The sequence below is a fragment of the Eleutherodactylus coqui genome, chromosome 6 (assembly GCF_035609145.1).
Source record: "Eleutherodactylus coqui strain aEleCoq1 chromosome 6, aEleCoq1.hap1, whole genome shotgun sequence".
NCBI lineage: Eukaryota > Metazoa > Chordata > Amphibia > Anura > Eleutherodactylidae > Eleutherodactylus > Eleutherodactylus coqui.
The window spans coordinates 193,655,303-193,777,198 of record NC_089842.1 but is presented as its reverse complement, the minus strand read 5'-3'; the positions used below and the strand labels follow the sequence as shown (position 1 = coordinate 193,777,198).

Sequence of the window (121,896 nt, the reverse complement as noted above, 5' to 3'; positions counted from 1 at the left end):
AGGCCACTAAGAGGGGGCACGGTTATCATAGGGGTCCCTGGAATAAAGGAGGTACAATCCTATGTTGTGGCACACCCTAACCACGCCCTAAGCCACTCCCCCTTCCACCTTGCCCGGTATGTTTTGATGACAAAGTGGCGGCCCTGGCAGGATAACATGAGCCGCATACTGTGAAGTGATACATGATAACTGACAACCCCGCAGCCCTCCCCAGTAATCCTCACGGTAACTGCCCGGTGGACAGTGCCGTATAACGCCGTGTGGCTGTCAGCCCGGCAGCGCATGATAACTGTATATCCTGGCCGCCGTATCCCCACACACTGCTGGATGATACGTGCTGATGGCAGCAGCCTCGTACACAACGGCCTCCTATGGGAGTGGCCTGCTACCAGGAAGAAGCCGCTGTGTACTGGGAGGCCTCCCCGCCGGCCGCTGTGGCGTCTTGTAGTCCTCCTTGTCCTGTAGAGTCTCCCGGGCGCCCCGTCCAGCTGATGCCGCGGGGTGGCGGGCGGTAGGCCGCAGACATGCACGACGCCTTTGAGCAGGTGCTGATCCTGGAGAAGCTGCCGCTGCAGATAGAGTGTGTAGCCGCCTGGGGTAAGTGCGGGGGCACTGGGGCATTACTGGTACCTCAGGGCAGAGTGCTGGGGGCAATAGTATAGTGTGTGGCCGCCTGGGGTAAGTGCGGGGGCATTGGGGCATTACTGGTACCTCAGGGCAGAGTGCTGGGGGCTTTAGAATAGTGTGTGGCAGTCTGGGATAAGTGCTGGTGCACTGGGGCATTACTGGTACCTCGGGGCAGAGTGCTCGGGGAATTACTATAGAGTGTGTGGCCGCCTGGGGTAAGTGCGGGGGCACTGAGGCATTACTGGTACCCCAGGGCAGAGTGCAGGGGGCACTACTATAGAATGTGTGGCTGCCTGGGGTAAGTGTGGGGGCACTGGGGCATTACCAGTACCCTAGGGCAGAGTTCTGGGGGCATTAGTATAGTGTGTGGCCGCCTGGGGTAAGTGCAAGGCACTGGGGCATTACTGGTACCTCGGGGCAGAGTTCTGGGGGCATTAGTATAGTGTGTGGCCGCCTGGGGTAAGTGCGGGGGCACTGGGGCATTACTGGTACCTCGGGGCAGAGTGCCGGAGACATTACTATAGAATGTGTAGCCGCCTGGGGTAAGTGCGGGGGCACTGGGGCATGACCGGTACCTTAGGGTAGAGTGAGTGAGGGGGGGCATTACCAGTACCGCAGGGCAGAGTGCTGGGGGCATTACTGGCAGACCCTGTGATAAAGATGTTGGACACTTACGACTAACTTCACACGACTAATGCCGCATAGTGGAAAATGTCACATCATTTCTGCATTCAAAACAGAATAAAAATCTGTATTAATGCAAATTGTGACTGAAACGGTCTGCATGTCTGTACGGAGGTCAGCAGACGCAGCGCCCCCCTCACCCCCCAGCCTGTCACCCGGTGCCTGTAGTGAGCGTGGCGCTGCTGCTCAGGCAATGCAGACCAGCGACTCTTCACCCCCCAAGCCCGCTCCGTACACGGACGTGAGCCGTACCAGTATGGCGGGTATCGGAAAGCTGGTAAAAGGGTTTTTTTGAGGTCATTTTTTTTTGGGGAGTGGGGGAAACAGCTGCCCGCGTGTAAGAATAAGACAGAAACATAAACTGAGGTGCCGTCTGGCGTGAGCGGCTCAAGACAGACCCCGTCAGTTATAATGGCGCCCGTCGGGGTTTCTGTCACGCTCCTCGGCAATTTGCCGGACCAAGTAGCGCAACATGCGGCTGTTTTGACTGACATTTTGTGCCGGATCAGTACTGAAGGCTCTGCACGATGCAGATGTGATCGCTCACACGACCGCATCGTGAAACGCTGCGTAAATGGGCAGCGGTTTACTTGTGTGGGGGATCAGATGTCCGCGCGGTTTTGCTCGCATATGCCTGCATATTTTACGCACGCTGACCTGCAGCGGCTTCCTGGGTCTTTTTTTTTTTTTTTTTCTTTACTTCTCATATCCTAGCAACTTGTGTAAAAATAAAGCATCGTACACGCACAATGTAATCGCGCATCACTGTATTCCAAACGCACTCATAGAAAACAATAGGGCCGTATGTGCGCAATACGCTGTAGAAAAGGACGTGCTGCGTTCCTTTTTATGTGTGTAATATACGCCAAAAAATCTATGCAGCTGTGAGTGGAACAATGAAAACCCATGTACTTTTACTGACGCCATACACCCGCTTATTATGCGTGCATAGTGCGCAATTAAATTACGCTCATGTGAGCCTTGTCTTTAATGTCAGCGATATAAGGGTGCTTTCATATTTGCATTAGGGCTTTCCGCTGCAGTTCCATCGGTTCAGTTTTTGGACCAAAGAAATGGAATGAAAATAAAGGTTTCTGGGTTTTTTTCCCATTGATTTCGATATAGGATGGCTTTCAGGTCGTTTCGGTTATGTTTCCGTCTTTTTAAGGAACATATAGCGCAGTGTGCTGTACTACTTGCTTCAGTATAAAAGCAAACTAACAGAAAGGAAGCAAACTGAAAACATTCCGTTTTTTTTTTTTTGTTTTTAAAAACCCACTGAAATCGGTGGGATAAAAACATTTCAGTTTTAATTCCATTTTTCTGCTCTTAAAACAGAACAGAGAGACCGAAAGGCCCAAAACGCTGATGTGAAGAGGCGCTTAAATAGTTCAACACAAGATGCTGCCGTTAATGACTACTGCAGTCTTGGAATTATTCAACCTCCCCCTTCTCCGAGAAGAACTCTTAAAGGAGATGTCCCGCGCCAAAACGGGTTTTTTTTTTTTTAAACCCCCCCCCCGTTCGGCGCGAGACAACCCCGATGCAGGGGTTAAAAAAACCACCCGCACAGCGCTTACCTGAATCCCGGCGGTCCGGTGACTTCAATACTTACCGCTGAAGATGGCCGCCGGGATCTTCTACCTTCGTGGACCGCAGCTCTTCTGTGCGGTCCACTGCCGATTCCAGCCTCCTGATTGGCTGGAATCGGCACGTGACGGGGCGGAGCTACACGGAGCCGCTCTCTGGCACGAGCGGCTCCATAGAAGAAAGCAGAAGACCCGGACTGCGCAAGCGCGGCTAATTTGGCCATCGGAGGGCGAAAATTAGTCGGCACCATGGAGACGAGGACGCTAGCAACGGAGCAGGTAAGTATAAAACTTTTTATAACTTCTGTATGGCTCATAATTAATGCACAATGTACATTACAAAGTGCATTATTATGGCCATACAGAAGTGTATAGACCCACTTGCTGCCGCGGGACATCTCCTTTAAGGCCTCCTGCAGATGACTGGGTTGGATCTGGCATGCGGTATCTGACCCTGTTTACCTGCCGGATCATTCTTTATCTGTACTGCGGAAACGCCGCCTGCCGCGCATGCACAGTGCAGATTATGTTGCACCATAACTGGGTGATCCATGACTTTATTGCAGTGATTGCGGAAGGGCCTCAAGACGGATAGCTTCCATTGCCTGACAGTGGAAACCATCTAGGTGAAAAACGCACAGAAATGGAGCATGCGCCAATTTTTTTTTCTGCCGCGAGCGAAATTTGCACTTGATTTCCGCTCGTGTGCAGTAAGCAGCGGTTCTTCATTGGAGGCTATGGGCAGTATTTGCTGCAGAATCTGGAGCCGGTCACTCAACCGGATTCCTATTGTGGATTTCACCATCGACACCTACACGGACGATCCGCGGTATTCCATAGACATTGAAAGAATAGAACATTCGCATATTGGATACAATTGGGATTTCTGTGTGCGCATTTTAAATCGCAGCTTGTTCTGAAGTCAGTGAAAGCCATCCAATCCGCAATTGACGTTGCTGATAGGCCGCAGGTAACCACATTATTGCCTAGCAATGGTGCGAGAAAGACTAATATATATATAATATATAATTTTAATCTCTACTACACATGTCCGAAGGCGAGCATCCGCGGTCATCTGCAGTAAAGAAATGAGAGGTACGCAGGGTCGCCAGCCACGGTCAGAGCTGGATTCCGCTGCAGGCTTCCGCATGCAGAATCCAACCCGTCCGTGCGTGACCGGCCTTAAGGACCTTTAACGTGTGGAATTAGCTCACCAGGACGCACTGCAATATGCTGAGCTATGCAACTCTGCATGGAAATCCACAGCTTGCTTTTTTTGGTGTGGAGTTTACTGCAGCTCACGGGCAATCCTGCAACCTAATCCCGCCTGTATGAAAGGTTAGACTGCCTGTCTGCAATGGAAAACCCAAACAATCTGCAAATTCACAGCCGCCACATTTGCTCCATGTGAAGGAGATTTTTAAAAAAATCTCACCGTGGCTTTCCCAGCATTTATGGTCTGTGTGAAGCAGCTTCACATGGACGTTGTGTCTTTGCGCAAGTGCCCGCATATTATTTTTCTGTATTTGCATACAAAGAGAAAATCATGCAAGCATTCTGCCATTGCTTTCAATGTGCAATTCATTTTAGTTAAAGGGGTTGTCCCGAGGCAGCAAGTGGGTCTATACACTTCTGTATGGCCATATTAATGCACTTTGTAATATACATTGTGCATTAATTATGAGCCATACAGAAGTTATAAAAAGTTTTATACTTACCTGCTCCGTTGCTGGCGTCCTCGTCTCCATGGTGCCGACTAATTTTCGCCCTCCGATGGCCAAATTAGCCGCGCTTGCGCAGTCCGGGTCTTCTCCTCTTCTCTATGGGGCTCCGTGTAGCTCCGTGTAGCTCCGCCCCGTCACGTGCCGATTCCAGCCAATCAGGAGGCTGGAATCGGCAATGGACCGCACAGAAGCCCTGCGGTCCATGAAGACAGAGGATCCCGGCGGCCATCTTCAGCAGGTGAGTATGAAGACGCCGGACCGCCGCGATTCAGGTAAGCGCTGTGCGGGTGGTTTTTTTAACCCCTGCATCGGGGTTGTCTCGCGCCGAACGGGGGGGGGGGGGGGGGGTTTAAAAAAAAAAAAACCCGTTTCGGCGCGGGACATCTCCTTTAAATATCGGCTATTTTTATGCTCAAAACACAAGAATATAGGACATACTACATTGTTTTTTTTTTCTTCTTGCGCAACCAACCTGCACACACACAAATTGCATGTGACCAAACACATTAAAATCATTGGGTGGTTCTTACTGTGTATTGCGTGCGCAAATTTTGTCTGTGTAATGTGTTTGTGTGAATAAGTCCTCAGGCTGCCTTCACACGAGCGGCAAAATTGCGCAAGATTTGTGCTTTGCTAGGCAGCCTGGCAATTGTCGGGAGACCATGAGCACTAGGGGCTGCCACAAGCACTCGTGTAATAGCAGCCTAATAAGAGCAATCACTTGTCCCAAACACGCCTTATGCAACTGCTGATGGGCTTCATTAGTTGCATCAGGTTTGCTTGAGATAAAATGGACCAAATACCTGGTCTGGCTAGGGCTTTTTTGACTATGTTCTATATGGCTAGGGCTGATACCGCATGAACAATAGCGGCAGCCGCTAGGCCTTGTGTTTTCCCGATAATTACCATGCTGCATCTGCAAGTATTTTGCATCCAAAGCTGCTCGCACACAATAGTGCGGCTAAACGCAAAAAATAGAACAGACTCCACTCAAAATCACAGCACTGGAAAGCGCCGCGATCAAGCGCATGTCTGAGAAGCTATATTGAAATCAATGGGAGCCTTGGACAGCGTTTAGCGCGACGCTGAAAACCCAACGTTAAACGCTGAAAGAAACGACTGTGTGAGGGAGGCCTAAGGGTCCTTTTAGATGAGACGAATGTTGTTTGAGCAAACCAGTAATTGACATCACCGCTAGCTTGTTCACGCTCATGCGGCCTGTTTAGACGGACAGATGCATTGTTGGCTCATTCAAAATAGAAACGTTCGTTCAGTCTTTCACATTCACTGTATAAGCGAATGAAAATAACGGAGCAATCGGTGTTTAAACCAAACGATAAGTGAACGACCAACAAGGGGGTTTTATGTCTGCAAGGAATGAATGAGTAAAAAGTGAGCGATCAGCGTTCATCCGTGGCTCGCATTTAGACTGATTATCGTCCACTTTCGGTCGTTTTAACGATAATCATTCCATCTGAAGCACCTTTAGGCACAAAGTATTCTCTCTGAAGCCTTTGTTATTTGTAGATGTGTGACAAACATTGGACTTCGCTCAGGGATAATTTAGGAATACTTTTGTATAATCGAGTTTTAGTGTTTAGGTTTTATGGGGCCAATATCTCCCTCCTATTTCTCCCTCAAGTTGCTCCGAAAGCAATCCATGTAACTGGTAAATAAGTGGTTATCGCCTGTTATATTAGGAAGGCCCAATGCCGACGGACGGATTTTCGCTGTGGAATTCACGGGCCAGAAGCCCGCCGCAAATTCTCCAGAAATGTCCATTCGTAGACATGCTATGTTAAATGATTCTTCCCTGCCCACAAGCGGAAATCAACTGTGATTTTCCGCTGGCGGGAAAGAATCGTAGCATGTTCTGTTTTGTGCGGAAAATCACAGAGACTGCTTCCATTGCAGTCAATGGAAGCTGTCCGTCCTGCGGCACTTCCGCAGTGAGCACTGCGGAAGTATCTCGGGAATCCGCGTCATGCCCTGCACTTCGCCGGCCGAGACACTCGCTGCGGATTCGGACAGGTGAGTGTGGGTCTCTGGGGGTCACCAGGTCTGATTCTGCTGTGAGATTTCGCAGTCGGAATTCGACCCGGCCGTGGGCATGAGGCCTTATGGTTGTGCTTGTTTGTTAATTTGTGTATTTTTTTTTTTATTTGCAAACAGTTGAAAGAGAGCTGCCCATTAAGCTTGCCCTTAAAAACAATCTTTTTTTTTTTTTTTTCAGAGGACTGGCTTCTTGTTGGTACTAAACAGGGACATTTATTACTGTACAGAGTCAAAAAGGAACAAGGTGAGTTGTCACATTATTTATAGCCTGAGATAGAGCAAGTTGAAGTGCGAGCTGCAAAAGGCCTCCTTCACACGGACGACAAAGTAGCACGGTTTTGTTGCATTGCTACAATTCACATATATGTGAAGCCCATGCTTTTCTATGGGTTAATTCACACATGCAATGTTTTGTAGCATGCAACATCCCGCCAGAATTACCCCGCTGGTCCGGCGATATGCCCGCGACTGAAGTTTTGTGGCCCATATTTTCCCTTTTGGAGCCTTCCTCTCTGTTGCATCCCAATCGTGTTTTATGTGGTTCGATGCGACTTTGACAGTAGCAAATCCTGCTGAAAAAAGCCATAAACTTAGCCCTGCTGCAGGGAAAAATAGAAAAAAATAGTATACATTACCTTAAGGCTGGGTTCACACAGGGCAGATTCCCGTTGGAAATCTCGCGGTTTGGCCGCAGCAAAAACCGCGAGATGTCCGCCGGGAGAACCGCCGCGGTTTAAGCTGCGGCAGCCTTGAAGCGGCCCGGCCGCTTGCTTTTCCGTTGCGGCCGGCGCTCCCATAGAGGAGAGCGCGGCCGCGACGAAAATGAACCAAAAAAAAAAGTAAATAGACATGCTGCATCTTTTGAAACCACGGCTGCGGCCGCCGCGGTTGCAACCGGACTTACCGCAGCGGATTAGCCGTCCCGTGTGGACGAGATTTCTGAGAAATCTCATCCACATGGCTGGCTAATCCCGAGATTAGTGGTCGTGGGCGGATTTGCTGCGGCAAAACCGCGGCAAATCCGCCCTGTGTGAACCCAGCCTTAAAGCGCTGTCCGACACCACAGCAGCTTGTCCCCGTCACTTTTTCTCTTCATCTCTTCTGGCCGGAGATTGAAAAATCCATGCCTCTTAGAAGCACTGCCTCTGATTGGCTGATGCTTAGCCAATCACAGCCAGCGCTTAATGAACCAATCACAGCCATTCATCGAGCAATGGCTCTGATTGGCTACGCATCAGCCAATCACAGCAAGTGCTTCCAGGGGGCGGGGATTTTTCAATCTCCAGCCAGAAGAGATAAAGAAGATAACTGCCAGGGACGACCGAGAAGAAGCTGCGTCAGAACCCTGGACAGCGCTTCTAGGGTGATGTATACTTTTTTTCCCCTGCAGCTAGGGCATATTTTTGGGGTAGGGTTTGTATTTCAAGCCCCCACCCACATGCAACTTTGTAGCGCTACAAAATCGCGGTATCACCGTGAGGAATTGCAGCGATATCACACGTGCCAGCAATGCAAAATTGCTGTGATTTACTTGCGCTGATGCCATGCCGCCTGTGTGATGGAGGCCTAAACCTGCAGCTCTACCTGCTGCTCATGTTACAGGCTTTTTTCTCATGCTACATTAGAGCTGCAGTTGCTATCTTGATGTTGTTTAGAAGACAATTCTGAGACAGAACAATTTTAAATGGGAACAGCACATGCTTACAGCTTTCATTTTAGCCAGCATTAATACTTCTGTGGCCAGTGATTAACCACGGCAGTCAGAAACCTGAATGGACTATGATTTGCTATGCCTTGAAGCATGCGGGGACCAAGTGGAAGCAGAGTGCATTGGAACTTAAGAGCTTTGTTTATTTATTTGGTTTCTCTTTTTTTATCATTATTAACATTTACTTAATTCCCTTAGAACCTGTGGGTGTATGCCATCAGGACCGGGTGATTTTATATAATTTTTAATCTTTTTTAGGCCTCATGCACACGGCAGGTCTGGATTCCGCCTGCAGAATCCTGCACGGAATCCGGCCCCGACCATGGCTGGTGATCCAGAGTACCTGTTGTCTGTTTAGCCGGCGTACGCGCGGACCTGTTTTTTCCGGCTTCTCCGTACTGCGGATGATCCACGCAGCTCAGCATCGCACATCCTCAATACAGAGGTTTTTTCTGTTTTTTTTTTAAACTCCTGTTTTCCTGGCGGAATCCGCAGCCCGTCCACAATTGACAATGGAAATCGTCTGTGTGGGAACCGCCGAAAAATGGAGCATGCTGCGTTTTTTTTTTTTTATCCGAGAGCGGAAACCGGAATTGGTTTCCGCTCGTGTGCATGAAGAATCATTTTTCCATAGCATGCTATGGAAGGTTATTGCTGCGGAATCCGGAGGTGGAACGCCAGCCCCAGATTCCGCAGCAAAAAATGCGCCCATGTGCATGAGGCCTTAAGGCAGCTCTGGACTTCTTCCCGGGTTAAGGATTATTTACACAGAGCGATGATCACTCAAAGATCGCTCAAACTACAGTTTAAGTGACAGCTTTGAGCGATCATTTTGCATAAACTATTAAGTAGCTACTTAATAGCTATTTAGCATGCAAATTAAGCCTTTACCTAAATGCAGTTATTAGCCGAAGGGCTCTTATCTGTTTTCAGTTCCTTTATTCTCCTATGGGAAATAATGCTATAAGCACTATCCATGGTGGTTGACCTGAATTTACTGATCGGCTAGCAGTGCATTAAAAAAAAGGGCACGATGGCCATGCGTTTATACGCAACGATTATTGCTCAAACGAGTGCTTTTTTTTTTTTTTTTTGAGCGATAATGTAAATGCATTTTTGATGCTCCGTGTAAATGGGCCTTTATACTGGCTACATTTAAAGGGGTTGTCCCGCGCCGAAACGGGTTTTTTTTTTTTCCAAACCCCCCCCCCCCCCCCCATTCGGCGCGAGACAACCCCGATGCAGGGGTTAAAAAAGAACACCGCACAGCGCTTACCTGAATCCCCGCGCTCCGGTGACTTCTTACTTACCTGCTGAAGATGGCCGCCAGGATCTTCTCCCTCGGTGGACCGCAGGGCTTCTGTGCGGTCCATTGCCAATTCCAGCCTCCTGATTGGCTGGAATCGGCACGTGATGGGGCGGAGCTACACGGAGCCCCATTGAGAAAAGGAGAAGACCCGGACTGCGCAAGCGCGTCTAATTTGGCCATTAGACGCTGAAAATTAGACGGGCACCATGGAGACGAGGACGCCAGCAACGGAACAGGTAAGTGAATAACTTTTGATAACTTCTGTATGGCTCATAATTAATGCACAATGTACATTACAAAGTGCATTAATATGGCCATACAGAAGTGTATAGACCCACTTTGTTTCGCGGGACAACCCCTTTAATGGAGAGTTTACTTTATCACTCTGCATTTCACCTGACATTTAATGTTCCTGAGTGGATGCATTGGTGAAAGAAAACTACTTAATAGATTTTGCTTTCTCCTCATTTCCTTGTACAATTCTTCTTTCATCCTTTTTTAAAGTAACACTTTTCATTTCAATCTTTTTGCTATTTATATAATTGAATTACAGTTTAGGGTTAGTTTTACTTTCTCTGTCTTCACCTTTGCTGCTTTTCTTTTTACATAATTAGTTTTTTCCGGTTACTTCTGGTTTTAGTAACTTAAAGAGGTTGTCTCGTGAAATCAAGTGGGGTTCAGCACTTCTGTATGGCCATATTAATGCACTTTGTAATATACATCGTGCATTAATTATGAGCCATACAGAAGTTATTCACTTACCTGCTCCGTTGCTAGCGTCCCCGTCGCCATGGATCCGTCTAAATTCGCTGTCTTCTGGCGTTTTTAGACGCGCTTGCGCAGTCCGGTCTTCTCCCTGGTGAATGGGGCCGCTCGTGCCGGAGAGCTGCTCCTCGTAGCTCCGCCCCGTCACGTGTGCCGATTCCAGCCAATCAGGAGGCTGGAATCGGCAATGGACTGCACAGGTGCATCGTGGGTGAAGATCCCGGCGGCCATCTTGGTAAAGAAAGAAAGAAGTCGCCGCAGCGTGGGGATTCGGGTAAGTAATAAACTTTTTTTTTTTAACCCATCCCTTGGGTTTGTCTCGCGCCGAACGGGGGGCCTATTGAATAAAAAAAAAACGTTTCGGCGTGAGACAACCCCTTTAAATGCTTTTGTTGTTTGTTTGTGTCCCTTACATCTTTAGTGAGCCACATTGGTTTTTCTCCTATTCCCAACCCTTTTATTCCTAACTTATCATTTCTTTATTTTGTTAGTCTCCCAAAAACTGTAATAAAAGCAATCCAAAAGTCATATGAACCTTAAAATGGTACCATTAAAAACTACATCTCTTCCTATAGTATAGAATTTTTGTTTTCTAATGAGAGAACCCCTTTAAGCATTCTCTGGCTAAGCACTGATTTTGCATCTGTCTCCGATAGAGGTCCTGGGCACTCTTGATTTTTAAATTGCCTATTCCTTCCCCCCCCCCCTCTCCTTTCCTTTCCTTGGTTTTTCATATGATACCTTGTTCTCATAACTTTTTACATTTTTTTATACTTTTTATTTGTTACTATGTATTTTTGGTTTCTCATTATTCTAAAGTGGCATTTTGATGGTAGTGTTAAAACACCACACCTTGAGTCCTTTTTATTTTGTGACAAGAACTAGACATTGGTCAATAGCCAGACAAGACTTAATGTTTAGCAACTAGATTTAGGCCAATTTCACATCTGCATTGGAATCTCTGGCCGGAGGTTCTGTCGCAGATCCAGCTGAAATTACCAGAAGAAAAATTGCTGCATGCAGCGCTTTTTTTTTTTCTGTCCAAAAGCTAGGCAGCTGGAAGGCAAACGGACGGACTCCATCATAGTCAACGGAGTCTGCCCGGCGCTGTAAGGTTCTGTCCAGAGACGGAACCGGTCATCCTTGGGGATTCCCCTTTCCTGCTCTCCCAAACAGCAGGTGTGAAACCACTCTTTACCTGTATTCTAGGTTTGTAGTAAACCTGTAATGTGAAATCTATTTTCATTGTTGCCATACTGTCCTAAGAAAATGCTGTCATGCAGTAGAAAAACCCAGTTTAAAGGGGTTGTCCAGTTGTAAACTATTGATGGCCTATCAGCAGGATAGGCCATCGATAATAGATTGGTGGAGGGTCTGCCATCTGGGATCCCCACCGCTGCTTGCTGGGTTAGCGTGTTCATACAATGAGCTGATTGATACAGGAAGCAAATTGCTCTGTTCCCACTGCAGTGGCCAGATTTGGTATTGTAGGTTCCCACTCACTTCAGCATGAGCTGGGATGCAATACTAGGCCTGGCCAATGTAGTGTAAATGGAGCTGTGCGCTTCGTACAGTGCACAGGCACATCCAACAGCTGATTGATTGGGGGTCTTTGGTAACAGCGAATCTACTATTGATGACCTATCCTGCAGATAGGCCATCAATAGTTTTACAGCTGGACAACCCCTTTTAATTTGTAGAGCTTTTCTAGAATATAAACTATGCATTTCTTTTATTTTTTAGGTTGTAACCAGTTTGAGGTAACGCTAGAAAAATCCAATAAGAACTTTGCTAAGAAGATTCAGCAGGTGAGAGGTTAAACTTAAAATTTTTCTTCATTAGACATCTCTGGCAACCATCTGGTTGTCAGGGGTCAGCAGCCGAAACCCCCTAACAATCAGTTGTCACGGAGAAAACTGTGGTTCAAAAAAATTAATACCGAGTCACAATGGGTCATTGAGAGCTGGAGCCGTTCTTTGCACAAGTTCTCGGATTAAAAGGAGAGACCTGATATCTGTACGCCCTAATAGAGCATATAACGAGGGGTTGGTTGCTCTGGTATTTATGTTATCTGTTCTTTTCCCAGATTCATGTTGTTCCTCAGTTCAAGATCCTTGTCAGTTTGCTCGGTGAGTTGTGTATTATGAAATAATTTGTGATCATAGGCAAGTTTTGCTAACTGAATTCTGAAATGTTGTTTCTTTTTTTGTCTTTTTTTTTTTTTTTTTCACCACATAGATAACAATGTATGCGTCCATGACTTGCTCACCTTCCAGCTTATGACCACTATTTCAAAGGCAAAAGGAGCATCTTTACTGTCTTGCGATTTGCAGGTGAGATAGCTTTACGCTTTAGTTTAGATTTTGCAATTTTTTTTTTTTCTCCTGAAAGCCACAAGTCACTTAACCCCTTAACCCTTTCCAATTCATTTATTTTTTCTCATCCATTCTCCCCAGCTCCAAATAAATTGGAGCTGGGGAGAATGGATGAGAAAAAATACATTTTCCCTTCACCCTCCTGAACTGACAGAGTTCAGGAGGGTGCAGGTGCTCACTGCACCGTGGAGGGACCTGCTTACCTGTCCAGCGTCTTCCGCATTCTCCCTTCTGCCTCTCGGCTCGGCGATCAGGTGGCACCCAGTGGTCACATGATCGCCGGGCTGGGAGGCAGAAGGGAGAATGCGGAAGACGCCGGACAGGTAAGCAGGTCCCCTCACGTTACAGGCTCCCGGATCGGCGTTCATTTGACCGCTGGGGTGTCAGGTAACACCGGCGGTCACATGATCGCCGGCCGGAATCTATGTGTATTACATAGCGCTAATTGAGCGCTATGTAATGTGTAAAGGAGAAGGCAGAAAGGGTTAAAAACCCTTTCTGCCTTCTCCTGGGGGCGTGCTTGATGAGGATCAGTGCAGGAGTGCATCTGCACCCGATGTGTCTGATGATCGGGTGCAGATCCACTCTTGCAGTGCAGTGTCGGGCCTGTCCCGACATCGGAGCTATGGAGGGAAATGATTATGTCGGGGCAGACCCGACATTGGATTCGAAAGGGTTAAGGACCAGGCTGTTTTGTACCTTAAGGACCACACACTAGAGATGAGTGAGCGTACTCGCTAAGGCAAACTACTCGAGCGAGTAGTGCCTTATTCGAATACCTGCCAGCTCGTCTCAAAAGATTCGGGTGCTGGCGGGGAGGGAGGGGGGGGATCTCTCTCTCACTCTCTCCCCCCTGCTCACTCCCGCAACTCACCACTCTCCCCCACCAGCACCCGAATCTTTAGCTCCTCCGGGTTATCAGCTGTCATTAACAGGAGGCTTAAAGCGCTGCCGTAATTTTACTATCAGCGGTTCTTTAAGCCCAGGACCAGGCACCGTAAATTTACTGTGCCTGGTCCTTAATGGGTTAAAGGGTGTGGTTACACAGGATGGAAATGCAGGATTTCCACATCAAAACAGTCAATCTGCAGCATTTACAGTAGAAGCCATGTGGGGAAGATTTAGAAAATATCGTCCACATGGAGATGAAAAATTCCATGCAGAATCTGCTGAATATTTGTAATACGCTGTGGATTTTAAATCTCTGCAGCATGTCGTGCAGCGTGCGGATTGTGACAGCAGTTTTCAGCTTTTGAAATGCACAGCAGCAAAATTTATATCATTTAGGTACAGATTTGCTGCTATGGAAAGTCAGCAGTGAATACATCCTGTGTGAAGGCATGCTACACATTCAGATCTTTATCTCAGTAGTGTTCATCTGCTCAGGAGAATGGCTTTCTCCCATGAGAGTTCATTAATAATATAATATCAGTTTCTTCTCTACAGTCCTGTAGATAAATCATATAGTTTGCTTTTGTGAAACAAATGCTGCAGTTTGCATAGTCATGTGCCCAGGAACTTGCCCTGGAGATCTAATCAAAGCACTGAGTGCATCACTTAAAATAAGCAGAAGCCATGCCCACTTCAATTAGACTTGTTTATATTCTCTGTAAAACTTGAACCAGATTGTCTATAGTGAGATTAGAGAAGATATTATTTCTGAAGAGACATCTGAACCCTTGGATACATCCTGCTGGCTGATAGCATTGTTTCAGCTGCTGTCCTGCTGGAGAACAATGGAGCTGAAAGCAGATAATAGGCCTCCAGCTGTTATCTGCTTAAAGCAAATGAAGCTAATCTACTAAGTAGTTTATGCAAAATGATCGCTCAAAACTGTCACTCAATCTTTCATTTGAATGAATTTTGGCCGATCATCTTTGTGTGTTAATGGGGCTTAAAGGGGTTGTCCCGCGCCGAAACGGGTTTTTTTTTTTTTCAACCCCCCCCCCGTTCGGCGCGAGACAACCCCGATGCAGGGAGGTAAAGAAAGCTCACCGGAGCGCTTACCTGAATCCCCGCGCTCCGGTGACTTCTCTACTCACCGCTGAAGATGGCCTCTTCCTCCGTGGACCGCAGCTCTTCTGTGCGGTCCACTGCCGATTCCAGCCTCCTGATTGGCTGGAATCGGCACGTGACGGGGCGGAGCTACACGGAGCTACACGGAGCCCCATAGAAGACTGCAGAAGACCCGGACTGCGCAAGCGCGGCTAATTTGGCCATCGGAGGGCGAAAATTAGTCGGCACCATGGAGACGAGGACGCCAGCAACGGAACAGGTAAGTATAAAACTTTTTATAACTTCTGCATGGCTCATAATTAATGCACAATGTACATTACAAAGTGCATTATTATGGCCATGCAGAAGTGTACAGACCCACTTGCTGCCTCGGGACAACCCCTTTAAGGCTAATTTCACATAGTGTTTTAGGTCACCATTGAGCTTTCTGGCAGGAGACTAAATTTTAATACCTGGAAACAGTATTCAGACATATCCTACAGCAGATCTATCCACTTTAATAAGGCAAACCAAGAGCAAAACTGGAAACTTTGAACTCCATTAGAGCTGTTTTCCATTCGTTTATATATTTTCTGGATGGTACAATATTGTGGTAACTATTATTTTCAACTATCCTTGTCTGGGGTATCTTACAAAGGAACTTATACTTTGAATTTCTTTTACATTCTAAAGGCATAAAACTGACACATAGTTGTATACAACAGGGCTTTTTGTTTAGAACATATGCCAAGGTTGGGCAAAAAAAAGCAATCACAGCAATAGGTGCACAAAGCTCATTTTAGCACTTCTGCCTCTTCGTCTCAGTGATTGTTGAAGGTTTCAATACCTACCACCAAGGAACAGAACTTCCAACATGTGTCTATGACATGGCAGAATTGTTTTTTTTTTTATCACTGAAGGTCGGATGATGGATATATCCATCCGAGAGGGTGCTATTTCCCACGTCATGACAGAATATAGCCATTAAAATGATCTCATTGGCACTGCCCTGAGTACTTGTAGGATCATGATCAATATTTACCACAGCATTACCACAGACCCCTTTTTGGGGTCTTTTAGGCCTCCTGTCCACGGGCGACATATCATTGCATTATCCGCGGCGATAATCTGCCTGCGGGTAACACATGAAGCGCTTTCCATAGGATAACTATGGAAAGCGCAGCCCGATGTACATGAGCGGAAATCCGCTGCGATTTTCCACTCTCATATAAAAAGTCATGCCATGCCGCGGTTTTCCCTGATGAACCTATCATAATGGTTCATCATGGAAATTTGGGGTGACTTTAGTGTTCTCCCACGTCGGAAATCCGCTGTGGTAAAATGCAACGCCCGTGGACAGGCAGCCTTAGTGTTTCCTTACGTCCTGGGTATCTCTCTGGGTCATCTTCCTTGGCATCCTCCTCCAACTCTTTAGGGCATGACCCTACCATGGCCTCCCCTCTTTCCCACACCTGTGCTGAGAAAATGACTCCTCTCCTGCCACTTTCCTTCCTCCAGGGCTCTTTTTAGAGATAGCAGCACTTTGACCTGTAGGCCTGCACTTACAATTTAAGTCCTGGTTTCTCAGGCCTACACAGGCTGAAGCTGGAGGGTGGGACTTCCTGTTGGTGTGCTGGAGGGGTGGGACTTCCTCCCTGAAGTACATAGGCTGTTAGCCAGGTCCTGCTCCCTCACCTTCAGGTTTTTCCCTCTCCCTAGTTAACTGCTCTCACAGCCGCCTACCATAGAGAAATGGCCATCTCAAATGGAGTCCCAGATGTCCCAATACTGACAGCCTCCTTCAGCAGTGTCCACAGGAACAGTCTCTGCAGCTCTCCAGCAGCCATTCATGTGCTTCCTGATCTCTTGTCTTAGGCCGCCTGCAGACGGGCGGGTTGGATCCGGCGGCGAGAATTCTCGCCGCGGGACCCGACCCGAGCGCCTGCAGGCAGGAGCGCGTACTCGCCCACGCCCGGCGGCCCCGGCTCTTTCATGTGCCGGCTGACAGGCAGCCGGCGCATGCGCAGACCGGAGCCGGCGGCTGGGTGAGTGACCCGCACAGAAATAGGACATGCCGCGGCCGTCTGCATAGGAGTGCGTATTGTAATGCACTCCTATGCAGGCTTTCAGTGGCGGAAATCCTGCGGGAAATCCCGCCGCGGGATTTCCGCCCGTGTGCAGGCGGCCTTAGACAGGGTAAGCTCTGTCCTTGGTGTTCTAATGAGACCTCTTACTTGGCCCCCGCCGGGCCCTCATCCGAAGTGGGTGGGCTCATTGCCCTTGATGGTATCGCACTGTCTTTGCCAAGCTCGTGCCTAGCATGTTTCTCTGGGTGATGCACCAGTCCACCCTACTCGCATCAATTGTGAATGAAGTGAATCCAGTACATGGTAAGCCTCATCTATCCTCCATGCTTTAGTGAGAAAAACCACTGTCTTGGGACACAGGTTCCACTGTAATTAGCATGGCGGTGAAGCTGCTACGGGTGCATTTTACCTCCTCACCGCAGGAGGAGTAATTCTTTCTCGGTGAGACTATGCCTCTTATAGCTGCGCAGTGTTGGTGTGCATCTGCCACCTTATTACCCTCTTCCATAGGAGTTATTGCAATACCGTGAGTCTCTGTATGTGACATGACTAGGCAGTTATTGCAAGCTTTAAACCTGCCTCATTACTTCCTTTCGTGGGAGGAGTAATTCTACGATGGTGACATCCTGTATGATTCATGACTATGCAATCATGGCAAGCGTTTGCTTCATTAACTCCTTCCGAGTAACTGTAGTGCTGTGACACTCTGCATCAATCACGATTATGCAGTTATGGCATGCACCAAGCTCTCTCATTAATCATTTCCATTGTTGGAGGCAATGCATGACAGCTGGATATGGTGTTGGTCATGATGGCAAATGCAGCTATCAGGCCCCTGTATCCTCATACCTTCTAAGGCCCAGTGCCCACGGATGGCGATTCCGCGTGGAATTTCTGCTGGTCCACGCTGCCGTGCACGTAATCCTATGCAGACAGATACAGTACTATCTTCCATAACGGCAGTTTTGTCAAGACTATTAGATTCTCTTTCTCCCAGGGACCCACCTTTTTAAACAAATATTACCATCTCACACTGCAGGTATGCCTTGGGTAGATTTGTTTCATGAAGCTGCTTGCACACGTAACCCACCCAACCTCTCCTCTCATCAGCTTCTATGTTCTGGTACACTGTTCTTCTGTCTGTCCTCATTTGGTTTTTGGCAGTGCATAGCCCCCGAAGACCAAGGGCATCTTCCCCTTTTGGTAGAGAGCATTTTTTGTCAAATGGAATGGTATCGCTCTATCGATAAGGGCTTCATCCACCTTGGTGAAGGACACTTCCAAGGCTACATGTTTTTTCTGAATGCTACTTAATGCATTTTGTTGTTGGTCACATGGCTCAGTGGGTGCCAGCTTACTGACCACACTCTCCTTCTCTTTTACCCATCCCTTGAGAACTGCTTTGGAACATCCAACGGTCTTGCTGTGTCCCCCAATAACACCAACGAGAACTAGATTTGGTTACTTGCCATAAAATCCATTTCTTGTCTCATTGGCTGAGTGCGGTGTCCCCCAATGAACAAGAGGAGAAATGGATTCTACGGTAAGTAACAAAAATCTTGTTTTGCTGCTCATCGGTGGCATTTTTTACAGCTGCCCTTTTTTAATAATAATAATTTGTCTGGCAGAAACTTTCCTTATTAAGCCTTTTGTCAGATCATTTGTCCTCGCTGTGAATCACTTGCATCTTTTCACAGCTCAATTATTTATCTTCAGTTTCTATTAAAATATCAATTGTTTTCATGCCTTTTGCAATACATTGGACTATTTCTAGCTTCTCATTTCAGAAAGGTCTTTCTTCCTCCCCATATTGCATGATAACTGTAAGTTGGTTATAGTGATTCTGTCATCAGATTCATGCTGACCGAACTACAGGCAACATGAACCCGAGACGGAGGCACCTGTTGTCCAAATGAGTCCTTTTTTTTTTTTTTTTTTTTTTTTTGCATGAATAACCCCTTTTAGTATTGCCACTTATGTTCTTTTTTTTTTTTTTTTTTTTCCAGCACACTAAGGCCGGCGAAGAAACACTAAAGATGTGTGTGGCTGTTCGTAGAAAACTGCAACTGTACTACTGGAAGGATCGTTCATTTCATGAACTTCAGGTGCTTTACTGCTAAATTAAATGAAGCAATTGTGCCCATAATCTGTTTTTATGCATTTAGGCAAATATGCAAAGAAAAGCTATTAAAAAGCTCCGTGTGGTAGCTAAGTGTGCCACGGCTTGCTTTACTCTTGCAATTTCTTGGTTTCTCTCCGTCTGTCCTGTAGTTTTGACAAGAGTCTCAGTCTGTTGTGCAGGGGGTTAACCGCCTTTTCAACGAGGGCCACATCAGCCTTATGGTTGCCGTCAAAGGGACGCTTATAATTGTAAGACTGTATAGTAATAGGGTCCCCAATAGTGACCCCAATAGTAATGGGGTCTCCCATCGTGGCCCCAGTGGTATCAGTGTCTCCCATAGTGGCCCCAGTAGTAATAGCAACCCCTATATTGGCCTTTAGCTGGGCAGCATCCTTACAGGCATTCCACTTGCCTAGCTTGTAGCTCCAGTCTGGCGGTGGCAGTGTGGAGTCTGTAACCGATGACCTCTTCCCTCAGTATCCTCTGCGCTGCATTCAGGACAGCATACGTAGACACCGGGGAAGGGGTCAGCGGTCACAGGCTCTGCCCTGCCGCCACTTAGACCGGAGCTGCAGGCTGAGTGAGTGGAATGCCTGTAGGGATAGAATACTGCATAGCCGGCGAGCTACATAAAATGAGGTGGCATGCCAGATTTGGGCCACAGGACTTGGAATTGACATTTGCTGTAATGCTTTTATTGCTGCTTAAAAAGAATAAAGTGTAAGCCTTACTGATCCGATTAGGGACTTTTGATGCGTAACAGAATATGTCCACTCGGACATTTCTGCATCACAATATTATCTCTATGGGGCTTGAATTCCGCACCTGTTAAAATCATTGCGTCTTTACTTTAAACCTGGCATCACATGGGCCGGAAATCTTGCGGAATGACCGCGCCGAAAAACCGCAAGATTTTTCGCGAAATAAGCGCAGCTTCCAAAACGTGACTTTGCCGTCGGCATTCTGCTGCAGAGTGGCCACTGTTGAGACGAGGAAAGAATTGACATGCCGCGGCTTTGAATTCCGCACCGTATGTCAGATTTTGTGTGGCTTGGCCGCAATGTGTGGACGAGATTTTTTTCAAATCTCATCCAGTTTGCTGGCTTCTCCCGGGTTAAAAAGACGCTGGCGGAATTGCTGTGCAGAAAGTCCGCACAGAAATTCCCTGTCAATTTTTTCCCCGTGTGAACCCAGTCTAATGCTGCAAGTTTCTGCTGTGAAACTAAGGATTGTGAAATTGTTGTTGCGGATTTCTAAAATACAAGAGATATAATTCCACAGTTTAAGGCTGCTCTCACACAACGCTTTTTACCTCAGCTAGCGCAGCGACCCAAGCACTGTGCTAATTGCGGTACAACACCACCATTAATTTCAATGGGCCTCGCAAACATGCGCTCAAACACGATGTTTCTAACCCTGCGATTTTTGAGCACTATTGCATTTTCGTGCGTTTTCAACGCGCCTCCTCAAACACTGTGACACGCGGTCAAAAACGCTGCTCAAAATTTCAAGCAGCATTTTCTGAACACCTGTGTGAGAGCAACCCAAGTCTGCATAAAAACAAATTCAAGAAGTTCCTCTAGAACACATTCCGTAGTTTAAAAAAAACAAAATCCGCATCTGCACTGCGTCCTGCGGGCAATTCTGTCCCATCTGAAAGGTCCCTTAATATCAAATGGGATCCATCAGGCTGCACCATTAACTGTTTAAAACTGGCACAGCTGTCATGGCTCATTAGAAATGAAAGTATGAGATGGATGTGAACATTAAAAACATTTAAAAACACAGGATGTACACTTGCGTTCTGTTTATTCAAGGTTTGAATGGAAGGGAATCGGGAGCTGATCTCACTCCATAGTATGCTGGTGCCAGCTGTTTATCACAGCTGACACTTGCTGACAACGACCGCGATCCATTGTAACACGGATCGTGGCTGTTAGCCCTGTAAGTGCTGCTGTCATTTCTGGCATTTAAATCTCCCAAACGATGTTCGCGGGTCCCATATGGCCCCCCACAATGAGATCACAGGGAGCCGTATGAGTGTCATGGGAGCCGGGGGCCTTCTGAAAGGCCCCAGGCTTGTCATGGCAGAATGCCCATCGAGCCATGCCCGTGGGGGGGCTTGATAGACTGCCTGACCGATAGCAGTTTGATGTAATGCTATGGTATTACATCATACTGCCGGAGCAAAGTATCACTAGTTGTTGTCCTCTCTGGAGACTAAAAAAAAAAGGAAGTATAAGATCAATAGTTTTTTGTTTTTTTTTTTACTAGTTATTAAAAAAAAGGTAATAAAAGTCAAAAAACACTTTTTTGCCATTTTTGTAATAAAAGAATCTAAAAAATAAAACAAAAATGCATATTTGGTATCGCTGCGTCTATAAAAGTCTGATATGTCAAAGTAACACATCATTTAGCCCACGTGATGAACGTAGTCAGAAAAAATGCAACAAAAAGCGATCAAAAAGCCGTATGTATTTCAAAATGGTACCGACGCAAACTACAGGACGTCCCGCAAAAAAACGAGCCCTCGCACAGCTATGTTGACGGAAAAATAAAAAAGCCATTGTGTGCAGAAGATGGTGACAGAAAATAATTTTAAATAAATACCTTTGAAAAAAAAATTGTACAGCAAAAAAACAAAACAATGTTTGGTATTGTAGTAATCATACTGACCAATAGAACAAAGGTATCATAACATTTTTGTTGCAGTTTGTGTGCCATAGACGCACCGAAAGATGTCGGAATTTAATTTTTCTTCCATTTCTCTCACTTATAATGTACTGATAAACTGTTAAAAATTCTATGGTACATTAAATAAAACCATTGAAAAATACAACCCATCCCACAAAAAAACAGCAGTTCTGCTCTGGTTTCTTCTGATCTTGGATGTTGGAATAAAAGCTCATACAGACTTCTCTGCATGAGAAATCTTTTTGCTGGATTTTTGCTATGTTTGGATTACTTGCCACCCCCGGTTGGAGGTGAGCCCGTGCATAAGAAGTTTCATTTGATGTGTGGCTAGCTGGAGATCATTTAATTCTTTATCAATAGTAAACCCACAAGATTACACTTGATTGTCCACATCATAGTAACATAGTATGTTAGTCTGAAAAAGACATGTCCATCCAGTTCAGCCTATTTGTACCCTGATGTTGATCCAAAGAAGGTAACCCAATGAGGTTGAAGCAAATTGTCCCCATTTAATCTGGCAATTAGAATAATCCCAGGGTCAACAGACCTTTTGATTTATTTAGTGACTATACCCTGTAATAATGTAATGCACAAGAAAGGCGTCCAGGCCCCTCTTGTACTCTTTTTAGTGAGTTTGCCACCACCTTATCCTCAGATAGACTGCCATAGTATAACTGCTTTTCTGTAAAGAATCTCCTATGTTGATGGAGAAACCTTCTTTCCTTTATATGTAGAGGACACCCCCTTGTTACAGTCCTGGGTATAAATAGACGAAGGGAGAGATCTTTGTATTGTCCCCTGATATATTTATATGTAATCATTGTGTCGCCCCTCAGTCGTTTTATCATAGTCTTTGATTTTCAGGTTGGTGTAGATAGACTAGATGGAAAAGAACTAACATAGTTTTCGGACTGTAAGGGTGTGTTCACACGTACCTGATTTTCAGTGGATTTTTTCACAGATTTTGGTGTGGATCTGCAGCAGATTTCACCCTTTCAAGTCAAATTGAAGGGGGAAAATCTATTGCAGATCTACACCAAAATCTGAGGCAGATCACCTACGTGTGAATGCACCCCAAAACTCCATTTTTAAGAAAAAAAAATTTGCTAAAAATGTGTATTCTGAAGCCAGATGGTCAGGAACTGCCAGACCTACCTGACCACTTCCTTACCAATAAGACAACCCCTTTAATTCATCAAGTATCATCCTAAAAATTGAACCCAGTGACATATCACCTTTTTATGGGAAGCTTGCGAATTGTCTACTGTACATGTATGTGCCGTTTCTGACAGCTCTCTTTTTATTTTTCTGACCCAAAACGTAACTTATTTGCAGGGTGACTTTAGTGTTCCCGATGTCCCCAAATCAATGGCATGGTGTGAGAACTCTATATGTGTGGGCTTCAAGAGAGACTATTATTTGATCAGGGTAAGGTTCTACTTTTTTTTTTTGATGGGGATCTATTATTGTGCACACTGGGGCAGATTTACTAACGCCATTCATACCTTTAAGCAGATACACCAGTCATAATGTGTCAGTAATTCCATTACCAAATCTACCTCATTGGCTTTTGACATTAGATATTATTCACAAGAAATATTTTAGAAGATTGATTCTGCCCTTATCTGTTGGGGGTTTCTAGAATGTGTGTATGTTTTTACATGACTGCTAGTTTTTAAAGGTAATGATCACCAGGTATATGCAGCCTGACCCCAGAACAGATCTGCCCATTCGACCCATATGTGTTATATTCTGAAACGCTGCTGTGTTTCATAAAAAAAACATACTTATAAGTGTGTTTATTTCTGAAATGCAGCAGCGTTTCAGGATAGAACATACATGCACTGAATGGGAATATCTGTCCTAGAATCTTGCTGCTTAAGGTTCTGGCAGCATGAACCTGGTGACTGGTTCACTTTAAGTACTTACTGTCTTGTGCTTCTTACAGGTGGATGGAAAAGGTTCCATTAAGGAACTCTTTCCCACAGGCAAACAGTTAGAGCCACTTGCAGTGCCACTGGCTGATGGAAAAGTAGCTGTGGGGCAGGATGACCTGACTGTGGTTTTGAATGAAGAGGGAACCTGTACACCCAAGTGTGCCCTAAACTGGACCGATATTCCCATGGCAATGGGTAAACGGTTAATATTTTCTCGTGTTAAAGTGTTAGGCTGCCTGTCCACGGACAAGGTGAAATATCACTAGCAATATTCCGCCGTGGGGGAGCAGGGGAGAGAAATGACTGATAGATAGGCTCGCAGCGGAGAATCGCAGCATGCCGCAATTTGAATCCCGCAAGCAGAGAATCTCTATGGTTCTCCTCTCGTGAACGTCGGGCTGTGCTTTCCATAGTTAAGTCTATGGAAAGCATTCACTGCGTTACCCGCATCTGGATTATCGCCATGGATAACGCAGTGACCTCTAGCCCGTGGAGGCCTTAATTTCATTAAAATCATTTACAACACACAGTTAAACTAGAGGAGAAATTGTTATAATGTGAAATATTAGAAAGTTAGAGGTATGTTCCACTGGCTCTCCAACCATTTATTTTTCATATATACATAATACTAATTTAATCTTTGTCTTGTTGCTAAGGCCAGCCCCCCTTTTTTTTTTCTTTAAATACATTGTGTGATCATAGTTGCTGAGGATTTTGTTTTCTGCTCTAAAATACATATGTTCATCAATTTGTTTACATTTAATAGAACACCAGCCTCCGTATATCATTGCTGTGCTGCCAAGGTACGTGGAAGTACGAACGTTTGAACCCCGCCTCTTGGTACAAAGTATTGAGCTTCAGCGGCCACGTTTTATTACATCTGGAGGGTGAGAAGTTACTTAAAATTCAAAATACTTTCTTGGTAGTTAAAGGGGTTGTCCCGCGAAAGCAAGTGGGGTAAAACACTTCTGTATGGCCATATTAATGCACTTTGTAATATACATTTAGCATTAAATATTGGCCATACAGAAGTTATACACTTACCCCCTCCGGTGTTGGCGTCCCCGTCTCCATGGCGCCGACTGAAGCCGCCTTCTCCCTCAATTAGACGCGCTTGCGCAGTCTGCTCTTCTGTTCTTTTGAATGGGGCTGCTCCGGCGTGCTCGCGCCGCATTCAACAGAACAGAAGAGCAGACTGCGCAAGCACGTCTAATCGAGGGAGAAGAAGGCTTCGGTCGGCGCCATGGAGACGGGGACGCCAACACCGGAGGGGGTAAGTGTATAACTTCTGTATGGCCAATATTTAAGGCACGATGTATATTACAAAGTGCATTAATATGGCCATACAGAAGTGCTTAACCCCACTTGCTTTCGCGGGACAACCCCTTTAAAGTTTTAAACTATGTTGCATCAGGTTTAAAAGATATATAACGTATTTGTGAATAACCAATCAACAACAGGCAGATTAAAAGGCCACTCCAGTAATGTAACTAATCGTCCAATATAATGTTAGCCACAGTAGTGTTATCTTGTTTAGTTATTCTGTTCTTCTTTTCAGGTGGGTCATGTGATTTAAGTGTCCCCCTGTGAATTGCTTGTCTTTGTGTTCTCTGTTGGTAAAAGAAAAACCTCATCTTAAGACCAAAATAGACTGTGCGATTAAAGGGTTCAAGTGCAACACTGATTTAGGGACTGGCCCTGATTTAGCAGAGCTCACATGAAATCGCGGAATCTGCGGTATTCTGCATTCATTCAAAAAAATAGAGCATTCGCAAGTCCGCTCGCAGAAATTAAATCGCAGCATGTTCTACTTTCTTGCAGATTTAGCACGGATGGCTTCCATTGAAGTTAATGGATGCTGTCTGACCTGCGGCCCATCAGTAATTGACATTGCGGATAGGTCGTGGGGACCCGCGTCCTCGCCTAGCGACGGCATGGGAAAACCAGTGTTTTAAAAAAAATAAATATCTGTACTGCGCATGTCCAACAGTGAGCCACCAGGTCCATTCACAATACAGATTTAAGTAGGTACGCACGGACTCTGGCGGGGGACAGGGTCTGATTCCACTTCAAGCTCCCGCATGCAGAATCCGACCTGTCCGTGTGAGATTGGCCTTAATGAGAAAAATCCCAGTTTTCCAATGTCAGCACAGAAAACAGAAATTGTTGCGGCACACTAAACATAGGAGAAATACTCACTAGAGCTCATCCAGGGCAGAGATACAGAGCTAGTTGTAGATCAGGACCCGTCATCCAAAAGAAATAGTCAACAGAAAAAGTCAAAATACTAGCAGCATCAGGGGTGTAACTCAAATACCATGTTGCAGTTTCTTGGTTAAAATTCCAAATTTATTCCATCTTGCATATAAAACACAACATTTCGGCTGAGAGTTCTCAGCCTTTCTCAAGCCAATGCATATAAAACGTCGTGTTTTATATGCAAGATGGAATAAATTTGGAATATTAACCAAGAAACTGCAACATGGTATTTGAGTTACACCCCTGATGCTGCTAGTATTTTGACTTTTTCCAGTTTTCCAATGTGATCTGGACATGTAGACAGTACTGTTTGTTTCAGATTCTAACGTATGTATATTGTTATCCTATGATTTGACTTGTATTAGGCTGCCTCCATATCTGAACTGGAATCTCCTTTTGGAGGTTCCATTGCAGATTCGGCGCATAGTAGCCATTATAGTCAATGGGGTCCGTTCGGTGCTGCTTGGTTCTGTCATTCGGCCAGGGTATTCCCCTCTCCTGCTCCCCGAATGAAGCAGAAAAATAAAAATCTCTGCCACAAATGTGAAATCACCCTTAAAGGGGGTTTCCACTGAAATACTATTGATGAGCTACCATCAGGATAGGTCATCAATAGTAGAGCGGCTGGGGTCCGTCGCTCGGGACCCCAACAGATCAGCTGAGCAGGCGCTTGCTGTCAGCAGCGCAAATACACAGAGGTTGGAGCTGAAGCCTCCGCTCCAAATGCCATGTAGTGGCCGGCGCTTGTAACTGCAGGCACGGCTCTCATTAAAATCAATGAAAGCCGTGCCTCTGGTTACAAGCGCCAGCCAGTACACAAATGTCGGCGCGGATGCTTCTGCTCCGAATTTTGTGTTAAGGCGCTGACAGCATGCGCCCGCACAATTGATCTGTCGGGGCCCCGAGCGATGGGCCCTAGCCGATCAACTATTGATGACATCCTGATGACAGGTCATCAATAGAATTTCAGTGGAAAACCCCTTTAATGTGATGGGAGTGTCGTCTTCGAGAAAATTACGTTATTATGGGTTAAAATGTCCCAGGACTTCTTAGTCTCTCTGTATAATTTTTTTTTCTTCTTTTTAGTCCAAACATTGTGTATGTAGCCAGTAATCACTTTGTTTGGAGGTTGGTTCCTGTTTCCATTGCAACACAAATACAGCAACTTCTTCAAGACAAGCAGTTTGAACTTGCCTTACAATTGGCGGTAAGTATGAAGAATAATAAATATTACATAACTGAATATATGTAGTATGGCTCACAGGTTATTTTCAAGTTTGACTAGCTGTTCATCAACCATATAAGACAGATATTGTCCAAAATTTGGTCTGATCAGTGATTTGTAAGAGCAATGTTCTCATGTGCCCCTATACCTCTGTTGATGCACTCCATGATCCTATTTGCTTTGGCAGCAGCTGCCTGACACTGGTTGCTTCAGTTAAGCTTACAGTTAACGAAAATCCCCAAGTCCTTTTCCATGTCAGTGTTATCCAGTGGTTTCCCATTTAGTATATAATGTTGACATGTAAGGTTATGCATATGGGCAGGAAAAATACATTTATCAGTGTTGAACCTCATTTGCCACTTTTCTGCTCTCAACTTCAGCTCCATTTACACTTGACGAATGTCAGGCAAACGATGCCCAACACTTGTCCTCGCATGCACTCGCTCCCGTGCTGTTGGACAGGATTAAGGCGGCTGAAGGAGACTTTACTCCTCGCTCTCCCCTGCCCTTCTCCATTGACTTAACACAGCAGCCGTTCAGTACCGAATGGCTGCTGTTTACACTGAACGATCATCGTTCAGGATTTTATGCCGCCTAAACGATGAGCGGTGATCCTGAATGATGATCGTTCAGTGTAAATAGCAGCCATTCAGTACTGAATGTCTGCTATGTTAAGTCTTTTTAGATGAGTCAATTTCTCATTTGAACGGGCAGGTGATGCCCTCGTTAGCTCATGCAGTCTGTTTAGACAGGCAGATACAACGTTGGCTCATTCAAATGAAAAATCGTTCATTTAATGCAAACATAAAAATGACACGATTATTGTTTATCATTTGGTTGTTGGCCTGCATTTAAACTGAGCGATTATCGTTCACTTTTTTGTTCAAAAAAATAGTTTAATCTTCATTTCGTCTAAAAGCATCTTAAGATTGGCAAAATTTAGTTAAATTTATTATGCTTTAGCTTTTACTTGGAGTTAAATCATAACAAGCACCACGAGGCAGAAGCCGGTGACAAAAGTGTAGAAAGCTAGCACACTTTGGGACCGAATTAACAGTCTGTTAATGCCGAGAAAACACAAAACAAATCGAAGTAAAATTATTACTTTTGTATCCAGTAAGTATTCTGTCAACAAATTGTAATTACTATGTTTTGTTTTTAATAAGCGGATGAAAGATGATGCGAACAGTGAAAAGCGACAGCAGATCCATCATATTCAGAACTTGTATGCCTTTAACCTTTTTTGCCAGAAACGATTTGACGATTCTATGCAAGTGTTTGCCAAACTTGGTACTGGTAAGACCTTTTTTCTTTATACATTGTGCCATTTTAAATGGTCACTGCACGCTGAGACAACTTGTGTTTAATACAATAACAAGCAAAAGTGCAAATCAATTTATTTATCTAAAACAATGTTTTGTGCAGAAAAATCATTCTAAATTCCCAGCCACTAGGGGTCTTCATTCGTTCTAATTTATTGTTCACTGTCAGTAGTGTGGGAGAATGACTGAGAGGTTCACCATTTTGTGTATTTTCTGTTGTAAGCTGTGAAGATGTTAAGATGAGGGAAGGGAACATCCCCCACAAGAATTGAAGGAGCAGCAGGTCTGACTGCTTTCTTGACCAGTGGAAAACTTATACAAGGCTCAAGTTACAGCCGCATGGCAAAAAGGAAAGTCTTTGTGTTAAAGAACAGAAAATGGCTGGAGAGAAACAGGAAATATTTCTTCTGGACAGCAAGTCAAGCATGAATAGAGCATGCTCAATGGAAGCTCCTCCTCGGTGAATGAGCTCACAGCTACCTTACAAATACCTCCCTATGAGGATGACCAATCAGCACACAAAATGATTTAACTGTACTTAAATGACCCAACTTCCTCTGTTGGAAACCTTATATAAACTTTTACCCTTCTAAATAAAGGTTAGATCCCTTTTGGTGTACAGCATGTAGATTTGTGTTCATTTGGGGGGGGGGGGGGGCAGGGGGTCTTCAGGCTTGTCCATTATTCTGATCTAATATGGCACCCACAGTATATCGAATAGCGAAAAACGAATAGTGATAATAAGACGAATATAAGGGGGTGGGGGTGGGGGTGATCGCTCAGGTTACCATAAAAGTCTAATGAGAGAATAGGAGGAGGATACTTCAGAGGGAGAGAAACTCGCACAGCTGCAGCTAATAGTAAATGATTGTTTACTGCTGCTGGAATCAGATCGTCACTGCTTAGTAATGCTGTACACTGTCCTATATGATGCTATGATATGTGTGTGCTACACCTAGAGAGCAGAATCTGCTATTTTCTTCATGTGCAGTCTATAGAAGCTATCACAGCAGATGGCTTCTCCCACCAGCTCATGGAAGACTGAAAATTACAGATGCAGCTTGCAGAGGGAAACATTGGTGAAAAATGCAAGCTATACATAATATGAAAGCCAGAAGTGGGGTTATTCCTCATGTACACACGTCAGCTTATTAGGAAAAGTTATCTGAATGTGCCAGTACACTTCAAATTAGGGTAGAGATTATTTTAATAACAGTGCCCCTGACAGGGCTGCAGTACTGGTAAAGCACTTAAAGTCAATGATGGAAAAATGTTTAGTCGTGTATCTCTTGAATTTTAATTTCAATTTTACAACCAATACCTTGGGACCGATTACTATGACTGCACAAGTCCAGTTAGAAATTACCTCCAGTAATCCACTTGAGGGGGAAGTAGCAAGTGTATTGTGAGCCATCGGGCTTCTAGTGACTGTGATCTTCGTGCAACTCCACTGAATCAATAAGATTGTTGACCACGTCCTGTGGATTTAAAAGGAGAGGACTGCAGTGCAAATATTGAGGTTTTAAGGGATGAGCTTTACAAGCATCATGATCTTAATTCCTCTCTACCCCATCCTGGAAGTATGCTTCAATGTTCTCTTTTGCTTGTAGCTGTAACTAGTTTTAAGGTGAGACCAGACAGAAGCAAGCTATAATCTATTGATAGCAATAAGTAGTTAATTGAACTAATATTTTGTTACGTATTGAGGTATATATTTTGTACCTTTTCATTTCTGCATTGTTACTTTTATTACTTATTTTGGTAAACTAACACAATTCTTGGTATTAAAGTATGCTGCCTAGCTTGCTGTTAGCCAGTATTCTCCTCTACCAGGTCTTAAACAAATACTGAATACCCGATACCAAATGCTTACCCTTGCAACTCATTGTGAATGTAATGAAAGGGATCAGTCATCCACAGTTAAAAACTTCCATTTTTTTTCTTAGATCCAACTCATGTTATTGGAATGTACCCAGATTTGCTGCCCTCTGACTACAAGAAACAGCTGCAGTACCCTAATCCAGTGCCGTTGCTGTCAGGAGCCGAACTCGAAAAAGCTAACCTAGCCCTTATAGATTATTTGACCCAGGTGAGAAGTCAATTTATAAGGTTAAAGACTTCAGAGCACCCACTAGCAAGGAATTAATTTGTCTGTGCCTTGTGTAATATATTTTTGCTCTGTTTTTTTTTTGTTTTTTTACATTGTGGAACATTTAGGCCTCATGCCCACTGCCGGGTCGGATTCCGACTGCGAAATATCGCAGCAAAATCAGACCCGGCGCCTCCCAGAGACCCTGTACTCGCCTCTTTCGGATCCGCGGCGAAAGTCTATGCAGGCACGCAAGTGCAGTGCAGCGCATGACACGCAGGCGCTGGGCGTTGACGCGACTTCCCGCAATACTTTTGCTGTGAGAACATCAGAAGTATCGCGTGCCGGCCGGCCTCTATTGACTGCAATGGAAGCCGTCCATGCATTTTTCTGCACAAATTAGAACATGTCGTGATTCTCCCCCGCAAGCTGAAAATCGCAGTTGATTTCCGCTCGTGAACAGGGAAATCGATTCCCATAGCCTGTCTATGGATGGTCATTGCTGCAGAACTCATGGCGGGCACCTGGCTGTGAATTCCGCTTCGATAATCCGTCCATGGGCATCAGCCCTTATACTTGTGTTTTAACTATTCCAATTTGTAGCTATGTTTTGAGAGGAGTAATATGTTAACGAATAACTATAAAATCAGTTAATCACTGTTTTTATGTTACTCTACAAGATGGTATCCATTCTTATTTATTTAATGGACAAAAATCTATTTTATGCCCCATTTACACTCAATGATGGTCGTTTGAGCGAATAACTTTTTTACTTTCAAGTGTTGAGAGTTTACATATAAAGATCGTTTGATTTTTATGAAAGATCGTTTGAAAGAAGTAATGTTGTTCGGCAAACAATCGCCCCTCGCCTCAACTGTTTTGAGAGACTGGATTAATGCTGTTTAAACTTAACGACAAGCGAACAAACTAACAACTATTTTTATGCAGGCTGAAACTCAGCGATAAACTAAACGAACGTGAAATGAGCAACTAGTGCACGATGGCTTCGCGTTTACACGTAATGATTATTGCTCATTTTCACTCGTTTGATCGAATTTGAAGCTAAAATTGTAAATGGGCTTTAAGGCTGAAGCTAATCCACAATGCAATCATTTATCATCAGTCAGAGCTATAATAGGAACACACAGGTGTCCATAGTATATGGTAAAACTGCACCATTCCTCAAATCACTGGCTATTCCAGTGTTTGCCTATGAGAAAGGAAATTGCAAACTATCTTGTAAAAATGACAAAAACAGCTGGAAACACTTGCCCACAAGTTGTGATAATGTTGCTGTTGTATTGTCAATCGTAATTTTGTTGGACTTCAAAGGAACTTTAAAAATCAATGATGAAAGTGATTGATAGATACAGAAATTTGCCCCTATACTGAAGTTTTTTTTCTAAAGTGAACAGGTTTTTAGAAAGCCTGCAGATACTACAAGTGTTCATTTCCAGCTGTTCTCTTCCATTTGTAGCTGGCAAACTTCTGATGGCGCTTTACAATCTTTGTGTCTAGTCACATACAGAGCAGTGGGAGTAGGCTCTTTCTGCAGTCAGTTGTCCTACAAGTGTGTAAAAAAGAGTAGAGGGACATACATTGCTGACTACTGGACACAGACAAATTCTTTATACAGTGGTACCTATGCTTGCAAGTGCCCCAGCTTGCGAGCATCTTGACTTGCGAGCAGGCTCTCACAAATTTTTGCTCGGATTTAAAAGCAAAAACTTGGGTTACATCGTTGAATGGCTATGATTGGCTGACACAGCTCTGGATTAACCAATTAAAACATTAGGTTGCTGGAGGCGAGGCATTCAAGCCCCGCTTCCAGTTAGAAATGCTCTGTCGGCGTGGAGGAGGACGCGACAGCCTGTAGCAGCGATGGAGACTATCGCAAAGACCGGAACGCCAGCAGTAGGCGAGTATTGATGGTGCTTTTTCTTTTTTTTTTTTTTAAGATACGAGTGTTTTGGCCTAAGAGCTCCGTCACGGAACGGAAAGCTAAGGCACCACTGTATATTTTTCAGTTTAAATTGCAATATCAGACAAAATAGGAAGAAATGAACAGGAGATGAAGGGCGTGTTCACACAGGGCGGATGTCCTGCTGATTTTCCGTGCAGCATTTTACAGTGGCAGCAAAGAGGATTCGTTTTTCAAAATCTCAGCCTTGCAATGCAGAAAAAAATCTGCACAAAACCTGTGTGGAAATTTACGTTCGAAAGGAAATTTAAATCTGCAGTATGTTAATTTTAGCGCTGTTAATTCTGCGTAATCCCCTTTTTCTCAATGAGGGGGTGAATTCTGTACCAAAATCTACATTTAAAACAATGAATAAATTTGCACCAAATGTTCAGGCTTCGATGCCGACTTTCACCTGCTGATATGCTACAGAATGTCCACTGCAGGTATTACACAGCAAATCCGCCCCATGTGAACATGCCCGAAGGAGAAATTACTGTTTGTAATAAATGTTTGTGAATTTTCTGAACACACATGAATTCTTTCTCTGTATTATTTTTTTTCATAAACTGATAGAAAAGAAGTCACCTGGTTAAGAAGTTGAATGATAGTGATCATCATTCTACAACCTCCCCCCTTATGGAAGGAACCCCAACCATCAAATCAAAAAAGAAGCTTCTGCAAATTATTGATACCACGCTGCTAAAGTGTTACTTGCATGTGAGTTTCTGCTATATAAATTATGCAGTTCTTGTTAAATTCAGTATTCTGGAGACTCTGACCCATATGTATTAAGAGACAGCACCACTGTCATACACTACAATTAGGAATGGCAGCAATGATTTAAATCTGCTGACTCCTGATGATGACTCCTATCATCAAGCACCACTTGCAAGTTCTTTTTACAGGGACTATACAGACTGTAAGCTGATGTTTGGGAAAGCTGTACAGTGAAGAAGAGCAAGAGGTGACTGTCCTTTGCTTTTGTCCCTTCAAAAGCCATGTGCCTCTTCAGTATACTGATCTGTGGTTGTCCTTTTACACCAGTATTAAACACCACTGGTGGCATGAGGAGTTAAAGGGAACCTGTCAGCTTGAACATGCATCAGTTCACAGAATTTGGATCCACTGAGGGATATACAACTATATAAAACATTAACCTTTATTAGAGTATTTAAAAAAGCATAGCCATGGCGGAGTCTGAACGGCGATGTAGACGGCCGCAACTCAGAGCAGCTCCCGGAGAAGCCTGAAAAATATCCTGTCAGCGGGACCCAGAGTGAAAGAAAAATGGCTACAAACATAGCGGCAGCACAGCGGAGACCACCGGAGCAGAAACGGGCATCCATGGAGAAGATGGTGCGCGGCAAAGAGAAGGGAAAGGCAGAAGAAGCCGGCGGCCAGCAGAAACAAGATGGCGCCGGAGGGAGAGAGCCGCGAACACTCATACCGCGCCCCAGTATAAGCAGCACAGACACAGCGCGGAAGCTAGCAAGGTATGCCAGGGAGGAGAGGGGCAGAAAAGAAGAAGAAACAAGCCCGGGGCAGCAGAGGGGAGACACAGAGGAGCGGGTGAGCCCACAAACAAGCAGGCAAACGGTGGGAATAGGAGGGGAGGAAGAAGCCACACACCAAGAAGGCAGAGCAGAGGAGAGAAGGGATAAAGCAAACAAAATGATAGACCCTAACCAAGAAGAAGGCAAACAAGTCAGCACTACACAAAAGCCTGAAAATAAAAGACAAGATATTATGCCCAAAATGAGAAACCCTAACGGCAGAGAAACAAATAGGGTAAATACAGATGAATATTGCCTGCAAGATGATGCAAGCATCACAAATGAAACAGACGATGACATGCAAGATGACATGCGCATTACAAGCGTACCTGGAAACAGGGCACAAGAAGGCATAAACAATGCAAGAGCATGCGGTAACCGCATACAAGACAAGACAAAGAACACAAATGCCACTGACAACCGCATGCAAAATAGCACAAGCTATGCAAGCACATCCGACAGCTATACACAAGATATCATAAACAACGCAGGTGACCCTGACACAAATAACCAAGAACCAAAAGATGCAAGAGGTGCCAGAGAACCCACGCTGAAAGACCTCTTTGGAGAGATCACTAAATGCAATGCATCGCTGAGTAACCTCAACACGCAAATGGGTGCGATGCAAACGAATGTAAACCTGCTACGACACGACGTACAAAAAATAGCAGAGCGTCTGACAGAAACCGAACAACGTGTAAGCGACGTGGAAGACGCAATACAGCCAATACAACGAGATGTGGAGAAAAATCTGCAAGATATACAATATCTACAGAACAAAGTAGATGACCTAGAAAATAGGTTAAGAAGAAATAACGTGCGGATTGTGGGCCTCCCAGAAAAAGCAGAAGGAAGAAACCCAGCAGAATTCATGGAAACATGGCTGACTGAACTATTCGGAAGAAATACCCTCACCACGATGTTCGCAATTGAAAGAGCTCATCGTGTCCCCACACGACCCCTCCCCCCGGGGGCTCCCCCTAGACCAATGATTATGAAAATACTACACTACAGGGACCGAGACATCATACTTCAAAAAGCCCGTGAGAAGGGCGAAATTCAATATAATGGCGCAAAAGTCTTTCTTCACGGATTTTTCTACGGAAATACAAAAGAAACGCGCAACATTTATAGAAATAAAGAGACCTCTGCGAAACCTGCAAGTGCCATACGCGATGCTATACCCCGCCAAATTGAGGGTGGCGGCGCTGGGCGCAACACATTTTTTCGAAAACCCAAAAGAAGCCAGCACCTGGATAGATCACAACGAAATGGAAATCCGGAAGGGAAGAACACCACGCAAATCACCACGAAGAGACAACACCTAAAGAAATGCTTAACTGGAGGGACCCAAAACCTCTGAGAGGAGCTCCTGGGACGACAGGACACATCGTTCGGAAGAATGAAGGACTGGTACCCCGATCCGAGTGGAAGACAACGGATCAGTGAGTTATATGTTGGGGATGTTCGTTGTTTGGTCTCTCTCTTGTATGTTGGGGAAATGTTAAATAATTCACAGGTAAAGGAGGTAATGTCATGCGGTAGAAACAGGGGACAAGGGGTGGTAAGGGGAAGGAATGCTTGCATAAATGTGCAGATGATAAGAATACTGGAAATAATAGAAATATGTAAGGTAAAGGAAGATACATGTAAATATTGGAGGCGGAGACGGAGAATGGGTAAAATTGTATGCATATATGTGGAGAGGGATGTAGGTGCAACGCTGACACAGAGATACGGATCCTCTCAGTGCGGCTCACTCACAAAAATAAAAGAGAACAAAAACTACCAGAAAATATAAACCCTGAGGAAGGTAAAGAGTAAGAAGGAGTAGAAAGGTCAGGATTGTTTCATGGAATGTGCGAGGCATGAGTGACCAGACAAAACGCTCGGCAATACTAGAAGTAATCAAGGAGCAGGGCATGGCAATTATATGCCTGCAGGAAACACACCTGTCAAAAGAAACCATAGATACACTCAAAGTGGGGGGAATGGGACAAAGCTTCCATTCTACACACACAAGATACTCCAGGGGGGTCAGTATATTGGTACACAAAAATATACCGTTCAAATGCCTGGCGCGAAAAATTGACCCAGAAGGCCGATTCATATGTCTACACTGGAGAATATACAATTACACATGTATCCTGGCCTCGGTATACATCCCGCCCCCATACAACAACACAGTAATGCGGCAAATAGGGTTTACAAATGATACGCCGGACGTACCAATCCTAATAATAGGCGACTTTAACTCGGTAATTAACCCCGCACAGGATAGATGAAGGACAGAAAATATAAGGGAGGAAAGGAACCTGACATCACTGGGCTGATTATTAAACGAAATATCACTAATAGACATATGGCGAACACGACACCCCACAAATAAACTTGCTATTCGACCACACATCAATCCCTATCCAGGATAGACCTAGCAATAGGGAACACTAGGCTATACAGTGACATAACTGCAATAGAATATTTGCCGAGGGTTATTTTTGATCATTCCATACTACGCCTAGATCTACAACACAGCAACGCCAGTAACTACACCCAAAAGAGGTGGAAATTAAACCCGCATTGGCTAAATCTACTAAATAAAGAAAACGGGAAAACAGCCCTAGCGGAATATTTTGAACTAAATAAAGGCACCACAAGTGTGACAGTCGGCTGGGAGGCCATGAAAGCATATATGAGGGGGGTATATATACAGCAAATCACTCAGGCAAAAAAGGGACACAGAGAGAGAGGGCAGAAACTACAGGTAAAACTGAAGGAAATGGAAGAAAATCACATAAAAGAGAATACCATAACAACACTTAACATATGGAAAGAAGCCCAAGAGGCCCTTAATAAATATACATTAGAAGCAGCTGCCACCAAAAACGGGTTCAGGAAGCAGGCATACTACGAGGAGGGAGAAAGAACGGGACATATGCTGGCAGTTATAGCCCGAGCACAAACTAGCCCCACATACATTATTGAATTAAAAAACGTACAAGGCGAAATCGTTAGGGACACAACATCCATAAGAGAGACTGCGCGGGAATACTACTCCTCCTTATACTCCTCAAAATTGGACAAATCAACAGAACAAATTGAGGAATACCTGGTGGGGATAGCAACACGTAGACTGACGGAAGAACAGAGAGAATTCCTAGATGCACCAATAGACTTGGAGGAACTACAGGAGGCAGTGAAAGATATGCAAAGCAACAAGGCCCCAGGAGAGGACGGCTTCCCAATAGAATTCTATAAACAGTATGCAGAAATCCTATTACCACACCTATTAGAGACAATGGAGGAGGCAGAACAGAAAGGGGAACTGCCACAAACAATGAGAAAGGCAAAGATAACAATTATATTAAAACCAGAGAAGGACCCCCTGTTGATGGACTCGTATAGGCCAATATCGCTGCTGAACGCAGACGTTAAAATAATAGCTAAAGTCCTAGCTAATAGACTAGAGTGGCCCCCGCCCTGGTACACCCGGATCAGAGCGGGTTTATACCAGCAAGATCAACAGCAACAAACATCCGCAGAGTATTCCTAAATTTACAAATACCAGTAGATAACGCCGGAGATAGAATCCTATGTTCATTAGACGCAGCTAAGGCGTTTGATAGCGTCAAATGGCAATACTTATGGAAAGTACTAGAAAAAATGGGATGTGGCCCAATATTTGTGAAACGGGTAAAACTCCTATATACCGGAGTGGAGGCGGATGTATTCATTAACGGGGGATCCTCAGAGACATTTCCATTATACAGAGGGACAAGACAGGGGTGCCCATTATCACCTCTCTTGTTCGCACTAGCAATAGAGCCCCTAGCGTGCAAAATAAGAACACACCAGGGAATAACAGGGTTTCAAAGGAAAAATACAGAGGAGAAAATCGCCTTGTACGCAGATGACATGTTGCTGTTCCTGGGGGATGGTGGAGAGTCCCTAGAAACTGCCATGCAAATAATTAAAGAATTCTGAACTTTCTCAGGACTTTCCATCAACTGGAATAAATCGGAAATACTTCCAATAGATAACCCCGAGATGCAAATCACTAACAGAGAAATAACCCTGAAATGTACACCAACAATTAAATATCTGGGAGTCAAAATCACCAATAAAGTTAGTGAGTACGCAAAAATAAATTTAGAACCACTCATGGAAAAGTGGAAACAAAAGCTCCACATATGGCGCAAATTACCTATGACAATTATTGGAAGAGCGAATCTCATAAAAATGATATGGATGCCGCAACTGCTATATCTAACACATAATGCCCTCCACTGGATAACACAAAAATTCTTCCATAAAGTCAGGGGACTATTTAGGGAACTCATATGGGGGGGGGGGAAGACGCCTAGGATCAAACTGGAACTGCTATATAATTCCAAAGAAAAGGGCGGACTGGCCCTACCCAACCCGTTTTCATATTTCATGGCCTCCCAGCTGCAACACCTCAGGGGGTGGGAGACGGAAGAGGTACAGGACGCCAGCTTCAGGATCCTTAAAGACTTCTTTGATGGGTCACATGTGTTCGAAACTCTGGAACGTGGAACGTTTAGAAGGAATGGCCAGAACGCCCCCACACTATTACTTATACATAGAGTGTGGTGGAAAGCCAGAAATATGCTTGGTATAACAGGCTGCACACAGCACACCCCCATATGGAATAATCCATACTTACCAGAGGTTAACAAGCTACAAGGCTTCCAGGGATGGAAAGACAGGGGAGTCAGAAGGATGGGACAGATACTGGAGGGGGGGAGCTGAAAACACTTGAACAGCTAAGACAGAACTACGACATTCCTAATGGGGACTTTTATAAATACCTACAGCTTAGGCATGCTATACAAGCAGAGAAGAGCACGGCAGGGATAACAGTGTCAACAAACACAGTGGCGGATATTATAGGGAAGGCTACCACCACAGCGGGGAAAATATCTATATATATACTCTTATATACAAGATACGGTCAATGCCCACAACCCGATACTAACAAAAGCAAAATGGGAAGCAGATATAGGTCCCATTGAGGAGTCGCACTGGGAGGAGATCCTACAAATGACACCCAAACTATCACACAGAATATCACAAATATTCCTAATACATAGAGTTTACCGTACTCCGGCCTTCCTGCATAACATAGGTATGAGAACCTCTCCGATATGTGTAAGGTGCAAAACCCACACGGCGGACCTAATCCACATGCTATGGAGATGCCCGAAACTGCACAGATACTGGGCGGAAATACGAGATGCAATAAACGCAGCATTCGGCATAAACATAGACTTCACACCATACGTATGCATACTAGGATATACGCATGATCTTGCATTAGATGATAATGAAAAACTGGCGGTATCCAGACTATTGTATATAGCTAGAAAGACAATAGCTCAACACTGGCTAGATAAAGAACCGCCTACACTAGGGGAATTCAAAAACAAGGTCAACCAAATTTTACCATGGGAAAAAAGTATATATACTAAACGCAAGACCAGCCAAAAATACTACGATATATGGTTGAGATGGATACACGCCCAGAGCCAGACAAGAAATGACGGAACCAATATATGGGGGGTGGGGGGGTGAGCCGTGTGGGTTGGTACCAACAGGTTGGGGACCTGACCCGGGAGAGGAGTAGAAGTAAATAAGACATAGTAAAATAAGTATATGCAATGTATAAAGGGAATAAGGGAAATAGTTATATATATAAAAATGTTATAAAGATATGTAAAAGATGAAAAGTTAAATAAAAATACTTTCAATGGAAAAAAAAAAGGCATAGCTAGGCTTGTGCCTATCTCTCTTTAAATATTCTAATAAAAGATTGTTTTACATAGTTGTACATCTTCAGTGGATCCAACCTCTGTGAACTGATGTCATTTGTTAAAGATTTCAGTGACCTTTACAGTGATATGGTAGCTGGTATATGTAGTCCAAACTGCAGGTAGCATCTAACAAAAAACAACTAAATCTTATTTGTATAGCGCCAACTTATTCTGCAGTGCTTTCAGGTAATTTATTAGCCCCACCAAACTGGGTACTCATTTTACTGACCTCAGAAAGATAGAAGGCTGAGTCGGCCACCTGAACCAGGTTGGGATTGAACTTGCAATTTTCAGGTCGAGAGTGAGAGTTTAGGACTACATTTCTGCTGTGTTGGTACTCTGCTCCACACGGGGCTCCTACCCGGCGTTTCAACCACTTCTCGGGCCTGGTGATTGTTCAGATTGCTTTCGGTCACCACGACCAACCACATGACTAACTTCATGGTTGGTCACTTCTGGGGCCTGCGCTACTTCAGTTGCGTGCTCTTTCATTCTTCTCCCCTTCCAGTCTGATCCAGTCGTCTCCCCTTCCAGCCTGGCGCACTTCATCGGTCTCATCCAGCTGTCCCGTGCTCCTTCAACCACCTCCTTTTCTAGCCTGTCACTACTCAGTCATGAAAAAGGTGTTTCCTTCACATCTGCATGGAAAATGCGGTAGTTGCCAATAGGTGCTCACATCCGGCCACCGCTCAGTTGGTCAAGCGACTCTTTCGGACCAGCCAGTGAACCTGTCCCAGGGACATCCACTGCCAGTCCTGAACCAGAATAGGGACGCTCTCTCTTGTTGGCGGACCCCACCAAAGCCTACAGGTAGATTGTGGAGATGCTGGTCAGGACATCCAGGCAGAACCCAACTGAAGAGTCCGATGCTGAGGAATCATTCCTAGGCAAACTCACACGGCAGGCTTCAAAACTTCATCTGCAGGACCTTGATTCCTCTGCCACAATAGACTCCTCCTTTCTATGTCTTAGACATTCACATAATACATTCCCCTCTCATTCAGAATTTGAGAAGATCCTGGTCAAAGAGTGGTTAGCTGTGGATAAATGTTTTCTCAAGGCTAAGCACTTGGGGAATGGATACATAAATGTTTGAGTAGCCAGTTAAAAGATGGTGGTCTTCACCATCAGTGGATGCTCCAGTGTCTCGCCTATCCAAACGCACTACACTGCCCCTGGCAGATATGTCTTCTCTTAAGGACCAACTTAGTAGACTACTAAAATCCTTTGCCAAGTCATCTTTCAAGGTGACCGGGTCAACCTTTTGCCCTTCTTTTCTTCTTTGTGGATTAATAGGGCCACTTCCGAATTCGCGAACCACCTAAACCAAGGCATCCTCTCCGGTGCCCCACAAGAGGAGCTGGCTCTTTAGCTCTCCCAAACAGGCAAGTTCCTCAAGGCCTTCCTGAATGAGGCCAGGCTATTAGCTCGTTCCTCTGCCCTTTTTGTTGCAATTTGTTGCACCTTATGGTTAAAGTGTTGGTCAGCAGACCTCACCTCCAAGAAGTCTTTCACTGGTCTCCCATTACGAAAAAAGGTTTCAGCTTCCAAAGTACAGATCTACTGTATGCTGCCAGGAAAAATTAACCGCCAAAAATGCCCATCCTTCAAACTGCAGCCTTCCTTACGTTCCCGACAACCAATTCCTCCATACAAACATCTCAGCTATTCGCATTCTGGGTGTGGAAAATTGAATGGCAGACTTCCTCAGCAAGGAAACCATAGTATTCCCCAATGAACAGACGAGAAAAGGATTTTACAGTCAGTAATAAAAAAAATCCTGTTTCCCATGTATACACACTCGGCAGCTCATTCTGAAAAGTTATTTAAAAAGTTAGGTACAATGCAACACGATTTTTTTTTTTAAATCTCTATAAGTACAACAAAATGGCTTAAAAAGCAAAACTTATGGCTCGAGGCTTGTGTTCCTGATTTGTTTTAAAGACCCTAGCGGCACCGCTGCATTTGAGCAATAAGTAAAAACAGTTTAGGGAGAGAGGAGCCTGAGAAGCACAATTGACTTTTTGATGTAATATTCATTAAAGTTCTTGCTAACTATGTTTCACCTGATGAAGTAGGCAGGTTTCTTAGCTTCTCTGAAGCCTGCTTTCTTTCCAACACTATTGAGTCCACAAACTCCATGAGAATGCGGTGATGGCTGTAATCGCCCCATGGTCCTGATGTAGATACGCTGCAGTTTTGTTTGTCTTTTTCTCAGACAACATTGCTGTCCGCTGGATCTTGCTATGCTATGAGATTTGACCCTTAATTGGTTTGTCTGCTCTCTGATAGCTTAGGGCTGGTTTACTCCCAACATTCAGCCTGCGTTCAGGCTTTCCATCTCTCTGTACCGTTTTTGAAACAGAAAGATGGAATTAAACAATTTAGTTTTTTCCCCCAACTGATTTTAGTCGGTCTTCAAAAAAAACTGCAAGTTTTCAGTTGGCTTCCATTCCATTAGATTTCCATGTTTTTGTTTTGTTTTTTTTCTTTCTTTTTTTATGCTGCGCTATTTGTCTGATTTTAAAAAAGAAAAAACAAACGCCTAACGGAACAGAAGCAGACTGAAAGTCCGTTTAATTCTGTTTTTATTCCATCTCTCTTCTCCAAAAACGGAACAGAGAGACTGAAAGTTTGAGTGTAGGCTGAACGTTATAAACACGCCCTTATAAGTGAAGAGCCATTTAGCCTATAGATAAGAATTAGGGCTCCCACCCACTTGAGCTTTTTTAACACTGCGATATTGCTTAGTTTTTAACGCGATTGTCAATGTGACTTTCTAATGTTAAAAACGCATCGCAAGTTTGTCCTCTTAGTTTTTAACGCGATTGTCAATGTGACTTTCTAATGTTAAAAACGCATCGCAAGTTTGTCCTTTTGCGATTTTTGTGCGAAGTGTTTTTAACATTAGAAAGTCTCATTGATGATCGCGTTAAAAACGCTGCGATATTACAGCGTTAAAAAAATGCAAGTGGGTAGGAGCCCTTATAGGCAGTACACAAGACTAGGCACTAACATCCCATATGCTCCTACATTTTAATATTTCTTTTCTGTATAATTGAGATTAATTGCTAGTATACTAATCTTGGTAGTGTGATATTATCTATCTCTATTAGACTAATGTGGCTCTAGTGGCACCTCTACTGCGGCTAGAGAATAATCATTGCCACGTGGAAGAGAGCGAACATGTGCTGAAGAAGGCGCACAAATACAGTGAGCTCATCATCCTTTATGAGAAAAAAGGCCTTCATGAAAAAGGTAAAGCAATATATGAATTTGTTTTTGCAAAAATTTGTGACTTTTGCTGTCTGCACCACAGTCTGCCAATTTTGTATTCTGGTGGAAATATTGTTTAAAAAAAACATCATTTGAAATGCCGGTCTTAATTAATTTTCTCCAGTGTCTATAAATGTTTACAAAACCATAAATGTTACTACAACAAGAAATACCCAAGTCCAGTAATGTAATTGTGATTATTATACTATGTAGTCTGATGGTGATCTTTTCTGCAGCTCTAATGGTACTGGTTGACCAGTCAAAAAAAGCCAATTCACCATTGAAAGGTCATGAAAGAACTGTACAGTACCTGCAAAGATTAGGTGAGTTTGAAAACCTTTCTCTCAATTAATACCATCGTAATGACAGATGTTAATTAGGAGGAATGCCTATTTTTTTTATTCCAAAGACTTTAAGAACAATGTTATTTTTACCTTGTAAAGATTCGTTCTCACAGCCTCAGTTAACTATTTTCGTTTCTCTGTTCTAGCTGAGGAGGCGAGAAATGGAAATATAAACACATACCTTTCCTTTTTCCCCATTTTTGAAAAAAAAAAAAAAAAAAGAAAAATTTGCATATAATTCTGTTGCATTTCTTTTTTTCAAACTGTATACATAACGCAGCTGCCGGCGCTATTTGTTCAGTTTGGAAAACTAAATTGAAACGTGACGGAATTAAACAGGATTTTTTTCCTAATTTTTATTTTTACATGCAGCCACTAAAATCAATGGAATGAAGAACGTAAACGTTTTTTTTTTTTAACAGTTTTTTTATTTCCATTTCTCTGTCAAACGGAACAGAGAAACGGAAATGGTTAAGTGAGGCTAATATCTGTGAGAATGAGCCCTAAGCTTGTCTCAGACAATCTGAATTTGTTGACCATTGGGTATTATTAATTACTCACACTAGACCATGAAAAAGTATTTTGCAGTTCCTTCTAACAAAATTTTATACAACAAAGAAAACCTGATAAAACAGTTTACAGTTACACCGGCTAAACCTGTACAAGAAAATATAATTACAGCATTATGGGTTTTCCAATATCCGTAAAAAAATGATTATGGCACACCACAGGTCCTACACTCCAAACGCTGCTTTTTATGAAAAAAAACACCTCCCTGGCTGCTCTCGGGGGCCTCCACCAACAATTGGTGCCCTAAGCACTAGACTTCCAATGTCTAGTGGGAAATACCCCTGCCTTCAGGTATAAAACATAAAACCATTTAGAGCAGGAGTACTCAACTAGATCCACTTGCTAATGAGGGAAAACAAGGCACGTAATTGCAATTACGTACAAATTTCAGTACGATTGCAGCGATACCAAATGTGTAGTGTTTTGTATATTTCACGTAATACCTTTGCACTGTAGAACACTTAACTTGCCATATTCTGAGAGCCATCAGACTTTTTCCCATCAGTGGAGCTGTGTGAGGGATACCAGTTCTACACAGTGATTAGCAATTACAATGCAGTCACCTCCAGTGATCATAGGTGAAATCTTCTCTGGTGATGTCTGCTTTTGTTTTACTCCTCTATCTGAGACCAGACCGCCCTGATCAGCTGCGACTCATGTCTGCACTCTTCCCATCCTGCCACTACTTCCCAGTGCCCCTCTCAGTAACTCCCCCATAATAAATAGTGCCCCATTAATTATACTGCCCCCTCCTACTTATGCTGACCCCCTGTGGTCTCTTAGGCGGGCCCCTGCCCGCGGCCGAGGCCTTTTTTTTTTTTTTTTTTAACCTGTCTGGGTCTTCTCCCTCAGGTCCAGATCATCCTTCTTTTGCGAACCGTGTGCATGTGCAGTATGTTTGTTTGTTTTGTTTTTTTTTGTATTTTTAAACTCCTGTTTTCCCGTGGATCCGTGGCACGACTTCAATGGAAGCCATCAGTGCAGGATCCACACAGAAATGGAGCATGCTGCAATTTGTTTTCCGGACAGAAGGTCCGCAAATCAAATCTGCATGCTTTAATTTGCTGACGCCCATGCATCCCTATGGGCGGCTTGATTTGCGGATCTCCCACGCTGGTGGCACATGCGGATTCCACAAATTTAAATCCACCCATGGACATGAGGCCTTAGTGACCTCGTGTGGCTACTTTGGTTGTAGTGCCCCACCATCCACCCCTCCACTAACTCTTCTATCATCCAGTCCCATGTAAAAATGGCACTCTCCCTCCCTTCATCTCCTCATCATATTGTTCCATGCAAAGAAAAATCACTCCTCCTTCAACTTCAACATGTAACAGTCCCATGTAAACACCTCCACCTCCCACCTCCCCCTCATTATCTTCTCTTAAAGTCCCATGTAAAATACTCAACACTGCCCCCTACCTACAGTCCCTCAATATAACCCTCCAACATGCAATCCTACGAAAAACAGATCTTCCGCACCTTTCACAAGATCTCATTTTCAGTCCCACTTAAAACACCTTTTTATCCTCTCTTCTGCTCCATCGAACATACAGTCCCATATAAAATCCTCCCTCCACCAGTACATACATGTAGATGAGCTCCGTGCTGCCTCCTGCTATGAGCCACAGCATAGCTTTGTCCTTAGCCCCTACTACCCAGACTCCTGTTCTTAAGATGACTGACAGTCCAGACCCGTGAGAACAGCGAAGCTACATAGCGTCAGGTCTGGTTAGTGTGATCACGCTGTAAGGTGTCAGTGGAGGAAAGAGGGGGAACTGGCTGCGGCTCCTTTTGCTGGTCCAGACAGCAAAATGTGCAATATTGTTCTATGACCTAAAAAGTTAATCTCGCCATTTCCACAGGAGCAGAAAAAATTTCTCTGATCTTCGAGTACTGTGTCTGGGTCCTGAGAGATTATCCTGAAGATGGCTTAAAGGTAACAAACTTTTTAGATCATTTGATTTTAATAAGTGGCCTGAATAGAGAGAAACATTGTATACTTTGGTTTATTCTGAAAATTTCTGCTAACTGAAGGATTTCTGCGCTGCAGCGTATTTTTATTTTCACTTTCTGCCAATACACCACAGCTGTCCATGTGAATAAACAAGAAAATGTAATTTAGAACGGAACTTGATCGCAGCTATTCTTCTTTCATTCGATTATTGGTTTTTTTCTGCGATTCTGTGAGCGTAGAAACGCAAACGGTCGTGTGAAAGAGGCCTTAAGATGAAATGGCACATGATCCTGTTGCATTGGTAATAATTACAGAATATATACAGATAAATACATATTTCATGTGTCCAAGTAACAATACACGTAGTCCAAGCACCAGGGCCTACCAGACAACCAGGGACGGAAAACTGTGTTTTCTCGTCCGTAGCATTGGGGGCCACAGCCTAGACCATGGGATATAGCCACTGCCCTAGGAGGCGACACTAAGCAGAAAGTGTTAGCTCCTCCCACCGGCTATATCCCCCCTGCAGGTACTCAGTTAATCAGTGTTTAGCTTAGTGTCTACAAGGAGGCAGACGTGGGAATCCGGGAAGTCGGAGCTTTTCCCTGGCTTTTCCGTCCTCCCGGGGGAGACGCAAGCAGAGGGTGTCTCCACCACTTCTGTGGCGTCTCACCCAGAGAAGAAAAAGGGGCCCGACCCTGCAATGCGCATTGGCGTCGGTAACCCGCCAGCTATAGGGCTCCCCCTCCCTGGAGTGGCGCACTGGGTCCAGTGACGCATAGGCGAAGTCCTGCTGGAACCGTCGACGTGGTGGCCAGGCTACTGACACTGCTCCCCCTCCCCTGACGGGCACGAGACCAGGCGGATACCTTAAGAAGCAGGACGGCAGCAGCAGCAGACGGCGGAACAGGGTCCCGCCAGCAGCAGGCATGCAGGCACGGCATTCTGGCAGGACTCCAAGAGAGCGGGACACCGCCGGGCAGCACACCGCCGGGCGCGGCGCTCCGGGGGGGCGGGGCGCCAGCGCAAGGCCGGGAAATGCCTCTTCCAGATCAGATGGACGTCTTGGTGTAATGCTGAGGCATTGACCGGGCAGGACACCGCCGGACGTGGCGCCCCGGGGGGCGGGGCGCCGCCGCGAGGCTGGGAAAACGTCACTTCCGGGGCAAGCCACGCCCCCTCCGCCCCGCGGTGAATTGAAAAGGGTGGCCAGGCAGCACAATGGCTGCTCGCAACAGCAGGACAGGTTCCTTCCCGTCCCTGCTGAGTCCTGCACTGTGTGCAGTGCCCTGCAGCACATGGCAGCCTTCCCTGACAGGGTCTTGCAAGCAGACCCATTGCCGCAGAAGTAGCACCTGAACAGCAGCAGCACCTGCCGTAACGGGCACCAGCCGCGACAGCAGCACCCGCAGTACTGATCAGACGCCTGCCAGACCACCAGCGCCATCTCTTCCGTGTGGTGGACCCACGTCGACGTCTGACGGTCTTAGGCTTCGGGACCAGAGGCTCCAGCTGGATCAGGGGAACGCCTAAACAGCTGCTAGACCTGGTAAGCCCTGCCAAGGCAGCACTTCGCGGTGTTCCCCTCTCCCACCCTCCGTCCCCCCTGCAGGTACTCCTGCGGCAGTACGAGGAAGTCCCTCATTTCCTGAGGTTTCCCTTTTCCGCCATGTCTGACCCCAGATCAGAGGGTTCCAGCCCGGGGAGGGTGAAGTATTACGCATGCAACATTAAGTTTGCCTGCGGTCAAATGGACCCCCGCTGCACAAAGTGTACCACAGCACGCCCAGTTCCAGGGACCCCTGTGCCCCCCGCCGCCCCTGTGGAACTGGGGGCTGAACCCAAATGGGCTAGGTCCTTGGCCGCCGCAGTTTCCGGCTTAACCACCTCTTCGGTGGCAATTTTGCGCCGGTTAGAATCCAGCCCTGAAGTTTCCTCTTCGGAATATGCGCGCGGGAGGGCACACAAAAGGAGGAGGTCCCGCAGCATCGTCCCTTTCTGACCTGGATGACGAGCAGGTGTCGCGATTGGCGACCCTAATGGACAGTCTAGTAATAGCTGTAAGAGAGACTCTCCAAGTGACGGAAGAACCGGCAGAAGCAATGCCGTCCACGGTGTCATTTAAACGCCAGAAAAGGCCACGGCAGGCCTTTCCGGACCATCAGGACTTCACGGATGGCATTAACAAGGAGTGGCAGAATCCTGATAAAAAATTTAGGCAACCCGGAAAGACTTGGGAGGTTACATACCCCTTCTCAGGGAATCTGATAAAAAAGTGGTCAGCCCCCCCAGCGGTGGACCCACCGGTGTCACGACTATAAAGAGGCACGGCGTTACCAACAGCTGAGGTGGCAACCCTGACAAATCCTCAGGACAGAAAACTCGACACATTAGCTAAAGCAGTGTTTCAGTCCGCAGGCACTGCCCTGCAGCCGATTTTTGCGGCCGCGTGGGTAAGCAAAACCGCAGGAGCCTGGGCCAAACAACTGCGCAAGGACATCTTGGCGGGCGCTCCACCTAGTGAGCTACTGGAAGCGAAAGACAATATTATACAGGCGAACAAATTCGTGTGTGTGGCAGAACTGGATGCAGCTAAATTCGTGGCTCGAGCATCCGCCGCGTCTGTCGCAGCAAGGCGAACCCTTTGGCTAAAAAGCTGGTCGGTCGATTCAGCGTCAAAAATGGTCCTGACAAAATTACCCTTCGAGGGTAACAGGCTCTTTGGGGCCAAGTTAGACGATTTGATAAAGGATGCCACAGGCGGCAAGAGCACGTCCTTACTGCAGATACCACCAAGAAAAGAAAAACCTCCGCTAAAGAAAAAACGTTCTTTCGGTCCTTTCGCCGTTTTACGCCCCGGCCCAGGGCAGTGGTCCCAATCTAGGAGGACCCCGACTGACCCAGGAAAGGGTCCAACCTTCAAGTCGAAACAGGTATGGCGATCCCAACCGGGAACTTCAAGGCCTTCCGGGTCGAAAAATGCAGCATGAGTTCTCGCCCCCACCCAGTGTCACCCGGGTGGGGGGCAGGCTCTCCCGATTTCGGGAGATATGGTGGAGTCGAGTGAGCGACGCCTGGGTGCGGGAGGTCGTGGCCTTCGGGTATGCGATTGAGTTCGTGACTCTACCACAAGACTCGTTCTGCAAGTCCAGGGTGCCAGCCACCCCGAAAGGAGTAGCCAATCTACGATTAGCAGTGAAGAACCTTCTGGCACAGGGGGTGGTAAAACCAGTGCCAGCAGGGCAAGAGGAGCAAGGTTTCTATTCAGATCTCTTCCTAGTACCCAAGAAAGATGGGAGGGTCAGACCGGTACTAGACTTGAGGCGATTGAATCAGTTCCTCAAAACAAGGCATTTCCAGATGGAGTCGATCAAATCCATCATGACCTCCATGGAGCTGGGGGAATTTTTGTCTTCAGTAGACATCAAAGACGCATACCTCCATATTCCCATTCGGGAAGCACACCAGAAATTCCTGCGCTTCGAGACACAAGGGAGACATTTTCAGTTTGCGGCACTGGCGTTCGGCCTTTCAACCTCGCCGAGGGTATTTACAAAAATCCTGGCAGCAGTGATGGCTCTCCTCCACTCAAAAGGTATAGTGGCCATACCATATCTGGACGATGTCCTAATAAAAGCACCCTCACAGGACAGCAATATCAGGAATTTACGCATCACGGTGGTAACATTGGAAGAATTTGGCTGGATAATAAACCACGACAAATCGTGCCTAGTACCAGCACAACATCTAGAATTTCTAGGCATGGTGTTCGACACCAGTCAGCACCGCGTTCTACTACCTCAAACAAAGGTAGACAAACTTCTACACGGTGTACGGTCCCTGATGCAGAAAGGATCACGGTCCATCAGGTACTGCATGAGTATTCTGGGCCAGATGGTAGCAGCATTCGAGGCAGTACCCTTTGCCCAGTTCAGATCGAGGGCTCTTCAACATCTGATATTGACCCGCTGGAACAAGTCCGTACTGTCCCTGGATCAACAAATCTGGATAACTCCTCAGGTTCAGGACACACTGAAGTGGTGGCTGAAGCCCGGCAGACTTCAGGTGGGACGGTCATTGGGCCCAAAACGGTGGGTAATACTGACCACAGACGCCAGCCGCTCGGACTGGTGTGGAACACTGGGGGGCCAGTCTACTCAGGGAGTATGGTCGCAGAGGGAGACGATGTTGCATATCAACATTCTGGAATTACGAACCATATACTTGACTCTTCGGCACTTCAGGTTCAGCCTCGAGGGGAAGGATGTGCATATCCAGACGGACAACACTACAGCCGTAGCCTACGTCAACCATCAAGCGGGCACACGGAGCACGGCAGTAATGAACGAGGTAGCTCGTATACTGACGTGGGCAGAGAGTCACCTAAAATCGATATCAGCAGTCTACATCCCAGGCGTAGACAATTGGGTGGCAGATTATCTAAGCCGAGAGACCGTGGATCCCGGCGAATGGGCTTTACACCCGGAGGTACTTCAGATGATATGTCGGAAATGGGGCACTCCAGACGTGGACCTCATGGCGTCCAGAATGAATTACAAAATCCTTCCGTTTGCGGCCCGAGCTCGGGATCTGCAGGCGGTGGCAACAGACGCACTGACCATCCCGTGGGAGGGATACAAGCTTTTGTACATATTTCCTCCGATTCCTCTCATACCAAGAGTATTAGGGAAGATCAAACAGGAGGGACGACCAGCGATATTAATAGCACCAGATTGGCCAAGAAGAAGCTGGTATGCGAGCGTCATAGAGATGCTGATCAACGCACCATGGCAACTGCCGGATCGAAGAGACCTGCTGTCCCAAGGGCCTTTACTACATCCGGATTCCAGGTCTCTACGTTTAACGGCTTGGCTGTTGAGACCGAGGTGTTAAGGAAACTGTGATTCGGACAATGATGCAGGCCAGGAAGCCGGCCTCGTCGGCTATCTATTAAAGGGTCTGGAAACGCTTCTTTGGCTGGTGCGAAGAACGACACGCCCAGCCAATGCAATTTTTATTGGCAAGAATCCTGGCTTTCCTGCAGTCTGGCCTCGAAGCAGGATTAAGTGTAGGCTCGCTAAGAGGGCAGGTATCAGCGCTGACGGTGCTATTTCAGAGACCAATCGCAAGCAGATTGGCTGTGCGAACATTCCTACAGGGAGTCGCCCATACGACACCCCCGTTAAAACCACCGGTCCAAGCATGGGACCTCAGCCTTGTATTGGAGGCTATGACTGACCCGCCGTTTGAACCAATGAGAGAAATTCCTATACGGCTGCTAACCTGGAAGGTAATATTCCTGGTCGCCATTACCTCTATTCGTAGGGTCTCGGAATTGGCGGCCCTGTCGATACAGACCCCCTATATGGTTTTACATCAGGATAAGGTGGTGCTGAGGCAGTCACCAGAGTTCCTGCCGAAAGTGGTGTCGGCTTTTTACATCAATGAAGATAGCATCCTGCCTTCCTTTTGCCCGGCACCAGTACACACGAAGGAAAAGGCGCTGCACCGCCTGGACCTGGTGAGGGCGTCGAAAATTTATGTGGAGAGAACCAAAGAGTTCCGTAAACAGACACTCTCTTTGTGATTCCGGAGGGGCTCGGCAGCCTCAAAAGTAACCATATCTAAATGGATAAGGTCCTTGATAGCAGAGACATATCGCGCCGCAGGACGCTCTCCGCCTTTTCGGATTACGGCCCACTCCACATGGGCGGTAGGGGCCTCTTGGGCGGTCCGTCACGGAGCATCGGCGCTGCAAGTATGTAAGGTGGCCACCTGGACCTCCTTACACACATTTTCAAAGTTCTATAAGGTCCACATATCTGCATCTTCGGGCGCCGCCCTCGGCCGAAAAGTTTTGCAGGCGGTGGTCCATTGACCACATGGTCAACCTTGTAAATAACCCACCCAATGTGTTTTTTCGGGACTGCTTGTGGACGTCCCATGGTCTAGGCTGTGGCCCCAAATGATACAGACGAGAAACAGATATTTTTGGTGTAACTTACTGTAAAATCTTTCTCGTCACGTTCATTGGGAGACACAGCACCCACCCCTTTGTTTAAAGAGCGGTTGCTGGAACTTTTTGTTCTTCGGTCATTTTGTGGCGAAAAATTAACCCAAAACTTTGTATGTTTTGGTATGTATAAAATATGTTATTTATTTTCGTACTCCCGCTGGCTGTTCTTACTGCTTGCATACAGACCGATTAGCTGAGTGCCTGCAGGGGGGATATAGCCGGTGGGAGGAGCTAACACTTTCTGCTTAGTGTCGCCCCCTAGGGCAGTAGCTATATCCCATGGTCTGGCTGTGTCCCCCAATGAACGTGACGAGAAAGAGATTTTACAGTAAGTTGTACCAAAAATATCTGTTTTGCTAGCTTGGCACTTTAATAAAGCATACTTCGTTTGAATCTTTGGTTGATGCGACACTCTGGATATGCTTGATACATAGGATGCATGCAATTAGTTAATAATGTGTTTAGCCATGAAATAATAAAATGTGAGCCAAATTTTTTATATAATTCTCTGAATGCTGCTAACTGCAAACTCATTCTTTATATGTTTTGGTTGTCAAAACTGTCCCTGTCCCTCTGAACATATACGCCAGATGTATGCAGTTGCTTTACAGTATAGTTGGGATGTTGGAATAGATGTATTTGCTAAATGTAAACCACAGACCTGTTGTGAATGTTGCTTTCCATCTGATGATTCAATAGTGCTTGTATTTGTACAGGAGCTGTGACTGATATAATAAACTCTTTTATGACTGATCCAATGTAATGAGGCATTTAAGTCTCTGGGTTCTTTTCTTAATGAATAAGATAGTATTTGTGCTATATGATATTCAGGCCATTAAAAAGTAATGGAAAACCTAATGAAAGTGCGAATGTAGACCTGCAAAAATAGTCTTCATGCACACTATGTTTACAGTGTACTTTAGGCATATGTGACAGGAAAACTTTTGGTGGTGTACATCAAACCCATCCATGGACACAATTTGCCTGACTAAGGCCATCAGTGTGTCCTCTATTCTATACAGAGGCATCCAGGTTAAAAAAAAACATATATCACATGGTATAGTTAGTTATTTAATTTACATAGATGCCTCTGTATTCGTGTATATAGTGCATGCGTCGCCAATTGGCTTCTGTCAGTGGTATACTTTGTGCGATTCTCCCCATATAAACCTCCAACATGCACTGCTAATGCAGTTTGAATGCAATCTAATTGTGTTGTGTGTTTTGTTTTTTTTGTTTGTTATAGTCTTTATTACTTTTTCTATGTTTATTTTTGTGACAGATATTTACTGAAGATCTCCCAGAAGTTGAAATCCTTCCCCGAAATCTTATACTAGCATTTTTATTGGAGAACTTCAAACACCTTGCTGCGCCCTATTTGGTGAGGAATAAACTTCTGCTTTAGAATACAGCTATAGGATTGGAACTGCAAATTCTATTTAATATATGTAACAGAAGACATAATGTTAGAACGCTTACAAGGCTCCTATATATGTCCCTGATGTTATACATGTACAAACACTCCAGGCTCCCCCTTAGAAAGGCTTAGTTGCCTCAGTATACGTGTGGCCATTACCTGATAATCTGTTCCTCACTGGTAATATTGTAATCTGTGGTTATAAACATTTTATGCTTGCTGGACTGGAATTCGGTTCTTCAAGCTGCTATGCCAGTGTATGGGATTGTACAGAGATGTCTGGTTCCATTCTTCAGCATCCCAGGATAGTATTGCAGACACTGTTCTCATTGAATTCAACGGATGGACAGCCCATGAATTTATAGTGATTTAAATTGTAACCTTCTATTTAAATGCCTGTCTGTAATGGCTATCAGGTCATTATTGTCTATTTAAGTGATCTGTGATGGTGTTTTTGTTTTTTTCCCAGGAACATATCATCCTCATATGGGAAGATCAAGGCCCTGAATTTCACAACTGCCTCATCAAATTGTATTGTGAGAAAGTGCAGGCTCTCATGCAAGAAATAGGTGCTTGCTTTATGTGTAGTATTAAACCTACAGTACATTTTCTCGGGCTGCGTTTACACATATGCTGCGCACCTTTCAATTAATTTATTCTTTTACATTGACAAAAATAAATTACATTTCAATTTTTTTCCTAAGCGGAATATATATTTAATTTTGTGCAATGATTACAATAACAAAATCCTTATTGAGGACACTGTGATTTCATGGGCAACAATTAACGGGGATTCGTGGTTGCAGCATGTGGGCAAACTTGTAGATGTTCGACTTGCCTTGCACATAGTAGCAGATCAACTCATGATTTTGTGCTATTGCTTTATAGTGTTAAAAAAACAAAACTGATTGACTGCTTGAGGCTGGTGTACCCGTGATGTAGTCTACCATACAGTATATATCTGTATATATTTATATGTAATCTACATTGCTCAAAAAAATTAAGAAAAACGCTTAAATCACACATTGCATCTTGATCAGCAAAAGTTTCAAGTTGAAAATCTTCACTAATGTAAATCGTGCTACAATGGTAAATGGAGACCAAAATCCTCAACCAATTGGGGTCTGGATTCCAAATCACCCAGGAAATCAATTTGCATGAGTTTCATGATGGCAACTCATAATGTGACTCTAGTGTGTTTGATCTCCACGTGCTTGTACGTACTCCCGACTATCTCTGGGCAAGCTTTTGATGAGATGGCTTATGGTATCCTGGGCTTCTCCTGCATCTGAATTAGAGCATCAGTAGGCTGCTGGATGGTTTAAGTTGCTACTCGTTGGTGTCGGATGCTAGAGGTTCTTAGTTTGATTCAGGTCTGAGGAAACGTGAGGGCCAGTCAATGGCATCAATACCTTCATGATGCAGGAACTATCTACCAAGTCTGACCACATGAGGCTGGGCACTGTTCTGTCCCCGGAGGAATCCAAGCACTACTGCACCAGCTTAAGGCCTGAGAATAGCTCTGAGTATTTCAAAACTTCATCCCGAAACTTATCCTGATTTGCGTTTATCCTGCAGAGATCTGTGTGACTCTCGAGTATATGTCTCTGCAGACCATCACAAACCCACTACCAAACTGGTCATGATGGATTATGTTGCAGGCAGCATAACATTATAATGTCTCCAGACTCTCTCCTATTTATTGTGCTCAGTGAGAACTTGCTCTTGTGTGAAGAGATCAGGGCACCAATTTTTGTGGTGGAACGTCCATAGTGGATATTCCACAGCAGAAAATCCACAAGGGATGTCAATGGAAAATCTGTGGCAAACCTTTTCCGTGCGGACGTGCCCTAAGGCTGCTATTACATCGGTGTTTCTTTCATACAAAATGCAGGAGGAGCTATGCTGATTACTGTGTAATAGCCGTACTGGACAGATTGATATCACTGAAATGTGGGGGCCTAATGTGATACTGAAGTGTTTCCTTAATTTTTCGAGCTATGTAGAATATATAAAATCTCAGACTAATTAGCTGCTTGCATTTATTGCATTTTAATTCTGACTTTTTATTATTTTTGTAACATTTTGTAGGTTCTACATGCAGTGAAGAGGTGGCGAGTGTGCCTGCCGGCTCAGAAAATGGGGAGCTGGGAAAATATCGCACTAAATTGCTAAATTTCTTAGAAATCTCAAACTGTTATCAGCCAGAGTGTCTGATCAGTGATTTTCCATTTGATGGTGAGTTTATCTTAATGACTTAAGGCTCTTTTCACACTATGGGGGAGATTTATAAAACTGTCTAAAATAAATATTTTAGTTGCCTATATCAACCAATCACAGTGCAGCTTTTATTTTGTATTCTGCTCTAGTCAAATGAAAGCTGAGCTCTGATTGCTCTTCACCGGGGCAGTAACTGTCTGTATTGAGTATCAAGAAGCCCTTCACAGTTATAGACACATTAAAATAATGATATTTATTAGGATTAATTAAAATTAGATCAGGGCTTAACATAAACAAAACACAACACGCATTTTCTTATTGTTACTGGGTCATATTTGCAATAGGCTTCAGTAAACAAAAATTAGAGGGGCTGGCCTCATGTATGTGAGTCAGTATAGTGAAGTCTCAATAGAGGAGACTAATTCACTGTAAAATGACACGAGCCATAAAGTATTCCTACTGAGAACAACAATTGGTCCACCATATGATTCATATAAATGGCAGTGTCCAAATTTCACTACTGGACTCAAAAGAGGACTAGCTGACACTGTTCGTGTTACTAGATCATGCTTGCAAATACCGTTATTGAGCAACGCTTAATGACTGAAGAAGGTCAGAGTACTGTGACACAACAGAAGCACAGTCCCCTGAAAAATAAAGTGGAAATTTAAAAGCGGTTCGGAGGTTCGACGCGTTGCTACGTTAAATATCAACATTTCATCAGGAACCTTATACATAATGTTTCCTTGTTGACATTGTGATATATAGCTAGCACCTACAGAGCTGGTTTAGCATGTACCCTCATGGTGAATAAAGAGCCCTAGCTGTATTATGCAGGCTAGGTACCAGAATGTTACAATAGAGCCATGCATAGAGTTATGATAAACTAAAAAATGATTTTGGAGGAGAACTGCCGTTTCACTATAGAGTACAATAGAGACCTTCTGTTCGAGCAGAAATAGAGATGCTCTGCAACCAGCATCAATGCTGAATGTTAGAAAGGCCCTATCCCGAAGTTCAACTCCTAAACAACTTCTGGTTCAAAGACTAAGAACACAGAAACCAGCTAACTACCTAAATAAAGGTGATATGAAGCAAGACACAGGAGAGATAGCGCCTCCAGCCTTTATGGTTGCTCTGATTGGTTCCTGTTGGCTACTAAGTTTTTCTATTAGACAGTTTCATAAATTAACCCCTGTTTTTACAATCCAACACTGGTTCTATCCTGTGGGACAGAAACTAGGACAGAACCATAGAGTTTAGCATCTAAGTCTTTTAAACTGGATAAACAATTGCAGCCATATTAAACCCTGGGGTTCTGCATCGGATCCTTCCTGGTTTCTGGCACTATGCCGTTTTTTTCTCTCGTTTGTTTGGGAGGGGGTGGGGTTTGGGGGGTTGCAGCGAAGACAGAAACCTTTAAATAGATTGTATTGTAAAATAAAAGGTATATGTTGTATCATTCAATTTATTTTCTTAGGGCTACTGGAGGAGAGAGCACTACTCTTGGGTCGGATGGGCAAGCACGAGCAGGCTCTGTTCATTTATGTGCATATCCTGAAAGATACTAACATGGCAGAACAGTGAGTAGACAAAAATAAACCAATTATTGCTTAAAATCATTCTCTGTCCCACCCCTCTGCTGACCACGCTGTTAGTGATCCAGCGATACTCGCTCCTGTGTAACAGCTCGGGAGCGAGTATACACAGGGACGAGTGTTGGGCATCGTTTGCTTGACACTCATCCCGTGTAAAAGGGCTTTAAGATGAAAGGGGAGAGGTGATGATTAGGAAATCACAGAAAAGGTTGATGCGTGTGACGTGTCCAGGTAACATAACGTATTCTCTGAGGACAAATTAAACCCCATGTTAATGTCTGGAAAGTCCTCATTAGATTTTCTAATCCTCACCTCTCCCCTTTCATTTTATACACAATCTGTAGTCGTATAACTGTAGTGTATCATCATGTAAATGTTGTGCTCTTCATCATCCTGCCTCTTTTAAATGTAAAGTAATCACTGTCTTCCTGTTCTGTTGTAGAAATATTTGTTCTGTTAGGATCTTGCTGTGAGAATTCTCGCAGCAGGATGCGACCTGCCCTAGCAGTAACCCGCGGCTCACCACCTGCTGCGTCTTCTCCTCTGCTCTGCTATGTGTCGGCTACCGCCTAGTCGGCACATGCGCAGAGCAGAGCTGTTGCGTCAGCAATGACGTTTTTGTGCGAGGCTCGCACAGAAATAGAACATGCCACGAATTGTTTACCGCGCGAGTTTTCATGTTGTCAAATCGTGGCCGTCTGCATAGGATTGCATAAACTAATTCAATCCTATGGCAGCGCGCACAGGCAGAAAATCTGCGGGAAATCCCACTGTCTTTTTTTTTTTTTTTGTACAAGAGTATTTAACATTACTAAGATTTGTGTGGCTAAAACGGTACCGCACTATTTTGGCTATAATCAAAACTACCCATAAAAGTGTTCTTACTTTCTTTAGAAATGATTGGCATTATGTGGGCCTTTCTAGTACAGTTAGTCCCCGACTTGCGAACAGGTTCCGTTCCGGGAGCCCGTTCGCAAGTCCGTTTTGTTCGCAAGTCGAACAAATGGTTGTATGGAGGGGATCGCGGGTGGATCCCGCTCCATACAACGTCGGGTGCCAGCTGTTCTTACAGCGGGCACCCGGCGGCAGCAGTTCCGAAGAGCCGTGGCGCTTGTCAGAACTGTTAACACTTTAAATACCGCTCTGACAGCGGTATTTAAAGTGTTAACAGTTCTGACGGGCGGTGCGGCTCGTCGGAACTGCTGCCGCCGGGTGCCCGCTGTAAGAAACAGCCTGCACCCGACGTTCAGGGGGCCCGTACAGCGTCCCATGATGAGATCGCGGGACGCTGTGTGGTTGCTAGGCAGCCGGGGACCTCCTGAAAGGCCCCAGGGCTGCCTATGCAGAGTGCCTATCAAGCGCACGGCTTGCTAGGCGCTCTGCATAGACAGCCCTAGGGCCTTTCAGAAGGCCCCCGGCTGCCCAGCAACCGCGATGTGACCGGACAGGCTTCTATCAGGCTTGATAGAAGCCTGTCCGGTCCCTGCACAGCATGATGTAATGCCATAGCATTACATCATACTGTGCAGAACAGATAGTTCGTATCTAGCGAAATTCGTAAGTCGAATGTTCGCAAGTCGGGGACTATCTGTAGTTCTTTCTGACTGATGGTTTTTGTTACAGGCTGCCCGCAGGAGTGTGCTAAATGTACAGTATAACTTGTCTTAGCTATGCTTAAAAGGCTTTTTGTCTTGTATTCCTAGGTATTGCCACAAACATTATGATTATGCCAAGGATGGTAACAAAGATGTAAGTTACAATACATTACTGATGCCACTATAAAAAGTTGTGTTTTTGCTTTGTTTTTTTTACTAGTATGTTTGTTCTATCCTTCTTAGTTTTTCCAAAACTAAACAATAAGCAAACAAATCAGGTCTTGCAGGACCTTGTATAGTAAGTAGCGTATCAACAAATTAAGTATAGTATTGTACAAAAATCAACGGAATGGAGCAAAAACCATGTGACCCTGTAGTTATTGACCTGTTTCAACATGCGATATGTCCTCAGCACAACTTTCCTGAGTCTGCAGAGATGACCCCCGCAGTCACAGGTCCATCCCCACAGGCAAAACGTGTCAGCCTCTACTCCACCTGAATGTTCAAGCTATTTGCTCAAAGAAATCATAAACCCTAGCTATCACTCGGCAATAACCAGAGAGGAAGATAACGTGGGGGGAGAAAAGTTTAAACGTAAAAAAGAATAAAGGAGTGCGTTAAGTAGGGTAAAAAAAGGAGAGATGGCTCCAATAAGTGTAGATTTGGCTGAGGGCTATGACAAGGTTGAGGGAGGGGGGGGGGGGGGAGTAGACACAAAAAAGAAGGGTGGGGGAGCGAATAGAACCACACCATAGTTAATCTGATAGACTTTGGATCCAATCATACAGTCCTCAAAGTCTTTCCTTTAACACAGACCTCCAGTTTTATGAAAACAAGGACTCAAATTCCGCAGAGGACACACTCTACCCATGGCTTACTAGTATGTTTAGAATCTTTTGGATGTCATGTATGTAAATGCCCACACCCCCACAGTGAGTTGTATAGTGCCCAATATAGCAGTCTTTGGCATTACATATGAGAAGAGGAATAAGCAGATCGAAATGCTTCCTGGAACCTAACTATATGATGTTAAATGTTCTGAACACAGATCGACCTTAAATTTATCACACAGATTTTTCTGGTTAGCATAGTACGAAGTTGTATTTTTGCAGTACTTCGTAGAACTTTGAACCAAAGCTTTGGTTTTTCGATTTGTGTTCTGTTTAACTGCTTAATATAAACAAAATGAAACAAGTAGAAAAGTGCAAATATATAAAATTGGACTTCATTCTATAGCAGTGATGGCGAACCTTTTAGAGACAGAGTGCCCAAATTGCAACCCAAACACCACATATTTGTGGCAAAGTGTGACCATGTCAGGGGGCGGGGCTTATCACGATGTGTGATTTCTACCCCCGTCATTCTAAAAAGGACAGGGCCGCTTCGAAATAGACGGCATGCAGATTTTGACTGCTTTTTGGGTGCGGAAATGCTGCAGAATGTCCTGAGCGGAACTTTCTGTGAAAAATTCTGCAGCATTTCCACATCCAAAAAGCAGTCAAAATCTGCACGCTGTCTATTTTGGAACAGCCCTGCCCATTTCCGCCACCTCTAAACCTGCTCCAGCAATAATAGTGACACCCCCCCCCCCCTTCCCTCACAGCGGCCCCCAGCAGTAATTGTGACACCCCCCTCATACTTGCCCCTTCCTCCTTGTGGCAGCTCCGGTTCTCCTCTGTTCGGTGTTGCTGCTCCCAGTGCACACTGTGACGTCAGTATGTGCTGCCGGACACATAAGAGGAGATGGGGGGGAAAGGGGGGGGGGGATTCTGGCTGCAGACTGACATCACAGTGTGCGCGCCGGGATCAGCGATGCTAGCAGTGCGAATGCCAACAGGGGAGCCGCGGCCCCTGCTGGTATTACACAAATTAAGAGTGGCCGATTGCGGTACATGCCAGTAGGGCGGGCTCTGCGTACCGCATCCGACATGCGTGCCATTTGTTCGCCACCACTGTTCTATAGTATTCTGACAGTGGCCCTCGTGGATCCAGAGGAAGGCAAAAAAAATCAATGAAGTAGAAGCCAATTTTGTTTTGACAGGAGCAAAATTTATGCTCCTATGGAGTTAGTCATTTCGATGGAGGTACTCCAAGATAGCATCTCTTAGAAACCCTTCAAACATTTTACCCCCAATATACGTTAGACTTGCCGGCATATACTTTCCAAGTTCACTTTTTGACACTTTTTTTTTTTTTAATATTGGTACCACACTTGCTATGTGCCAGTTCAGTGGAACAGACCCATCACTTTAGAGTCCTTAAATATAAGAAACCATGGTCTTATCGCATTAATTTCCTTAGAATACAAGGGTGTATGCCAGCGTAACCCAGTGATTTGTTTATATTCTTTTAAGGCACTTCTTCCTGGGTTAGAGAGTTTACCTTTATCATTCTGCATTTCACCTGACATTTCACTCAGGACATCTAACAACGGAGAGAGTCACCTCCGTCATAAACGTACAAAACCAAAAAGAAACTAAATCCCAGCGCTCCAAGGGTCAAACAGCAGGATCAGAGTAGAAGTGTTACAGCCAGTATAAAACAGAGAAGTTCCACCCCCCCCCCACACACACTTCCCCCACTAAATCCATGTAAACCAAACTATAATCTCATAACCAAATCTGGATTTTAAACTGTGACTGAGATTGAGATTATAGTTTGGCATAACTGGATTTAGTAGGGGGATCTTCGCATTTGGATCCCCACTACGAAGTAAGCCCTCTCTATTTTATATACTGGCTATAAAACACTTACTCTGATACGGCTGTTTGACCCTTGGAGCGCTGAGACCTATTTTCCAATGTTGATCCTGAGGAAGGCAAAAAACCTCATAAAGTAAAAATCATTGTTCAGTAGTAACTGATCAGACCTGAACAATTCTTAAACACTGTCATCACGTTTGAGCACAAGCTTCATGTAAATAATCCTAAAATGTGCCATAAAGTTTAATGTCCACTAGATGCAGTTCATGGCTTACAATAATATGCATGTGATTCATGAAAGCGGGTCCTTTGTTTCATTCTCTTTTAGGTCTATTTATCTCTGATCAGGATGTACCTTTCTCCACCTGATGTGCATTGTCTGGGTCCTATTAAAATTAAATTGGAGGAGCCAAAGCCAAATATTGCAGCTGCCTTAGCAGTCTTGGAGCAGCATCATGCAAAACTGAATACAACTAAGGTAAACCATATAAGATGCATGTCGCTCACAACAGTGGTTGAAGCATGTTGGCCTCCTGTCAAATAAGTGCTACAGTGACCTGTAGGAGAATTGCTTTCAGAAAGCATAGAGCAGATCTGTCATCGGACTATACTTCACCTTGTAAGGACAGCATAGTATGATTGTATGGGGACGGGTCTGCACTCCTATTAGCCAAAACAGAATAGTAGTGTGACGTTTTTGTTAAAGGGGTATTTGCACACATTTCTTGCTTTACGCCAGAGGTTCACGCTGCATCCCTTAAACAGGAACACAGACTGAACTCCTGGATGCAACTGTTAAATTGTATTGCCTCCAACACTTCACAGTGTAAATATGCTGATTTTAGATCAAATAAATGAGTCAGGTTTTTTCCTGGTCTCCAGGGCCTTTATTTGCCCATAGAGTTGCGCCACTTGCCTAGTTTTCAGATTCTATCATTAACAAAATATTTATTGGTTTTATGATGATCAAAACTCATCAATCAAGAATTACAACATTACAATCATGTGCAAAGTCCAGCGGCAAGTAGATTGAACAGATACATCAGTAGGTACATTGCCAGATGTAATTTCTAATAAACATATAAGGTAAAATAAAAGTAAAGTGCCAATTTTTACTACTTCAATTACTGCAACTCCTAATCAGATAAATCCGTATAAACATTAGAGAACCATAAAAGAGAGGAACGAGTGGGGGAAGACAAGAAGACGGGATAACACATAAGAAAAAATGAAAGGGATGAGGCTGTAATATGGTTTATTATGTGGGTGAACCTGAAAAATAAAAATGAGCTTATTCTATTAATCTGGCTGGAACCATGCTCCTCATAAATCTGTTGGGGGAGTAGATGAAATGCTTGAAGGTAAACTAGCATCTCCAACGGGGGCGCGCATCACCATCCAATGATGTGCTGACTTTTCCCCACCCACCTGCATCCCTTGGGCCGATGATGGAACATACAGATGACCCGATGTGGAGTACAAACTCTCCCAAACACACTCCCTCCTCCATTCTGGACTAATGAAGAGGTTAGTCATTGGGTCACCTACTTATACCCTGTATTGAAAACAAAACGCATTGCCTGCCATTCTGTTTTCTGAAGATTTTGAAACCATTTTGCCACATTTACTAATTTACATATTTAACATTTTGATTGTTCACAGGCCATAGACTTATTACCTGCCAATACACAGATCCGAGAGATCCAAGTCTTTCTGGAGAAGGTACTGGAGGAGAATGCTCAGAGGAAGAGATACAATCAAGTCCTAAAGAACCTTTTGCATGCGGAGTTCTTGAGAGTAAGTCTAATCGCACACAGAACCTGAATTTATGCGTTGTAGAATTTTTTTTCCCTTCGACATCATGACAGCATACATCTGGAGGTTGCTCACCTGCTGACCTGATGGGACAGGAAAAGGCAGAGCATAAAAGAAACCTCCCCTCCACCAAACACCAGTGCTTTTCCTGTCCCTTCAGGACAGCAGCGGCAGAGCTCCAGCGATGCTGTCCCATGCCGGAGGTTCCAGGGCTTACCGGTGAGCGGCAGCATCTCTCCTGGTAGCCCCGGTTGCCCCAGTGGGAAGTACCTCATCTGGGAGCTAACTGGGGACTGCGTGGGCCTGGGTCCAAGTACGGGCTTTCCGGCACCACTTCGGCCGTCATTTAGGCGGCGGCCGTCATCTCTGGGTCCAGGGCCAAGCAGCAGCATTCCTCAAGGGGGCGTAGCCTCGGCGGAGCATCGGGAGTGACGCAGTGATGTCAGACGCTCCGCAGGGGGCGTGGCCTATCGGAAAGTGGGCGCCGCATTCAATTTTTAAAGCTCCTCTGCACCAGGGAAGCAGCTGGTGTTTCTTCACGCCGGGGAATCGATCCTAAGTACAGGAGTTGATCCCACAAGTGCAGAATGTCGGCCAGAGAGGACCCAGAGAATCTCCAAACTGTAAGTGGTCCAGTGGGCCAACCTACAGACACCTGCACTACATACACTTCCTTACTAACACAGTTCTCCCTTGTCATTTCAGGACAGGGATACTCAAAAACCTAGGGAGGCTAGGAGGAGGAGTAAAAAGTGTCCAGTGTGCTTGGCCAAACTCGACGACTCCTACACCAAAACATTATGTGCAGTTTGTTCTGCAAAAGTTCTGCAGGAGGAAAAATCTTCCCTTATGTCCGAAATTCGGTCGGTCGTCCGGGAAGAAGTTCAGTCCTCCCTCTCGGACCTCCAACCTGGGCCCTCAGGGGTTACACGAAGGTCTGCTCCGGCTGTGTCAGAGTCCGACTCTGACATGGCGGAAGATTTGGAGTTTGATAATCTTGGGGAAGTGTTGCTGGAGGAGAAAAAGTACCCTTTTTCCACCGCTGACATGGATCAACTTTTAAAAGCTGTACGTAGAACCATGCAGGTGGAGGAAGATGTGCAGCAACCCCGCACGGCGCAAGACTATATGTTTGCGGGATTGCTTCCACAACGGAAATCTTCGTTTCTTGTAAATGCCACACTCAAACAACTAATCCTGAACGAGTGGGATTGTGTGGATCAGGCTCCGCTACTCCCTAGGGAGTTCAAGGAGTGCCTTTTTATTTGCGGGAGACGAGGTGGCGTTTTTGGACGAAATGCCGAAAGTAGATGCGGCTATCGCTATGGTGTCCAGGAAGTCTGGATTACCATTTGAAGATACGTCCCACTTAAAGGACTCCTTGGACAATAAAGTGGACATGACCATGCGTAAGGCCTGGTCCACGTCCAGCCTTATTATAAAATCCAATATCGCGGCCACTTCTGTGGCTCGCTCAATGGCGGTCTGGCTGGATCAGCTCGCGTCCCTAATTGACCAAAAAGCTTCCAGGGAAGAGTTTGCGAGCGGCATCCCTCTGCTACAGATGGCAACGGGGTTTCTGGCGGATGCCTCTATGGAAACGGTCCGCTTCGGAGCTCGCATGGCAGCCCTATCCAACACCGCCAAAAGGGCAGTCTGGGTAAAGGAGTGGTCGTGGGACTTAACATCCAAAAACAAGCTGTGTACCCTACCCTTTCGGGGTGCAGGCATTTTTAGACCGGACCTGGATCGCCTGCTGGAAAAAGCAGCTGACAAGAACCAGGGACCGCCAGCCATCAGACCGCCAAAGAGACCCTTCACTCCACGTCACTCGTCTACATACGCTGGGAAAGGGAAGACCGGAAGATGGTCTTATCCGAAGGGTGGAAGGGGTAAGACTTATTGTTGTCCCTCAGCCCGCATCTTCGTGCCCGGTGGGCGGTAGACTGGCTCGTTTTGCCACTAGTTGGCGTAACATAACGACTAACGAGTGGGTGCTACACCTGGTGGCGGAGGGGTACAAGATCGAGCTAGAATCTCGCCCCCCCTGACAGATTTATTGTAACCTCAATCCAGTCTCCAGGCCTAGAGCAGGCTCGGTTGAGAAGTGTACAGAACCTGCTGGATCTTGGCGCGGTTATCCCCGTCCCCAAGAAGGAACGGGGGAAGGGATTTTATTCCCCCCTTTTTCTGGTTCCCAAACCAGATGGCTCCCACCGCACAATAATTAACCTCAAAGAACTGAATAAATTCATTGAGTATAGGAAGCTTAAAATGGAGACTATCAGAACTGCAACTCCCCTAATTGCCAGGGATAATGTAATGGCTACAATTGACCTAAAAGATGCTTACTTTCACATCCCTATTTACGCCAACTCGCAAAAGTTCCTGAGGTTTGCGCTGAAAATGGAAGGGGAAATCTGTCAATTTCAGTTTATTTGCCTCCCATTTGGAATTTCCTCTGCTCCGCTGATTTTTCCAAGGTGGTGATAGAAATGGTTGCCTTTTTGCGCAATCGTGGGATTATTATCGTCCTCCTACTTGGACGACTTCCTGTTGGTGGCAGATTCCCCGACTATTCTGAGGTCACACTTGGGTTCCACGCTTCAACTGTTTAAGGCCCTGGGTTGGATTATTAATGATCTAAAATCCAACATGGAACTAGAAACCAGGAAAAAATTCCTGGGAGTCATTCTGGATTCCAGTCTCCAAATTCGTCCCTTCCTCCTCTAAGGAAACAGCTTATTTTAGAGGAATGTTCCACTCTCTATAAAAAATCTAGAGTAACAGTAAGAGACGCAATGCGGATCCTGGGGCTAATGACTTCGTGTATTGGTGTGGTTCCCTGGGCCCAGTTCCATAGTCGCGGTCTCCAGTCACTAATCCTTCAGAATTGGGACAAGTTACAGTCCTCACTTGACCAGACAATCTCTATTTCTGCTAAAGCCAGATCTTCACTTCACTCATCGGACAACCTGTCACGGGCATCCGAATGGAACTTGGACCCTGCAATAATAATCACAACAGATGCCAGCGCCAAAGGGTGGGGGGCCCACTTTGAAGGCGGTCATATACAGGGTACTTGGGACGCTCATGAGAGATCTGGTTCATCTAACTTTAGAGAACTTAATGCGGTGTGGAAATCCCTACGTAGCCTGCAATCGCTCTTAGGGATGAAGCATGTGAGGATCTTTTCAGATAATATGACGACAGTGTCATTCATTCGCCACCAGGGTACCACCAGGAATCCTCTACTGCAGCAGTTGGCGGGAAGGATCCTTCAGTGGGCGGAACTCACAACCAGGTCACTGTCGGCCTTTCACATAAAAGGAGCCGAGAATTTAGCCGCGGACTTTCTAAGCAGGAAGAAAGTGGACCCAGGTGAATGGGAACTCCATCCCGAGGTGTTCAGCCTGCTTGTGACGAAATGGGGGGTACCAGAAATAGACCTATTTGCGTCAAGCGTAAATACAAAGTGCCGGCTTTTCTTTTCCCGAGGCGCGGAGAAACAGGCCTTGGGCACGGACGCTCTCTCTCACCCCTGTGTTTGGGACTTAGCGTATGCTTTTCCCCCTTTACCATTAATTCCACTCCTACTAAGGAAATTACTGCGGTCAAGCCTGTCATTAATTCTGGTAGCACCTTATTGGCCCAAAAGACCTTTGTTTCCCCTCCTGAGATCTCTGTCAGTAGGAGAGCCTTTCCACCAAGACCGGACCTATTGCTGCAGGGCCCTCTTCTTTACCCGGAGGTTCACAAGTTCAGGCTTACGGCCTGGATCTTGAACGTGTAAAATTCTTGGGGAAGGGTCTTTCTCCTAATGTAATTTCCACTATTAGCGAGAGCCTTAAACCCTCGACAAAAAAGATCTATTCCAAAGTCTGGAAAAAATTCTCAGAGTGGATGGGCCAGGACATCCAGCAGTTAGATCAGCCAGACATCCGTAAAATCCTAGATTTTCTCCAGGCGGGCCTGGATAAAGGGTTGAGTCCGAATACCCTCAAAGTCTAAGTTGCGGCTTTGATGGCATTCTTTGATCTCGCGCTTGCGGAGCACAATTGGATTAGGAAATTTCTTAGAGGGGCAAGTAGATTGCATCCATTTACAAGGCTTATGGCACCTCCTGGGATCTGACCATAGTCCTTCAGGCCTTCTGCGATCCCCCATTTGAACCTATTAGAGATCTATCCATCGCCTTGCTGACGTATAAGGTAGCCCTCCTTGTGGCAGTCACGTCGGCTAGACACGTGGGTGAAATCCAGGCCCTCTCACGAAGGGCCCCATATATGACTATTCACCCAGACAAAATAGTATTTTCTTTAGACCCGTCCTTTCAGCCTAAAGATTTCCACACAGGCCAGCCAATAGTTATTCCAGCTTTCTGCCAAGATTTCAGAAACGAAAAGGAGCAGAAGCTCCATAATCTAGATGTCAAAAGAGCTGTACTAGCGTACCTTGAGGCAACGGAAAGTTTCAGAAAGACTGATAAACTTTTCGTTCAATTTCAGGGGCAGGCCAAAGGAAGGGCCGCTTCTAAAGATGCGATCGCCCGGTGGCTTAGGAGAGCTGTCCAGGAGGCTTACAAGGCCAAGGGCATCCCTCCTCCAGAAGGATTGAAGGCCCACTCGACGAGAGCGGTGGCATCTTCTTGGGCAGAAAGAGCGCACGCGTCAATCGAGCAGATTTGTAACGCAGCCACGTGGACTTTTGGCCATACTTTTATTAAACACTACAGGCTGGACTTTAAATGTAGTCAGGACGCAACCTTCGGTAGGAAGGTGCTCCAAGCGGTAATCCCTCCCTAAAAAAGCCCATGCCAGTTATTTGGTATTCCTCCAGATGTATGCTGTCATGATGTCGAAGGGAAAACGGGAATTTTTCTTACCGATAATTCCTTTTCTTGAAGGCATCATGACAGCATACGGGCTCCCCCCCCCCCCCCCCCCCCCTACCAACATGGTTACCCTTGTTTTGTCTAGCACATGAGGTAATGTGTATGCTTACGTTTCTTTGTCTGAGGTGTGGGATGTCAATAAAAACACACCTTCTGGTTAAGTATTCTGTCACTGTGGTTATTTGGAACGCACTGGTGTTTGGTGGAGGGAAGGTTTCTTTTATGCTCTGCCTTTTCCTGTCTATCAGGTCAGCAGGTGAGCAACCTCCAGATGTATGCTGTCATGATGCCTTTAAGAAAGGGAATTATTGGTAAGAAAAATTCCCGTTTTTTTTTTTTTTTTTACTAGTGAGAAGTCGCTTGCTAGTTTTAGTGAGCTGAAATGAAGTGACTAGCTACTGAGTGATTGCTTGCTCAGTGCCCTGTTGTAGGTAATTTGTACACGGGATGACCATGTCTGAAAAACATTGTTTCCGAGCCGTTATTCGGTCCATTATCACCCTGTGTAAAGGTACCTTCACTCTCCTTCATAATCCTTTCTGAAGTACTTCATAAAGCGTTTATTAAAATGGTGTCTGAATATATTTATATTACATTCCGTTACATTAGTGTCAGAGTAACGATCCTAATAAAGCCAAATATATTATACAGATTTCTTTTTTTTTTTTTTTACAATAACTGAATAAAGAACTTTGGTTACATCATAGGCTCATTACAATCATGTTAGTAATGCTTGAGTACAGATTTCTTATATTTTAACACATTTGTTCATGCAGGTACAGGAGGAGAGGATTTCCCATCAGCAGGTGAAATGTGTTATTACAGAAGAAAAGATTTGCAGTGTTTGCAAGAAAAAGATTGGAAACAGGTAAAGGAATGGAGAGGTACATAAAAGGGTGCCCATAGACACTACAGTTGATGTACTGAAACCTCTCTAAGGTTGATCACATGTAACCATTTGAGGATCACTGTTGTTGCTAGGTGGCATCTGGATCTGCCAGTTGAAACAAGAAGTCTTGACTGTTGTCCGGCAATTAGCAGTGATTTTGCATGCGTTTACAGCGGATCAGCTGCAGCATGTCCAATCACCCTTAAAGGGGTTGCAAGTGTTACTACTCTATGGTGTAAAATATCAAAGCAGCTGCTACTCACCGCACCCCTTTGCCTGCAGCCAGCGGCTCTGGGTCTCCCCTGTGGTGTTTTGTTTACAGGCTGTAGTCAGCCTGCAACTTCCCGTAAACCTGCTGCAGCCTGTAAAGATGACATCGGCTAGGAGACTCTGAGTCGCCAGCAGGGTACAGGTGGGAAGAGCCGAGCATGCTTTATTCTACACTATGAGGAACCCATTAAGATTAGTGTTACTCGTCATGATCGGCTGGGCGATTAAAATAGGGCTGATTTTGTCTAAATTGGATTGGATCATCCCAATTCTATTTTTGGTTTTTGCCGGAAAATCGTTTTTCTGTGGAATAGGTGTACACTGGATTACCGAATCCCTATTTCCCCTCAGTGGAGCATATCTGGAGAAACGGGAAATTGCGTTTTAATATGACCTGGTTTATCACAATGAACACACAAGCCTTTTCCATTAACCTCATAAACAGTTATTCCCCCCCCCCCCCCCCTTTCCATCGTTGTTGGTTGTAAACCTTTTCTTGTCCCTGGGTCATTACCTCTGCTAAGCTAATGTTAAGGATCTTAGATTTCTGGGACTACTTTTTATTTTCTTCATTATGCTGCTCTATAGCTCATAATATGGGAAGTATAGCTTCTAAAGTCAGAGTACCTGCCTCTGGTCGTGTCTTATATAATTCATCCTTTTAGGTTAGTTTAATCCATTCAAGAAAGTGGCTCTACAAACCCTCTTGTCCCTATCATCTGTCTGAATAAACCCCTGGTTCAAGTGTTGACTGATAATACTGTCATGGTAGACCTGCACTGACTCATCTGGACCTTGTTTTCGTTCCTTGTTAGCCAGAGAGCTTGCTACTAAGTTCTGACAATTCGCCTTCCATTGTTTTGTCCACTGTCCTCCTGAAGCCCGTGTCTTACGAGCCTCACCTTCTGCTTGCATGTTCATGTTGTCACCTGCATTATCTTGGATAGTTGTATTTCTAACTCCCCACTGTACAATTATACCCTCTTAGTGACATCTTCTAAATCTAACCAGGTCACCCATAAACTTGTTGAAGTCTTCTTTTATAGCATAGAAAAGCCATAGGCTGATCTCGGACATCTGCACATCTTTGTCATGAGATTTATACCAAGTGGTCATGTCAAGTCTGTTTGTCTGCTTGTGGTGTAGCTCTGTGCTGACTAAGGACAGGGTAGAAACTAGTATTATAAGTACCTGCAACGGACTATACAGAAGGTGAAGAAGGAGCTTAAGCATCTGCCCCCACCCTCTGTATAGTCTCCTGACACTTCCTTATACCTGGACTATTGTCTTTATATATGTCACACTGTCGGTCCACTAGACACTGTGGCCCTATCTGCACTTCCAGTAATCATGCGGTGGTCTCAAATTGGGTAGAGAAGTAGAAACCCCAGAGTCCACCCTCAGCTATCTCCATCTCACCCTCAAAATACATCTCCATTTGTCTGGTGTATTCTCATCTATGTCCGGGAGTTTCCAATTGTCTGTTTTCACTAGTGTCCAATAAAGCATCAAACAGATATTTGTTAGCAACTTTTGGGAACTTTAGAATTCCAAGATCACTCATAACGATTTTACACCAGCAGTCTTAAAGTAGAATTTTTCTCATCTGTATCATTGGGAAGACACAGCTTTGACCTTGGGTATATAGCAACTGCTGATTGGAGGCGGACACAAAGCAGAAAACGAGTTAGCACCTACTGCTTGTTTTATACCCTCTGCAGGTACTTGGCTAATCAGTTTTTAGCTTAGTGTCTGTAGGAGTAGGCTGGTCTCACCCATAAGGGCTAATTTTTCCTTCTCCGGATAAACTGGGGCTGACGGGCGGGCAGAACTGTCCCTGTTAACTGAGGAGGGCGAACAGAATGGGACCAACCTTCTGTTGTCTGCCCAGTCCCCTCAGAAGAAAAGAAGGCACATCCAGGAATAATCCTACAAGTGACCCGCCAGCCATAGAGCCTTTGTTTTTTTTCTTCCCTGGTGGTCCTTATTCCCTCCTCGTGCAAGGGCAGGCGATTGTGGCGGAGAGCTCTGCTGAAGCTGGGGAGCCATCTTACCTTGGCAGAAAGAAGATAAGTGAGTAAAAAGGAGCAGGTAAGAAAATTGCTTCCGTTGCTGCCCTGCCCCCTGTATAGGGTCCCCTCCTGTGTCAGGCGCATGCGGGAGGGTATTGGCTGCCATGCAGTGTGTTGCACCATACGGCTTGTCTTATGCCTACGCTGGCTGTTTTGGGGCCATGTTGGAGCTTGCTGCTGGGATCTGTTGTTCTACATGTTGTTTCTTAGCAGCTCAGCTTCACAGGTGTGGTTGATTGTGCTGGCCGGGTGTGGTGCTTCAATCAGCCAATTCCCAAAGTCTGTGTGTGTGTGTGTATTTACTCCTCATCAGTGTTCGCTGGTTTTCATCTTGAGCGGTTCTGTGTTTCTGCACGTGAATTTCTGCGCAGGTTCTGTTCTGTGTGAACTGTGTCATACTTCTGTATGTCTGTTCTGCTGTGAACAGTATCCTTCTCCTGCGTGTCTGATGTATCCAGGAGAAACTTATTACCGCCGCCGTGTGGCATGCCTGCGAGCCACCATGCTGTTTTAATGTGGACGCGCGGTGTGTCTTTAAGGTATAACCGGCGGCTGTGTGGCTTTAAGGGCTCCTATCCGCTAGCGTTTTTTTAATGCTGCAATATCGCTGCATTTTTTAAAATGCAAATATCAATGGGACTTTCTGAAGTTAAAATTGCATCGCACAAAAATCGCAAGTTTGTACTGCGGCTCTGCTATAAGGTGTAGCCAGCTGCAGAGTGTCTGTAAGGTGTATCCGGACGCAACGCGGCTTTAGCCACTGCATAGCGTTTTCTGTTTCGACATGCTTGTTCTGCATGGTCACATGGTTTGGTTTGTGCTGCCATGGGCACAGATGTATTGGCCGCCACACGTGTTGTGGTCATTTGCCATAGGCTGCCTGCAGAACCGCTTGACCCAGCTGCTGCGTCGAGGCAACAGGTGTTTTTTTTTGTCTGCGGGGTGCCCTGTATGATAAGGGCTGTGGCTGCAAGATGGGAGGCCTGCAGTCCCCTCCTTGTACAGCTCATGCTCCCCCAAGTGGCTATTTGCCCCATTCCTAGGCGCCATGGCTCCACCTCCTCCTGCAGGTCAACAGAGCAGTATTACACTCCATTCTACCCCTACATAGGAGGGCGAACGGCCAGACATTGCTGCCAGGCAACCTCAGTGTCATTCTGGGCCTACTGAGACCTGCGGTACCTCCAATACTGGAAAGAGCACTTGCACAGGGATTATCTGGTATTATGTGCGGTACGAGATTTACACCCATCTAGAGGTTCACGTCTTATGAACAACTGTGTTCGAACTAATTGCTAGCATGGCTCCGGTCTTGCTGAGACCTGTGGTACCTTCCATTTGGAAACAGGACTTGCACAGGGAGTATCTGGACTCCTCATGTCTGCTCTGCACCTGGTTGAGCCTTGCCTATCGGTAGCTCCCCTGTTGCCCCTCCTGCAGTTCCCTGCAGCCAGCCGTATCGCAGTGTTCGGTTCCAGGATGATGTGTGGACAGGGGCCGGCCAGAGCCACATACTATGTGCGCTCTTGCTACAGTACGAGATTACACCCAGCTAGAGATTGCTCGTCTTACGAACGACAGCGTTCAAACTAATTGCCAGCATGGCTTAGGCCCTTGCTGAGACCTGTGGTACCCTCCATGTAGGAGTAATCGCACAGGGAGTCTCCGGATTTATCGCTCCTGTCTGTTACAGACCGGGTTGAGCCTTGCCTAATGGCTAGCTCACTGAGGGGTGCCATCTGCGGTTCTTGACAGGCTGTCTTGGCGCAGTGTCCGTGTCCAAGACGACAGGCAAGAGACGTGTGCCATGTGCGCTCTTGATGCAATACAAGATTGCATCCAGCCATGTTCAGACTGGTTATCAGCAGTATTCTGGGCTTGCTGACATCTGTAGTTTCTTCCATATGGAAGGAGTACTGTGCACAGAAGGTCCACGGACACATTGCTCCTTTTCTCCGCTCTGGAACGGAGGAACCTTACCTGACCGCTAGCTTCACTGTGGTGGCCCGTCTGCAATGTCTTTGAGGCCAGCTTTAGCACTTTCTCCACTTATAGGATTGGATGCGGGCTGGGGCTGTCCAGAGCCGCATGCTATGTGCGCTCGCGCCACTATATGGGATGGGCATCCAGTCAGTCAGAATATCTTGTCTTGTTCTATCTAAGTATAGTGGTAGGCTGTGGGGGTTCGCCCTCTGACAGGGGTCCAGGGGACGGTAGATCCATCTACTACAGTAGCTCCTCTCTGGTCAGCTCTGACATCCTGAACCACTATGGGTCCGATCCTTCTGCAGGCGGCTTCGGAACCAAAACCAACATCTGTTTCTTTCTGGGAGGAATGTGCTGCTAGCTCGGTCAGCCGTGTCCATACGGATGTGGGTCACTCATGTCGTCAGTGATGCATGAGTGGTCCTGTTTAGGCGGAGTCCGCTGCTGACCCTTAATTTTGGCGGTAGAACGGGCCTCGTATTCTTCCCTATAGGGATGTCTGGGCTGCTGCCTTCAGGAGTACTCTGTATTCAGAGCGGTCTACGACTTCGCTTTTACAGCATTTCTCCACCTAGCCTTCCTACGCAGGGAAGAGCGCCGTCTGGGAGACAAAGCATTTAATCAGACGGAGTTAGGAGCGCTCTGCGATCTTCCTGCGCTATTTCTTTGTGCAGAATTTGCTTGCAGACTGTGAAAGGGTATACACTATTACTGATTTCAATTCTTAGCGCTCGCCCTTCTGACTCCAGAGGGTTCCACAACGGGACCAGCGAGACTCATGTCTAGGGGTAATTTGACATTTATGCCATGATTTTATGGTGCCTGGTGGGAGTCATGCGGTGGCAGTAACATCTTGGTAGAGAGCCACCCTGGCTTGACAACTCGGATGCCTTTTTTTCTGGGCCTAGACTACTTCAGGGGCTTTGTGGGCTTCATGCAAAAAGGTGGAGGCCATTGTCATAGTCTCAGAAGACTGATACTAATGGTATTTTTGAGCCATGTGCCTCCATCTCCCGTTCTCTCTGTTGCGGTAGCTCCCATGCATTCTGCTTGAGATGCTTCCTACTCGGCCTTCAACAGTGGTGCTGTCATTACGAGAACCTGTCTAGCCGGGTGTTTACAGTCTGGGCTCTGGCGACCCTGATGTTCAACTAGGTCTCCTACTGGAGGGCCTCTAGCGCTTTTAATTTTCTTTTCCCCTTTTCTCAGGATGCTGACATCACATCCAGCTTGCCCAGTCTACTCGTCTCTCTTCTAAGCGGGAGGCTCTATCAGGTGGAAATTCTTGTTGCATATTACCTCACTGCATGTGCTATCTTGGCCCGCATTGATGAAGTTTGGTCCCATGGGACTAGCTGCTTACAAGTGGGCTCGATCATTTTTTGCAAATTTACCCCTCTCTAGTGACCTTCAGTCGCCTTGGCTCTCTGCTGCTGCTCCCGAGAACACTAGTGGATCCTTGGGTTCCCAAAGTGGGTTCCTCACACTGGCGCTGCTTCGCGGCAGTGCAGGGTTACCATGCCAGAGACCTCATATGTTTAGGCTGTGTTATGGCACATATTTCTCAAACAACGGGTGCCTCTTTGGAAGCTCCTCGGCTGGAGCCTTCTTTCCTGTTGGAGGATGGGTCCATTTTCTCGAACCTTTTATGCTCCATCTCTGAGCATGCTGGCACCCATTAATGAAGGTCGCGGTTAAAGAGCTGATTACACTTTTTTAAACGTGCGGCTTCTTATATTTTCCCACCCCTTGGGTACTGCTTTGGAATGCCCCAAGGTCAAAGCGGTGTCCCCCAATGATACAGACGAGAAAACTAGATTTTGTAAGGAACTTACCATAAAATCTCTTTCTCGTCATGTTCATTCGGGGACACAGCACCCATCCGATAGGGGTTCTTTTGTTTTTTCTGTGGTTGCACTGCGCCCTCCTAAGCTAATTTTAGCGCTACCATTTCGTAACAAGCGCACATGGGGCGCTCCTACTGCTTTTGTAGAAAACTGATTAGCTGAGTATTTGCCAGGGATATATAGCAAGCGGGAGAAGTCCAACTCATTTGTCTGGTTAGTGTCCACCTCCAGTCAGCAGGTGCTATATACCCAAGGTCAAAGCTGTGTTCCCCAATGAACATGACGAGAAAAAGCTTTCACGGCAAGTTCCTTAAAAAATCTGTTTTTTCAGAAATAGTCTTAATCAGAATGACGCACAGTTACCAAATACAAGTAGTGATAGAATTAGAAAGTAAATGTTAAAAAAAAAAACCACACATTTTAATACCAGTAATTCACCGGAATACTGTTGTTTTATCACAATTTGCGTATGACTTCTCCCTTCTTTTCTCTGTTCTCAGTGCATTTGCTCGCTATCCAAACGGTGTAGTTGTACATTACTTCTGCGCGAAGGATGTCAGTTCTGTGGACTCCTGAAGATCGCTCTGAGCTATACCAATAAAAGTCTAATACACCAGGACTGCAGTGGCTCCATGAAGACTGTCACATGAAAGTCTACCCTTGCACTGGCAGTTAGACCTGTATATTGCATCTTTTGTACTTCAGACGCTGACTGTTCGAGACTTCTCAATTTTCTAATAGAGACTCTGCCATAGCTATGTAGATTCTGATAAGTCCTTCTGTAAGTCTTATATGGTCTACAAGTCTAATATTGTTGACAGATTTTGCACCTTTATGTAAGTAAAAATAGTTGTAGCTGGGTTCAATAAGGCTTTATACATAAAGCTGTAAAGGTTTGTTAATATATGTACATAAAAATTTATAGCAAGGTTGGCTATGTCATTATCGTACAGAACTTGTATGAAATTCTGTTCATTCTACTGTAACAGATTTTAAAAAGCTTGTCCCACTTCTAGCTGTTTTGCTGCAGGAAGCAGATAGCTCCGTACATTGCGCAGTGGCCTAGGTTGGTATGCAGCCTGAGTCCTAAGTGAATGGGACTCAACTTGCAGTACCATCCCTGGCCACTACACAACGTACATAGCTGTTTGCTTCCTGCAGCAAAACAGCTAGACGTGGGATAACCCCTTTAAGTGATAAAATGAATGCAGAGATACAGAAAGCGAGCTTGCAGTATGTGAACACTATGACAATGATTCCTAGAGTTGTTTACTGAAATAATAAAGTGAATCCTTTACAATACAATGAGCATAATATTTTTGTCTTATCCTTTTATTGTTGTCTTAAAGGAATATTCCCATCTCTGCTTCTCATAGCTGAGATGTGAAACCATTGCTGTGGCTACTGGCCACCCGTCCGGAGCCTACAAACAGAGCCAAGCGATTAGTTAGCATTGTGCTACACTGTTTCCCTAACTCCTATTCACTTTATTGAGAGATACAGAAACAGCACTGCAGTAAGCACTAGTCTTTTTTTGACAGGTGATCAGAACAGAGCTTCTGGGCTGTCCAATCTCGTCCATGAAAGACTGATGGGAATATCCCTTTAAGGCAATAGTCCTATGTCTAACTGTTTTTGCTGCAGGAACCCTCTCCATACATTATGCAGTGGTCCAGGTTGGTACTCTGTGGACTTGGTGATATGGAAGAGCGGAGGCAACCTCTCTGCATACAGCGCGGGCGCCAGCTGTTTACTACAGCTGACACCCGCGGGCTATAGCCACGATCGGCTGTTCGGCCTATCGCGGCTTTTAACCCTTTAAATGCCGCTGTCAATTTTGACAGCGGCATTTAAATCTCCTGATGTTCGGGGGTCCTGTACCCGCAGTGAGGTTGGGGGAGCCATTCAGGCGTCATGGCTGCTGGGGGCCTTCTGAAAGGCCCCAGGGCTGCCTTGAGAGACTGCCTATCAAGCCATCCCCGTGGGGTGGCTTTATAGGCTGCCTGTCAGAATGCAGTGTGACGTGATGCTATAGCATTACGTCATACTGCAGGAGCAATCAAAGCATCGCATATTGTAGTCCCCCAGGGGGGCTTAAAGGTAAAGTCAAAAAAAGAGCAATAAAGTTTTTGAATTGTACAAATAAAAAGTTAGTTTAAATCACCCTCCTTTTGCCATATCCGTAATTAAAAAATCTAAATCATAAACTAAAAATACATATTTGGAAATAATACCACATCTGTTCTCCCTATATAAACACATATTTGATAAAAGTCATCTCCCAGAATCGATGCTAGAGGCCAACATAGTTCTTATCCTAAAACCGGACAAAAACCCAGAGGAATGCGGCTCGTATAGGCCTATTTCCTTATTAAATGCTGACTACAAAATCCTTACTAAAATACTGGCTTCCCGTCTAAACCAAATCATAGAGGAAATCATACACCCCGACCAATCAGGCTTTATTCCTGGAAAATCAACATCGGACAATATCAGAAGAACACAGGTGGGGTGGAGGTGGAGGTCAGACTGGGCCCTGGCCTCATTAGATGCAGCTAAGGCATTCGACTCAGTCGAGTGGCTATATCTGATAGAAGTTCTACGGAAATTTGGGTTTGGAGACACATTTATAAAATGGATCTCTATTCTGTATAAAGCACCGACCGCTAGGGTAACGGTAAATGGTCTGGCCTCCGCCTCCTTTCAACTTCACAGGGGGACCCGACAGGGATGCCCACTTTCCCCCCTTCTATTTGCAATTGCAATTGAACCCCTAGCCCTGAGAATCCGACAGCACACCTCATATAAAGGCGTCCAGATAGAGCCCAGAGAGGACAGAATAGGCCTATACGCAGACGACATAATATTATATATGTCAGACCCTAGAAATACCCTACCGCTAGCCATTTCTCTAATAGATAAATTTGGAAATTTCTCAGGCCTATGCATCAATTGGCAAAAGTCCGCTTTTATGCCTCTAAGACCAGAGGGATGGCAGATGGGGGACGTATTCTGTAAGCTACAAATCACCCCCGGATTCAAATATCTTGGAATACACATCACCAGGGACCATACCCAGAGCCTCGAGTTAAACATTACTCCCCTACTGACAACCCTACAGCAAAAATTAAAAGGCTGGAGCTCCCTACCACTATCTGTAGCGGGCAGGATAAACCTCATAAAAATGATAATACTCCCCAAATATTTATACTGCCTAGAACACGCAGAAATAACTATACCACAGAAATTCTTCAAAAAAACTAACTCCTTAATAACATCATTCATATGGGGAAATTCTAGAGCCAATCTGCGCTTAGATACCCTACAGCGTCCTAAGGAGATGGCGGGAATGGCGCTACCAGATTTTAAACTATATTACTTGGCGGGACAGGTTAGGTATCTCCGCCATTGGTTATCGGGCGCGCTCTCCCTAACTCCGAGCACCACCTGATGTATTTCCTCATGGAAACATCGCTCTGGATCCTCCTGGAAAAACCAGGATTAATGACTAAACAAATGCTACCCATCCACAGACTCGCAGTAAATGTGTGGCAGACATGCAAATCACTAACTGGACAGGAGAACTGCCCTCTGGAGACTCCCCTATGGGACAACAGAGCATTACCACATTTGATGAACCTACCGGACAAGCAATTCTGGATATATTTGGTATCGCCGCGTCCGTAAAAGACTGATCTATCAAAGTAGTGCATTATTTACCCCGCACGAACGTCGTCTGAAAAAAAAATAAAGAACGCCAGAAATGCACTTTTTCAGTCACCCTGTCTCCCAGAAAAAACGCAATAAAAAGCGATCAAAAAAGCATACGTATTCCGAATCAGTACTAAGGAAAAAGTACTGGACATCCCGCAAAAAAATAAGCCGTCGATGAAAAAATAAAGTTATTGTGCGCACAAGATGACGGCAGAAAATAATTGAAAAAAATTAAATGTCTTTGAAAAAAAAGGGTAGTATAGTAAAAAAAAACTATACAAGTTTGGTATTGTAGCAATCATATCAACCCATAGAATAAAGTAATCATGTCGCTTTTGTTGCAGTTTGTGCACTGTTTCATTTTACTCCACTTTCAAGTTTTTCAGTACATTATATGGTACTTTGAATAGCACCATTGAAAAATACAACTCGTCCCGCAAAAAACAAGCCTTCATACAGTGAAGTCAATGGATAAAGGAGTTATGATTTTAATTTTTTTTTTTTTTTAAAGGGGGGAGGAAAAAAACGAAAATGGGGGAAAAAAAACCACCACGTCATTAAGGGGTTGATGAATGCTCATCTGTCTTTTGTGTTGAGCGCGCACATTGCATCCTGACTCTTCTGTAATAGCACATTTCATCTGCTGATGGCGCAGAAGGGCCCCGGCTGCCATGACACCAACACGGCAACCCACAGTCGGGGTATTTGAATGCCGCTGTCAGAATGGACGGCAACATTTGAAGGGTTAACAGCTCCGATGAGCCGCACGGCTTATCAGAGTTGTTGAGGGTGCCGGCTGTAAGAAACCGGCAGCGGCCATTTATGAAGTGAGATTGCCCCACGATAATATATATATACCCCAAAGCTGCAGGACATAACTGTACATCCTGTAGCGTTAAAGGTTGTAGGACAACTTGTGAGGATTTTCCCAGACTACTCCGTGGAAGTGCAAAGGAAGCATCAAAATTTATGGAAGCAAAATGCCTCCTGTGTTGTAAACGGCTTGTCTACACAATGTTGTACCCAGCTAAGGTGAAAGATATCAAGGACAATTGTATCCACTCTTTCGGCGAGCCAAAGGATGTTATCGCCTGGCTGGAGCATCATTAGATCCTGTGTGCCCTGAATCTGCTGTGTGGGGCTGACCGGCCTAATGTCATTTATACTATTCTCTGCCGACTCCTGTGGATGGGCGGCCGCCGCTGACTATAGACTCTTTACATATTTTGTCTGTATCGGCCTGCACATTCCCAGTTTGTGCTCGCTGTAATGTTATGCCCACCCTAATCTTTTCTTCAGGTCTCTGCCGGGGGTCCCAGGTTTACACTTACGTGTATTGTTCCCTCTCCCTCTTGGAGGGAACCCTCGCCATGATTGCACAGGCCTCATTTCATGATCTTACTATGTTTGTTACAGGGTTTTGCTTCTTTATGATAGTTTGTTACTGTGAATTACTGCACCTTATTCTTTACAAAGAAGTACTCTGTTTTTCCCTTTCTGGGTCAGGATAGGTCATCAATAATTGATTGGCTGGGAGCAACGTTCGAGACCCCGACCGATCAGCTGAGTGTGTGCCCGCTGACAGCGCCACAAATATACAAAGCTCAGAGCACAAGCAGCGACGGTCTCTGCTCCGACCTCGGTGAAGTGGCCAGCGCTTGTTACTGCAGACATGACTCACGTTGATTTCAATGAGAGCTGCACTTGCAGTTACAAACTCCGGCCACTTCACAGTAGTCTGAGCAGAGACTTCTGCTCCGACCCCTGTGTAATTGTGGCACTGTCAGCCGGTGCTCAATCAGTTGATCGGTTGTGGTCCCAAGCTTCGAACCCCAGCCAATCAACTATTGATGGCCTATCTTGAGGGTAGCTCATCATTTAGTATTCTCCCTGGGAAAACCTCTTTTAAGCTTTAAATTAAACTCTTGGAATGTCAGAGGCCTTAAAGGGGTATTCTGTGCAAAATACTATTCATGACCTATCCTCAGCCCAGAACCCCGACCGATCAGCTGATTATGCCCGCCCCACTGACAGTGCCACAGTTACACAGGGGTCGGAGCAGAAGTCTAATTAGTGGGCAATCCAGGGGTGATCTCTGTCTAAAGGCTCTGCACTCTCTAGCGGTGACGTCAACACTCATGCACTCATTTATACAATTGTCGTCCCGTCTAAATGGGATATTGCTTATCTTGTTCACTCATCTTGGTGACCTTATCAGGGGGTATCAGCTACTTGCTTTTGATTAGCAGTTGGGTGGAGCTTTTTTTGTGGTTCCCCAGTTGGGAACCGCTGGTCTCATTTTTGCTTTATATTAAACCTAAAATAGGGCTTCTGTATCACCGAGGAATAAGTATATGTCTTTAATGTACTTCAATGATTTTCTGATATTGTGGAAATACATTGTTTTTTCTCTTCTGATTGCTGTTCTTTGAATCTGCGTGTTATCGGGTTTTTTAATTTTTTTAATTTATTTTTTCTACTGTGTAATTTGACCAATAACGATGCTTTAAAAAAAGGAATAGCTATGAGAGAAGAATCGCACATGTAAATAATGGATTGTATTTCTATGTGTATCGCAATGCACAAAACTTGTGCGAGAATATCATCTGTGTAAAACCCCCGCAGTTTCTGATGAACCATGGGCACCTCTGCCAACCTAGACAGCAAGTGCCAACCCTGCCCCATCAACTAATAGTGTGGCACTAGAAGAACCAGCCATGAATTTCTCCATGTCTGGGTACTGGGTCATCACTCATGGTGCCCACATCACTGTGTATATGGTATGGCAGAGCAGGGGACTGCCAGCAGCAGCTTCTATGACCTTTGACCTCCACTCGGCCAACTGCCATTTACTTTCAACTGTCAGTGACAGCGATTGGATCGACGGCTACTGGATTGTGAATAATGGCATCCACTGGACATAGAGGAGATAGAGAGAAGAGGAAGAGAGAGGCGGAGAACGTGAGCAGACTCCCGGAGAGAAAGTAGAGGAGGAGTGGAGAGAATGCCATAATACAGGATGAGGAGCCAACACCGGGCACCAGCCAGGACGCCGGACCATCAGACTCTGGATTTTACATCAATCGCTTCACCAGCCTTCAGATCTTGGGTAGAGGAAGCAAGGTAAGTTCAATAACTTCTCATTTTCTGGTAAAGGCAGGTTGACCCTAATTATATTTCCATTTGCTGTGTAACTGAATGCAAACTGTTGTCTTCTGTTATCAGCCATTTAATCCACATTAGAGGCTTAGGATACATTCACATTGCAAATTTTGAATCAAATCCACACCAAAAAAGAAAAATCTAAATCCTCACCAATTCCGCTACATGTGAACATATCCTTAAGGTACTTTTAAGCACCACTTACTTTGCATTCAGACAGCAAATAGCACGGCTCGCCGGCAGTTACTTTATATGATTGCCATATATCCGTGTATATAAGAATGCATGTCTATATGTTGTCTTTAGGCCCGGTATGACAGTATTACAGTGTATGTAGTAGTATGTATTCACCTGTGTAGCATTTTGACTCTGTATGGTGGTTTTTGGCCAGTTTAATACAATTTTTGTAAGATCTACTTTTCCCATCTTTGTCCGTTCTTACTTGACTTAAAGAAAAAAAAAAGTATTCAAAAGTGGATACAGTATGATAGTCTTTGGGTGTAATAATGGTTTTATTTGAAAAATGTGTTGTATTATTTGTGCAATGGATAGTGCTGCTTTTTATGCGTAGTATGATGGTATAAGTTAATGTAATATGGCAGTTTTATATGGAAACATTTTGGCGTTGTTATTTGAACAGCATGAGAAATACAGATAAGGTATAGAGATGCCTAGTAAAGCGTATTCTTGTTTCTTGGATACAACGCTCCATCTCTTAATTTGCCGGCACACGGGGCCCCGCCACATATTAACATGTAACCTGCAGATGTTGGTGCAGATCTGCTATGTGTGGACCGAGCCGTAGGCAGCAGAATAGCCTAAACCCCTACTGATAAATGTATAGGATCTTCCCCTCTGGCCGCTGTTAGTCATCATTTCCTTCTTGTTTTCTTGAGGTGGTCCTGGCATCATTCCCCGGAAGAAATACCTTCATGGCCATCAAGGTTGTCGACAGAAGAAGGAGCAACCCAATTGCACTAATGAGAGAGCGACGGATTCTCCTGAAGGCCCAAGACTGCCCCTTCATATGCCATCTGTATGCCGCCTAGCAGTCTGCAGACCAAGCCTACTTCGTCATGGAGTATCTGTCCGGAGGGAGCCTGGCAACCCTGATCAGGATGTGCGGCCGCTTGGACATCAGCAGTGTGAGGTGAGTAAATGACTGATCAGGAGACGGAAAATACTGAGGGTGACATGACGGGAGATATAGAAGAATGGAGGGCGTACAGGCTGCCATAAACAGCAGCTCTTCTCTTCTAGGGAGTGACAAACACGTTGGTGACATGTCAGGGAACTGATTTCATGTAATTGATACTACACTCTTCTCTCCGTCAGATTATACACAGCGGAGATTGTATGCGGCCTCCAGTTCTTGCACCGACGCACCATCGTCCACCGGTAAGCAGAACTTTCCCACATTTCTCTGCTCCCTTATAATAGTGCCCCAGCTTTCCCAGAGTCCTGCATTAGGCCCGGTTTTGCTGCACTACATCCCGAAGTCTCCTGCATCTGCACTGATTTGCATTTCTCTTTTCTTTTTTCATTGCAGAGATATAAAGCCAGAAAACATCATGCTGGACAGCGCTGGGCACATCCGCCTGATCGACCTGGGGCTGGCCCGAGACTGCGTCACCCCGTCCAATAAGATAATAGGAAGGACGGGCACACTTCAGTATAGGGCCCCAGAGGTGGTTCTCGGGAAGACATACGACGCAGCAGTCGACTGGTGGAGCCTGGGCATTGTCTTATCCTGGATGGCGGCAGGACAGTCCCCTTTCTACTATGGAAAGGGGCCAAATTTCCATCTTGGCTTGATGCAGGCTTAAAAGATCTTCTGGAGAGACTGCTGTGCAACAATCCTGAGAAGAGGCTGGGTGTGCATGAGGACATTAGAGATCACCTGTTCTTTAACACCATGAATTGGAAGAACTTGGAGCTGAAGAGAGAACAGCCACCATTCAAGCCATTCAGCAGAGTTCTGGAGAATGAAAACCTGCAGTGGCCGGAGGATGGCACACCCCTTCGCCCCGTGACTGGATTCTCGTTCACTTCACCAAGCTGGACCCGGTAAGATCTTTCTTCTTCAGGGATGATGTTCTTCAGTCTGATATCGGGGTTCATCATTATTGTTCCTCTGGTGTCAGACAGAACATGAGGTCATATATCAATCCTGCTTAATGTCACCATGTCAGGTCTGCAGTCTTCTCCCTCTTACTTACTATGTCTCTGCTTCTTCTTAGGATGACGAGAAGAATCCAATTGTGAAGGAAGCCACAACCATCTGGTCAGTGTACTCTATACACACCTACACATACATATCTGTACACCTATACATACTTAAACACACAGGACACCTACCATTATATCCATACATTGTAACAAAACTTCACATACCTTAGAAAGTTTAATACAAAACATTTCCTCTCTTATGTCTTGTAGGCTCAGCCCGTGCCAACTGTCTCCTGAACCCACGGCTCTGCTGCTGTAGAAGACCTTAGCTTGCCTAAATCATCCTCTCTCCATTAACTGCTGCATATTTCCACCAAGCTACCCTCAACCTTGGCATCATCTATAATCGGCTGGCATCGGACATCATCCTCTCCTGAAGACCGTCTTCACCCCCAGGAGCGGCCTGTGCTTGATTTGGTAACTGGCGAGTTCAGGAAAAATAGCCCGAGTGACTATTATCCCTGAACTCCTGGTTACTAGTAAGACCTCAGCACAGGCCGGGTAAGTAGTACACCCCATACATGAAGATTAGACACAAGTATAGGCACATACATAGACACACGCATACATACACTGATAGGTGTAGATTTCGGCTTTGATCCTGGGACTTGTTCTGATCGCCATATTTGGGGTCAGGAAGGAATTTTTCCAACTTGAGGACAATTGGCTCATACCTCAAGGAGGTTTTTGCCTTCCTCTGGATCATCTCACAGCCTTAAATAGGGTTAGGTTTTATTTATAGGGAAGTAGCCACATAAACAACACAATATAAACCTGTACAAAAATATTTTTAGCTTTGTAGACTTTCTAGCTGACATCACATATACCAGGGAGGTGAGCGGCTGCCGTTTGATCCTGAGATTTATTCTGGTCGCCATATTTGGGGTCAGGAAGGAATTTTTCCCCCTTAAAACAGGATAATTGGCTCTTTCCTCAAGGGGGTTTTCGCCTTCCTCTGGATCAACACAGTCTATAAATAGGTTTAGCTTGATACACTTTATATTTCACACAAACAGTAAATGGTAATAACAGATTATATATTCAGATTTAGGAATAGAAAACATTATACTTTATAAAGTCAGGTTGAATATCGGTGTTGATCCTGGGACTTGCTCTGATTGCCTTATCTGGCATCAGGAAGGATTCCCCCCCCCCTTGGGTACGTTGACACGTAGCGGAAATGATGTGGTTTTTACACAGTGGAAAATTTCCAGCATTTCCACATCAAAATTTGCATAGTTGGTGGGAATTTAACTTTCAGCTCCAAATCCACAGCTGATTTCAGTCTGCAACGCCGACCCTCTCACCTCGGGATACTGAGCCATCACTGCAGAGCACATCCTTCACCCAGCCACCGCTACTGAGCCCGTGGCTGCCGCTGCCGCTGGTCAGGTGATGCACCCACTTCCACATCACTTGACCAGTGACAGCGGCACTCAGTAGCCGTTTCCAGGTAAGGAACGTGCGCTGCGCTGAGTGCTCAGTATTTGGAGGTGAGAGGGTCGGCGCTGCAGACTGAATTAATGGTGCAGATTCTGATGTGGTTTTCTGATGCGGAAATGTTGCACATTTTTTATGAATCTGCCGTATTTCTGCTACATGTGAACGTACCTTTGAGGACAATTGGCTCGTACCTCAAGGGTTTTTTTCTTTCTCTCGATCAACTCAGCCTTAAAATTTCCCAACACTAAATGTATAGTTGCCTATAACTACAAATAAAAAGTTCTTTCTCTTATATCTTTGTGCCCATGTCTTTATTTCCACTGGTTGTCTATGTAGTTTCCCTATGAATGGGTCGCACTCCCCGGTGTTTTATATTGCGATTGTCAGGTATATGTTCTTCACAAAAACAGCGCCAGTCCTCCCAATGGGTTGTGTTCAGGCAGTATTACAGCGGGTGCTGCCCGGGCACCGACTCTTTGGAAGTTGATTACTCTTTTATGGTATTTTCACACATCATACTTTTTTTCCCAGGATTTTCTATGTGTTTTGTGAAATTGCGGCCAAACTGTGACAAATATGAATGTGCTCTTTTATATAAGATGGGTTCCTTGTAGTCGTACCTGAAGACCCCTGTAGGTCAGATTTTTGTCCGTAGGGATTAGTTCACTCTACACAATGGAGTAGCAGAGCCCAACCTGCAGCATCCAGATGTTCTGACGCTACAACTCTAAGGTCTCCTTCACACCAGAGTATTTGCGCACACAATACACAGAGAATAGAACCTATTGGTTTCAGTGGTTTCATTCTCAGTACTCTTTATTGCACATGAATTTCACGCATGCGGGGAAAAAAAACATACTGTGCTCTATTTGTGCTTGAAAGTAACGGGAGAAACTCTGCGATCCTCTGCTCCGGCTCTGACTGCCGCGGCAGTGGACCCCTACATCCACAAAGTGATGCAAGGTTGCTTTCACATGAAAACGCCTCCCATCATTGGGTCTTTCACATGGATGGAGAGCAAGATATGGGGGCGGGATTCACAGCCCCATATCGCACTCGCCTGTGAGAAGTTAGCCCTAAGGGTTAAAATGGCTTATGTGAAGTTTTAAACACATAATGGATAGGATAGGGGATGAGTGACTGGTGGGGGTCCAACCGGTAGGACTCCCACTGATTACGAGAACTTGGGCCTTTTATCGCCTCCCGTCTGAAAGAAGGAGCCATCAAGCATGTGCGCTGCTGCTTTATTCATTTTTATGGAACTAGTGGAGATAGACATGCGTTGTAAATTCATGTAAGATCCCACGTTTGCCAAACCAAGGAAACCATTAGTTTTATCTGACAGTATAGTTACTGCCAGTTTTGCGTACATTCACCATGGTGTCCCTGTTGCCTATAGAACTGAATATGAATAGCAAATGTGCATGTTCTCTACTGGGACATTATTGCAATGGTATAAAAAAGCAATATATGGTACGTAATATGTTTCTGAAACAAAGGATGTTTCTTATTTTGAGTATATTTGATGATCGTCTCAGCAATTCTAGATTTTAAAGCTAGGATAAAGTGGTATTTTTCACTTTTACAAAATACAGTATAATCTCTGGTTTCAGTCAGCCATAACACAGAAACAGGACCCGGACCCTTACAGATCCAGCAAACCATTACTACGAGGGGCCACTAGTACTATGAGTGGACCCACAGTGGGAACACTAGTATTATGGGGGGTTACAGAGGACTTCATTAGGGGTAGTGGCAGGACGGTGAGAATATGCAGATGATTTATGTCAGGAGGAAATATTCATGGTCATCCAGGCCCAGTCTAGTGGCCCGAAACACCTATTTCTGGCTCCACTATAAATGTCAGGAATCAAACAAAAGTAATTCGCAGCATACTTCAGGAATTATCAGCCATACGTTTTGGACTCTCAGGTCTCCGAATGCACGTCACAGATGGAAGTCTGAGTCCAAGACTCATGTGTACAATCTAGCATATACAGAGAGTGACAGCATTCCAGGCATATTAAATCAGAATGTAGATTTTATTCCTCCACAGACTTGACGTTTCGACCCACTCGGGGTCTTTGTCAAGCAGAATACCCTGCTTGACAAAGACCCTGAGTGGGTCGAAACATCGCCTCTATGGAGGAATAAAATCTACATTCTGATTTGATATGCCTGGAATGCTGTCACTCTCTCTGTATATGCTAGATCCCACCATAAATGTCATACATGTCTTGTCTTCAATGTGGCTGCACTGTGCAAAGTGTCTAGTCTCTTGTTATGTGTATTGCACAGCTGCAGCATATGAAAGGTTAATGTCTGAAAGTGGCTGAGATATGTCTGGAAATGTATCAATATCTGTCTAGTCACGTGATCTGTGTCTTCTATAAGTATGGGTGTTTGAGAGCAAGGTGTGGTCTTTCATCATCTTCTACGGTTGAGAGTGGAGTGGAGCGCTGGCCACATGGGGGTACATTCAACCCTCATGTAGTGAAGTGATGGAGGAGGTAAAGTAAACAAACCAAGGCAGCAGTAGATGGGGGAAGGTGAAACACACGGCAGGATTAAGCTTTATTCCCTCTTGTTTCGACCTACCAACAGAGTCTTTGTCAAGCTTAGTTAACAATAAATGCAATCTAGCTTAAATACAAGTAGCCACCAATCAGAGGCAATGCAATTAAAAACAATCAGATACAAGTGTAAAACATACCAGTACAGGTCTCCTCCATTGCGATGTGTATCCTCACCATCGCGTCCACCATAACGGCGTTCACCTATACTCAATGCGTATGTGCAGGATTTGTCTACTACCGCGTTACGATAATTTGGAGGAGCTACTTGTTCAATGCAGACTAATAATACAAGCAACTCACTCAACCCAGCCCAGATTGGGGAGGAGTGACTGCAAGCAAACACAGTCTGCACATGTGAACGGATGACAAAGACACGAACTACCGATAGGTGTGCCACACTATACAGGAGTAAGACCCCTACTGCAAAGCAGTGGATCGCCCTGTATCTCCACAGTGGGTCACCTTGACTGACATCTTGGGCTCCCCCAAGTGTATAGCAAACTGCATGCAAACAATACTGATAAATGCGGGTGTTAGTTTTGCATTTGGCCAAGACACATAAGCTGACGGGCCAACGGGAAGACCACCACATGTCCGTCAGAACCTACACTATCTCACTGTTAGATACAATAAAATCACTGAAGTGAGAGAAAAAATAAAGACATTATTCACTGAAAAGAAAGCCAGTAAGGCAACACCTGATAGACTGAAGGCCAGGCACAATCGCCGTAGACCCTAGTAGAATGCAGTGGGCTGTACGATAATTTGGAGAAGCTACTACTGAAAGAAAAAGGGAGGGGGAGGGAGTTAAGCAGCGTCCAACGCTGGGAAATGATTACAGCTGCCTCTATTTAACCAATTGGAGTCATTCCGAGGATTTCTGTCGATCAAGGTGTTTCCACGCTGTAGCGTATTTTTTCGCTCATAGCCGCCCGTGTGAATGGATGAGAAATCGCTAATCTTGATCGCGACTATTCTACCACACAATTTTTGACCGGGATTTGGTGAGCATAAGAGTGCATACAGTCATATGAAGGAGACCTTAAGATGAAATGGCACATGATCCTGTTGCATTGGTAACAATTACAGAATATATACAGATAAATGCATATTTCATGTGTCCAAGTAACAATGCACATAGTCCAGGCACCAAGGCCTACCAGACAAATCACTGTGCTTCAAACTATGTTAAAAGAGAAGTTAAATCATTGTTTATATTGTTCCAAGTAGTAAGTTATTTTTTAATATTGAAGTAAATGATAAATGATTGGTAATCTCTGTCTTAATTGCTAATATACAGTAGCATTGACTTATAAAAACTTAAATTATTTGGTCAGACTTGGAGCCCATTTACATATTTATGCTCCTTATTGCGCATATAATATGGAGTGCTTAAACCGCATTGATTTGCATTGGGGTATCCACACATGCGTTTTTCACGCATGTAAAAATTGCAGCATGTCCTATTTTGGTCGGTATTACGGACTGAAATAGCCTTTCTCGTCTGTTATCATTGGGGGACACAGCAAAGACCTTGGGGTATAGCTTCTGCCACTAGGAGGCGACACTAAGCACAAAAGTGTTAACTCCTCCCACTAGCTATACCCCTCCTGCAAGCAGCATGCTAGCTCAGTTTTTTGCTTAGTGTCTAGGAGGCAGGACTGTCTCTCCTGCTGAGACTATTTTTTTTTCTTTCTTTTGCATTTTTCAATTTTTCCTATCTTTCCCGGAAGGCCAGGGCATAACGCGGAGGCAGGACTCTCCCCGTTAACCCACCGAGGGCGGCGAACAGAGGTGATATGTAACCCTCTGGTGTCTGCCGGGCCCCCTCTGAAGAAAAGGAGGCACACTCGGCCACCAAACTGAGTGTGACCCGCCAGCCATAGAGCCCCCCTTATTTATGGTCCGGCATCCACTGCCTCATCAAAGGCAGGCGATGATGGGGAGAAGCTCTGCTGGAGCCCGGGAGCCACCCTACCTCAGGAAGGAGGTAAGTATGTGGGTTTATTTTGTTATTGCGCCCCATGTGCGTTGCGCCTGCTGCGCTACTTTGTTTCCCGTTGCGCTGCTTGTTAGCTGCGCTGCTAGTTATGCCGCCTGCTGCGCTGTTACAGGGCGGCTGCGGCTTATGCCCCGCAGCGCCGATGTTTATGCTGCGCCCGCGGCTGTTTGGTGGGCGCCCGCGGGTTAGGTGCCGCGGTGGCGACTGATGTGCTGTCGGCGGCCGCCCGCTCCCAGGGCGGCTGCGGCTTAGGCACTACCGACCGGCCGCGGCCATTTTGTTGGGACCGGCCGCGGCTGCTGTGTTGGGCCGCCCGGCTGATGTGCCACTGCGCCGCCCGTACTGTCTGCTGTGCTGCCGGTCGCCCGCGTCTACCTGTTGGGCGGCCGCAGCTGATGTGCCACTGGCCGCCCGCGATGTCTCCCCCGCGGTTGGTGCGCGGCTGATGTGCCACCGGCCGCCGCGAGGTCTCCCCCCGCGGTTGCTGGAGCGGCCGGTGTGCTGCTGGCCGCCCGCGGCTGATGTGCTGCCGGTCGCCTGTGGGTGACGGCCGCGGTTGATGCGCGGCTGATGGCGGCCCCCCGCGGCTGATGTGCCACCGGCCGACCGCGCCTGTTGAGGACGGCTGCGGCTTGCGCTGCCGGCCGCCCGCGGCTGGGGTTGCCGTGGTCTCGGCGCATGCCTGCTGCTCGTTTCGTGCAGGGGCTCCTCGCGCCGTCGGCCGGGCATGCAGACGCCAAGCGGGCATTTGAATTTTCCCGCCAAGCGGGCGTTTGAATTTTCCCGCCAGGCGGATGTTTGAATTTTCCCGCCAGGCGGCGAGTGTATTTTCCCCGCCAAGCGGGCGAGTGTATTTTCCCCGCCAAGCGGGCGAGTGTATTTTCCCCGCCAAGCGGGCGAGTGTATTTTCCCCACCAAGCGGGCGTGTGTATTTTCCCCGCCAAGCGGGCGTGTGTATTTTCCCCGCCAAGCGGGCGTGTGTATTTTCCCCGCCAAGCGGGCGTGTGTATTTTCCCCGCCTAGCGGGCGTGTGTATTTTCCCCGCCTAGCGGGCGTGTGTATTTTCCCCGCCTAGCGGGCGACTACCCGTGGTGCCCTGCGTCCCTCTTTCTGTAGCGCCGCACAGCCGGTTTGCCGGCCCCACTCTCCGTGTCGGCGCAGGGACATTTTAGAATCGCCTCCAAGCGGCCACGCTCTCGGCGCCACGCGCAGCAGAACAGGCCACGAGATTTTTAGAGGTTGTGCACCAGCATCGCCCTCTACAGCAGCGTTGGTCACATGTTGCCGCCGGTCAGGACAGCTGGTGGATAACCGTATCGCACGGCCACCATTGCCTTGCTGCTGAACAGATTGCGTAGCTCGCGACATTCGGGCGTTCGATTGCCATAGGCTGGCGTATAATGCTACTGTGCAACCCGCTTTGCCCGCAGGCAGCAGCTGACCTCTCCTTACGCAATCCTCTCTGTGAAACTGAGGTCGCTGGGACCCTTTCCGTACTACACACAGACTATCGGTGGCTCCCTGGTCGCTGATAGCGCCCCTATTACCCCTTCCATACAGAAGGAATACCGCACAGCTACCCATATCTACTCCGGACCGGGTTGAGCGTTGCCTGACGGAAGCTCCCCCATTGCCCCCCTGCAGTTCCCTGCAGCCAGCAGTACCGCGGTGTCTAAGTCAAGGATGACAGGCGGACAGGGCGGCCAGAGCCACATGCCAGGTGCGCTCTCGCTACAGCTCTATATATACTGACAACAGTGTGCAAACTCTTGTCAGCATTACTCTGGGCTCGCTGACTGGATTCAGTGTTCCCCATGTCGGCTCCACATCGGCAGCTCCCCTGTGTTTCCTCCCGCGGTCACATGTACCATAGTGTCCACGTCCAGGAGGACATGCTGGCGGGGCGGCCAGAGCCACATACCAAGTGCGCTCGCGCTGTAATTCGAGATTAAGCGGAGAGAATCTCATCCTACAGATAACAGTATGCGATCCCTTGTCAGTACTCACACAGGGAGTCTCTGTCCTGAATCCGGTTGAACTCCTCTACAGACAATCGCATCACAGTGTCCGTGTCCAGGAGGACACGATGACAGCGGCCGGCAAGGGTTACATACTATGTGCGCGCTCGTTAAGGAACGAGACTACATCCAGCTGGAGAATATCTTGCCCTACGTACAACAGGGTTCAAGGTGCTTGTCGGCGGTACCCCAGGCGGCTGAGACCGGGGGTACTTCCATGCCCGAAACAGCGCATACACTGGTTTGAGCAGGGGTCAGCTTCGTCCCCTCAGTAGTTTCCTGCACCCTGAGTCGCAGTTTGGGACCGAGCCGCATATCAAGTGCACTGTCTGCTGCCGTACTGGTCTACAAGCTGATTATCAGCGGTACCCCGGCCTTGATGTTAGGCCTGGCCGGGTTGCCCTGGCTTTACAGCTAGCCCCCCGATTTTTCCTGCAGGCAACCAGACCGCTATGTTCGATGCCGGGATAGCACGCGGACAGGGTCCTGCTAGTACCACATCGGTATGGGGTCTTGCTATTGTACGAGAGTTGCACAACATGTATTGGGCCTTGTGTGGAGAAAGGTGTTAAGGCAGCAGTATGCAGGCCAAAACTCTTAAGGAAGTCGAACAGCCGTTGGGCTTCCTTTGGTCTGGCTAAGTCTTGTGGTACCCTTCTGAGGAATATACTATTCTCAGGAATTCGGTGAACACGTCGTATTCACCTCCACCCCATAGAAGCTTACGCTCCAGACTTTTTTCATAACGGCTAGCCTCCCTGGAGTGACCACCGGCAGCTTCCTACAGGCAACTTAGGGCGATCTACGATGACAGAAGAGCCGAATACTTTTTATGTCCCCGCCACAGACGGAGTTCACGTGGGGCGCCCCTCCGGCGGCGCTTTGTAATGCTGAGTTCGTTTCTTTCGGGCATTCTCTGAACTACAAGGCATGTGTACTCTCTAGGAATCATGGACCGCTAGTTCTACACCCGTGTCAGTAGGACGTGGCTAGCTCTCTGCAGGAGACGGCTCCTGCGGACCCTGGTGGGGTGCAGAACAGGCCACGTTTCTCCCATTGGGGATGGGGAGACTGACCGTAGGAGTGCTCGGTATTCTAAACGGTCGCTAGTGTCGGTTCAGGTGTAGAGCGCTGATCCTCAGCAAACTAGGCCCGCCTAGTCGCTTGCGAGACTGATTGCGTATAGGAAGCTAAAACGTCCAATGGGGTTAAGACTGACAGATCCAGCGACTCGCTGCGACTCTCCTGCATTATGACTTGCAGGACAGCGTAAGACAGTCCATACTTGTACTGTCTGCAATTTTAGGGTTCCTCCATCCCTACTGTGGAGGTTTCCTCAAAGGGATCAGTGAGTCTCGGACCAGTGTACCCTTGCTGCCTTGTGCGGTCAATTTTTCTGTACTCAGTGGAGTCACACGGTTACATTGCATCCCAGCACGGGGCCAGCCCTAGTTGATCACGAAATGGGCAGAAGTCCTCGCTAGCCCATGGGGCCATGCAGAGGCGGACGCCGTGGGCATTGTTGCAGAATCATGGAACCAAACTTTTTCCTCTCACGACCCCTTTCTCAAGTTACAGCTAATCAGACAGCCGACGCCATGGACGGAGGCTGTCAGCATATACAGCATCAAGGTCATACGGCAGGCCTTCCAACCGTGGTCAACACAGGAGTCCAGCATGAGACGGTTGCATATCTCAACAGGTCGTTTCTCCACTGGCGTCTGGAGTCGAAGGTCCCTTCATCACGGAGGGATTGTGGAGATGAGGTTAAATACCTGGAGGTATACGGGACCTGACTTACAACTAAGTCGCCTGGTAGAAGGTCCACAACCCTGATGTTTCGGTGCCTATGGCTCCACAGTTTCATCTTCGGATGCCTATTGGGTACGGATGGTACAGGAAACGGTCGTTATCTACCCGCGGTATGGCCTACCGCCGGTATCAGGATCCACTTCGGTGAGGTATCGGTGGGCACCTTCTCGGTAGTTCCAAGGAACGCTCCAGGGCAGGTTGCTCGGTTGACTACGCCGGAGTTCCTCGTGCAGGTAGCATGCTTCAGTCACGCTGGCGCGCTGCCGGTAATTCCGGCAACTCCGACTGGATCCCTGCTTTTCCGGAGTGGACTCCTTACAATGACTCTGCCTTGCAGCAATTCAGGGTTACTATGCCAGCAAGGTCATATTCTCAGGCCGTATTATTCGGAAGGCGTGTGCCTCGTCGGAAGCTCCTTGTCTGGGTTTTGTTCTTTTTTCTTCCCTCAGAGGGTGGATGGGGCTGTTATTTAGGCCCCTTTAGGCTCTGTCTGAGCATGCGGGATACCTAGCCATCCATTAACGCTGGTCGCAGTTAAAGGACAGATTGCGTCCTTACAAGTGCGACGCCTTATATTTTCCCGCCCCCTTGGGTACTGCTCTAGAACGTCCCAAGGTCTTTGCTGTGTCCCCCAATGATAACAGACGAGAAAACAAGATTTTGTAAGAACTTACCGTAAAATCTCTTTCTCGTCTTGTTCATTGGGGGACACAGCACCCACCCAGTCTGGTATTGGAACTGTGACGTATACTCCCTAGGGGAGGGTCCGCGGTGCCGTCGCACACGGTGTTGGAATGAGTTACAGTTCGTGAGTATTGTTGTTTATTATCTATGTTGTATCCTACTGGTTGCTCCTACTGCTTGCACACAAACTGAGCTAGCATGCTGCTTGCAGGAGGGGTATAGCTAGTGGGAGGAGTTAACACTTTTGTGCTTAGTGTCGCCTCCTAGTGGCAGAAGCTATACCCCAAGGTCTTTGCTGTGTCCCCCAATGAACAAGACGAGAAAGAGATTTTACGGTAAGTTCTTACAAAATCTTGTTATTGGAGTCAATGATAGGTTTGTATTCACTGCGTATTTATGTGTGAAATCAGTGGACATGCTTGTTTTTTTTCACGTGTGAAAATATGCGCACCAATAAATTCCGCAAACATGGCCAGATAGGGAAGGAATATGCAAACTTTGTGAAAACATTACACATTCACAAACCAAAAACTGCCTACACCCATATGAATGAGCTCTAACTCTGACTTCTGCTGAATGTGTAGTACCAGGTTGTTGTTGTTGTTGTTGTTGTTTTTATACCTGCTTATGCATCATTTATAGACCGCCACTTATACTATGAAGATGGTAGCTGTACGGTCATTGCTGCTCATTTATTTTCATTATGCTTTTTATTGTATTGATCTCAGTTGAGGGGAGAAGGCAAATAAGGCAAATGAGCCAAAAGAGCCAAAAGGAGGTTTTACGTTTCTCCCCTCTGCCCAGATTTATTCTGTGTTCCCTAAAAGTAATGAATAATAAAGATTTAAAACCTTAGTCTGATTTTGTGACTATGTTGTTGTTGGAAATCTATGCAAATATTTATATTGTATCTCACCACCTAAATAGCCCCTCCAGTGAATCCTTCTCCTTGGGTGGATCACATGATCTCATTCTAAGCAGCTCCGATTTAAACCTTTGGTTTTACGTGTCTTTCAAAAGTCACTTTTTCAGTCAGCATTATTTCTGTGTGATGGTCCCTACTACACAAGCTCTTTAGAGTGAGACACAAACTCCTTTCACAGCTTCTGCTGATGATTAGAGGCTCTTGTTATACAGTTATGATGAGCTGTGATCTCCTGTATTATGACTCTATACCTATGGTCTGTAACTTATTTAGATGAATATACAGAGTAGTGTTAATCATAGTGTTCTCCCTACGGGCAGAGATGGTGCTAGCTGGAGCTGGTAATGTGATGCTTTGCTGTTACATCATGAGATTAATGGCACAAAATAGTGAGAGAGAGAGTGCAGTACCCTGCAGAATCTGAAGAGCATGGCATAGGAGACAGCAGGGTAGAATTTGGCCCTTGTCATGGTGGGTCTACCGTCTCTCACCCATAGGGTAACCACGCCATGTCCAAGGGCCGGGGGCAGGTGAATAAAGCAGGGAACCTTAGTTCGATTTGTCACTCGTGACGCCACCATTTCTTCTGCAGTGGTGGGAGGAGTACACCCTCTCTTGCGCAGCATCCTTGGGGGAATTCCCAGTTGGCGGAGTTAATTCACGCACACACGAGTACTGGTTAGGACACAACCTCCAGTAACAGATGGGCGACTGGTCGTTTTACTGAACTTCCAACAGAGTACAACTTAGCAGCATCTTTACCAAGTGGTGTTTGAGGGAGACTTCACAGGGATGTAGGAGAAACCACAGTCTAAGTTATCTGCAGGTCCTGGCCCAGTTCCACTCTTCCTCAACACTCTCTCTTTCTCTACCGGTCCACACTCACTGGTTATTCCACACTGCATTCACCAGAAAACATCATCTGCTCTCACAAGCGATAGGTCATTCTCTCAGCCTCCTCCATTCTGTATCTGTTGGGTTGAAGGACTGACCAAAAGCCCCTCGCAACTCCTCTCATATCAATAAAACATGGTCACGTGACAGACCAAAAGATTCATTACCCAGACACGGGACACTAAACCCATTTAGTGCTGCAAAGTAGGCAATACACTTCACTCACAAAGCACAAAAGACACTTACAATACCATATTGAGCATCCACACTTTTTAGGAGGGGCCCCGGTGTACTGAGCCACTACAGTTTCCCCCTACTTAAAAACAGGCCGACCCTGGCATCTCTTAAACAGAGTGCAATTGTCCAGAGTGAACTAGCTTTCAGTGTCCTACACAATAACATCTAGAGCACAATCTACATAGTCACTGTGTGTGCAAGGCGAAACCTCTAAACACAACCCACCCTCCAGTGCTACTTAGAGCCTACCCATCCAAGTGTACTGAGACTACTTATGATGTCATGTTTTGTGTCGCATTAATTTTTATGATGGTGTGTGCTGAAAGTGGTATGGCCCTTACTACAAAAATCTGTTAGGCTGGACAGAATCCAGAATGCACTAACATTGCCATGGGGCACGTACATAATTCTTCGCCTCAAGGACTAGTCAAAAGAGAAATAAAGCATCACGCTGCTACTAGTTACAAAACTGAGAAAGTGTGGACTGGTAGTATTAACACAGAAAAAATGGAATCATTCATCGCTATTCTGGAAGACTAGCTCAAGAAGGGTAGTAAACTGAGGTATATACTCCCAACTGAGCTGAAGAAAAATGTATATTGTGAATGATTTCCCTGTGAGGGGTTAGAGAAACATGCTGGCACACACTTACACAGTTAGGAAGACTTGCAGATGGGAAACTCCCACTCAATTTGCTTATAATGACTTCAACAAGCATACATTAGTGAGGCAAACAAACTTTACTATGCATGCTTTATTTACCCTCCTGCACAATAGCTTAAATGTTGCATAACCACAGCACATAATAAATGCAAAAAACATTTTTTTAATAAACACCTCACCTATGAAAGGGAATAACTTTTAAAGTCCTTATAGGGCCCTAGCAAAAAAAAACAACAATCAAAGTGCTCTTTAATAAAGTTCGAAAAGAGGTCATAGGCAAAACAAGTCCCTGCAACAATGAAGAAAAGTCTCACTACTGCTGGAATCTCTTTAGCACCAAGTCACTCTATTTGGCACGAGCGGACCCAGAAACTCTTCTGACTCGGTCAGTGCTGAAGCCTGTAGGCGAGGGCATACTGCTCCACGAACTCATTCCAACCGATGAGCAAATGGAAGGCATAAGAAGGCCCCTACTTCGGCATGCTTCGGAATAATCAGAGTCCCCGTAGGAGGATGCAACAGGCGGGGGTCCGCTGCATGGGCGACGAAGTTCCCTCCTGGGTACACCACGTTTCTGGACTTGAAAATGACTCAAAACCTCGGTCCTTAAAGCCCCTTAAGTGGGGACGCAACCCAGGAGGTATGGCAGCCCTGGCCTTAGCGTTATCTCTGTGGATGATGATCCAGGGCTCGGGGAAAGATTCTGCTTCTCCTCTTGTAACCGCCTCGGGGTCAGCCAGTCCCGACGACTCCTCCTCGGAGATAGAAATTGGGGTTGATCTTTCCCGAGCTGGCTCCAAACCTCACCATCGGACAGACTCCCATCTGGAGGGCTCTTCCAGACACCTCTCTGGCAGTGGAAAAACAGGGGATGGTAGTGGCATCACCAACCCCTGTATTTCCGGTTGTCGCCCCAATAGAACCTGGGCCTGGTATCCCGCTGGAACACTCTGCAGCGCAGTCTAGCTAACCATGTCTTCTTGCTTGGGAAGCTGCTGGTGTGTCTCAGTCGATAAGTTCAGCGGTTGGCTGAAGACAGAAGGAAACCCCTCCTCTGGGCAGTCTTTTGTTGCAGACTGTTGCTCCACGGTGGGGGCGACCCACAATGGCTGAAGAACATGAGGGCTGGGCACCATCTTGACCCACCCTAGTATCAATCCATAACTTCAAATAGTTGCTCACAGTGAATTGCAGGCAACTCCACACGATCCAATAACACCACACAGTCCTTGTCCAACTTGCAGTGCATCTCCGCCACGTACAATTCCACATTCTACTGCAGCATCTTGAACACGCAGCTTAGTCTGACACCGCTCTGACAAATGTCCATAGGCTCAGAGGATATGTTTATATATAATATTCTACATTGCTCAAAAATATTAAGGAAACGCTTAAATCACACATTGCATCTTGATCAGCAAAAGTTTCAAGTTGAAAATCTTCACTAATGTAAATCGTGCTACAATGGTAAATGGAAACCCAAATCTTCAACCAATTGGGGTCTGGATTCCAAATCGCCCAGGAAATCAATTTGCATGAGTTTCATGATGGCAACTCATAATGTGACTGTGTAGTGTGTATGGCCCTCACGTGCCTGTATGCACTCCCAACAATCTCTGGGCAGGCTTTTTATTAGATGGTGGATGGTATCCTGGGCTTCTACTCGTGCACCTGAATTAGGGCAACTACTGTACTGAGAATGGCTCTGAGTATTTCAGAACTTCATCCCCAAACTTTGTCCACAGTATCCTGACTGCTGTTATCCTGCATACGTCTGTGTGACTCTCAAGATAATGTCTCAGAGTTCAGAACCCATCTGAAAGCAATAGTTGCCTGGGTGTGGCAGATGGACAACCTGTTCTGATCAGAAAATACTCTAAGAACATTGCATTTTCATGAAATGAGATATTAAATGTGTAAGAATGGTGAAGTGCGTATTTGTTATTGTATTTATTGCAGCTATGGCTTACGTACACCTGCGCATTTTAATTTGTTAGAGATGCTGACTTTGCTTTTTCTTGCAGCTGCCGTAGGGGAGTTTAGCAGTGTGGCTGCAAAACTCCATCCCTCTATTCTCCTTCCCTTCCCCGTGCAGGCTCACCTGTCTTCCTCCCCACTCGGTCTGTGCAATGGGGGGAGGCGGGACGGGGGCAGAGCTAAGCACTCGCCCTCTCCCCGCCCCTTGTCCATAGCCATCAATGGGAGGGGCGGATGGGCGGTGAGCCTGCGATGGGGAAGGAGAGGAAATGGGAGATGGCCTGGTGAGGTCAGCGCATTTGCGCCAGCCTCACCAGGCCATATGAACGGGCGCACAAACGTTTGATTTGTGCGCCCGTTTACTAGGTTGTTTGCCTCCAACGTAGCGTATATCGTCTGGCCGTGAAAACGGCCAGCCGATATGCGCTCGTGTGAAAGGAGCATTAGGCTGCTATGACAGAAAATGTTACTGCCCTGCAAAACTCTGGCAGAGCTACACTAATTGTAATTGGATTTCTCAGTTCAGTGACTATGGATGCAGTCGGTGTAGCTCCTACGGTGTTTTGCAGGGCAGTAACACTGCTGTGTAATAGCAGCCTAAGGTTTTGTCCATGTGAGGTTGATTGTTGCTTTGGAATGTCCATAGTGGATATTCCGCAGCAGAAAATCCGTAATGGGTGTCAATGGAAAATCTGCAGCAAACCCTTTCCGTGCGGACGTGACCTAAGGCTGCTATTACACAATTATGCTGATTACTGTGTAATAGCCGTACTGGACAGATTGATATCACTGAAATGTGGGGGCCTAATGTGATACTGAAGTGTTTCCTTAATTTTTCAAGCTATGTAGAATATATAAAATCTCAGACTAATTAGCTGCTTGCATTTATTGCATTTTAATTCTGACTTTTTATTATTATTTTTGTAACATTTTGTAGGTTCTACATGCAGTGTAGAGGTGGCGAGTGTGCCTGAAGGCTCAGAAAATGGGGAGCTGGGAAAATATCGCACTAAATTGCAAAATTTCTTAGAAATCTTAAACTGTTATCATCCAGAGTGTCTGATCAGTGGTTTTCCATTTGATGGTGAGTTTATCTCAATGGCTAAGGCTCTTCTTACACTATGGGGGAGATTTCTAAAACTATCTAAAATAACTGCTTTAGTTGCCTATAGTAACCAATCACAGTGCAGATTTTATTTTGTATTCTGGTCTAGTCAAATGAAAGCTGAGCTCTGATTGGTTCCTGTTGGCTACTAAGTTTTTCCTATTAGACAGTTTCATAAATTTACCCATGTTTTTACAATCCAGCACTGGTTCTATCCTTCATAGGGACAGAAACCAGGACAGAACCATAGAGTTCAATATCTAAGTCTTTTAAACTGGATAGAAAAGTGTGGCTATATTAAACCCTGTGGTTCCGTATCGGGTCCTTCCTGGTTTCTGGTAGTAAGCGGTTTTTTTCTTTTTGGGGGGGCAGGGGGGAGTTCTGTCACATAGACTTGTTGCCGGGGGTGGGGGTTCTGTCACATAGACTTGTCGCCGCGGGTGGGGATTCTGTCACATAGACTTTTCGCTGTGGGGTGCTGTCACATAGACTTGTTGCCCGGGGGGGGGGGGGGTGTTCTGTCACATAGACTTGTCGCTGGGGGGGGGGGGGGTGTTATGTCACATAGACTTGTCGCTGGGGGAGGGGGATTCCACCACATAGACTTGTCGCTCGGGGGGAGGGGGGGGGCTGTCATATAGACTTGTCACTGGGGGGGAGGTTCTGTCACATAAACTTGTTGTGGGGGCCATGGGTGACAACTTCTCGCCTGGAGGAGGTGTTGACAACTGGTCGCTGGGGGTGGAGGGGGTCTTGCAGTGTTACTTGTCTCGCTGGGGGTAGGGGGGGCTGTCTGTGTAACTTGTCGCGCCTGGGCCAAGAGAGACGGCTGAGGAGTGCAATGGAGGTGGGCGGGCAGTGTAATCCTGTTTGTGCAGAGAAGAGAGGAGGTGAGCTGTGGCTATTGTGAATGGTGGGTCCTGTGTTATCTATATATAGGCGTCTCCTCAGTGTAATCCTGCCTGTGCAGGGAGGGGAGGAGGTGAGCTGTAACTATTGTGAATGGTGGCTCCTGTGTTCTCTGAATATACGTGTCTGCTCTGTGTAATCCTGCCTGTGCAGGGAGGGGAGGAGGTGAGCTGTGACTTGTGAATGGTAGTTCCTGTGTTATCTATATGTAGGTGTCCCTGTACTTTTGGGGAAGCGTGGGTGTGCTGTCACTGTACTTGTGTGGGGGAGGGGTGGGAGTGCTGACATTGAACTTATGTGGGGGAGGGGCTTTCACTTTTAATTACTTTCAATGAGAGAGCATCATGATCCCCTGCTACTGCTGTGACAGCTGTAGCAGGAGATTCCTTCATTTCCCCGGCATGTCCCCTCATCACTGGACATTGTCACATCATTGCCACAGTGTCCAATGATGAGGGGACATGCCAGGGAGATGAAGGAATCTCCTGTTAAAGCTGTCACAGCAGTAACAGGAGATCACAATGCTCTACCATTGAAAGTAATGATACAAGATCGCGATCTCCTGCTACTGCTCTGGTAGCTGTAGCAGGACATTCCTTCATCCCCACAGCATGTCCCCTCATCACTGGACATTGTGACAATGATGTGACAGTGCTGTCACAGTGTCCAGTAATGAGGGGACAAACCAGGGAGATGAAGGAATCTCCTGCTACAGCTGTCACAGCTCTAGCAGGAGATCGCATTGCTCTCCCACTGTTTTGAATGGGGCCGGGCGGCTGCTGGCTCCATTGAAAGCAGGGGGGACTGGCATGGAAGGAGAGAGCTATATCAGGCAGTCACTCACAGCCCAATATCCAGTCTGTAATAAACATCAACATCTAAAACCACATTTTTAGTGCATTGAAACAATTGTGATCATTTCTAATGTGAATTAAAAAACACAGGTTAACCAGCTTTTGTTTATGCTTTAACAATTTGTCCATGATATCTGCCGCTCTTTTTATGAACTCTTTGTAATTGAGAAATGGTTATCAATGCTCACAGTTCGGCTCCTTTTAGACGAGCCAATTCTCGTTTGAACGAGCAAGTGACATCCCCACCAGCTTGTTCGCTCGTGCAGCCTGTTTAGACGGACAGATGCATCGTTGGCGCGTTCAAATGAGAATCCTTCAGTCTTGCACATTCGCTGTAGAAGGACTGAATGATTTTTATGCCTACATAACATGGACGACGAGCGAAAAGTGAACGATTATCCTTCGCCGTTTAGTCGTTCACTCATGTATAAACTATATATTTTTTTTCCGCTTAAAAGCACCCTTTCCCTTGCTGATATTTACCTTGTTGCCGCATGTCAAACCCTGTGCTAGTGTTAACAAAGCTGAGGAGGGACAGAAGGAGGGAAGTTATGTACAGTCACAAGTTTATGAAAATAGAATGGAGTACACGTAATGTGAGTGAGTTTCACAATTGCTGAAGTATCTGAAATGTAATCCTCCTATATGCTATTTCCTGTTACTTAATTTCTAAAACAACCAGTAATGCCAAATACTCTTTTATAAAAAAGATAAAAGTATTATAGAGGTGATGGCTTTGTTGGCTATCCAGAAAAATTATATATGCAAGCTTTCGAGATTTAATGCCTCTTCATCACTTTTATATACTACAAAACAGAGACCGATTAATTTACGTTTAAAATGGGCTGGATGACAAACGGGAGGAAATTTACATGATGATAAACAAGAGTTAGGGCTCCCACCCACTAGCGTTTTTTTACTGCGAAATTCGCAGCGTTTTTTTTTTCTGCAGGGGTCTTTGGCCTATGGGAGTTGTAAAGCTAAAATCGCGATTGCGCAAAATCGCGATTTCGCGGTAAATCGCGATTTTAGCTTTACAAGTCCCATAGACCCCCTGTAGAAAAAAAAACGTGCGAATTTCGCAGTGAAAAAAAACGCTAGTGGGTGGGAGCCCTTATAGGGCTACACTTGTGTATAAAGGCCCTTTTATACGGGACTATTATCGTTCTGGTTGTTCAGGCTTCTGCGCTCCCACAGGGTTTTAAATGAGAATCGTCTCGTGTAAAAGCATGCAGACACTTAAAGGGGTTGTCCTGCGAAAGAAAGTGGGGTTCAGCACTTCTGTATGGGCATATTAATGCACTTCGTAATGTACATCGTGCATTAATTATGAGCCATACAGAAGTTATTCACTTACCTGTTCCGTTGCTAGCGTCCCCGTCGCCATGGTGCCGTCTAATTTCAGCGTCTAATCACCCGATTAGACGCGCTTGCGCAGTCCGGTCTTCTTCCTGGTGAATGGGCCCGCTCGTGCCGGAGAGCTGGTCCTCGTAGCTCCGCCCCGTCACGTGTGCCGATTCCAGCCAATCAGGAGGCTGGAATCGGCAATGGACCGCACAGAGCCCACGGTGCACCATGGGAGAAGACCCGCGGTGCATCGTGGGTGAAGATCCTGGCGGCCATCTTGCTAAGGTAAGAAAGAAGTCGCCGCAGAGCGGGGATTCGGGTAAGTACTAAACTAGTTTTTTTTTTTAACCCATCCCTTGTGTTTGTCTCGCGCCGAACGGGGGGCCTATTGAAAAAAAAAAAAACCCCGTTTCGGCGCGGGACAACCCCTTTAATGAATGGATGAGAGTCGTTCAGTTTTAAGCTGCTTAAAATCCCGAATGGCTATCGTTCAGTGTAAACAGCAACTGTTCAGTACTGAGCAGCCGCTGCTTACATTAGATGGAGACGGACGGAGAGAGCTCTCCTCCAGCCGCCCCGCTATCCTGCTGTCCGTGTAACAGCACGGGAGCAAGTATACACAGGGACGAGTGTCGGACATTGTTTGCCTGACACCCGTCCCATGTAAAAGGGCTTTAAGATGAAAGGTGAGAGGTGATGATTAGGAAAACACAGAAAAGGTTGATGGGTGTAAAGTGTCCAGGTGACATAACATTTAGGCCTCATGTCCACGGGCAGGGCGGGATCTCACACCCTGCCCGTGGCATGAGGACATTCTGGACGCCTGCGGGTTGTCCGGCATCTCCTCCATGCATGTGGGTGGGCGTGCCGGCATGGGGGAGGGCACTCTGCACATGCGCAGTCGAGTTTTTTTTTTAAAATCTGCTTTCTCGCGGGCCCCACAGCAAACCCGGAGTGACAGTTCTGGGTGTGCCGCAGATCGGACGGCTTCCATTGATTGCGGGTCCCTCGGCAAAACGCAGCATGCTGCTACCTGTTTTCCGGACCGGATGGTCCGTAAAACAAACCTACATGCTTTAAGTAAGATGTGGGCGCCCATGAATTGCCTATGGCAGCTTGAACTCCGGATCATTCGCGCGGGTGCCCCACACTGATCCCAGAATTCAACCCCACCCGAGGACATGCGCCCATACTCTGAGGACAAATTAAGTCCACATGTTAATGTCTGGAAAGTCTTTGTTAAAGTTTCTAATCCTCCCCTCTCCCCTTTCATTTTATACACAATCTGTAGTCCCCTAACTCTAATTTATCATCATGTAGGGTTGCATGTCAACGGCTATGATAAATCGCCGGCAGATCATGCTGTGTGAAGCTTTCCATAGTCCACGAATGAAGAATCAGAGCGTTTTTCCGCTCGCGGGATCTAAATAGCGGCATGCCGCAATTCTCCACAGTGAGCTCTATCTGTTAGAGACTGTTGAGACCTGTCAGGGCTCCGCCCTCGTCCCCCGCGGCAGATAATCGCTAGCTATATTCCGTCATGGCCGTGGACAGGGGCCTAAATGTTGTGCTCATCATAATCCTGCCTGTTTTTTTTAAATGTAAATTAACCACACTGTCTTGCTGTTCTGTTGTACAAATATTTTTTCTGTTAGGCCTCATGTCCACAGGGAAATTCGGACCAGCACGGATTCTCACTGCAGAATTCCGCAGCGGGTCTTTCCTTTCCCGCAGACATAATGCCAGACAATCGAATATATTCACATCTCCGGACTTTGCGGATCCCCCCGCCGTGCACATTCTCTTCTTTTGCCAGTCCCGCGGCACAGCACAAATACAGCGGTGGGTGTGCCGCAGGACCAGACTGCTTCCATAGGCTTCAATGGAAGCCGCGGGAGCCGTCCTTGCAGGAAAACAAAACAGAGGACGTTGTGGGTGCTTCTCTGCATGTGCGATCCGCGCGCCAGGGAAAAATGACATCCGCAGGTATTTAATTACCTGTGGGTGTCCAATGATTCCCTAAGGGCGTGGATCACGCATGCGGGACACCTGCGCGGATTTACAAATTCTATTTTGCCCGTATACATTCGGCTTACATCTGACTATTGATTTATAAAGGGTATCAATAATACTGTCTCTTTTTTTTGTACAAGAGTATTTAACATTACTGAGATTTTTGTGGCTAAAACGGTACCACACTATTTTGGCTATAATCAAAACTACCCATAAAAGTGTTCTTACTTTCTTTTGAAATGATTGCCATTACGTTGGCCTTTCTAGCAGTTCTTTCTGACTTATGGTTTTCGTTACAGGATGCCCGCAGGAGTGTGCTAAATGTACAGTATAACTTGTCTTGGCTATGCTTTGTCTTGCATTCCTAGGTATTGCCACAAACATTATGATTATGCCAAGGATGGTAACAAAGCAGGACCTTGTATAGGAAGTAGAGCATCAACACATGAAGTATAGTACTGCACAAAAATCAATGGAATGTAGTAAAAAAAAAAAAAAGAATCCAAAAACTGATACAAGAAGTAGGCGGGCAACCCCAACCTCTACAACTTACACCACAAACATTCATACTACATATAATACCAAACCAGACAAAAAAAACTACAATATCCCACACCATACTTCTGATTAGCAAAAGATGCTTACTCAATAATTGGCTACAAAGCGGCCCACCGGGAGTAGGAGAGGTCATACAGCAAGTAAAACACCTCCTTAAAATGGAAAGAATTGAAATAGAACGCAAGGTGGAATCTCAAGCCAAAAAGGTTTTTGAGAAATGGAGGGAATTCATCGAGAAATTCCTCGACCCCAACGAAATCAAGGAATATTCGCATGATGCAATTCACTAACACTACATGGTATTACAGCCAGAAAGATATGAACAGATTAGGAGTATTAGAGATGTCATGAGAGAAGCCGTCAACAAAAGATCTAGATTAAAGAAAGATAAATGTCACGGAAAATTAAACACCGTCAACGAGTCCCAACAGTTCAATATTTCAATATTTTAATGTTTAAATGTTTTGTTTTTTTTATAAAAGCTATAACACAAGAGAGAGGAGACAATAAAGAAAAAGGAAAAGATTATACATGGGAATGAGATAAATCTGAATTATCAGTAAGAATACAAAATAGAATACGCATAAAAACCTTTTCTTTGTACGAAAAGTTTATTAGAGAAACTCTTTCTGTATAAATTGTTGCCGCAAAGACAGATAGGATTGGATTCTATCGCAAAAAAATAAATAAAACAGTGAAAAAAGTTAGATATTCAGCTGCCCTGATGGATCGGATCCATCAGGGCAGCTGAAAATACTCACCCGCCTTCTCCCCGCTGCCCGCTGAAGATCTGGTCCTCCGGAACCCGCCGCCGGCCTTCTGCGCATGCGCGCCAGACGATGACGTCCCACGCACACGCAGAAGCCTGGGAGCCCCCGGCAAATGTAAAAACTCCTGGCTCCCAGCTCCTGAAGGTAGTCGGGAACCAGGAGGGGTTACCGGGGACCGTTGTGAGCGGTTCTCGGGCACGCGATCGCCGCTATCCATTGGATAGCGGCGATCGCGAAAAAGTTACAAAAAGTTTTTAAAAAGTAAAGTTTCACCTCCCCTCATGGATCAAATCCATGAGGGGAGGTGAAAATACTCACCTCGGGTCGTCTGCGATGTCCCGATGTCCCGGGACCAGAAGTGCCCGTCTGCGCATGCGCGCCCGATGATTGACATGGGGCGCGTGCACAGAGGGGCTCGAGCCCCGGGAAATTTAAAATCCCTCTGCTCCAGGCTGCCATGTGTAGCCAGGAGCAGAGAGATGTCACCAGGGACATGATCACTGTCATCCAATGGATGACAGTGATCATGTAAAGTTAAAAAAAAGGGTAAAAAGTAAAAAAAAAAAGGGCAAAAAGTAAAAAAATAAAAGTTTAAAAAAGCTTTCAAAAGTTAAAAAAGCTTGCATTTCATCTCCCCCCACGGATCATATCTGTGAGGGAGAATGAAATTACGTACCTAAGGCCCGCGGACCTTACCCCAGCTTCTGCGCACGCCGCCGTCGCCACAATGGCAGGCGCATGCGCAAAAGCTGTGATAATTTAAAATCTCCCTGCTCCTGGCTACAAAACTGAGCCAAGAGCCTGGAGATTTCACGGGGGGCCGCGGTGAGCGGTTCCTGATCACGTGTTTGCCGTTATCCAATGGATAATAGCGATCATGTAAAAGTAAAAAAAAAGGTGAAGGTTCATCTCCCCTCACCGATGCGATCGGTGAGAGGAGATGAAACTTTTTACCAGAGGCCTCCGTATTTGCACCCCGACGCGATCTTCCTCCGTGAACTTTCCCGGATTCTGCACATGCGACCGCCGGTAACACACCGGACACATGCGCAGGAGTCGGGGAGCCCAGGAAAATTTAAATCTCCTTGCTCTCGGCGACCAACGGTCGCTGAGAGCCTGGAGCAGTGACGGGTGGCCTCGTTAAGCGGTCCCCGGTCACGTGATAAAAAGGTAGCGATCTACCTTAGGCCGGTGTCACATGACCGGATAGGAATTACGGATTCCGCATGCGTCTGATCCGCGGTATTATGCAGATCAATCGCATTGGATTACACAATTCCGCTCACGTTAGTGGGTTGGAATTGTGTAATCCACTCGCAGAAAAGAGAACGCAGCATGTTCTATTTTACCGCGGATATCCGCAACATAGAGCCCATTGTGCTCCATGGTCGCGGATATACCTGCTGCTCATACGCAACTACATTGTATGCGGGCTGCAGGTACCCGCGTCATCGCTAAGCGACGGTGCGGGAAATACAAACAAAAAAAAAGTACTGCACATGACCGCCCGTGTGAGTAGGCAGTTATGCGCAGTACATTACGCGGCCGTACGCAGGGTCACAGCTGGGCTCACAGATGGGATCCGCTGCGAGCCTCCGCAAGCGGATTCCGCCTACGGCTGCGTGAGCCCGGCGTTATTCAGACCACTACCTGTAATCCGTAATTTACAAGAAGCCCCGGGAACGCTTGCCTTCATGCAGATCCAGGAGCACCTTGTTGAGTGCCTTCTGTGTGAGACCGCCGCACCTCATCAAGCTTACGGAGCCTCACAGTCGCCACTTTTTACACCCCATACCCGCTACTGAGGTCACGAAATACCCCCCAAAAAGCATGAGAGGAGGGGGGGGATACCGGTTTTATTGCCCCATGTACCCATCCCAACCAGCCTCCGTAATTACCCCTGTCTTTGGAAATAACACACAGTTCACATTATTACTTTTATCTAAGATTTAGGGAACGCCGAAAAGGGTGCGGAGTGTGTGGGGGCAGGGGGGATATTTTTTTAAGGTGTCAATTTTTATTCCGTACAAATGAACAATGCGGCCTGGGATTTATTCAGTTGTGCCCTGCAATCCAACGGGTGTTCCCTCCATTATGGGCCTAACCATGTGTCCTGTAAGTAGATTAAGGCCACAATGGGTATGTTTTTGAACACGGGACAAACGGGGGTATCCATTTTGGGGTGAACGTCTTCATTCCTATGTACACTGTACAAAAATAACAGTTTTTAAATTGACGAAATTGCCAAAAAAATGAAAATCGTTATTTTTTCCTTCTGCTTTGCTTAGATTTATTCAAATACTGTGGGGTCAAAATACGCAGTACACCCCTAGATGAATTCGTTAAGGGGTCTAGTTTTTAAAATGGGGTCATTTGTGGGGGTTCTTTATCGTTTTGGCCGCTCAATGGCTCTATAAGTGGGCGATGGGGCCTGGAATTTATTCCGTTGTACCCTGAAATCCAACGGGTGCTGCTTCTATTATAGGCCTAGCCATGTGTCCTTTAACCCCTTGAGTGGCGGGTTTCCTTCCACCCTGTCGTGCCCACCAGGGCAGGTTTTTAAAAATGGTCTAATCATTGAATTTCAACTAGTTTTGCAGTTGCGTCTCAAGAGCCATAACTTTTTCATTTTTCCATTGACATGGCCATATGAGGGCTTGTTTTTTGCGGGACAAGTTGTGATTTTTTTAAACAGGGGGGAGGAAAAAAAGAAATGGGGAAAAAAGAAAAAAGGGGCCATGTCATTAAGGGGTTAAATAATGTATTAACTTCCTTCTCTGGGTCATTATGACGTATGGATACCACATGTGTGATTGTATTTTTGATTTTTTACAAAGTAAAGGGAGGCAAGTGGTTTTTTTATTTTTTTAATAATTTTTTTACTTTTTTTTTTTTTTAATTTTTTAAAATTTTTTAATTTTTTTTTGTCCCTTTAGGGGACTTCCACAGGGACCCATCAGGACCCCTGATCACATTCCAGGGGTCCGATGGTGACAGCCCTTTACATGCTGCAGTGACAGCCCTTTACATGCTGCAGTCACATAGACTGCAGCATGTAAAGGGTTAACACAGCAGAGATCGGAGGTTTTCTCTGATCTCTGCTGTAAGAGCTAGTACCTAGCTGTCCTCTGACAGCTAACAACCAGCTCTCCCTGCCACAGAGACCATCGGCTTGCTTCTGACAAGCCGATGGTCTCTATGGCAACCTGTAAACAAAGCAGGGAGATTGCCGATATGCCGGCAATATCTTCTGCTGGTTTTTCAAAGCCCTTGCACTGCTCTGTGTGGGTCTGTGCAGGCAGAGCACACTGTCACAGCTTGTGGCATTGTGCTCTGCAGCTCCCATAGTGATACATAGCCCGGAAATCTTCCGGGCTATGTTGCTATGAGCAGTGGAGCTCGTCACGGAACTTTTCCGGGCGTGCCACTCAAGGGGTTAAGTAGATTAGGGCCACAAAGGGTATGGTTCTAAACACGGAACAAACGGGTATCCATTTTGGGGTGAAAGTCTTCATCCCTATGTGTTGTACAAACAAAACCAGTTTTTAAATTGATACAACTGCCAAAAAAATGAAAATTGTAATTTTTTTCCTACTGCTTTGCTTAGATTTATTCAAAAATTGTAGTGTAAAAATACACAGTACACCCCTAGATAAATTCATTAGGGGGTCTAGTTTTCAAAATGGGGTCATTTGTTGGGTTTCTCTGTCGTTTTGGCTGCTCTACAAGTGTGCTATGGGGCCTAAGTCACCTGCATGCTAAATTTCTGTTCTGAAAGCCACCGACTACTCCTTTCATTTTGGGCCCCGTTGTGCATCCAAACAAAAGATTAGGGCCACAATGGGTATGTCTCTGAACATGGGAGAAACAGGGGTATCCATTTTGGGGTGCAAGTCTTCATTCATGTGTGTGCTGTACAAAAAAAGCTGTTTTTAAAATGACAGAATTGACAAAAAAACGAAAATCACAATTGTTTCCTTTTGCTTTGCTTGAATTCATTCAAAAACTGTGGGGTCAAAATGGGCAGTACGCCCCTAGATAAATTCGTTAAGGGGTCTTGTTTTCAAAATGGGGTCATTTGTGGGGGTTCTCTTTGGTTTTGACCGCTCAAGAGCTCTACAAAGGTGCTATGGGGCCTAAAACGCCTTCAAGCAAAATTTATGTTCTGAAAGACACTGACTACTCCTTTCATTTTGGGTCCCGTTGTGCATCCAGACATAAGATTAGGGCCACAATGGGTATATTTCTAAACACGGGAGAAACGGGGGTATCCATTTTGGGGTGTAAGTCCTCATTTTCATGGGCACTATAGGAAAAAAATATGTCTTTAAAATGACATATTTGCAAAAATATGAAATTTTATTTTTTCTCTAAATTTAATTAATTCCTGAAAAAAACTGTGGGGTCAAAATACTCATGACACCCCTCAGTGGATACATTAAGGGGTGTAGTTTTTAAAATGGGGTCATTTGGGGGGTATCTATTATTCTGACACTAATGAGCCTTTGCAAACTTGGCTTGGTGCAGGAAAACAAAGTGTTCCTCAAAATGCTGAAAAGTAATGTTAAATTTGTATGTCCTCTAAATGGTTAAAAAAACACAAAAGTATTTCAAATGTGCATTCAGAATAAAGTAAACAGATGGAAATATATATCTTATAAAAAAATTTGTACAGTATGTTTGGACATATTTGAGATATTACAGTTGAAAATGTGAAAAAAATGACAATTTTTTCTAAATTTTCCCAATTTTGGCGCTTTTAATAAATATACACAAATTATATCGGTCTCTTTTTACAACCAAAATGAAGTACAACATGTGGCGAAAAAACAATGTCAGAATCACTTGGATATGTAAAGCCTTTATGGAGTTATGCTACGTTGAACGACACATGTCAGATTTCCAAAATTTGGCTCCGTCACTAAGGCGCAAACAGGCTTCGTCACTAAGGGGTTACACACACAACACACACACACCAAACTATAATCCCTCTCTATATACTGGCTATAAAACACTTACTCTGATATGGCTGCTTGACCCTTGAAGCGCTGGGACTTATTTTCCAATGTTGATCCCGAGGAAGGCAAAAAAACCTCATAAAGTAAAAATCAATGTTCCTCATTTTAGGGGAAAAAATTCCTTTCATTCTCTATACTATTTTACCCTCTATCTCTCTGGCTGTGCAACCCTTCCTGTCCCCCTTTTCACCTCTGTCCTCTCTAGCCTTCCCTGCGCTCCTATTCTTCTGACTGGAGTAGACATCCCCTGGTGGTCTGAAGAATCATGTCGTGCCACAGCAGTGCTAATCCTGTACAGGCATTTGCCCTCATCTGCCACCTTTGCTAACTTAATTTGAGGTATACTATGTGCCAGTTCAGGACTAGCCTCCCTGGATCTCTTCTCCCTACCCCTCATTCTGTCACCCAGCTATCTGCCTGATAATTCTGCCCTCCCATACTACCATCCACCTCCACATCTACCCCAGTGAGTGCCTGATCATACTTCATTCCCATACTACCATCCACCCCCACATCTAACCCAGCGAATGCCCGCTCAGTGAGCAGCAAACCCTTTCCTGTCAGCGGATCTTAGTGTTGCAAGCTACACATTTAAGTCCAGGATCTGGGCTTCCTAACACTGACCTTTCTGTTCTAAAAACATTAGGCCTTTTATTTATCAAAACAGTCGAATAGAAAACTAGAACTGTGTAGCATAGCAACTGATCAGACCTCAACAATTTTTAAAAAACACTGTCAGCATCTTTGAGTCTCATAAACTCAGGGAGTTCAGGAAGCGGGTTTTGATACTCGGCAGGCACTCAGTCCCAGCACCTTGTCCCCCCAAAGTTAACACATGCTGGTAGCTGGACTCTCACTGGCACACCTGCCATAGAGATGAATGTGAGATGCGCGTGTAGAAAGAGTCAAGCTGACTGTACTGGGACGGTGCGCCTGGTGAGTATGAGAGTCCACTCCTTTTTCTATCACCTTTTTGCCCCATAATGTAGTTTTTGGGCCTCAAACATGATGACAATGTCCCCTGATTATGCACTCCTTTAAACTGTAAAAAAAAAAACAAAAAAAAAAAAAACCTACAGTAACAGTCCCAATTTTTTTTTTTTTTTAATTCTTAACTACATTGGTTACCAAATGGTATATTTCCTACAACATTTACTGTATGGCAGATGACAACTGTGCTTGTTTGTCATCACCAGCACAAGCTTCATGTAAGTAATCCTAAAATGTGCTATAAAGTTTAATATCCACTAGATGCAGTTCATGGCTTACAATAATATGCATGTGATGCATGAAAGCGGGTCCTTTTTTTCATTCTCTTTTAGGTCTATTTATCTCTGATCAGGATGTACCTTTCTCCACCTGATGTGTATTGTCTGGGTCCTATTAAAATTAAATTGGAGGAGCCAAAGCCAAATATTGCAGCTGCCTTAGCGGTCTTGGAGCAGCATCATGCAAAACTCAATACAACTAAAGTAAACCATATAAGATGCATGTCGCTCACAACAGTAGTTGAAGCATGTTGGCCTCCTGTCAAATAAGTGCTACAATGACCTGTAGGAGAATTGCTTTAAGAAAGCATAGAGCAGATCTGTCCTCAGACTATGCACATTGTAAGGACAGCATATGATTGTATGGGGACGGGTCTGCACTCCTATTAGCCAAAACAGAATAGTAGTGTGACGTTTTTGTTAAAGGGGTATTTGCACACATTTCTTGGCTTACGCCAGAGGTTCAAGCTGCATCCCTTAAACAGGAACACAGACTGAACTCCTGGATGCAACTGTTAACTTATATTGCCTCCAATACTTCACAGTGTAAATATGCTGATTTTAGATCAAATAAATGAGTCAGGTTTTTTCCTGGTCTCCAGGGCCTTTATTTGCCCATAGAGTTGTGCCACTTGCCTAGTTTTCAGATTCTATCATTAACAAAATATTTATAGGTTTTGAACATCATAAAACCAATCACTCAAGAATTACAACATTACAGTCATGTGCAAAATGTGATTGTTCTCAGCAAGAGAAACCACGTAATCTTGTAGAATTGATACCTTTTAATGGCTAACAAAAATACATGATGTAATAGCGAGCTTGCGAACCTCTCGGGTTCTTCTTTAGGCTAAAATGGGATAGATCCAAAGAGGCATGAATATTTATACACACTTATAACACACATACTTATGACAAGGCACAGATATGGATGTGATTGGTTTGCATTTAAAAGGAAAACTGCAACAGAAACAAACTTTTTTGACCTGGCACTGATAAGAGAGTGAAAGTTATATGGTCCTTGATTTATTGTTGGAGGGGTCGTCAGGCCAGAAATGCTGCAACAGGTACACAAACATTTTGAACTAGACACTGATAAGGAAGTGAAAGTTTTATGGTCCCTGAATTACTGTGGGAGGGGGGGAGGGGGGGGGCGTCGTCAGGCCAGAAATGCTGCAACAGGTACACATACATTTTTAACTAGACACTGATAAGGTAGTGAAAGTTTATGGTCCCTGAACTACTGTAGGCTTGGTTTTTCACCAGGCCTTCAATATCAGAACTCTTATATCTCCTATGTCGTGTCCATGGTTAGAAAAGTGCTCGGCCCCAGGTAATTCTCTCTTTCTGTAAATAATTGTGTGGCGATGAGATCTCATCCTCGCTTTCAGTTTTTGCCCTGTTTCTCCGACATAAAGGCCCCAACAGGAAATTTACTACACCGGATCAGGTACACAAACTTCGGACATGGAACATATGAATGTCCCCGGAATCTTATAGTCCTGCTGTGTGTTGGGGATTTGCATCCTGTCCGCAGTCAGTATATGTGAGCAGGTCTTACCTTACATTACAGGGATAAGTTCCTTTTTGTGTGTCAGAGGGTAATGCACTCCTGATTATAAAGTTCCTCAAATTTGGAGGTTGCCTGTAACAAAGAAGCGGAGGGTCCAGAAATATTGTTTTGAGACGGTCAAACTTGTTTATAGTATGGTGGAGTTGCTTTGTGGTTTTCCTTAGTATCTGTAGTTGTGGATTGTAGGTCACTACTAGAGGTACACAATTGTTTCATTCCTTCTTCTTGTATTGGAGTAGTTGATTCCTGGGTATCCTGGTGGCTCTGGTGATTTGATTATCAATTGAGGTGGGATGGTAGCCGTGATTTAAAAATGTCCTTTTAAGATGGTATAGATGTTCCTCTCCGTCTGTTGGGTTGAAGAAGATCCGGTTGTATCTGATGACCTGGCTGTAGATTATGGACTTTTTGATGTGCTTAGGATGGGAACTGTCCCATCTGAGGTATGTGGGCCGAACAATTGGTTTTCGCTATAGGGATGTCTGTATCAAGTTTTTTGAGATCTTTATGGTGGTGTCCAAAAAGTTGATTTCGGTATACGAGTAGCTTAATGTGAGGTTTATGGTAGGGTGGAATGCACTGAATCTCTCATGGAATTTTATTAATTCTTGTTAGCCTACTTCCGCTACATTTATGACATCATAATCATCTGGATCAACACTGTGCTACACTGTTTCCCAAACTCCCACTCACTTTAATGAGAGATACAGAAACAGCACGGCAGTAAGCACTCGTCTTTTTTCAACAGGTGATTGGAACAGAGCTTCTGGGCTGTCTAATCTCGGCCATGAAAGACTGAGATGGAAATATCCCTTTAAAGCAATAGTCCCACTTCTAACTGTTTTTGCTGCAGGAACCCTCTCCATACATTGTGCAGTGGCCTAGGTTGGTACTCTGTAGATTTGGTGATATGGAAGAGCGAAGGCCTGATAGCGGGTGCCATCTTGGACTTGACACAGTGAGAGAGGGAGGTGTCTGGCGACCTAAAACAATGCCGGTGAGGCCTCCATCCACAGACATCGGGGCAGTGTGCCCCCTCCCCTGCTGCCCACATTGCAGTTCCACACTCCAGGGGTTTCCCTCGCAGTGGGGCAGCGGGATAGTTGCGGCCGCCTTTGGCCCTCTTTCCAAGGTGGATGGGGCCACAGAGAAAAGCACCGCCACGGCCCATCTGTATGTATACTGTGACAGTCTGCATACAGATCGCTTACACTCATGCTCCTGGCCACTTCTGTACTGTGAGTACAGGGGACTGCAAAAGTGGACTGTGCTTGCCTCCACTGAAAAGCCAGCAACTCAACAGCTCACACTATCTTCTCTACCATAACTGCCAAGAGCAAGTCATTTTATTATTACACAACAAGAGACTTCACAATCTTTCTCTTCTTCCAGCATTCATACCAGTTCTTCATAATTACTGAGCCATGCGTGCCATCTAGTGGTCTCTTATGAAATGGCATTCCGTGCTATAAGGGATTGTTCCTAGTGCTGTACCCAGATAGTGGACTACTGCCTTCACCAGATGGCAACTATAGGCTCAAGGTGGTCTGGTATCTACATGTGTTGCATGATGTGGTGAAAGCCGAACTTAACATTACTCCTGCTCCAGACTATGCCTCTTTCTGGTTTCTTTTTCTATTTCCATAGCTCCCACCAAGCAGACCAAACTTACTATAATGTTACAGCAATTTGTCTGTCTTTTGTGTTGAGTGTGTACATTGCATCCTGACTCTTCTGTAATAACACACTTCACCTGCTGATGGCCCAGAAGGCCCCCAGCTGCCATGACACCCACACGGCAACCCACAGTCGGTGTATTTAAATGCCGCTCTCAGAATTGACTGTGACATTTAAAGAGTTAACAGCTACGATGAGCTGCGTGACTTATCAGAGTTGTTGCAGGTGCTGGCTGTAAGAAACCGGCAGCCGCCATTTATGAAGCAAGATTGCCCCACGATCTCTAATATATATACCCCAAAGCTGCAGGGTGTAACTGTACGTTCTGTAGCGTTAAAGGTTGTAGGACAACTTATGAGGATTTTCCCAGACTACTCCGTGGAAGTGCAAAGGAAGCATCAAAATTTATGGAAGCAAAATGCCTCCTGTGTTGTAAACGACTTGTCTACACAATGTTGTACCCAGCTAAGGTGAAAGGTATCAAGGACAATTGTATCCACTCTTTCGGCGAGCCAAAGGATGTTATCGCCTGGCTGGAGCATCATTAGATCCTGTGTGCCCTGAATCTGCTGTGTGGGGCTGACCGGCCTAATGTCATTTATACTATTCTCTGCCGATTCCTGTGGACGGGCGGCCGCCGCTGACTGTAGACTCTTTACATATTTTGTCTGTATCGGCCTGCACATTCCCAGTTTGTGCTCGCTGTAATGTTATGCCCACCCTAATCTTTTCTTCAGGTCTCTGCCGGGGGTCCCAGGTTTACACTTACGTGTATTGTTGCCACTCCCTCTAGGAGGGAACCCTCGCCATGTCTGCGCAGGCCTCATTTCATGATCTTACTATGTTTGTTACCGAGTTTTGCTTCTTTATGATAGTTTACTGTGAATTACTGCACCTTATTCCTTACAAGGGAGTTCTCGGTCTTCCCTTTTACAGGGTCTTCTTTTTTCCCCTTTTTTTCAGTGGCTTATAAGTGGCCCAATAGTTGAATGGCAGCGCCACAAATATACAAAGGTCAGAGCGCAAGAAGCAGAAGTCTCTAGTCCGACCTCGGTGAAGTGGCCAGCGCTTGTTACTGCAGACATGACTCACATTGATTTCAATGACAGCTGCACTTGCAGTTACAAACGCCGGCCACTTCACAGAAGTCAGAGCAGAGACTTCTGCTCTGACCCCTGTGTAATTGTGGCACTGTCAGCGGGTGCTCAATCAGCTGATCGGTCAGGGTCCAAATCTTACCAATTCACATGCCTGCCGTTCGGGATTTCCTCCGCACCTCGGGTGTTCTCCAAACTAGTATTGGAGATGGTAGCAGCACTAAGGACGGACAAAGTACTAATTGTCCCATACCTCGACGATTTCCTGCTTATAGCAGGATCACCCTCGGAACTCCAGCACCGGGTCAACCTCACCCTCCACCTGTTCGAGTCGCTAGGTTGGATCATTAACTTCGACAAATCCAGTCTTCAGCCCGAACAAAGGAAAAAGTTCCTGGGGGTTATCCTGGACTCACACCACCAGTGCTCTTCCCTCCCGCTAGAAAAGCAAAAAACGATCCAAGACGAAAGCCGGGCACTTTCGTTAGCCTCCCAAGTCTCCCTTAGGAGAGGCATGAGGGTCCTCGGTCTCATGACAGCCTGTATTGGAGTAGTCCCGTGGGCCCAGTTACATGGTAGAACTCTCCAGGACTTTATCCTGAGCAACTGGGACAAATCACCAGCTTCCCTGGATCAGGAAGTCACCCTCATTCATAAAGTAAGGTCCTCCTTGGGGTGGTGGACGTCTATCTCCAACCTCGCCAGGTCCACAAGTTGGGACCCGGCATCCCCAGTATCTATCTTCACTGACGCGAGCGCAACTGGCTGGGGGGCCCACTTAGGCTGTCACTATGTCCAGGGGGGCTGGAACCAGAAAGAGGCCACTCAATCCTCCAATTACAAGGAGCTTTGCGCGGTCTGGAGGGCCATCTGTGACCTCGAGACAGAGATCGGGGGTAGACCCATTAAGATATTTTCGGATAACATAACAACTGTGTCCCTCATTCGCCACCAGGGATCCACGCGGAACCCCCGACTACAAGACCTGGCGGCGAAAGTGCTCGGGTGGATAGAGCAGCGGATGCCTTCCGTTTCAGCGTTCCACGTAAGGGGCCCAGAGAATGCCATGGCAGACTACCTCAGCCGCAGGAGGATAGACCCTGGGGAGTGGGCACTACATCCAGAGGCATTCCAATTGATTACAGAAAGATGGGGGACTCCAAAGGTGGACTTGATTGCCTCTCGGGAGAACAACAAGTGTCCCCGGTTCTTTTCCAGGGGGGCAGACGGGGGCTCCCTGGGAATAGACGCACTATCCCAAGCATGGGAATGGGACCTGACATACGCCTTTCCACCTATCCCCCTGATCCCTCGGGTTCTAAAGAAGATCCAGGGGTCCCTGGGCTCCGTTATCATGGTGGCCCCGTTCTGGCCCAAGAGACCTTGGTTCCCGCTCCTGGCCGCTCTATCAACACAGGAGCCCCTACATCTGCCGTGGAGAGACGACCTCCTACAACAGGGTCCCCTGATTTGCCCAAAAGCCCGACAGTTCAGACTAGCGGCCTGGAAGCTGTGCGGGTAAAAGGCCCTGGTTCAGGTATATCAGGGAGGGTGACCACCACCTTATGTGAGAGTCTCAAAGAGTCCACCAGGAACATATACACCAGGGTGTGGGACACCTTCTCTAGGTGGTTGGGGCACAGTATTCACGACCTCCAACAACCAGACATTAATAAGATTCTAGAGTTCCTTCAGGATGGACTGGACATGGGCCTAAAACCTGGTACCCTTAAGGTCCAGGTGGCCGCCCTAGGAGCCTTCTTTGACTTCCCGTTAGGCGACCATAGGCTAGTCAAAAAATACCTTAAAGGAGCAGTCAGACTTCACCCCTTTATAAGAAGAACCATGCCCCCATGGGACCTGAATCTTGTTTTACAGGCCCTTTGCGCACACCCCTTCGAGCCCCTGGAAGAACTCTCAGTTAAGACCCTCTCATATAAGGTTGCCTTCCTAGTGGCCATTACATCCGCCAGGCGGATCGGGGAAATCCAAGCCCTCTCTATAAAAACCCCATATATGACCATCTTCCCGGACAAGATAGAGTTTAGGCCCGACCCCTTCTTTCAATCGAAAGTCCTCACGGACTTTCACAGAGAGCAAAGAATAGTACTTCCCTCCTTCTGCCAGGAACCCCGGAACACTACGGAGCAGAGGTTCCATAACCTAGACGTGAGACGAGCAGTTCTGAAGTACTTAGAGGTCTCACATACCTTTAGGAAATCTAATAACCTCTTCATTCAATTTCAGGGTCCACGCAGAGGAGGGGCCGCTACTAAGGACTCCCTAGCGCGGTGGGTCAGGAGGGCCGTAGAAGAGGCATACAGATCCCAAGGGATCCCACTCCCGGGCGAAGTTAGAGCCCATTCTACTAGGGCGGTCGCCTGTTCCTGGGCGGAGAGAGCCCAGGCGACAACCGACCAGATTTGCAGAGCCGCCACATGGTCAAGCACCCATACCTTTGTAAAACACTATCGTCTGGACGTGGGGGCCAGGTGGGACACGGCCTTTGGGCGGAAAGTTCTGCAAGCAGTGGTCCCTCCCTAAAGCCCTTGGTTGTTGGTATTCCTCCATGTGTATGCTGTCAGGATGACGAGGGGAAGACAGGAATTAGGTTTACCTGTTAATTCCTTTTCTGAAGTCATCCTGACAGCATAGGGGCTTTTCCCTCCCCTTCAGTTATCCTTCTCTACGTGAAGTAACGTATTGTACTATGCTTTCGGTATTAAAAATGAGTGATTAAGCAAAGCCGGGTCACTGTAGTTATTTGGTACACACTGGTGAGCCGGTGGCGGGAGGTGCCTTTTGTATGTTTTTCCGCTTCCTGTCCCAACAGGGGTCCAGTGGACATCCTCCATGTGTATGCTTTCAGGATGACTTCAGAAAAGGAATTAACAGGTAAACCTAATTCCTGTCTTTTACATCCTGCCATCGCAGGACGTCTATGGAGGGAGATAGAGCTGCTCTCTCCATACAGTGCGGGCGTCAGCTGTTTATTACAGCTGACACCCGTGGGTAATGCTATAGCATTACATCATACTGCAGGAGCGATCAAAGCATCGCTGGTTGTGGTCCTCTAGGGAGGACTGAAAGAAAGTGTAAAAATAGGAACAAAAAAGTTTTACTAATTATTACAAAAAAAAGTAATACAAGTTTTTAAAAAAAAAAAACCTTTTGCCTCATTTGCAATAAAAAAAATCAAAATAATAAACAAAAAATACGTGTTTGGTATCGCTGCGTCCATAATAGTCTGATTTATCAAAGTAATAAATCATTTTCCCCACATGGTGAACGTGGTCCGAAAAAAAAAATAAAGAAAGCCAGAAATGCACTTTTTTGGTCACCCTATCTCTGGGAAAAAATGTAATAAAAAGCCTATGTTATCAAAAATGGTACCAACAGAAACGACAGGACGTACTGCACAAAATGAGCCCTAACTCAACTTTGTCGACAGAAAAATAAAAGTTATTGTGCTCAGAAAATGGACATAGAAAATAATTTAAAAAAATTAAATATCTTAAAAAAAAGTACAAGTAGTACAGCAAAAAAAAATAAAAAATTTAAGTTTGATATTGCAGTAATCGTACTGACCCATAGAATACAAGTTATCGGGTTATTTTTGTTGCAGTTTGTGCGCCGTAGAAACAGGACGCACCGAAAGATGGTGGAATGTCGTTTTTTTTTTTCTATTTCTCTCCACCTTGAATTTTTTAAACGTTTTTCAGTACATTATATGGTACAATAAATAGCACCATTGAAAAATACAACTCATCCTGCAAAAAACAAGCCCTCATACAGCGACGTCGATGGATAAATCAAGGAGCTACGATTGTTTAAAAGGGGGGAGGAAAAAATGAAAATGGAAAAAAAGCAAAAAAGCTCCGTCACTTAAAGGTTAATATAGAGGTTTTAGTGCAAAAAGCATATGGGGGAAATTTATTATCGGCTTTAAATTTATGGCCCAAAGCAGTGCAGTACATTTTTTAGATG

The 121,896-nt window shown here is 45.7% G+C and overlaps 2 protein-coding genes across 2 annotated transcripts; both read left to right on the top strand.

Annotated features, from left to right (window-relative positions):
• The first annotated feature begins 378 nt into the window (after positions 1-378).
• VPS39 (VPS39 subunit of HOPS complex) lies at positions 379-76,698 on the top strand. Its single transcript, XM_066608541.1, has 25 exons — positions 379-597; positions 6,858-6,923; positions 12,205-12,269; positions 12,548-12,590; positions 12,700-12,794; positions 18,925-19,023; positions 23,070-23,162; positions 23,683-23,866; positions 24,438-24,558; positions 27,017-27,137; positions 28,322-28,451; positions 30,424-30,566; positions 33,103-33,246; positions 43,033-43,174; positions 43,429-43,515; positions 45,972-46,045; positions 53,362-53,460; positions 53,966-54,065; positions 55,588-55,734; positions 57,197-57,299; positions 59,018-59,063; positions 61,940-62,089; positions 63,274-63,408; positions 69,097-69,188; positions 75,885-76,698. The coding sequence occupies exons 1-25, from the start codon at positions 525-527 to the stop codon at positions 75,958-75,960; spliced, it is 2,628 nt and encodes an 875-aa protein (XP_066464638.1). The 5' UTR covers positions 379-524; the 3' UTR covers positions 75,961-76,698.
• Positions 76,699-82,000: 5,302 nt separating this feature from the next.
• LOC136633080 (putative serine/threonine-protein kinase PRKY) lies at positions 82,001-86,224 on the top strand. The gene is made up of 6 exons (XM_066608540.1): positions 82,001-82,221; positions 83,157-83,410; positions 83,596-83,658; positions 83,810-84,327; positions 84,501-84,544; positions 84,700-86,224. The coding sequence occupies exons 2-4, from the start codon at positions 83,337-83,339 to the stop codon at positions 84,084-84,086; spliced, it is 414 nt and encodes a 137-aa protein (XP_066464637.1). The 5' UTR covers positions 82,001-82,221; positions 83,157-83,336; the 3' UTR covers positions 84,087-84,327; positions 84,501-84,544; positions 84,700-86,224.
• Positions 86,225-121,896: the final 35,672 nt, after the last annotated feature.

Bases quoted from the DNA above. Each gene is read 5' to 3' on its own strand.
- VPS39 (XM_066608541.1), top strand. From the start codon at position 525: ATGCACGACGCCTTTGAGCAGGTGCTGATCCTGGAGAAGCTGCCGCTG. The intron at 43,175-43,428 runs GTAAAGCAATAT...TCTTTTCTGCAG, and splicing joins AAAAGGCCTTCATGAAAAAG to CTCTAATGGTACTGGTTGAC. The intron at 63,409-69,096 runs GTAAGTCTAATC...TTGTTCATGCAG, and splicing joins TGCATGCGGAGTTCTTGAGA to GTACAGGAGGAGAGGATTTC.
- LOC136633080 (XM_066608540.1), top strand. From the start codon at position 83,337: ATGGAGTATCTGTCCGGAGGGAGCCTGGCAACCCTGATCAGGATGTGC. The intron at 83,411-83,595 runs GTGAGTAAATGA...TCTCTCCGTCAG, and splicing joins TTGGACATCAGCAGTGTGAG to ATTATACACAGCGGAGATTG. The intron at 83,659-83,809 runs GTAAGCAGAACT...TTTTCATTGCAG, and splicing joins CGACGCACCATCGTCCACCG to AGATATAAAGCCAGAAAACA.